At 42.8% G+C, this 112,882-nt stretch overlaps 5 protein-coding genes across 13 annotated transcripts; 2 read left to right on the top strand and 3 right to left on the bottom strand.

The window, feature by feature from the left end:
- The first annotated feature begins 7,437 nt into the window (after window positions 1-7,437).
- LOC133111296 (mitogen-activated protein kinase 6-like) lies at window positions 7,438-22,262 on the top strand. 2 transcript variants are annotated; one of them, XM_061221502.1, is made up of 6 exons: window positions 7,438-7,602; window positions 13,811-14,992; window positions 18,556-18,700; window positions 19,116-19,280; window positions 19,407-19,608; window positions 19,720-22,262. In XM_061221502.1, the coding sequence occupies exons 2-6, from the start codon at window positions 14,438-14,440 to the stop codon at window positions 20,807-20,809; spliced, it is 2,157 nt and encodes a 718-aa protein (XP_061077486.1). In that variant the 5' UTR covers window positions 7,438-7,602; window positions 13,811-14,437; the 3' UTR covers window positions 20,810-22,262. The 2 variants fall into 2 exon arrangements, with proteins under 2 accessions (XP_061077486.1, XP_061077484.1); XM_061221500.1 differs by lacking the exon at window positions 7,438-7,602 and adding an exon at window positions 12,527-12,664.
- Window positions 22,263-24,904: 2,642 nt separating this feature from the next.
- Window positions 24,905-25,321, top strand: LOC133112107 (BET1 homolog). The gene has a single exon (XM_061222805.1). The coding sequence runs from the start codon at window positions 24,934-24,936 to the stop codon at window positions 25,273-25,275; it is 342 nt and encodes a 113-aa protein (XP_061078789.1). The 5' UTR covers window positions 24,905-24,933; the 3' UTR covers window positions 25,276-25,321.
- Window positions 25,322-35,125: 9,804 nt separating this feature from the next.
- Window positions 35,126-39,236, bottom strand: bcl2l10 (BCL2 like 10). The gene is made up of 3 exons (XM_061222201.1): window positions 39,122-39,236; window positions 37,589-38,000; window positions 35,126-35,956 (listed from the first exon to the last, which is right to left on the bottom strand). The coding sequence occupies exons 2-3, from the start codon at window positions 37,994-37,996 to the stop codon at window positions 35,834-35,836; spliced, it is 531 nt and encodes a 176-aa protein (XP_061078185.1). The 5' UTR covers window positions 37,997-38,000; window positions 39,122-39,236; the 3' UTR covers window positions 35,126-35,833.
- A 1,770-nt stretch (window positions 39,237-41,006) lies between these two features.
- On the bottom strand, window positions 41,007-50,429 carry LOC133111366 (guanine nucleotide-binding protein subunit beta-5-like). The gene is made up of 11 exons (XM_061221645.1): window positions 49,747-50,429; window positions 48,869-49,005; window positions 48,258-48,299; window positions 47,637-47,713; window positions 47,047-47,179; window positions 45,214-45,357; window positions 44,388-44,479; window positions 44,212-44,260; window positions 43,758-43,854; window positions 42,455-42,621; window positions 41,007-41,981 (listed from the first exon to the last, which is right to left on the bottom strand). The coding sequence occupies exons 1-11, from the start codon at window positions 49,865-49,867 to the stop codon at window positions 41,970-41,972; spliced, it is 1,071 nt and encodes a 356-aa protein (XP_061077629.1). The 5' UTR covers window positions 49,868-50,429; the 3' UTR covers window positions 41,007-41,969.
- A 642-nt stretch (window positions 50,430-51,071) lies between these two features.
- On the bottom strand, window positions 51,072-111,837 carry myo5aa (myosin VAa). 8 transcript variants are annotated; one of them, XM_061221157.1, is made up of 41 exons: window positions 111,645-111,837; window positions 96,450-96,560; window positions 92,733-92,904; window positions 92,067-92,211; window positions 91,190-91,346; window positions 88,801-88,944; window positions 85,927-86,008; window positions 85,006-85,113; window positions 83,953-84,059; window positions 83,145-83,410; window positions 82,005-82,086; window positions 81,323-81,463; window positions 80,821-80,946; window positions 80,376-80,459; window positions 76,169-76,324; window positions 75,992-76,089; window positions 75,640-75,726; window positions 75,209-75,317; window positions 74,294-74,505; window positions 73,751-73,907; window positions 72,586-72,825; window positions 71,755-72,003; window positions 71,143-71,236; window positions 70,567-70,715; window positions 70,280-70,393; window positions 69,971-70,108; window positions 69,475-69,531; window positions 68,887-69,114; window positions 67,312-67,412; window positions 65,131-65,211; window positions 62,603-62,801; window positions 61,666-61,731; window positions 60,889-60,982; window positions 60,441-60,590; window positions 60,010-60,164; window positions 59,293-59,382; window positions 59,043-59,193; window positions 58,187-58,469; window positions 55,737-55,911; window positions 55,011-55,091; window positions 51,072-54,857 (listed from the first exon to the last, which is right to left on the bottom strand). In XM_061221157.1, the coding sequence occupies exons 1-41, from the start codon at window positions 111,669-111,671 to the stop codon at window positions 54,705-54,707; spliced, it is 5,619 nt and encodes a 1,872-aa protein (XP_061077141.1). In that variant the 5' UTR covers window positions 111,672-111,837; the 3' UTR covers window positions 51,072-54,704. The 8 variants fall into 8 exon arrangements, with proteins under 8 accessions (XP_061077141.1, XP_061077142.1, XP_061077143.1 ...); XM_061221158.1 differs by having other exon boundaries at window positions 76,169-76,321; XM_061221159.1 differs by lacking the exon at window positions 61,666-61,731.
- Window positions 111,838-112,882: the final 1,045 nt, after the last annotated feature.

Here is a 112,882-nt window from a genome sequence, read left to right as displayed (position 1 = left end):
CTACGCTGGAGCCTGAGAGAGAGACACCAGGGCCCCAACACTGGAGCCTGAGAGAGAGACACCAGGGCCGCTACGCTGGTGCCTGAGAGAGAGACAGCAGGGCCCCTACGCTGGAGCCTGAGAGAGACACAGCAGGGCCCCAATGCTGGAGCCTGAGAGAGACACAGCAGGGCCCCAATGCTGGCGTGGGACACAGACAGTAACGGAGACAAGGTTTATGCAGAAAAATGGCAACATTGATATCAGTTTTTTCCCCAAATGACAACTGTGTGATGAGAATGAAAAAAGATTTACAACATCAATTCATGGAAAAAAACTGCTTCCTCAGCGAATTCCCAGGGATTATTCAAGGCTAGTCAACAATGGAAGAGTTTTTCTGGAAGAAATTCTCAGGTCCTGCTAGAAAAGGTGGAACATGCAGCAGCATGGAACTGAAGTACGCCACTAACTGTGACTGTGAGGAAGAATTAAGAGTCTGTAATAAATCATCCTTTCCTGGGACCAACAGCTTACATCCTCTCTACATATCCTCTGTATGAAGGCTTTCTCTGGATAGGACAGAAGATTTATTTTCCGTTTAACAATAGGCAAAACCGTACTGTACAGTACCATACACAAGGTTTTCCTGATTAAACACTGATACATAACTCCTAAATGTTATACTTAAGTTTCCCATGGCATCAGTGTCTGTGTGAACAGCCATTGAAAGCTGGATTTGTCTGCCCCCAAGTCCATCTGACCAACTTGAGCAACTTCTGTTACTTATTTCCTAGAACAAGTTGTTTCTTGGAGGAAATGTTCAAGACATACCCAAAGGTTCAATGTACCATCCGAGGTCATCAGCTGACACACACGCCAAGCTAGGTGGAAAATGTGTCCATCCATCACGGGTACACAAGCAACTACGGGAGCACTGCCTTACACTTCACAGGGAACCCCATTAAATCAGCTTCATACTGAAAGGACAGTGGAGTTTGCCAATGCTGCTCATCACGCCGTTTCAGCAGTAAATATGACTGCATTATTGATTTGTCGGTACTATAATCGCAGTGACCTCAGAATCATTGCAGTGACTCACTTGGGGAATGAGGCAAATATATGTTTCTGTCGTTTCCTGTGTCCAAAGACATGGGGTGTTACATCAATAAATCTTTAAAATGCAGGACCATTGTATATGAAGCAGGTCAGATCTGGACTTAGACTAGAGTAAAAATGTGACTTCATAGACTATGAGTAGCATTAGCTTTTGGCTGAGGGTACAGAAGGAAAAAAATGGATCTAAATATCAAGTGTTTTAAGGGTTACCTGACGAATGATTCACCATTTAAAATTCACAACAGTTGATTAGAAAAGGCTCAATGCTGCACTGCATTCTGTCTGTGTGTGTACGTGTCAGAGAGAAAGAGAGAATTTCACTTGCTATGGCTGGATCCTACTCTGTAGATGTTTTCTTGGCAAAATGTTTCAATGGCTGTTTAATAATCCTATCAGCAGACAAATAGACTGCTAATATGATCATTGAATAGGCTATATATAAATAGGCCACTCTGTCAAGAAAACATCTACCGAGTAGGATCCGAGAATAGGGGCGGCCTCTAGCGTAGTGGTTAAGGTAAATGACTGGGATACACAAGGGTGGTGGTTCTAATCCCGGTGTAGCCACAATAAAATCTGCACAGCTGTTAGGCCTTTGAGCAAGGCCCTTAACCCGGAATTGCTCCAGCGGAGGATTGTCTCCTGCTTAGTCTAATCAACTGTGCGTCGCTCTGGATAAGAGCGTCTGCCAAATGCCAATAATGAAATGCAATGATCCATGAGAGCAGTAACAACATACAACAGTCTCTTTAACATAAAACACCGGATTTCACTAGCTGCACACCATAGGCCTGAAACACTCTCAGTTTATAGCAGCTATCCAAGAAAGGGAATGAGAATAATTATAATAGAATCGAATATGTGGTACCATCTATGAAGCCAATTAATTTATCTACGAATAGGTATAGACAATATTAGTCCATTTAGAATGTTAAGAATTGATGTATGTACTTTAGAAGCTGATTAAATATGTCTATGCATGTCCAGCTGTGAACTCCGGTCATTTAATCTGCCTAGATGTTGTATTTCAATACACTAAGTACACTAGCCCACACCTCGGAACAAAACATAAAACAATAAACAGCTTGACTGGATGTGGATAGTATCATAAAATGCAGGTTTTATGCTTAATCAGGTTAACCTAACAGGTTCCTGAACCGGAAATATATTTCTGATTTAAATTAATCTGTCAACATATTGCAACATGTGCATGCATTCCATTCATATTTATTCATTAAGAACATGTTCAGCGGTCATAACCTACAAACTGCATACAATGGTGAAACCAAATATAGCTCCAAGCATTGAAACACAGGGTCTAAGCACACACAGCAAAAATTAAAACATTTAACAAGTGGCCAGTCACTACCAAAATCACTCAGTGGCAGTACTACCATGGCAAGTTGCATAGGTCTTACATGGTGGTTAGGCCAAAACTAGGCCAGAATAAAATGGCTAACTGCATTTCAGAAATTGTGGCAATCCAAGATGGTGGTGACAAATAACTTTCAGATGAGGAAGTTGATCACAACAGCTAGTTTTAAATATTAGAAGAACAACAGTGATTTTTCCTGAATTTCTGATTTAAAAAAAATATTTTGTGTATCTGTACAAGTCAGGGAATCTGAGGGGAAAAAAATATTTTGATGATGATGAATCAAAGTAGAGGGTCAGAATGGAAAGCTACCTGGCACTAATAATCTTACTATAGAGGCTCGAACCAAATGCAGTACAGTACTATAACCAATAATCTTACTACAGAGGCTATAACCAAACTGAACATACAGCAATGGGATACAAAGACCTATATTCCACTTACTGTATTGAACATGCTGAAACACACATGTACTTATGTGTTCTTATGCCCTGTAAACTCTGTTCTCACCTATGCATCTCTGCCACCCTGTGTTCTGAGCAGAGCCATTGATTTTACCCAGCAGTGTTAAAGGTGTTTGCTTATTCCGGGAGAGCATTCATCAGGTTGGGAACATTTTTAGGAGAATGTGGGCAGATCCCAGGGTGAAGGGACAGAGGATGGACGTGTGCAGGATGAAGCAGGAGTAGTGAGAGGAAGATTACATAAATGTCCAGTAATAAGCCTTTTCTCAGACACCACTAAAGGCTGGACTGTCTCAACTGCAGCCATCTGCCCGTAACTGAAGCTTCATCCATCACAGGACCTGAGAATAGCCCTCCTGTTATCATAAAATATATTACAGAAATATCGTTTCGTCCCATTTGCACCACAAATATTAGCATTTTGGGTTTAAATATTTGGTAAAAAGATGAAACTGAGATCTGCATCAACAAAACACTGACAAATTCAGCCTTCTTTGTTTCTGTATTGGGCAGACTTCATTCAGGGCAGAGGTGAACAGTTCAGTGACGCACTGTGTGCTCTTTGTTTGCTTAATTTTTGTTTGTGCGTAGTGTGTGTGTTTGGTCAGATTAGGTAAGATTTACGTTCCTGTTTGTGAACATCTACTTTGACACTGTTCTGAGAAAAATCACAAGGTGCTGCAAGATCATCTATTTTTATCCTTCTTCAAAATTTGAGGTTGAACATGTGAACTGACTGGGAGTTTCAGAATAATAAATTAATATTCCTAAAAATATTCCCAGGGACTTGTGCTGGTACAGAATCAAAATAGTCTTAATACAGGGCTTGATTTTAAACACTCGAACACAGCTTCATGGATCGGAGACCTAACAAATCACTTCAGTCTTCTCATGAAAATCTGATTATCATGAGAAGACTGAAGACAGAATGAAAAAGGCAGCATGCCTTGGTATCTAAATGAAAGCCTGTTGATCTGGGCCCCTGAAACAACTGCCTCATGGGCTTTCTGCAAATGAACCCTGCACAGGTACAGGGTCCCCAGACCATCTGTACAATAAACAAACGCCTTGTGGGCTAGTGGGAGCTCATCCTTGCATTCGCAATCCAAGGGAGAGGGAGAAGGAGAGCGGGGGGGGGGGGGGGGCATACGTCCAAATAAAGAAAATTCATTTTCCAGCATAACAGTACGAAGTGGCAAAATATGCTGAATATATGCACATTCATTTCTCAGAGCTTAAAATCATTACCAGGCCTATAGATTGAATCTATTGTTCAACAAATCCTGTACAAACACTCCCACGTCATTGCAAATTCTCCTGTGACCCAGACAGGAATATGGTGTGCAGAGTTAATAACAAAATTGCCAGAGGGGGGCAGACAGCAGGAGGGCACTTATGTATATTACACTGTGTGCTACATCAGCGGCAGGGCTAGCCTACCCTACCATCTGCATGGCCTGTCCAATTCAGGCTCCTCCCATTCCAGCTCTCGTTTCTTCGGATGGTTTGTTTGTGGTGGCTGGTTTGGCTTGTTCACTACCGTTTACCCATCGTAAGTGCATTTTCTGAAGACACTCATTGGGCAAATACCATATGGAACTGCCCACTTGGTTTTGTAAAGTGCAGTGCAACCAAGACCGTAATTTAGATCATGTGACAGACTAGGGAGTATGTTGAAAGGATATGAACTTTCAAAATGTGAAGTGTTTAAAGTGTTCAGACCCCCAACACCTGTACAATTACGTATTCATTATGTATTTTATGTACTACTGTGTTCTTATGCCCTGTATGCTGTTCTCACCAATGCACCTCTGCCACCCTGTGTGGTGAGAGCAGAGCCAGTGATTTTATCCAGCAATATTAAAGGTGTTTGATGATCCAGGAGAGCATCAATCAGATTGAAAGGCACGTTATTAGGAGAATGTGGACTATGCCCAGAGAGAAGGGCAGAGGAGTGAAATGTGACCTGCAGGATTTATGAAGCACGTGTTCGGTCAGAGGATGTTGAGGACACAGCAGAACATTTACAACACTAAGGAGGTACAGACATCTTTTTCCCCTCATCTAAACAGTGTAAATGTAAGGTTAGGAAGATGGTGGGACAATCCCCCATCCATCCATGAAGCCAGAGAAAAGCCACATGTTTCCAGAGTGTCCATTATGTGCTTCATAAATTCTTTATGTGTGTGTGTGTGTGTGTGTGTCTGTGCATCTCTGAGCGCTATTGTAGGTGTGTGTGCATCTGCAAGTACTGTTGCAGGCGTGTGTGTGTGTGTGTGTGTGTGTGTGTGTGTGTGTGTCTGTGCATCTGTGAGTGCTGTTGCAGGCATGTGTGTGTGTCTGTGTGATGTTGCAGGCGTGTGTGTGTGTGTGTGTGTGTGTGTGTCTGTGAGTGATGTTGCAGGCGTGTGTGTGTGTGTGTGTGTGTGTCTGTGCATCTGTGAGTCCTGTTGCAGGCATGTGTGTGTGTGTGTCTGTGCATCTGCGAGTACTGTTGCAGGCGTGTGTGTGTGTCTGCGAGTACTGTTGCAGGTGTGTGTGTGTGTGTCTGCGCGTACTGTTGCAGGCGTGTGTGTGTGTGTCTGTGCATCTGTGAGTCCTGTTGCAGGCGTGTGTGTGTGTGTGTGTGTGTGTGTGTCTGTGCATCTGTGAGTCCTGTTGCAGGCGTGTGTGTGTGTGTGTGTGTGTGTCTGTGAGTGCTGTTGCAGGCGTGGGTGTGTGTGTGTGTGTCTGTGAGTGCTGTTGCAGGCGTGTGTGTGTGTGTGTGTGCGTCTGTGAGTGCTGTTGCAGGCATGTGTCTGTGTGTGTGTGTGTGTGTGTGTGTGTCTGCATCTGCGAGTGCTGTTGCAGGCGTGTGTGTGTGTGTGTGTGTGTCTGTGAGTGCTGTTGCAGGCATGTGTGTGTGTCTGTGAGTGCTGTTGCAGGCATGTGTGTGTGTGTGTGTGTGCGTGTCTGTGAGTGCTGTTGCAGGCGTGTGTGTGTGTGTGTGCAATGGGAGGTGGTGAGCAGAGTGTGGGCACTCAGGTGAAAGCGGCAGGCCGAGAAATAACCTGTGAACTCCAGTTTCTTTTGAGTCACAACAGGTTGGTCTGGAGCGGTGATGACAAACTAACTGGTAAGGATCATTATTGGAGTGTGAGATTGTGCCTTTCTCTGTGCCAAACTAAATTTATAGTCCCAAAACTTTACAGCTATTGCAACATACCTTTGTTATTGCATATATTGGATGGCAAACCTGATCAGTGCAGAGTATAGCAGGATTTGTCAAGCTCACTTTTGTTAATGATGATCATCTGCAACACTTCACTGCTCTAATAGGCTCAAAAGACCACACAACTGCCTTTGTATTTTTTTATCCGCTATTTTGGTTTACTTATTTATCCCGTCTCCAAATACGTCAGCCTGCTTCACTTTGACGCAAAGAACAGAACTATTAGTCCTGTCGTATAGTACGTTTGTTAGTAAAACTGAAATGTCATACTGCCAATGATTTTGTGGAATTAATGGATAAAACTCCTAATAGAACACTAGAGATTGGTGTGTCATGCACTTGTTACCCTGTGTGCAAGATCTCAACAAGCCAAAAGAGGCTTTGAGTATTAACACTTATAAATTGTGATAATGAGAAGCGCAATTAAAGTGCACACAAATAGCGCACTAATGAGAAAGTATGTGGGCTAGAGGACCGATACAAGTGTTTCAGAGGGATCTGAGAAGGGCACTTACACCTCTGTGAACCCTCTGTATCTCACAAGTACAGTCTCGTAGTATGGCCCAAACTATAGATTATACTTAAAGTGCATAAAGGACCCAAACTGATAACATAATGGTACAAAATATCCAGAAATAGCGTGTACAAATGATCGGGTTGAAATCAGTAATCAGTAATATTAAGTGTCTTTCCCATAGGCAGCACTCCTTGCGTGAGAACAGGCAGGGGAATGCACTCTCAGAGGTGTAAGGGAAAAGTACCGTGTTTATTTTACCCAGGTCAGTGAGGTGGCTCCGCACTGGGGATGACTCATTCTCTGCTGCCCAGAGGAATGTCTGCTCCCCACAGCTTTGGGGGAAAGCAGCAAAATGGCCTTCTGCTGTTCAGGCGGCATGAGCCGGATCACAGAACGTGTTAAGAGATATGGCCTCCAGCTGAACCTTGCTCAGGCAGGCGAGTCTGTCAGGTATGCGGACAGAAGAAAGACTGCAGTAATGATCATGGCGCACACAAGCTGGCGAGCACGCAGCAGGGACAGCGGACCCGTTAGCTGAGAAGCAGGCGCTTTGCCTTCTCTGGGCCCCTGTCTGTGCACAGCTGAGGCGGACCGGATCATCAGCTCAGCACTCTCTGCTGCACAAGGCAGTGTGAGGGGAGTGTTGACAGTGTGCGATAGGGCCGGTGTCAACGCCGGCTAGCCCCAGCCATACCCGGAGCAGACTCCTCCCCTTCTCCTGCGTACTATATTAACTCCCCATGGAGTCACAAAGCAGAAACAGCTGTGAATGAGCTGCACGACTAGCCCCAGCTCTGCAAGTCTCCCCCTGCCCGTCTGACCGCCGGACCTTGCCCGCGGTGCAGGCTCAGCACTGACATTCGTCTTTCCGCAGCACCCTTATTACACGGACTATTACATTCCCTGTGACTCCAGAGGTTCATGAAGGATTCCAACCATGGTATGTAACATCATTCTTTTTATGTTTCCTGCTTGAAGGCGGTTATCCTGCAATAGTTTTACGAAATCTCTTTTTGTTGACCATAACAAGTGTACAGAAGTTGATTGTATACTGCTGATGATATTGTCTAAGTCAGTGGTTCTAAAGGTTGTTGAAGGATGTACTTAAGTTCTTGCATATTTTTCCTTAAGCTTGTCAACACTATGCAGGTTTTGACTTTGCTTTGACTTTGAATTTTCCATTATGTACTAAATGGTTAATTTTAGAGGCAAAGTATCCACACTCACCAATTATGAGCCAGAAGATTGACCTTAATTTGATTGATTAATTTATTTTCCCTCTATCTAATCATTTGCAATGTAGCACAATGTGAATAAAAGAATGTCTATTCTTGATGGCATGCACAGCCATTTCTGACATAATGTGATTTAAGTGGGTAATTAATCCCTCAAAACATGAAAAGCATATTTAAGAGCTTGTTAAATTCTGGGATTGCAGTGGTTGTGGTTGGAATGAAACCTGTGTACATAGGGCTTGAGAACCAAGTACTGTAACATCAACATATAAACGTACGTGGCTTGAAACTTCCAACAAATGCATGCCTCTTAGATGGACAAACTAACAAATAATGCCAATTTAACTGTCTGTTCCATCACTGTTATGGTATTCAAAACATACATTTGTACATAAATTCACTGATTAAGACTTCAGTCAAAACCATAAGAACAAAGTATTGCTACAAATGTCAGATTATAGCGACCCACACAGGGTAGTGAGTAACAGACAAAGGTGCACATATTGAACAAAAACAGAACCTTTACTCTGCTCTATAGGGTATAAGCCTGCATAGTATTCAAAGATAAATATATTCATTTTCATTTCACAAACAAAACAAATAAGAAGAAATACAGAAGTCATGGACTGCACACTCCATACAGTCCATACACATTTTAGCACAAAGGCTGTCAAGAAACCTACAGCAAAAGTCAAAATAATGTGGTCCAGTTCTGAGAAAAAGCCAGTGTAAGTGCATAAGGTCAGTCATTCACAAAGATTATAAACCATACACTGTGGAACACTAAAGTTTACCATTTTGTACAGTTCAGTGAATAACAATACCCAAAGAATCCCAAATAACATGAACAGTCAGCACAATTCTGCTTTGTCAATGGCAAATCCTTTGGGTTGGTCTACCAATGATAGCTTGCCAAACAAGATTCTCACTCCAGCCCTTATATAATGCAGACATGAACTTCCACCATGTGACTGACACACATACATTAAGGGCTAATGTAACTATCTAAACAGAAGCCTAGGCTATTCTTAGCTGTAACAGTAATTTTTGAACATTTCCATTGGAGCAGAAAGGAGATATTTTGAAGAACATGTTGGAAAAAAATGGCACGCATAAAACCGACACAACCAATGCAAATCAACTGAAGCCAATTTGTGTGAGAGCAGTACGCCCAACTTCATCTTTGGAGATCAATCCCCTGAGGAACAAGAGCCCATAATTACAAAGGATCATTTCAGCAACCCTTCAAACCTGATACCCCCTCACCACTCAAAATGCGTAATGCATTAAAGAGCTGTATAGGGTACTATGTTTTGATTATTAAAAAATGTCTGCATGTTATCAGATATATCGGATTTGTATGGTCACTAGCCACCCAAGGACCTGCTGTTCATCACCATGGATGGTATCCAACACATAATAAATCCTACTGACCCCATACGAGACATCCCTATTGTTAGTTCAGCACTATTGTTTTTCCCAAGAAAGTACTTGCGTCATCTCAGAAATGCATTTGAGAAGGAAGCACAAGCCCAGGTGCTCTGTTCAAAGCGTGTCTGGTATTTTAGCATCTGCTGACCCGTCAGACTAAAAGGGCCTGTGAGTGCGATGCACCCCCCTCTACAGCCAGTGTGAAGAACGTTAAACTGTAGAATCTCTCCCCACCTTCAAGCGCAAACTGAAGACGCACCTCTTCAAGCAGCACCTCTCCCCATCCCTCCCTACCTCCCTGTGAACCTTAATTGTTGTCCTTGTGATTTACTTTGTGTTTCGGTATTTTTAGTTGGCTAGGTAAGCAGTATTTAGATAGTTAAGTTTGGTCACTTTTGCTTTGTTGTTTGTTCACTTGTTTGTTAAACGGGTAGCAATTGAAATTGTATTTCCCTCTAGGGTCTTTCAGCGCACTTATCCCTGGTTATGGGTATGCACTTTGTTGTACGTCGCTCTGGATAAGAGCGTCTGCCAATAATATAATGTTATGTAATGTTAGAGTAGCCACCTCAAACTCCCTGCTGAATGGTTCTCTCATCCCTCCAATATAGTCACCTCATTTGTCACCTATCTGGACCCCCATCTTAAAGGTGTTGAGCACATAAAATGTGACTGGAGTCCGAGGGCAATTAAGCCGTTATGCAACTGGAGCTTGGCCCTTGCCAGTGAGTGAAGTGAAAAATAACCATACGTTTTAAACATGGCCAGGAGAGAAATATACTACCTCATTTTCAGTCAGTATTTTCCATTTTATTGCAATAACACAATTTGACAAAGCAACCATGTGTTCAGGAATTCAAAACACAGAGATTTAGACCATTCATTACCCTCATTGTTTGTTTTTCAGTCGTAGGTTTTGTACTGACTTCAGCTTTAAATCCAGCAGCAGCTCTTGGCCAGTTCTGTCTGTCTCACACACACACACACACACACACACACACACACACACACACACACACACACACACACACACACACACACACACACACACACACACACACACACACACACACACACACACACACACACACACACACACCTCCTCCAGTGGTTACTAGACAGCACTATGCTGCATTCCCAGGCACATGGGCTCTCACATGGTCTGTCTGCACTGATGCACTGAAAGACCCAGCTGTTGCCTTTGTGCAGAGCTTGTGTATTTTTCATTCATTCGCTGGGGAATGGGTAATGAATTTCACCATTTCCTCATGGTAGCCATAGCATTGCTGTCTGTTGTGGCCAAAAGGCAGCTCAGCACAGATTTTGGTTTCACAGAAGAATATTTTGATCGTTTTCATGAACCCATGATGCAGCAAACCGAAATTATTGAGTTCTCTGCTTTCGGAAATGATATATTTTCCACTCATTCCATAACAGATGGATGCCATTTTCAAATCAAATCACATGGACACTGATTTTTTTAATATATTTTTTAATATAAAATATTATTATGAGGATCACATGTATTAAATTGAATTCAACAAGCCTTTTCCTGATTCCGTCACACTGAATGATTTCAGATCTTTAGACAAAACGCAATAAGATAAATGGAACCTGAGAAATGGAATGGATAAATGGAACCTGATAAAATACAAAACCATTTAATGCATTTAATGGAAGAAAGTGAACGCTCATATCACCCCTGTGAAAAATTGCCCCCTTAAAACTGGTTTCACCACCTTTAGCCACAATAATTGCAACCAAAATCTTCCTATGAATTTATTTCACATCACTGTGGATGAATCTTAGCCCACTCTTCTTTGTAGCTTTAATTCAAAAAAGACTTTGACAAGGCTACTCCAAAGCCAAATCTAAGCCTCTGTGATACCGCCAAACCACAGTGAGAGCCTCTGAATGGAGAAGACACAGAAAGAGCCTCCAAATGGAGTGGCAAAACTTCTCAGGAGTGGCCGGCCTGCCAACATTTTTGTTGAAGGGCGCAGCGACAACTCATGCAGGAAGTCACAGATCCAAAGACCTGCAGGCCTAACCTCAGCTTAGGTCAATGGTTACGACTCCACAATAAGAAAGGGACTGGGAAAAATTGGATTCAAGGGAGTGTTACAAGGCAGAAACCACTGTTAACCAAGACAACCATCAATTGTCAATTCAGATAAAAAAATTAAATAAAAACACCTGGATGATTGATGACTTGCCATGATTGAAGGAACCATGCATTTGGCTCTGAACCAGAGAAGGTCCGGTGATCTGTCTGTGAGCAGAAGCTGAAGCATAATCGGGTCATGCAGCAGGACAAATGATCCAAAACACAAACACAGGTCCACTACTGAATGACTGAAAAGGACAAAATTAAGGTTTTGGAGTGGCTTTCACATTCCTGACTATTTCCTGACCTGAAGCCAATGACAGGACCTGAAATGAGCAGTTCATGCTCAAAAATCTACCAATGATAAAGACACTAACCAGTTCCTGGCAACTGCACACATTACCCTTCTTACTGACCCCTCCATTCTCCATCCATCCGTCCATCCATTATCTTAACCCGCTCATCCTGAACAGGGTCGCAGGGGGACTGGAGCCTATCCCAGCATACATTGGGCGAAAGGCAGGAATACATCCTGGACGGGTCGCCAGTTGATAGCAGGGCACACACACACCATTCACTCACGCACTCATACCTACGGGCAATTTAGACTCTCCAATCAGCCTAACGTGCATGTCTTTGGACTGTGGGAGGAAACCGGAGTACCCAGAGAAAACCCACGCAGACACGGGGAGAACATGCAAACTCCACACAGAGAGGCCCTGTCCGACGGGGATTCAAACCCAGGACCTCCTTGCTGTGAGGTGGCAGTACTAACCACTGCACCATCTGTGCCACCCCCCTCCATTCTCAACAAATAAAATAATAAAAAATAAACAACGTTCAAGGGACACTTTTTTTATATACCCGTCACACTTAAGTTTATTATATTTGTCACCATTATTTACAATTGCTTTTATTTTTTCTGTGTGCGTGCATGTATGTATTGTTGGCAGTCCTTCCAATATGAGGTTTTGGACTAATGCTTTGATGATATGTTTATATCAACGGAAGAAAGGTGTGGATATGCTTCAAATAAAAATAATTTTAAACTTACCGCTATACTTCCATACAAGCCACTCCTACTACTGCGCGATTGACGCAGCTTCTGGGGGAGTACATTAGGTACAGTCGTCAATGGCGATTGCAGGAGACTCACAAGGCAGGGGGAGCGGAGCACAGACCAAGCTAATTACGGGTAGAAAATTTCTGAAATGAGACGAATGCGAAAAGTAAGTAAGGAATTTGATTATGACTACGTCACATAGACCAAATGATTTGCTTTCACAAATTGTAATTAGAGTGGATTGGTTCGCTAGCTAACGTTACATGTAGCTTTAGAATCTGTTTTTGTTCGTTTCAGTGTTTGACGATGACTACTTTCTTTGTGTCGAGTAATTTTCGCAATGACTGCGGTAGTAACGCCAGACGCTTTTGTTTAGTCTCGGCTAGTAAAAATGTATGAATAGCCCGCGAACTAGTTCGCCATATAGCTGTCTCGTTATCATTGGCTAACGTTAATCCAATTCGGGTGGTCTCAATCACCAATCTTATTAACGTTACCGGGCTAGGTGGCGAGAAATCTAGCTGGCTACATTCGCTAACGTTAGCTTGTACATGTAAAAATGCTTACCGGCTTGCGACATTTCGTACCATTGCCGACTTCGTTCTCTGTGAACCCCTGTATAGGATTTTTTGTGAGCTAACTATAGTTAAAACTGGTTAACGTTAGCGCAAACTTCACCTTAGCTAAGTTACTTTGCTGTCTGGCTGGCTGGCTAGCTAGCTAGCTAGCTAAGTTAGCTAAGAACGTCACCTGTCTTACCCGGCCGGCAGTGAGTAGCGTTACCACTAGCTAACTTACTACTAGCAGTTATTTATATATTTGGCACGTCGTTCGCAGAGACGAATATTGGCAAACAGTTTAACTTGGGTAAAATCATAGCAATCTCTGTTGAAACAATCTCACAAAGGCTAGCTACGCGATAACTAAAATGTTTTATTTGAAGCATATGCGCACCTTTCTTCCGTTGATATCAACATCTCATTAAAGCAATAGCAAAGTAATAATAAACGCTCGATTTCCAGCTAAAGATTAATGGGCCTAGGCATTCACGTTGGCTACCGCAAGTGTAATTCTTAGGTAGCTAATAGCATTAGCTACACTGCGTCTTGCTAGTCAAACTTTACCGAAACCTACTATATATAGTCCCTGGTTTTAAGTAGTGGACATCCTGCCCATGTCCTGCAAGATGTACATATGTGTAAAGTTACCACGTCTGTTCTGAAAGTGCAGAATTTCGGTGACAACTCACTAATAAATGACACAGGTTATATGCTTCATTCCTGATCACCTTTCGTTTCCCCTTTTGTTTCAGGTTACCCTAATGTAAAATGGAAGACTGTTTTGATTGCGACTGTGGTGAGCTTGAGCCACCCGATCATTAAAGGGAAGAACAGCGTAATATCAACAGCCACACTCTAAATTATTGATCAAGCATATCCAACTGAAAACGTATATACAGCTCTACTTAGGAAAACATTTTACAGTGATAATTTGGATAGTGAAATGGCACTTCTTTGGACCAGTCATACACCGTGTGTGTCCATATTGCAACAATGATCTCGGAGGCTTTGACATTTCTTTCCTGTTTCAAGCTATTCAGGCAACCTCGACCATCAAGTTACTCCATTTTAGACTTTCAAGCTCAAGGGGAAAATATAAATAAAAATTAAAAGGAAACTGTCAACACAGTCAAACTCAACCTTTGGATCTAGTGAACCATGACAAAATAGCCTGCCTATATATCAGAGCGCTGTCCAAGTATTCCACAGGAAAAAAGGCAGGGTCACTGCAGGCTTCAGTGACTGTTTAGCATACGTACATGCATATTTTTTAAATAAAAAGTCAATTTGTTAAGAATCAAAAGAAAAAAAAAACGCTGTTCATATCTCCTCAACACAGACGTGAAACCACAAACATAAAAACCACTCTGCTAGAGAAAATGGCAGAGAAGTTTGAGAGTCTCATGAATATCCATGGCTTTGATCTGGGCCCCCGTTACATGGACCTGAACCCCCTGGGTTATGGTGGCAATGGTCTGGTCTTCTCTGCCGTGGACATGGACTGTGACAAGAGGGTGGCAGTGAAGAAGATCATCCTCACTGACCCCCAGAGCGTGAAGCATGCCCTGCGTGAGATCAAGATTATACGACGCCTGGATAATGACAATATTGTCAAGGTGTTTGAGACCATGGGCCCCAGTGGCAGGCAGCTGACCGAGGACGTGAGCTCGCTGACAGAGGTCAACTCCGTCTACATCGTTCAAGAGTACATGGAGACGGACCTGCGCAACGTGCTGGAGCGGGGGCCCCTCTCGGAGGGACACGCCCGCCTCTTCATGTACCAACTGCTCCGTGGCCTCAAATACATCCATTCAGCCAATGTCCTGCACAGGGACCTCAAACCAGCCAACCTCTTCGTCAACACCGAGGACCTGGTGTTGAAGATCGGAGACTTTGGCCTGGCTCGCATCATGGACCCACACTACTCCCACAAGGTAAGCTTATATACTGTTGCTTGTGACTCTTTTCCATGTTTGTTTTTGAATGAGTTGAGAAGCATAGAATAATTCTTCCCACAAGCATAATGCTTCACCTTAATGTTAACTGGGGATTAGAATAAAGTGGGCAGTAGGTAAACTGATCTTGGGTGAACAGCTTAGGGCGATAAAAGAATTGTCACGCTAACCTATGATGTGTGCAGTTGTGTAGTGTAGAATGAAATCTGGCTGCAATAGCAAAGATTGATTCTTCGCTTTTTGATGAGAACAGGAACGGCTAAATCCAGAACTTTCCATCCCGAGGAATGAGGATGTAGTTCCTGTTGGAGGAAGGAATAGTTTATATTATGGATGGCAACATCCTGGTACTGTAGTAAACAAGGTGTATTTCAAGACTACTGGTTTGGAGTACTTGTAGAATCTTTTTTGAGGGGGATCATCCTTAAACAAGCTTCAAGTAATTCAGGTTTCTTTGCCAGCTTTTTCCAAGTGGCAAAAAAATAGCCAAGGGTCTTCAAAACTATGTTGTGGTTGTTTATAGCTGCTGTACTAATTCCGCAATCTCGAGGCTTTTTGTCTCCAAAGCTACATTGTATGGCAGCCTGAGGCCACATGTGTCTTGAATTAGTGATCATCCAGTGGGCTGAGAGCCCTTGATCCTCCCACCTCCCAGCGATTTCCACAACAGCTGCAAACTCGGTCAACTGGTTTTCCAAATGGTGTCACCTCCCTTAAGTGTTGAAATGGTAGCTCTGCCTTTCCTGTTAAATGTAATTGCTACAGGTTTGGTCCTTTTCTTTGAAGACCCACTGTCCTGCCAACTAAAAACCGTGAAAGGCATTAAACGGTGTAGCAGCACACACTTTTGATTGTCCCATAAAGGATTTCCAGTAAAGTTGAGATCGCAGTGTGTAGCCTACAGCATGCTATAGGCTGCATATTGCATGCTAATTTTATTAGTCCCACTGTTATTCACGGCAGCAAGTTCTCACTGTTTGGTGGTTGGATATTGAAGGTTCAGAGTGGTTTATCAGATAAAAATCAATACTTGCTGCCGGTGTTGTTTTTGGTAAAATTGAAGAAAAATAATTGTGTTAGCCAAATTAAATAGTTAGCTATATCTGCCATTGATATTTGGCCTACACAAAACTGGAAGAGCCTGACATGGATGATTAACAGATTTGCACAGTTAAATAAATAACAATTAAAAAAAAAAAGCTCCAATAGCTTCAATATGCAAAGTATGATATTTGTGTAAGAATTGTTGAGAAGGCAGATTTAGTAAGTAGGCCTACTTAAAGAAATGGTGCCTGAAACGGAAGGTCTTGTGCAAAAAGGTTGTAACCTTTTGCATGCTTTAGCTGGGAATGTTGCTGCTTTTGTTGACACTAGAGCCATGCTGGAAAATTTCCATGAATCTCACTACGTCCTGATCCAGCAAATTGGAGGAACATCTTCCATGGGAAAATAGACTCCCGTTCACACATGACACCGGCATGGAAAAGTAATGGAACATTTGCAGGTTAAGATGCATACGAAAGGGGCTTAAGCTATCCCTCGGCCTGTCTCTGCAGGCATGACCAGCATTTGGGCCAAGTGTGAGGGCAGTTCCGTAAAGCGGTTGGGTCAGTCGGAGGACCCATCAGTATTCTCCGCTTGCAGTCAGTGTCCTTTAGCCCTCAGGGTGCTATAATGCCCTAACATGCAGGAATGGAGTAGGTGCAGTGAGGGGCCTAGGTGCATTGAGGGGCCCTGAGGGCCTATGGTACCATACAAGAGCAAACGTTAGATTTTTGCCTAGCTGGTACTCCAGTCAGAGTTTGATGCTTTCCACAGCAAGCTGTGCCATTAAATCAAGTGTTGATGGTGGCAGTCTGGACAGCTGAGCGGCATGCTCTTTGAATGGGCTCAGTTTCTAAATAAAGATCGGCCATTCGCTTCTACGCTGCTCACTGGCACACATTCAGGAATTTGCACTTATTATGCTTGAGGGGTCAGCCGAAGCGCAATTGCAAGGTTTACATTAGAATGTGTGCTCATTAGAATCTGGAAACCAGTTCTTTCTGAATGTTTACTTCATGGTGGGGCTCACCTTTGTTTGCTATGGGAAGAAGTATGTGTCTTGAATGGGTTGCCTTCAAGCCAAATTGGGAACAATCCCCCCCCCTTATCAGAAGCAGGTCACTTCAAATGGATTGTCAGAGGCTTTAAAGTTAAGTAAAAGGTTTTATGTATGCATGTTTAGCTGACTTGTCTTGGCAACTGTTTAGTTGCACCAAGGTCTTAAAATGCCCTTGACATGTGAAAGAAGTTCTACAGTTAAAGAGGTTCACATTTATAGCATTTCATTTGTATGATATCGAGTATGAACTTGGAATACTTCAAAAAGAATGCAGCTCCATTTAGATTACCAAAGATTGCCAGTCTGAAGGGTTTGCCTTTCTTTAACTTTGGCTCGATTATATTCAGAAGTGTTCTGGGCTACTTCCTGCTCCCATTCAGATAATTCAGAATGATTTGCCTCTGGTCATAATAGTGGCTGTTAGAGGAAGGAGGAAAATGAGGAAATAACCAGTTTTCTCTGACCATCCCATTTTTTCAGAGAAAGTGCTGTTTTGCAGAGTGCTGTCAACACGTGTTTGCTCAAAGGAAGGAGTGAGTCAACGCCTTAGTCATCAACAGACTGTCACTGACCAGTCAGACAACAGAAGGAGTTCAAAAGGCAGTTCCCTTCAGTAATTGAGGCGGAGGAAAGCTATTTTTGCCATACTCATCCGAGACCTTCTGTGCTTTAGCAAACCTGAACAGAGAGTTCTGTGCGTTCATCAAGCAGCACCTGTCCGAAGATATGCATCTAAAATGACATGGTTAAAATGACAAAGTTAATTGATACACACTCAGTCAGGTGTTTAGCATAAATGCAGACATTCACTGCATTTTTATATGAAACCTCTGTTCAACAAGTGTTATCCTGTAAAAAAATTTTTTAAAGGCCAGGGAAAGTAAAGTACTTCTGCGTAACCTTAATGTTTGCCGTGAGTTTGAGGACAAACATGAAATTACTATGGCTTTTAATAGCACCTGCTGACATTCATGCCTTTTATATTTTAAATGTTATCTAAATTTAGTTGAAGTAATTATATTTATTTATTGCATTTGGCATAAAGTTTAATTCAGGGACACGGGTCTCTACTACTTAATATAATGCTTTTCTTTCACTATTTTAAGGTATCGCAGACATACCTGGATATGTTGCTGACAGTAATAAGTGTATATGTGTCACTGATCGGTCTGGCTGGGGCTGTGGGTCCAGCACGGGATGGATTATCCAGGAGTGGCTGTGGGAGTTGCTGACAGAGGCAGCACGTGTCTGGTTTAGTTTGGCCGCATTGACATGTGGAACACACAGGTCCAGTGCTCGCAGGCCACCACAAGAATTCACCTTGCCGCTCCATCTCATCACCCCTTCCTTATCAGAACAAACATGCCACTGGAGGTCACGTCAGCGACAAAAATAGCCAAACAACCTCACTCACACCTCTTTCTTTCACTCTTTTTAGGGACATTTGTCTGAAGGACTGGTCACAAAGTGGTACAGGTCGCCTCGTCTTTTGCTGTCCCCCAATAACTACACCAAAGCCATCGACATGTGGGCAGCTGGCTGCATCTTTGCAGAAATGCTGAGCGGGAAAACCCTCTTTGCAGGTATGCCGTCACCGAAATAAGTTCACAACGCATATATGCACAAGTAGGGAGAGTTCATTGAGCAAAGGGTTTGCGAGTACTTTCCAAAATAAAAACAAGTGACCCAGACCCAGCAGAAACGCTTCAAATTGGGTCGTCGCCATTAGGCATTGGCCTGTGGAGTTGAGGCTTTAGAAGAGCCAAAGTTAAATATGGAATATGAAATCTGGAAGTGGTGCCATATTTAAAGGTTAGGCTAGATATTAGAATTGAACCTTTAGTATATAAATAAAACGATGCACGTGTCTGGCAAAAAAGAAGTAAAACAAGGAAAGAATCCGCCTGCCACCCATGTTTATCTGCTCAATTTAAATTTAAAGATCCAGCGGCCTGTTTTCAACATTAGTGTGCACCTGCTTGTTTCTCTGGTAAATAGGTGCCCATGAGCTGGAGCAGATGCAGCTCATTCTTGAATCCATCCCCGTCATTCACGAGGAGGACCGGCAGGAGCTGCACAGCGTCATCCCCGTCTTCATCAAGAGCGACATGTCTGAGCCCCAGACCCCTCTCGCCAAGCTGCTGCTGGGGCTCAGCTCTGAAGGTGAGCCTCAGCACGGGGGATCCTCCACTGACCGTTTATGTGGCTAATGGGATTTGCATGTGTTCAGATCACTCGAGATATAGGACATTCGTAATCTTATACCAAGTTATTTGCATCTCTTATCAGCTCTGGATTTTCTGGAAAAAATCTTGACCTTCAGTCCAATGGACCGCCTGACTGCAGAAGAGGCCTTAGCTCACCCCTACATGAGTGACTACTCTTTCCCGTTGGATGAACCCATCTCCAGTCACCCCTTCCACATAGAAGATGAGGTGGATGACATCTTGCTGATGGACCAGAGCCACAGCCACATCTACAACTGGGACAGGTGAGAAATCCCAGCCTGCTCAGCAGGGAGATTATCAGATGCACATTGTAGAGATATCAGCCATGATTTCTTAGTTTCTGAATATATGTCTTTCTCCTGCTGTTGTTTCAGGTATCACGACAGCCAGCTCTCAGATCAAGACTGGCATCTCCTCAGCACCCACGAGACAGACGAGGTCCAGCGTGATCCCCGAGCGGTGCTGGATGAGACCGACGAGGTGGTGGTTCAGGTGGACCCCCGTAAATACCTGGACGGGGACCGAGAGAAATTCCTAGATGATCTAGCCTTTGATTCCCGCTTCTCATCTGAGCTCTCTTGGCAGCATGAAGACCACCATGAGAACAAGTACTGTGACCTGGAATGTGGACATACCTGCAACTATAAGGCCATCTCCTCCTCATACCTGGATAACCTGCCCTGGCACGACAGCGTCAATCACTACTATGAGCCCAAGCTTATCATCGACCTGTCCAACTGGAAGGAGCAGACCAAAGAGAAAGCTGACAAGAAGGGCAAGTCCAAGTGCGAGAAGAACGGACTGGTCAAGGCCCAGATTGCTCTGCAGGAGGCCACCGCCCAGGACACGGCTGAGAAGGCCAAGGCAACGGAGAAGAGCCGGAACTTTGATTTTGACTCCTTCATTGCCAGCACCATCAAGCTCAGCCTGCAGCCGGAGCCCAGTAACGTGGGCCTCCTCAACGAGCTGAACACCTCCGTCTCTCAACCTGAACCCCGGTGCTCCCTGTCCAAGTCGGTCAGCCAGGAGAAGGAGGAGAAGTGCCTGGTGAACCTGGCCCAGCTAGAGGGCCGGGCACCCAACCCCTGGGAGAGCTTTGGCAGCACCAGTGTCTCCGGGGAGGAGCCCTGCCTGATCGATGAGGTGTGCTGGGATGTGAGGAGGGATGAGCAGCTGCAGAAGGAGACTGTCTACACTGGCTACCTGGACAGGCTTTTCAGCAGGAGGGAAGAGGTGCTGGAGCCTGAGTGCCGGGAAGCCAAGGAGAGGGAGGACGGCTTCCTGGCTAGAAATGGAGAGATCATGTTCAGCATGCAGTTTGAGACCCTAGCCCTCCCCAGATTTGACAGCCCCACAGATTCACCCCTCAAGTCCATACAGGGCACATTATCACCCTCACCCTTAAAATGTTCCCCTCAAGTTGCCCATAAAACATACAGCAGCATTTTTAAACATTTGAATTAAATTCCCACTGAAAGTTCTTTTTTTTTTCTCTTTTTTTTTTTTAAAAAGCAGCGGTTATATTTTACTTGAATCATTTCATACTTTTATGGTTACTTTTTTAATGACCTTTTCTATCTGTAACTCAATAAGGAGTTAATTTTCAAAATACCAGATTATGGAAAACTATTATGACAACTGTAAATGAAGTCCATAGGAATTAGCTAATGTATCAGTAATTACAACCCCTGTCATTTTACACATTTTAGAATGGTGTAAAATTACATGCATGTATATTCTGAAATTCAGCATTGTATTTTATAATAGAAGTATGTATAGACAAGCAAGTCTATTTTGACAAACTGGATAATTCAACATGTTATTTTTGTAGTAAGGGAATAGATGTTTTAGTCAGTTATACTGGAGGTCGTATGCACACCCAGCTTGAATTCAAAATGGCATGTTTTTTTTCTACAGTCTACTGTAGACTAAAATAATGGAAGAAGAGTAATGGATAGAAAGATCATGAACTGAAGGAAAGTGTAGGGGGATAAGGCAATGCATGTTGTGAAGCGGTGAACACGCACTAAACAGAGGGACAACACGGTCACTGACAACTCTTAGCTGGTTTTTCCTTTTAGTATAATTTATCCATTAAAAAAAAAAAAAATCCCAAATGACCTCATAGAAAGCTTTTTGTACTGCACCATTTCTATAACAACATGATGCCAATAGCTACCATTAAATGTGGAACTTTGTAAATGTGTACTCTACCTCAAGGTAATATTCAGCTGTAAGCCAGACCCTCTGAGCCACGCTACTGCTTTGCAGACATGTTCACCTTGAATCTGTTCAGTGCGCAGTGGCAATTTACTTTCCTTTTATTTTACATTTGCAATGGCAAAGTGTTACAAATCATCTATTTATTTTTTAGCTGACGTGAGGTATTTATTTTAGAAGTAAATGTAATATCAGTATGACACTTTGGAAACTTTGAGGCATTCTCATTGGCTTCAACTTGACGGTGTGTACGATTACGTTCAGTGGTGGGATGCTCATTATCCACTTTCCAAGTTGAAAAGCTTTCCATTTGTTTCCTGAAGGAAATTACACATTCAAATTTTTAAAATTGTTTTTGGTGCCTTTTCTTTTGGAGATTATGGAGTTTAAAATGCACCCAAGTCTTAATATTCGTTTAAATGTACGAAATGTACCACAGGACACAGAGGAGACATGGAAGGTACAGTAGAGAAGAACATAATGAAGTAGCCTACATTGTAAGTGAGTCAGTTTGTTTAATTGCTTTTGTTACAATTTTTTTCCAAACAAGCATGATTAAATTGGGGTTGTATGTGTAGTATGTAGTTTAAACACTTAAGAAAATTTGTTTTGCATTTTAGGATAAATGCTGGAAGTTAATTTTCTGTATCATTGGTTTCCCCCAGTTTAAAAATAAATAAAATTGCCAGCAAATATGCGGAATGTTGGGTTTCATTTTTTCCTTATGTTTATATCACTCGTGAAAATGCACATTAAATCTACTGTGGGGAAACTCGACAACTGTCTGAGCAAGCCCCAGTATATAAGTGTCAATTGTTACGCTTGGCTTGCGTATGGAAACATGATAGCGTACGTTAGCCAGTTGGGGACTGTAGTTGTCAATTGAATATAGGAACTCCTTTAGCTTGCAATGTCACATAACCAGGTAGCCTCTCGGATCCTTCTTATTTTTTTTGTTCTGAGAGAAGGTTCCCAGTATTGTCTGTGTCTCAGTTTTCATAAAAATGGTTGGAGGACATTTTAAGGTAAAGCTGCAAGATTGTAAGGTTTTCACTGGAAGAAAGATCATTCAAGAACTGTTATGCCATGTGATTGTGGACAGCTGAAAAAAGGGACCATTTTATTTACCAGTTTAATTTCCGCATTTAATTTATTGGCGAAGAAGGGTCATATTTATAATGAATGGACACGCATCACACGTCTGCAATATTATTTTAAAGGCCAAATACATTTTGATGAAGGACCAATTAAAAATTATATTTCTTGTGAAACCCTTCCAAGGAAATGCAATTTTTTATTCTAGATATGACAGACTAATATTAATAATATACCACAGACTAATACTTAATGTGACAAGATCAATGCACTTTAATAACATGTAATATTGCGTTAGGCAAGGAGGCCAATTTTCACCTGCAGACCTTAGGCTATATGTCTTTGGATTGTGAGAGGAAACCACAAACATGGAGAGAACATACAAACATGCACTGAGAGGATCTGGGCTGGCCAGGATTGACCCCAGAGCCTCCTTCCTGCAAGGCATCACTGCTAACTATATACAGTGGCTTCAGAAAGTATTCAGACCGTTTCACTTTTTGCACACTTTGTTGTAGATTTAATTTTAAATGGATAAAATAGCCATTTTTGCCCATCAATCTACACTCAGTAAACCATAACGACAAAGTTAAAACATGTTCTTAGAAATGTTTGCACATTTATTAGAAATAAAAAACAGATCTCTCATTTACATAAATATTATTCATAGAAACTAGTGGTGAGCAATAACCAACCACACAGACAGGACAGGAGGATGGTTTAAAGGAAAATTTAAAGTGTTGCCTGCCTCAGTTTTGTTCCTTCCCCCAAGCATTTGAGTCTGAATCTCAATATAAGGTGTCATTTGAACAATAATCTCAAAATCGCCACACTAACACTGAGAAGATGTAATGTTTCCACACATTTGCAAATGGGTAAATTTAAAACCGTAGCACTGTCACCATGTCCCAGGGCAGTACCTGTCAACACTCGGTAGCAGGTGGACTGTGGGGGTAAAAGTACTGGGAAGCAGAAAGTTCTGGAAAAACTCATTCAAGTCCTAATAAGGAAGGAAAAATGTAACAGCAATTGCACACCATAATATAATTTAAGAATGGAAAGCTCTGCACAGCCCATCAGTTTTAAAGAGGCCGGTACTTTGCTGTAATCCTCCCCAGGACATTGACCACATCGGTGTCCCATGTCCTCCCGGTTTGGGAGTATCCCAGCAGTATTTGATTTCCACCTGCTGCAGGGTGATCTGTAATTCAGCCTAGTCCAGAGCACTCTTGGCTTGGGCCCAGTGCTTCTGTGCTTGGGCTCTTGGTCTGCCATAATGAGTTCCTTCCCAGAATTTTGAGGGGTTATCTAAATGTGTTTTTTGCAGTATTATTCTTCCTTAGCTTGCTTTGTGTGCTTCTCTTCTGACTGATGGCAGGAAGGAAAATATAAATCTTGTCTGGAGCTAAGCTAAGAGAAGCATTTTCAATATGTTGCTTCAGCACATTTTTTCCATTTAACTGAGGGGGGGGGGGGCTGTTTGATTGAGTGACTGGGAATTGCCACACAAGCTGGCCCAGTTGCTGAGAGATGGCCGTCAGCCCATGAAGAACCTAATCGTGTTTCTCAGGAGTCAGCGCTCAGCATCATGGCGATCTGCGGTCAGCTGTCAAAACACAGAGTACTCTGCTCTTGTTGACGGACACTAACCACTTCTACCGTGTCTGTTCCACCACCTGAGTGCATTCATTCACAACTGCAATGACCCCTTTCGTCAGTCACTCTGGAACTCCAAGACCTGATCAAGTTAAAAACAGCAGTGTCAACAACAAAGAAGCAAGGGAAAGGGCTTTGAAACTGATCGACCAGTGGGGTAGGAGCTTAACAGACAGTTTAATTTAAGGTCACAGAAATGACTCTTCTTATAACAATAATTCATTATATTATATTACATTACATTACAGGAATTTAGCAGACGCTCTTATCCAGAGCAACGTACAACGAAGTAATTCAATAATGTAAGGAGGGTTTGTTCATTAAAACAAGGTTTCTTGCTAAAGGGGAACGTCAGCTTACATATCTCCAAAATGACTCAACAACAAAGATCAATGTAAAGGAGTAAACACAAACCCAGCCAGCGCCTGTGGCACCCACACATGCCCAAACACCCCCACCACCATGTTTCACAAATGAGGCGGGGTGCTGATGAGCAGTTGGTTAACATAATAAGGGAACACAGTACACGTAGAACGCTTTTCTTTAGTTCTATAATATATTATAAACCCAAACCTTGCTATCGCATACTATATTCCCTGCATTTTCAAGAGATCAAAATGAGGCGCGCTGGATTAGGCGAAGGGGCACAAACAGGAAATTATGTGGCAAGTGGATACAGTGTTTATGAGGAAGAAAACGAACATTTACAAGAGGGTTTAAGAGCCAAAGTCAGTGCTTTGAAACATCTTTCAATTGATATTGGAACTGAAGTTAAGTACCAAAATAAAGTGTTGCAAGATATGGACACAGATTTTGAGTCTTCTGGTGGTCTTTTGGGGGCTACTATGGGTAGACTGAAGCTTCTGGCCAGGGGCAGTCAAACCCGGATCTTCTGCTACGTGTTTCTGTTTGCACTTTTTGTCTTCTTCGTCCTCTATTGGGTGATCAAACTTAGGTGATACCGATCTCTCCAATTTGTGCCATGCTTTTCTGGACCGTGTACTCAGGATGTACTTTTTATAATGAATGTGAATCTGTAACGTCATCCCACATTTCTTTAATTGAAGTATAATGAATAGTTAACGTCCATTCAATTGTAGTTTTTGCTTATTGACTCTCAAACCACTTTGATCGATGTGAATTGGACTAATAAGTATAGAGAAAATGACAAACAACTGCACAACATCCCTGTGTTTGGAAGACCAAGTCTGCCCAGTTCGTAGTCTCTGGTTGCAACATGTTCCCCACCATAATGTCATAGTAGGGCACTATTATCACTGTTTACTGAAATGGATCGTGTACATGACTCGTACCAAGTATTTATGAAAACTTAAGGTATGTGTACTTTATATATATATATATACACACACACACAAAACCAAAGCCAAAGCTGATCTGGAAGTATTTCCTTTTATTTTTAGTCATTAAAGTTGCACTGTTCGGAACATGGTGAGCTAACTTGGTGTTCGGAACACGGTGAGTTTATGTTTCCCGCACAAAGTATTGATACTGTTTGAATATGGATTTACTCCACTGGAAAGCTACATTGTTTTTTTTTATCCATATATAGGCCAAACTATTTTTGGAAAGGTGTAAGGGAAAACATCATAGACCATTTCATATAGGGAAGAAACATTTTGGGATTAACTAATATTACTTTTAACTGCTGACATTTGGGTCAATGTACAATTTTTGAAGCGGTCTTAAACTGTACAATTCTTGTCTCGTTTTCCCCAAAATGACACTTACCTTACCACTTACCTTTCATCCAAGGATATGATATTTTTCTTCAGCAGGGGTGTTTAACTGAATATTTATATGTCCAGTAAACTAAATGGAGCTGTTCATATTACTCTGGGTTTCAAATAGCCATCCAATTTAAAGAATGGGCGGCCTGTACCCAGTGGTTAAGGTAAATGACTGAGACACACAAGGTCGGTGGTTCTAATCCCCGGTGTAGCCACAATAAGATCCGCACAGCCGTTGGGCCCTTGAGCAAGGCCCTTAACCCTGCATTGCTCCAGGGGAGGATTGTCTCCTGCTTAGTCTAATCAACTGTACGTTGCTCTGGATAAGAGCGTCAGCTAAATGCCAATAATGTAATGTAATGTAATGTTTTAGCCTCTTTTAGCCATACCTTTCTCTTGCCATTAGTCTGCTACAAGTCAACCTTGGTCAAATCTGTCCCCAAGACCTCCAGAACTCTGCAGGCTCTTTTCTGTGCCACTTAGCAAACTGTAACCTACCTTATTACATTACATTACATTATTGGCATTTGGCAGATGCTCTTATCCAGAGCAACATACAGTTGATTAGACAAAGCAGGAGACAATCCTCCCCTGGAGCAATGCAGGGTTAAAGGCCTTGCTCAAGGACCCAACAGCTGTTTGGATCTTATTGTGACTACACCGGGGAACAGGCCGCCCTTATCAAACACTATTTATCCATTCTGCCTTTTCTACAGCTTTTCTACTGCAGTGAATTGGGCAGAGCCTCAATGGGTAGACCCTGCATGCAGCAGATGGGCAGGGTAGTGAGTCAGTGTGGATTCCATAGTGACGGCAGAATGTCATAGACAGACAAGTACTGACAATGTTCCGAGCAATCCTCAATGATTGCCAAAGATGTAAAGCTCATTTTGGTTCCCCCCCCGCCATCTCCTCTAAGAATAGAGTGTGTTTGGAGCGAAGGTGATTCGTCACATTGTGAACAGTGCACTTTGTTCAGTTGTGCAGGAACATGTCGAACAGCCCTTCTACCACCCAAGTATAAATTATCTCAGAGCTGCCAGGCCAGTAAAGCCAGTATTTTTAGCTAATCTGAAAAAAAGTGCTTTGTCTAACTGTTTCAAAGGATTTGCTAGATTCTGATGTGGGTGCAAAGCAAGTGCATTGAGCAGCACTTCAAATAATGAGATATAGCACACCTGGAGTACACTGGGATGAATTTATTATTATTATTTTTTTATTTTGGGGGGGGGGGGGGGGGGGTTTGCACACGCCCCTCCTCTCTCTGCTCCCTGTCTCTGGTTTTATTATATTGTATTAGCTGAACACTGGTAAGAATACATTGCATACATATAATGCAGGACAATGGTAACAATGGGGTTTGTAGTTTTCAGAATGTGCCTCCACATTGGGGAGTGGTAAAGGGCATTGTTTGTTCTATGCAGCGGGGTTCAAAGGTTCTGTCTGGTCGGGTCCATTATTTCATAAATTAAATTCTACTGAAGATCTACTCCGCCCTTTTCTTTCATTTTCTCATGATTTGCACACAGCTTGAGGCCTAAACTAAACATCCATATTCTTCGGAATAAAGTCCCAGTAAAGTTTCCCTTCTGCAGATAACTGAACCAAAACGATAAATTGATAGTACTTTCCTTTTGCACACATCTGTCTTTTAGCTGATAAAACAAAGCCATTAAAAGTAGCTATTCTGTTTGCAAAGATACGCTACATCTGTAAGCCTGATGGCGCAGACAGATAAAAATCCCTGCATAAAGTCCACTGCACCCCAAAAGCCATCTGATCCTCACAATGTGATCTGCTGTGCCTCCCCCCATGTCACGCCGCTCTCCCCTGCTGGTCTCAGAGTGCAAGCGTGGGTCAATCGGCAGACGGGAAATTTGAAAAGTGGATCAGCAGCACTCAGGCTTCAAGGACCATGGATCTCTCTTTCAGCTGCATACTCAATATCACTGGAGGCTACTGAGCACACCAACCTATTGCTCCTTAACCATAATCACATACATTGCATATTGGGTGTATTTGACTGTACGACTTGGTTACATTTAACCTAACCAGCATCAGCCAACGTCAGAATTAAAGGAGAGGTCCAAAATCACAAATAAGTTCACAAATAAGACCACTGCTTCAGACAAGATCTGTGAACCAGGTATGTCCCATTTAATCTAATACATGCTCACAGAATATGTTCTTTCATATATATGCTTTTTGTTCATCAGCAACAAATAGTGGTTTATGTTATTGATAAAATGTGAATTAGATCGTATTTGTTATAATTCACAGAACTCAATCAGTCAGTACCAATGTAGCAAATGTTGAATCTCCAAGCTGGACAGTGTTCTCCACCCTCCAGAGCAAACAAGCTCTGGAGCCCCTCTCTGTATGGCGTACCTCAGCAGGCACCAGTGCTCTGGCCAAACCGACTCTGTGAAGATGAGCGCATTTCAGCCCGCACATAACAGGCCATGAAAGTGGATATGCTAAATCCAGCAAAGCTGGCTTGAGTTTTGTTTTTAAGGTCTTGGTATCTTGGCCACAGAGGAGAATACTGTGAATTCATCAGCTTCGCTGTAATCTGAGGTCCACCTAGCAACAGAGGCATACAAGTAATGTGTCAACCTTAATACTGCAGCTTCTAGCTACCAGCTCAGTCAGACATTAGATGCAGTAGAATAATAATAATTTCTGACATAACATTTTGTTGGCTAATGTAAATATGTGAACACCTGGATGCAGGTAAAGCTTTTTAAACAAATCATCCCCTCACTAATAAGGGTCTGTTTTTCATGTTTGGAGGCAATATTATTGTCAATCCTACCATTAAACATGCTATATGGATACAAACGTGGCTGGAATAATAAGATGCGACATCACCGTCTTGAACATTGTACCCCTAATTTACATCCATCATGCATTTTCCAATTTAAGTCTTATTTGTCTCATTATCAAAAGGCTTCCATCAGCAATGACTCATTCATGTGTCTTGTCTATTTGATGCAATTAAGATGTATTTATTTTGACAAAATATGCAGCCTACCTACCTAATATGCAGTTTGTCTGCTTTTTTTGCTATCCAGATGAAACAAAGGTGATACAGAGTGCAGCAGATGTTGTAGATGACTAGGACCCACGGAAATTTGTAACACTGATAGGCCTATATTAGAGTTTCTGTGTCGCTTTTTGTATCATTTCTCAGAGCAAATCTGTATTCTACCTTGGTATACACAAGTATAAATTATCGACATATACATGCAGTATAAAGCAATATAGTGTTCATACTCAGTTCATACATACTAATGTACATGTATGAGCAACTTTAATTTGAATCGTTGGCGGCTGTAAAAAACATTCAAAGAATGAATGGACGGTTTGTTAACATGTAAAAAGTTAAAAAACGTATTACACTGCCAAGTTTGTAGTTAACATTATTGTTGTTTTATTCTTTTGGTCAAAGGATTGTATTTAAAATGGAACATGGACATAAATACTACAGCAGCTGTGTGTAGGAGCGCCCCCTGCCTGCACCTATAGCACAGTGTGACCTTAAGGCCTGAATTCATTTACATTTAAAGTTACATTAAAAAAAATGTTGTATTATGTATTATTGTATTATTCGTTTTTTAATTACTTTGTAACATGAAACCCCTACAGACCATTAAACAGAAAAAAGAAGGTAGCGGACCTTTGCTAAAACTATATTGGGTTTATGGTTGTAGAGGGGTAGATGAACGAAAACATAACAGCATAGAAAATACTGCTGTTTGCAGCCTCAGGCACACTGTCGCACACAAGACCCCTGTAGTTGTCACCTCATGCATACTGAAACCACTTGCAGTACATTTGCAAATGATGCCAGTTCAAAACTAAGAACTGCTGCCAATAAGCCAGTTTCTACTTTCCATAAAGCCTTAATTCTTTCCAAGTTTATATTTGAATATGTAGCCAGAAGTACCTTCAATGAAGTATAAAGAAATATAGTGCACATGGGTGAAAATCTTATCCATCCACCTGCACTGATACTTTCACCACACTCACCCGTCTGTAAGTCAACAGGTAACTTTCTCATGATTGGGAGCATGTGAAACATGGATACCTGTACAACCCTCAATGCCTCACCAACTCCAAGCACCAAATCAGTAAACAGCTCCATTGCCAGATAATCAGCTCAGTATTATGACATCCCCAGAGAATATATATAGGCTACATATAGATTTTATGTACAAACAAGTGTCTTTAAGTCAGTGTCTGTGAGAGTGTGTATATATTATGTGGCTCTTGAAATTGTTTCTTTTTTTAAACCTGTAGCTTACATACTTATATACTGCACATTCAAAAAGTACTGCAGAGTAAAAACATAACTAAAACTATGAAGAAGGTCAACCCACATGAAAAAGTGCAGTGGGCGATTGTGGTTTAATTTCTTGTAGAGAGTTTCTGTTCTGATAGGGACCTCTGCCGATTAATTACCCATCACCCATCTCATTTACTGCAAAGGAGATGACTCGCTTTTCCTTTTTGAAAGTCAAATGGGTACCTTTAATTCACAGGTCTTTGAAACCAACCACCCTCTCAGCTGCAAAGAAAACCACAGAAACACAAAAGTGTCAAACAGCACAGAGCTATTTTCACACTTCATTGCTACGGTTAAAAGAGCTGTTGAATTTAAAAAGGCACAACTGACCCAATATGTCAAAACAGCACAGAGCTATTTTCACACTTCATTTCTACGGTTAAAAGAGCAGTTGAATTTAAAAAGGCACAACTGACCCAATATTGAACAACTTCTTGAAGCCACACAGCACTAATAATGGACAATAAAGCATTAAAACTAACCATCACCATCATTCATACAGGCCATGAGAGTGTACTGTTCTTTTCAGAACAGTGGTGAAACAGGCCAGTTAATAAGTCATTATTGGTACAGTACACTTTAAGAGAATCCCCTGTCTTTCGGTGGGATATGAACTGATTACCTTTAGCATGGGTTAATAAACTCCCTGTTTATGAGGTTTCACCCACACATTGCCTGGTTCAGCTCCATTGGCTTCCATTTCTGGCCTCTGTACTGAATAACAGTCACAAGTCTATCTGAGGAGATGAGTCACATTGACATTGACATTAACCATGTTCACATGCACACAGCACATGAGCCGTGTGCATCATAAAATCAGCATTTATAAATTCACAAAGTACAATTCTTTAAAAAAAAGGAAATAAACACAGGAACTGCAGGCATGAATTTAAACAGAAGCCTTGTTCCAGCAGGGCCAAAGACCAATTGGAATTTAAATGATCAAGACTGAATTACTCTATGTGGCCAAACAACCAGCCATCCTGCTTCACTGGAGGGCACTTGGGCAGATCAGAGTAAAAGAATTGAAGAGCTCATCACGGTCCTCGGACATGTCTGGAGCCACTGGAGGACACGCATGGGAGGTAAGGGCTGACAGGATGTAGGGAGCAGGGCCAAGAGATCAGAGAGGTCATTCAGACTGGCAGGACGGCAGCAGGCTGCCATCTGTGTGATGAGCGAGAGAGGAGAACCCGCCTGGAGGGATCGACACGACTACAGCCCTCATCTCTGTCACGACTTTGGCAAGGAGCAAACCTCCCCTGGCACAGAGGCCAAAACAGAACAGGGTCTAACAGGAAATATGACCCAGCCGGTGACATCAGCATAAAGAACACAGGGTTCTAGAGAAGGGTCAGTGGTGTCAATCAGATGAAGCACTTGTGTGCATCGTGCATGTTTTGCCATCACGTAGTGCAGTGAAAACATTAAATAAATATAGAAAGAAAGAACATGAACCTTGCCATTTGAGAATTAAACCCGGAATACTTGTGTAGATCCTGAACTATGGAGTGGGACACCTGTGGAATCTCCTGCTTTAGGAATTCTTTGTACAAGTCAACTGCAGAAATGCTCCAAAATGCACCAACACTTGGACCGGTCTTTAAAAACATTTTATTGGGCTGAACCATCAACATGCGTCTTATCTAAAGCGACTTACAGTTGATTAGACTTAAGGCCAGTTTATAGTTCGGTAATGTATGAACGCTGTCACCAGAGATTATCACATTTGATGGTCGGTCGCAACAACTTTTAGTTTATATTAGAATGGTCGATTTGAAGTGGTCGCAATGGGGATCTTAGTGGCTATACCAGGACTTGAACCACCAACCGTATCAGTCATGTACCTTAGCCACAAGGGAAAACTACTGGGTAGGCATGTGTACTCTAATTTATTGTTAGTCCATATCAACCAGCAAGCACATTGTTAAATGTTTTATTGTGCTGCTTATTTGGGGTGTTTAAAGGAGGCAGTTCTCTGAAAACAAAAAAGGTATTTCAGGGAAGATGCATCCCTAGAATAACACTGAGTTTGATGTACCAAGGGGGTGAATAGCATTTTTGTTTTATATGTTCTTTTGTATAAAAAGTATATATTTTATATAAAGAGTAATGCAACTCCAAAGTGTAATGACCTGTTCAAATATGACACAGCAACATCTTTAGAGAGATGCCCTTATTATTTAGGCTGTATGTGTGTTGCATGTTTAGTCAAAGATTTCATAACACATTTGATCCATTGTGTAATTGAGGTCACACACAGACATTGGACTTGAAATGGGTTTGTCTTTCCAGTCAACGTCCAGTGGACAACCACATTAGATGGTGTATGTCAGGGGTCTCCAACCCTGGTCCTGGAGAGCTACAGGGTCTGCTGGTTTTCATTGTTACTCTGCACTTAACTGTAATCAACTGCTCTAATTGATTAATTAACTCACCTCACCTGGTTCCCTGGGTCGCAGCAGGGTGCTGATTTTAAGGTGAAAACAAAAACCAGCAGACCCAGTAGCCCTCCAGGACCAGGGTTGGAGAGCCCTGGTGTATGTTGACCGAGACCACAAAACTATAGTTAAATGTTAAACAATGTCTTATAACTTACCCTAAATCGCAATAAAGAGTAAGGTATATGGACATCCCTGTTTGTGAGTAGTCAGGCAAATTAATTCCCTACCTTAGTACAGGTATTTTTGATTGCCTTTGGAGTCTAGTCATTCGCCAGTGAACTTTTGGTTGCCACTCCACGAATCGATTCATAAATAAGAGATATTACTATGTGTTTGATATCGACCTGATGAACAGATGGGACTGGGACAAATGGGAGCATCTAGACTGTTGAAAAATAGCCTACAGCAGCCTCACATAACCCCTAAACCTGAGTGTAGACCACTGTGCAGCCCCTCTGGAGAGCCACAAATGCGCCGGTGGAATTGCTCGTCATTTCTAGGTAGCACTGCCGCCCACTACTTTTCTCGCTCAGCGGCGTCTTCTCGATATCTCTCTCTTCACGTGTTTCCTGTTTGGTTTCACGCTGACAGCTGGGCTACGTGCAGCCCCGATAAAACGTAGCAAGAACAGCTGCAGTTCAACTTTCCGTTGCAAAGTGAGCATAGTTACATGGTTTGCTCCATTGACGTCTGAGAAGGGGTTCTCCGATATTTAAAGCATAGGCCTACACCATTATTGATTCGGGCTACACACACCCACGAAGCGGGAGCAAAACATATCTCAAAGCTTGTTGTAAAACGTTATACACCATTGGGAGAATACATGTCGTTCAACACTGAAACCGTAGCAAAACGGTTTCAGATTAAACATGCCCCTGGTTTTTGTGCGGTGTGTAATGACTGGCTACCAAATATAAACGGTGTATGTGCAGTATTTAGACTGACATTTAGACCGATTACAAATGAAAAGCAGTATAAGACAACTTGCATGATTCAAAACTGGGATACAGATGGACTCACCCCAGACGTAGAAAGCGGTCACTGGGTCCATACGGGGCCTAAAAACACCAGTCTTCAGTCCTTTTCCATTTGATGGTTTTCCGTTATATTGAAGCAACTTGTTTAATCGGACTGACGATACAAAAAAAAAAAAAAACTTGTACAAAACTAAAACAATTTGCCACTTAGGAGGTTTTCAAGATGGTGAGGGTGAGAAAGCTGAAGAAGCGCCATTCCTCGCGGCAACTGGCTTCTTGTCGTGGTCGGATCTTCGTGAAACTCCAGCAAACGAGTTTTATTACAGGAACGACACGGCGTTCTGCCAAGAGCGGACAACGGCTGGACTCCAACCAAAAGCAAGTTATGTGCACTCAAAAACCATTCCCCCAATTACATAAATTAACATAAGGTGAGCACCGAAACTCCATTAAAACCAAGACTAGCCAAGCCAAGGCTAATCTTTTCATATCTATTGCAATTCCGATTGTGAATGTGATTTTGACTAAATGGCTTCCAATACCATAGCTCATAAATAGCCTGTATGATGTACTTGGCCAACAACTAAATATTCAAGCTATTGGCCATTTTAAAATGACACACGTCCAGTTACTTGGCCTGCATGACCGGCTGATGGGCTATGGCCTGGATCCAATCACAGTTTTTGCTTTGACTTATAATTACATGGAAGTGTTTGTTTTTTTCCAACCGTAAACATATTTCAGCAAATAGAATGGTCACAAAATTATTGAATGAAACAATTATTGAAATAATTGTGTAACATGGAATGAAAGTAGCACATTTGTAGATCCAGGTTAAGGACAAACGTCTACTTTGTCTAGGCCCATCATACTGCTACAGCTTATGGACCTCACAGCCACCAGCAAAGCTAGGATTTACTCCTAATTGACAAGTTAGAACTACTGTGATGTTTCATTCGGTTTACATTTTAGACAGAAACATGCCTTTACCGTGAGTGGAGAGTAAAATCTTCAACATTGTTGGTCGTCTCTAGGAGACAGCCTTCTTTCTCCAAAATACGCCACCACTGGATTACCTAAGACTAAGAGGCTAAGAAAAATAGGAACTCAATGTGCTCCTAGTAATGGTTTCATTTCAAATGGTGTGTAAATGTGAAAAGTTTGAAAATGAACTTTTGTGACCACCAGTCAGCACAGATGTCTACAAATCCACCAAACTGGAAAATTAAGGACAGGCAATATATTTTCCATTTTCAGTTTTCTGAACCCAGTTTCTGAAATCATACACTTAGTTGTTGTTTTTTGTTTTGTTTTTATTAAATAAAAAACAAACAAACTGTTGAATAAATAATGAAAATGTCTTTATAAATAAGGAATGCTAAAACTTGAGCAGTTGAACAAAAAGGTTTGCAGTTGAACTAGTACCTTAAACAGAAAAATGTGAAAAGAATCTTAATTTAGCAAGATCTTTCAAAACAGTGGAATAAAACATGATGCAATGAATTCTGCAAACCAACAACAGAATTGCCCCACTTACATTTTTATTTAATGTAAATAATATATTAATACATTTCTTTCTTACACTTTAAACACACGTTTTCCATTAACAATGGTTGTCACTGAACAAATCTTTTTTGGAATCAATTTATCCCAATTTGGAATGCCAAATCATAGTCAGCGTCAATACAGGAGAGCAATCTCTTCCCAAACACCTCTTAATTCTGCAGCCCGAAGGCTGAGCTGTGCAGTCATTGTGTTTGAGTTGCAAAGTTGGTGCAGGAAGACTGCAGACACCTGATTGACCAGAGCCATTTTACAAACCGTCCCTAGGTGATACAATAGCCAATTATGTACCACCCTGTGAGACTGCTGGCCCCAATTACGGTCAGGAACCAATACCAGACTGTAGGGGGCATCACTGCGCTGTACTCTAGTCCAGAACACCCTAACCTCCAGCCTCATGCCAGTTAAGCATTTCCCTTAAAAAGGGAAAAACCATCCTAGCGTACGAGCAGAAAGGTCAGTCCTGCAATGCCCACACCAGCAGCTGCAAACAGCGCAGTCTTCATTGATGATTCCTGGTTCATCTCTGCAGCGCAGGAGGAAAACCTTCTGAACCCCTCCTACACACAAGACAAAAATATGTTGGGCTGGATTTAGAAGGCAGCATTAAAAGCAAGAACTACACTCCCCCATCTGTGATCTCCCACAAAACACAGTAAGACTTGAGACTTGAAAGCAACATTCAGTGTTGAGTGCTACATACTGAGTACTATGGCAGCATTATGAACATATCATTGTTACTGAAGGTCAATAGTAGGCAGACATGTTTCCCCCATATTGTCAACTGAACATGTTTGCCATAAACTTTTGCCATATTGCCAATCACCTACCCTTCTTTGAAAAATACAGATCAACACACCTCAAATGTCAATTGTTTTTTTTGTTTTTTTTATATAGGGATCAGGAATTATCCATGCAGCTTGTAGGTAATGTGCACTCTCCACTATAACATTTTATACAGGGAAACCTTTTGCAATGCATACTGGAAAAGTAACTGCAGAATAGTGAAATTACACAATCTAGAGAGATGGTACCCTGTAGACCCTACTGCTCCACACAGCAGAACAATGATTCATGACATTTAGTAGCATCTAGAAAATAATCCTTTGATTAAGGAATTAAAAAAATACACTACAAACTACACTTCCCACTATTGGTATTAATTCAGTTAAGTTATAAATTGCAGGTGCATTCAAAGTTAATACTTCCCTTTCTGGAGCAGTTTCCCCTCAGAGAAGAGGAGCTTACTGGTATTGAGGATATATCAGTGTGGTTACACAGCTGGACTATAAAACCAGTGCCAATTTTAGAGGATAGTTTTGATGTTGCTATATAAATGCATCAGTTGCAACATAGGAAGTTACTGATAGCATTGTTTGTGATAGAATACTAACTTTGTGTACAAGCCCCAACATGAACAGGTAGGCAGCTACATACACATACAGTTTAGTCCTTTGTACATAATTCTTTCAAAAGGAGTTTGAGCTCTGGCTCACATTCAAGAGTTCAGTTTCACAATGACTAACCAACATTCCACTCACATGACCATATCAATACGGTTATACTAGTTAGCCTTGTATATGACAGTGCAGTTTACTGGGCAGTTAGAACTATAAAATAAATACCAATGTATACTAAATCCAGTTTTAAACAATATTAGATTGCTAAGCTTTGAAATTCCATTTGATATAGATTAAGAGCCAAACTGTCGTAGGCTAAAAAAAAGTGCTGATAAACCTTGAATTTAAAACTTTTACACAGATCTCATGGGAATTAACCCATTAGTATCCTCAACTAATTTCAGACTTTTTCCACATGACAGAGCTTGGGCAACATGTGAGAATTAGTTCAGGTTTGACATCATATGCAACAGCCCTGAAAGTTAAGAGTTTCCCTAAATTTTGCACTGACAAGATAACAAAGGAGAGGTCCATGTGAAAGATTTGTCAATCTAAAATAGGAGGCCTTTCTGAGAGTGAATACTATAGGGCTGGGCTGGAAAATCTCAGTTTAGAGTAGAGAATGCAACAGCTCTAATAACTTTATGTGCGAGCGGTTGGATAGTGGCATGGGCTGGGAAATGGAGACAGGGGATTGGGACAGGAAGTTGTGGGAATGTATACTGCAAGTAAATAATTCTAACCTCAGATTACACATTAACAAAGATGGACAAGAAACACACCAAAACCTACCCAGCCATCATTTTCCTTCAGCCATGCTTGTTTTTCCCCTCCAAGGTAGTCAGCTATCGTCTCTGCAAGTCTCCTGCAGCGTTCTCGGCTCTCGCCTCTGGAGTGGAGGTCACTCGCCAGCACCCCAGTAAAGGTAAACAGAGACACCACTCTTCCCCAGTTCAATGTCCCATCTCCCACCAGCTCCTCCATCACTTTTTTTAAACAAGCACTGGTGTCAGTCCCACAGGAGCTCAGGAATGCCTCGGAGAGTGACTGGAATTTCAGATGGTATTGCCTCTCCATTTTCTTGGCCAGGTGTCTCATGGCCTGGGCAGGTTCGCTGGGAGGTGTCTGTTGGATCCCCAAGGAGTAGTTAATGTAATCTTCTGCCACTGCCTGGGTCTCACTTTTTAGCCTAGGGGACATTTTTCTGAATGGAAGGAAATTACAATGTTTGTTATGTTTATTTCTGTGCCAGTGAATTTCTACAAATAAGCAAACGTCTGGCCTAGAAAAGAAAATCTAACTGATTCAAATACCAAACCAAAAATACATTTCTATATTAATACAATTCTGTCACTTGTAAGAGAGAAATATACAGGGATGTGCATTTTACAGCCATTGTTTACACATCAGATACTTGCAGTAAATATTACAGATTAAAAAAGAAATGTACAGACTAAAGCAAAAATCAAATTACATTCTAAACACAGCAATCACATAACATAACTTAACATACATAAATACTTAGCCTTGAGCATTCAATTAATCGAAGCGATTACCCAAGTAGCAAACTTCAGAAATTATCAAAAGTATTTAGGCTACATTTGTCATTGCTGTAAAATTACAAATATTTATATTTTGGAAGTTGCAACAAAGAGCATTACCAAGCTATAATCGTCAACACTGAGAATCAGTTCACAAATTTGCTCAGCTTTGTTTAAAAACGACTTGCTAATTACCGACAGGAGTAGAGAAAAAGCAAAAAAGAAAGACATGTATTCATGACTACAATGACTGAATAGACGCGAGAAGAACTAATCAGTTGGGAGGCTATTGATGTGACACTAACGTTAACTTAATAGAATCAGTAATGTCAAGGTAGTCCCAGCTATATCGGCAAGTTCTGTACAAATGAAGTAGCTACAATTTATATACATCACTGGAAACGTAAACGTTTCCATCTGGACAGACGGTACCTTATCAAGCCAATCAATACAACCTAGCCAGCATACCTAGCATTTATAATTACCAGCTCGCTTGCAATATGGCCTACTACTACCGTAAATGACAAATAACGCGTGTAACTGTTGTAAAAAGAAAACGTCTAGATTTATTTTAAAGCTAGCTAGCTTTGTCATCCGTTAGTCAGTCAACTGAAACAAAAGGAAGCAAATCGAGCTAGCAAGAAAAGTCTGGATTGCGGTTCTTTTGTCACTTCAAATAGGTTTTAAAAAATACAGTAAACTATGTTTGAACACAATCATGGCAACTTCCACGATAACAGTTTCATGATTTCAATAAAGACTGTATGTATAAAACAAAACTCACCCTCCCAGCAATTTTAGACCTCGTCTGGTACGAAAGGAAACACTGCCACATTCAGAAGAATTTCCTGTTCTCGGAGCCTTGACTTTATTCCAGTTAGTCCCTCCTACCTGCGTCATTCATTCATACGCCAGCGTTTGTAAAATCCGGCAGACGTCACCACCATAGCCACGCCCCTTCCCGGCGACAGGCATTGGGTATTTGACCTAAATTATTTATATCTTTTGACAACAATAACAATATTTTTTTTTCATTATATTTCCGACAATCTGACTATGTTTAGAGGATTTCCATACTAAATTGACATTTTTACGATGGGTTGTTTTTGAGAACGAGAGCCTTGTTTGACACCAAAAAGAAAATCCGCAAAATAAATATATAAATAAATACATCTTACGTACCCGTGCCTGAACATATTAACCATAAATACTTATTCTCAAGATCTAACAATTTAAGAAAACTGGAATTGTATTTTAACTTTCTGTGATAATGCAGATAACATTTACATTTACATTTTAGTCATTTGGCAGACCCTTTTAATCCAAAGCGACTTAAAAGTGCATAGGTTCTACCATAAGTCAAAGCATCACATCCAGAAACTAGCAAAATACACATGAAATGCTGTTCTAAACATAGTTGTCATCATAAGTGCATATTTTAATTTAAAAAAAAAAAAATGTATTGGGGGGGGTTAGACAAGGATAGGGATATCAGAAAGGAGGGGCAGGGGAAATCAGGAGGGAGGACTAAGGTAGAGTTTGAAAAGGTGGGTTTTGAGTCTGCGTCGAAATAGGGGGAGGGATTCTGCTGTTCTGACAGTGGTAGGCAAGATAATGTGTATACTTGCACTTCTTGTGGTATAACAATACTATTCTACCCGATTCACATCACAATTATTATTATTATTATTATTATTATTATTATTATTATTATTATTATCGTTGTCATCGTCATCATATTATATTGTCATTGTGATCATCATCATTCCTACTACTACTTATCATCATATAAACCCCTTCTTTATACACTTCACTATACACTTCATTCATTTTTGGATTCAGATTTGGATAAACTAATTTTTGAAGGGGGCCTGACAAGATACACAAAACGACATCATCGTTGTAAAAAGCAGCTGAATGACAGGATCATTTTTAAATGCACACAGTGAATTCAGATTCAGCAACAAATTTCAGAGAAAGTCTTCCATTTAAATGCCTTTCTCTCATCTTGGTACTCTTGAAGGAGGGGTTAATTTGTATGTTTTATGAGATTTGTGGAGTGAGAAGTTATTGTACATAGTAAGGTATTTGAGTACTTAACGAGTTGATTAGATATACATACAGTACATACTGTGTTGAGATTCTCCATTCAAGACTTAATTTAATCTAGAACTAAGATTAATCTGCGTCTGTAAAATGGGACAATTGCTTTCAATTCAATTAGAATTTGAATAATTACAAAGGTAACCCTTAAATATGTTGATTATAGTGTAAACTGCAATAGGTTTAAATACTGCAGAGATTGAAATGGAAAAAAGTAAAAACATTACATACAATATGTATGTATACAATAGGGGCGACATGGCTCAGGCAGTAAGAGCAGTCGTCTGGCAGTCGGAGGGTTGCCGGTTCGATCCCCCACCCGGGCTGTGTCGAAGTGTCCCTGAGCAAGACACCTAACCCCCAAATGCTCCTAATGAGCTGGTCGGGGCCTTGCATGGCAGCCAATCGCCGTCGGTGTGTGAGTGTGTGTATGAATGGGTGAATGGAGAAGCATCAATTGTACAGCGCTTTGGATAAAGGCGCTATATAAATGCCTGCCATTTGCCATTTACAATATAAAATATAAGCTTGCAGAAAACAAACTTATATACAAATATACAACAATATTTAAAATACCATTTAATGTGCTTGAATGATATAGACTGAGCATACAAGGAAGTAACATATTACATGAGCATCCAACTAAAAGAAATGACAAATATTAGAACAATACTGAAAATTCATTTTAGAGGCATCTAAATTGTGCTACTTATAGTTTGCACTTGTAACTGCCCAACATAAAAAAACATGATAATCTGATCAATATCTGAATTCTACTCCAGGTACAACTGATTGGAAGGTTGTTGGAGAAATGGATTTGGTTGGAAATGTTAAACATATAGATATAGAATGAATCTATCTAAAGAGAAATGTGTGTCTCCACCCAACACATCCACTCAGTTATGTTCGGCTGATTTATATTAAAATTTCTCACCTTAACCTACTGCTGAGTGGGTGGTTCCATGTGTGGATACAATCATTATTAATCATGCTTTTTAATTCATGTGGAATGTATACAGCAATGATCCAAGTATCTCTGTTTCTCTTCACAATCTTAGACACAAATTAACCAAAAAAATAATACTGATTAATTTTGTTATTTAGAAAATATTCTCTAGAAAAGTAATGTAAATATCACAGGAAGGCAAATCAACAACATCAACAATGAAAATAAAAAAGGACCATCACATTACCTATATTATCATACAGTATGTTATATTACTTCAATGAGTGATACCAGAGGTTTCTGGATTTGCTTGTAGACACATGGGTAGGAAATATACAGCTGTTGTTGCCAGGCAACGGAAAAGTATTCATGAGAGGGAATATCTAAAATATTTAAGTGGTGCGTGTACGGTATAATGAATATGTGTGTACATTGTGCTTCCCCAATGCATTCAGGGTGATCCTCTTCTGCATTATTGGAGACCTACAGTACTAGATGAGGTGTGGATGCAGACTGACTGGGGGAGTGTGACCAACTAAAACAGCATTTCCAGGGTGCTGATCCCTCCTTCTGAGGAAACACCTTAGCCCCAGACCTGGAATGAAAATAATGAATAAGACATTCAATTCAGGCATATCACAGACACACTTATCCAGGGCACTGCACATTTATTTTTAAAAACATTATCAATTAATATAGCTGGATATTTACTGAAGCCATTCAGGTTAAAGACCTTGTTCAGGAGTACCATGGCAGTGTACCACATGAGAACTGAAGCTGAAACCTCAGACTCATTTCCCTACACTTCTGCCTTATTAGAATTATAGACGCTTTGACACTGCTCGTGATCTGAAATGAGAACTAAAGAGCTAAAAAGAGAAACCTGCGGTTTCATTTCCGTCAAACAGCCCAGCGTGCGGTTGTCTGAAAACATCTCATTGTGTCGTATGGAAACACACTGACCTCACAGATGACAGCAGATTTTGCAGAAGTGATCTGTAAAAGCTCTGATTCACAGGTGCAGGAAAGCCCCCGCCATGTTGCCTGTTGAACCCGCACGACACTTACCCTCAGAGTGTTGTCCCAGGACCCGGAGCAGAACGCCGTCCCGTCAGGGGAAACCCGCAAGGTGCTGACGCGGTTCTCGTGACCAAATAGGATGGCCACCCTGGTTCCCTTCAGCACGTCCCACACATTGATGGTATAGTCATTGTACCCACCGAACAGCAGTCGGCCTGGGAAAGGTACAGAGAGGCTAGCTGTTAAAAAACCCAGCTGGCTTAATGTGGGGTACAGCAGGGTAAATTCCACTGTATATTGTTCTACAGAGAACGCCGGGCAATCTGTATAAAAGTACCTTGAAGTTTGTAGGTTATTTGCTAAGCTTTGCATTCTTGAATTCCATTCAAAGAAAGCATGTACTTTCCAAGACAACCCATATTTTCTAAGCATTGTCTACCTTTAAAATGAAACTGAAAGCCCAATTAAACCCATTCCCACATTTTATATGAAGACAAACATTCAGGAGTACAGTGAGCATATAGTTAGGATTCCTATCCTTAGGTGACTTTGAACACCTTTTCCCACTCAAGAGCCATTACTACAGATCTATTGCATTTTGTCAAGTCAAATCACAACTATTGTGCATCACTCAAAAGCAATGTAAAGCAATGCTAAGCAATACTAAGCAATGTTAAGCATGTAAAGCATGTGATGTGATGTGAGTACGCTGTGTCATGCATTCCGCCTCCATACTCCTACACCATCAAGCAGGTCTATGAGCTATGAGGCATAGCTTTTCTGTAGGCAGGTCTTTGCTGTACTGTGTGTACATTTGCGTGAATCAGCCACACATTGCTATGCACACAGTGACACCAGCTGAGTCCTCACAATCAAAGGAAAAGCCACTGACAAAACAAACATTTTCACTCTGTATCTATCTATTGTATTTAGCTATTACTGGGAAGGAAGGGACAGGGGATGTGACTAACTAACAGAAGGATTTTTGTAGAGATGGTCAGTACTGAAAGGTATTTTACTCAGATCAAGACAATTTGAAATTGCATAACATGACAATCATTGGATAACCGCACATACCACCAAGCACACCTCACATCTCGTGCAGATCTGTGTTCCCACAGAAGTGAAATTCCATTCATGCCAAAATCTTGTGTAAACTTCCCCTCCTAGTATCACCACTGCAGTCAGTAAAAAGGAAACTGATATTCACAGACACGCATACACACACACACACACACACATACACACACACACAAATACAACACTGGAGCCGTAATAAGACTGTGTACACCAGTGCTCAGTGTTGCTTCTACAGAGTATGCTGTGTGTGCCAAATTCATTCAGCTCTCACCACTAAGAGAGAAGTCCACACTGGATGCCCCAAATATGATGCTGTCTTTGGAATAGATAGCCACCTCCCTGTCCGCTCGCAGGTCAAAGAGACGACACTAAAACAAAGGGATTATGGGGAAAACAAATAAAGCAGACACTAACACATAACATTTTTTTTTTTTTTACACTTCACAGTACATACTATAAAGCTGTTCAGCTGTCAAAGCTGTTAAACGACAACTATAGTCCAAATGGAGAGACTGAATATCTGTGTGTATGCATGCCAGGGTTAATGAAACACAAAATTTGAGATTTATCATTTAATAACAGTAGGGTTGTAAATAAGAAATGAAAACACAAGCAAATACATTCTCTTTATGGTTACACTTAAAGCAAATTAAGAACGGAGTGTACGATAAAAGAAGAGTAACGTGGAGATGAAAAGTAAAGGGGACAATGTGAAGATGGCTCACAGTGGCATCATCAGAGCCCGTTGCAAAGGCATCTCCACTGGGGTAGTACCTGGTACAGAGTGACAGGACAGAAACACACAGTGATTAGTTACATGGCCCCCTCAAGCAAGCCCATAACGGCATTGTCAATGTCAGAAGCAAAGGAGTTTAAAAGCTCTCTAATGCTCTCAACTCACCTGACACTGTTAATGTCTGACTCGTGAGTCTCAAAGGATTGAACACATTGACCAGAACGCATGTCCCACACGTTGGCCTTTTTGTCACAGCCCTGCAAGACACAGAGGAATTATCCTCAGTCACTGGGTCTCCATAATAAATAATTGTGCGTGGGATAAAATGCACAAAGACATAACCAAGGGGATTACAATGAACCAGAACGCCCCCCCCCCAGTCAGGTTCTGTGTTTTTCTGTATCTGTTTTTGTCTTCGAATTTCCGTTCCTTCTTTCCCTCTGTGACCACCGTAGTCTGTCTTCCCATGCATTCCCACTCATTTATCTCACCTGTTCTTCATTTAGTGTCTCCGCCTCCCATTCCTTATATGGATTTCCTTCCTGTCTTTCTAGTTTGCCTCTCACCTGTTTCTTGTTTTCTGTTCAATCAGTTTTGTATTTATACCTGTCCTTTTTCAGCTTCTCAGTCTCACATAGGAGAGGAAATGTCTCACAGAGCAGTAGGAAAGTCTCAAATAGGAGAGGAAATGTCTCACAGAGCAGTGGGAAAGTCTCAAATAGGAGAGGAAATGTCTCACAGAGCAGTGGGAAAGTCTCAAATAGGAGAGGAAATGTCTCACAGAGCAGTGGGAAAGTCTCAAATAGGAGAGGAAATGTCTCAGAGCAGTGGGAAAGTCTCAAATAGGAGAGGAAATGTCTCAGAGCTGTGGGAAAGTCTCAAATAGGAAAGGAAATGTCTCAGAGAGAAGTGGAAAGTCTCACTTAGGAGAGGAAATGTCTCAGAGAGAAGTGGAAAGTCTCACTTAGGAGAGGGAGGAAATGTATCTCACCCCTGAGACGAAGGTGTTGCCGGTCTCTGAAGGGGCCAGGTCCAGGCAGAGGACGTCTGCAGCGTGTCCATGGAAACTCTGCAGCAGCTGCCCACTCTCCACATCCCACAGGGCACACGTCCCATCTCCACTGGATGTCAGGATCTGAGAGCATGGTCAGGATCAAATACACGCATGCACGCATGCACACACATACCAAATGCAAATATTATATTAAATCACACATGTGTTTACTGCCCCCTGAAGGTATATAGTTTTTCTACAATCATTTTGGCCAAAACATACAGTATATATAAATGTACCCATTGTACTGTATCTATATATATAAATATACTCATTGTACTGTAAACTATATCTCCTTCTTTTGGGAGCTTGTGCTCAAAACAATTCAATGACAAAAAATAATAATGTGTTTAAAGATTCTGAAAGCAAATCATTTTAAAGTAAATATCTGAACTGTTTAAATGACAAGTTTGTTACTAGGGTCACCTCCACCTGCCTTTTCCATTCTGGAATGTTCTTTACAACCCACACAAAGTGCTCTCTTGGAAAAACAATAGAAACTTGTCTGCAGCTTTGAGGACACCTCCAACTAAAATGATATTGTGCAACATTTTTTAGCCGTCTTTTGCTGAAACAATCCAACTTATGTATTCTTTTGGTTTGCCACACACAATTATTATGATTTCTTTGCAGACATGGTTTACATAGATACTATTATTTACACATGACACTAGGAATTAAACAAATCAAATCAATCAACCCAAACAGTCACTGACTGTTGCCACATGCTCAAAAGCAGGAGAACATCTAAAATGTAAGGTCTTTTCCAAAATAAGTGTTACCGTTACTTATTTAGTTTGTTTTCAGTTGTACACCCTTTTCCCTTATCTGCTCTTTCTTTGGGTTCCAACATCGTTGGGTATGTCAGGGATTACTAAATAAGCCTGGGAAATGTGTGTGTGGACCATTAGAGAGCAACTAATCAAATAGCAAACCTCTGACCCACATAGCCACAAAGATAAGAGGATGCAGTGCTATTAATATACAAGCAACGATTGAAAACCAGTTTTCACAAAAAGAGTCTCACTATTCAGAGACTATTCAAGACCTCACACTGAATGTAGAAACACTGCTCATGAAGTCACAGTAAATAAGCCTGCGGATACATCATACAATACAGTCCTGGGGCTGAAAGCTCACTTTCAACACTACAAACAAATCTGTTAATGTATAATAAACCTCCAGCCATACTAATCAGATGGAGTCATGAGAACTGCAAATCCTACTTATTCCTTTTTATCATGTTATGTAATTTTCTAACGGTTGATATTAAGATCTCAAAGTGTATAGTAAATCATCACATCTGACAAGGATAAGAACATATTTCAATGTAACATTTTGCTTAAACAGTACCTTGCTTCCTGTTCAAATTTGTAGGTGGAGTTGGTTCAGATAAAGGCTGCCCGGGGACTATAAATAGGCTCACAATGGTAGGCTATGAACATGAACCAATGCAGCTTCAAAAGGTTTACTGCTGTGAATTAATGAAGGCATGGGAATCTCCTCCTCAGGGCTTTCAAATAAAAATCAGCATGTTTTCCGTTTGTGAGCATCGGAGCGCGGGGTGGAAGAACTCAACACTACTGCCCTCTGATAAGGATTGGCTTGCCTCAGTTGTTTTGAAAAAGGAAATAAATACTAATAGGGACAAATAGACTAAACAAGACTAAACAGGTCTCACAAACTGAAAACTGGTGCCAGTATGTAGAGTCTGAGGTAATGGCCATGGATATGTATGAAAGAAGAAGCAGGAGAGTACACAGTACTTACCTGCATGTCAGAGTTAGTGAAGCTGCAGGCAGACAGGTAGTTGGTGTGCATGGCAACAGACTTCTTCTTGGAAGCAAGATTCTCATTCTTGTCCAGGGAGAGGGGGTATACTGAGCACTTATTATCCAGTCCTCTTATTATTGAGAGAGAGAGAGAGAGAGAGAGAGAAGAGAGATAGAGAGAGAGACATTCAAATGCAAGCATGGCACCAGAAAAAGGCACTAGTCGATAATGCATGCCATGATATGTAAGCTGGAAAGTGTTGGTGAATATACTATCATGAATCCTCATCTTACACAGGAGAAATACTCACACTGTCTCCATTTACTAGCCAAATCTTACCTGTTCTGTGATGTGGTGAATGAACCAGCTAAGAAGTTAAAGCTGTTGCAATTTAGTTTACATTGTGATGGCTAGTGTAGTAATACTTATAGTGCGAGAAATCATATGTAGCTAGAAATCTAAAATAATGATATTTGGCTTGCCAGACGATAAGTCAGGCCAGACAGCGGGCACAGGCACAGGAAGTCAGTCTATCGGGTTCTCTGTTCTGTTCTGATGCAGCTCAGGGATAAAGGGAGGATATTTACCCACACGCCACTGCACAGCCAGAGGGGGCGTATGCACACGCCATAACCCATGTGCATGGCATGGTCACGGCATGTTCCTGTATCACACACACACACACACCCGCACACACACACACACACATACACACACACACACACATGCACACATACGCACACACACACACCCGCACACACACATGCACACGCACACACACACACACATGCACACACACACACACATGCACACACACACACACGTACATACACGCACATGCACACATACACACATGTACACACACACGCAAACATACACACATGTACACACACGCACATGCACACACATACACACATGCACACACGCACATGCACACACACATATGCACACACATACACAAAACACACGCACACATGCACACACACAGATGCACACACACACACACGCGCACACATGCACGCAGACATACATGCACAGTTAAGCATGATGGTGATTTTATGCCAATTGATTACTTTTACTTAAACTCATCACTATGGCATGAAATTACACATTTTCTCAGTGCAGGCCACTATTTTCTGCTTAGAAACTATAAATGGGGATACAGCCATTTGAAATATTTTCATATGCTGATGTTGATTCCAGTTTACCTTATTAGTTGTGAATCCATCCCATACAATCACTTTTCCATCCTAAAAAAAATACAATGTAACTTCAAATTAGGAAACTGATACAAAAGAAAGTTAACAAAAAAAAGTCAATGTATAAATATATTTAAAAAAACAGTTAGTATACTCTGTCATAAATTCTACAGTGTAATTGTAACATACAGTGCAATACATCCTATCTTCTGAGATCTCCAATCTGAATCTGACTGAATATTGTGCAACTACAGTGTGGTTTTTGAAAAGACTTGAGCACCATGACAAAATTACCGCTATGGTAACTAGGTCTCAGTTACAATCAATATACTACATAAATATAATCCAATTAGAAACAAATTCACGACTAGGTCGAAGGGTATAAACACCATAGCCTATTAAACAGCGCCGTTAAAATCAGCACCCTGGACAGAGACGTTCGGTATCTATAAAATCGATGAACGTATTAGACTTTAGTTTCAACACAAATTATTATTAGTTTGCACTACGGACGTAGTGGAGAACTACCAGGAGGAAGTCTCTACTAAGAGGAAGTCTCACTCATGTGCCGTGGTACAAGGTCATGCCCACACACAGAGAAAGTTTACTATTATTATTACCTGTGAGGAGCTCACGATCCTCCTCTTGTCCCGACACCAGTCCATGCACAGAACTTTGTTGCCATGTCCCTTTAGGGTCCTCCTCGTCTTCATGACAAATTGGCCGAGCGGCTCCACCCTCTCCGCCACTTGATGCACTTTTTCATAGACAGGGAGAGTAGAGCACCCCACCTTTATCTCGTATTCCTTCGGTGCGGATGTCCTCACATGTTACACTAGCTTTTATATTTAGCATCCTCCAGTTGTTATAATTAGGATGAATATGACAAGGTTATGGCTAGGCTATATGTTCATGAAAGATGCGGCAATGCACTCGTTTTGTTATAGTTTGATTTGTGATCCATATCAGAATCTCAAGAGAATAATCTGGAAATTGCATCTGTGTATTCTGTAGCTAGGTCCTACATGTTCCACATTCAGTGACCACCCTTCTCCTCTTCAGTGGAGCATCAAGCTCGGATGGAATCAAAAACAATTCTGCCAACCCATTTCGCAGATTCGGCACAGATTTATGCAGTTTACTTCAAAAACTACAGCACGCCTGCCCTTTAAACAATTTACCCGTTATAACCCGTGTACCCACAACGATAACTCGCATATCTATCCCGCTGTTTCAGTAAAAAAAAAAACTATCTATAGCCTATGCTCGCTGGCAGAATTAACGTAAGGCTACAATAATAAACTGCTGGAAGCTAGTCATGGTTCAGGACCAACGCATGCACGCACGGTTAAAAAAACAACCCCATATTAACACTGCGCGACAATTACAGATTTTAATGAACACATTTAATATGAATACAAGGTTAATGTTAGTAATCTGACTGCTTCCATTATCTCATCAGAAATATAATTTCCGAGGCCTCCTTCCCAGCACTCACGCTCGACATCATGCAGTTTCGCCCTCTCCTCCTCCAGCTTTATCTTGAGGGTCTCCGACTCCGTTTTCAGCGTCGCCAGGGTCTCGTTTGGCTGCAGCTCCTGAGTAGCCATTTTTGGCATAAAAAGGAGCTCTCTAGATGGAACTGTTTTGTCGTGGTCTGCCGGTTAAACGCCCGTGCGGTGCGATTCCAGCTGGAGAAACTGCAGTGACGTCACTGGAAAGATGCTCAGTCAAGTACACAAGGCCAATCCAATCTATTTTAATAAATGAGATACAAAAAATTAAAGATGCAACTTCCATTTTTCATGCATGATTACATACACATACATTTCTAAAATGTTTTCAGGGTACATTCCTCCTCCAAAATAATTTGTCAAACATTAAGAAAACAGTATCATTCAGTGTGCCCCGAGGCATATGTTTCACCTCCTTAGATACCTTCCATTCGCAACACGTTCACATAGCGTTGTTTCCGCAACAACCTGTTTACGGTCGATTTTCCTGACTTGTCAGATGTCTACAATTCTGGCTTGTCAGATGTCAAATTTCATTATCAAGTGTATTTCACAAAGCACAACCTGTTATGTAGTATTATATTAATACTGGTGAGAGTTGAATAAACTTTTTAGGCACTAAAGATAAATTAGCTGAGTTAATGTGCTTTCCTTGCCTGACTAAAGCATCTCATGTTTTAGGGTACGTTTACATCCCTCCTGTGGTGGGATGTATCGACTAATGGAATGAGAGTGGACCAATGGCTGAAGAGTCTCCCTCAGGTCTACTTATAGTTCTTTGTCCACCAATGGTACTCTAAGTGCACTCTCAGTGGCGATAGTGAATATGCACTCAGCCTGTCAACACATAAAGGGCTGAAATGAACAACACAATTTATAAGGTAATTATGACGAAAATAAATGAACAATGACATGATTTACAAGGCATTTATGAAAAAAAGAAGCTTGCTCAAATTAACTTTATTTACAAAATATATTGCTGATTTGCTTAACCAAGACCAAGCCTGTACTCTGAATTGGACTGCAACAAATAAACTACAGTAGCATCTGCTAAATGACTATAATGTAATGTAATACAATGTACTGTAATGTACCTCATCCCATGGCGCCAAACACACATTATTTAATTTCAACCCTAAAATTACTTTCTATTTTGTACACCAAATGAAATACTCATTCATAATAATGGGCATGTCAACTTTTTAATGATCAGCAAAAAGTTATTAGTATTTCTATAAAATGGTGCAAAGCATTTAACCAATATTTTGTAAAAAAAAGAAAAGAAAAAGAAAACCCAAACAAATGCATCTACAGTGCTGAATTCCTTTATTTGTCAATACAGATTTGACAGTTCTTGTACCTTAGTACACACATTGTATAGTGAACACAGTTACCTGTACCAATTACAACTACTGTGAACTACTAACAGTTTAAATCTTCACATTTGCTGTTCTTCAATATGACCTGTTTCTGGAACATCCGTCAGGTAAAATGTCCTACAGAAGCAAGTTCATATTCTCAGCAGAAGTTTTACTCTTATTAGCATCTCTGAACTATTATTTACAGTTTATTTTGCGTGATGTGTCATGGATGCCCAGATTTACAGGAGAAAAGCTGATTTTAAGATGTGAACAGTTTTATGTGAAGATTTCATATCTGTTAGTTACTTTAAACTGTTAGTCCAGACCCTCAATATGTATCCAATCATATAGAGTATTTGTGAAATGGTTGATGCCCATACCATCTTCTAACTTCATGATTGATTGGGTTTGGATTATTTAAACAATTGCCTGTTTGACTGAATTATCTCCCGTTACATTCTGTTCTGTCACCATTTCAAAGATGGCCCCCAAAATCAATATCACAGAGCCACAAAATGATTGCAGGTGCAGAGTGCTGTCTACAGTAGCAAAATGCACCTCTATACAGATGTAAGTCCTAAGAGGCCTACTGAAATGTAGATATTTTGCATGGAACAAGGTGACACTAAAATATTGCTGACACACTTGCCAGTCGATACCAAAATCAAAAAAGCAAAAGGAAGTATGGCAGTCATTGCTATGGGAAAAATATAAATAAATCAAAACAAAGATATTTCAAAATAGTTGCTTTAGACCAGAGTTTGTTTTATTGGACAACCAATTTGAAATGGTACTTGAGATGACAAGAGAATTTAGTGTACAGGTTTTTAATTAGTCAATGCAACTTACTCTCAACAGTCAGCAAACATCCATACAAATTCAAAATTTAATGTGGTGACTTGAATCTACTACATTTAAAATGTTTTTTTTATTTTTATTCTAGTAAACTACTACTACTGCTATTTATTGGGATTCCTCAGAAAAAAAAAAAATCTTAAAAAGTGCATAAACAAATACTGTTGAAGGTTCACTGGGGGTAATTAATGGGGCTACACACATCCTAATCTCTTTAATCTCAGGTTTGACCAGTCTTCACTTTGTCCTCTAACCCCCCCAGGGATGTTACAAAATACTGCAGAGACAAACAATAACAAAATATCGTCATATGCTAGATATACCATCAACTCATAAGGCTGTGTGCAATGAATATATTGCAAATAATACAACAATAAATTACATCTGAATAACTGAATGAAACCAAAAACAGTGAAACTGATAAAGTTTAAATACATTATTTTCCAGTAGAATCCAATTTTGTGGACATGTGCACATGCACACGCACACACACACATGCACACGCACACGCACACATGCACACACGCACCCACACACCCACACGGACACATACATACATACACATACATACTTAAACAATTCCTATTCCAGTACACATAATACCCTAACATAAATGACAGAAGGCAAATTTACAATATACCATGGGTGGTCCCAGTGACATTGATAAGGGCCTTACTATACCATTAATAAGGGCTCATATTGCACACCAAAATGCTCATGATATGAGTATGTGATTTAAAAGTGGCAAGGTACAATATGTATGAATCCTAACATTGTACGGCTCACAATGGGTAGCATGAACACTTAACGTTTTGCTTACAAGGTGGACCAATGTACAGTAATGTACAGTACAATGCACAGACCGGCGATAGATGACGCACATGAAGCCATGGAAACAAGAGGATGACTAAGGCATGGGATGGCATAGGCTCACTTTATAGTCTACAGTCTTCATAGACAGAAGGATAGCTAGCGTGTCTGATCAAAACTGTACGTCTTTGGGTAAACAATGCTTGCGTATTACTCTCTGCGGGTGTCACCAGAAGAACTATGAGCATGCAGGTTCATTTATAACTGACTGCATAGTACACTAGATATGATCACTGCTATGTCTCGCTCAAGTGTAATATTCAAAAGGCGGAAAATACATGGTAACTGAATCCCAAGGGTTTGCTTTAGATGGAGCTGCTATGTTTCTAACTAAATACAGCATATAAAGCAAGCGTCTGGCAACTGCTACATAAATTGGTGTGATGTATGTATATTTTTCCTACATTATAGATTAAGGAGAGAATGCAGCATTAGTTCATTTTTACATTGACTGCTGCTGGCGCAAAAGCTGACGGCATTCATCACAAAAGCGGTTCCGCACCTTCAAGGTGACGCTACTAGCCTGTCAAAAGCAAAATAAATATGGGGGGGAAAGCTATACAGTGTTGCTTGATAATATCATTCAACAGTACATGCATCCAAAGTGATTTTAGTTTTCAGGATAAACACCTCCTTTAACAGTTTTTGAATGATAGAATAAATAACTGAGGCTGTTCAAAACATGTTTAAAGAGAAATCAGTCAGTCAGTAACTCAGGGGGAAATATCCAGTGTTTTTGCGCTTACAAGACAGTGGATTCCATGGTAGAGGAGCTCAATCAGGACCAGAATGGACGCTGTGAGGGGACCGTCCTCACAGTGTTGGTGTAAGGCATTAGGCGTTGGGGAGACATGTAACAGTGGAAACAGCCAATAGCATCAGTGTTAATCACAAACATACGCACAAGCACACACACGTGCATGTGCTCTAGACCCTAAGGGTAGAGGTCCTTGACCGTCCCAGCAGACACTATGAAAGCTCAGAAGTGATTTCACATTCTACCATGGCCCACAGTCACATCTGTAATAATCAAGCTTAAATCTAAGAGTTGTAAACAGCATTGGTATTTAGGAGAATTTAACTTTAAATCTATATGCTGCTGTGCATAGGTACTATATTCCTGGATATGCAAATTACACAAAACACAGCTGCTATCTACTATAAGTGTGCTAAGTAAAAACACAATACCTGCGGTAACAAATAAACATCTATGTTAAATAGTTCACTATGGACCTTTTATTAAATTATTCTAGACATTTTCTCTTACGAACATAAATATATGACACATTACACTCTATGCCATCAGCTTTCCTTTTCCAGACGTTGAAATGATTTGGAGAGCAATCAATCCCTGAATGTTTCTTTCTCAGGGAAAAACAATATTCAAAGGAGGGAAGATTCAAAAGAGTGTGTATATATACACACGCATTATATATAATAAAATAGAAGCATTGTGGCACAGTCATTGAGCATTGTGATGCATCGACCAAAACACTGCCAAGTTGAGCAATGTGTAAAAAAACTGAATACATCGAAACGCATGACCACAGTCCTTCACAAAATCTGGGTTTAGTGCACCATCCATTCCTATAAGAGGCCAAGAATTGTGAGAACCTGAACACATGCTTCCAATCATAATGAATAATACACCTGACCTACTTGGCTGTTAAGGTTTGTTGTTAAGGGGACACTCAATACAACTACAGTTACTCCTTTAAGCCTTTAATGACTGATTACTGTGACAGACAGCTCTGTGTGAGGAAGCTCTCGTTTAGACTACCACTACACGCGTGTGAGAAAGTCCTGGTTCAGACTGCCTCTACACGCCTGTGAGAAAGTCCTGGCTCAGACTGCCTCTACACGCGTGTGAGGAAACCCAGGTTCAGACTGCTGGGGATGTGGATGGACTCCAGGGCTAGTGAGGAGGGGTTGAAGGGGAATGTGACAGGGTAGATGATCTTGGTGTCCATGAGCAGCTGTGGTGACTCCTTCCGGTCCCGTAAACGAGTCTGATAAGGAATCAAGAGAGACTAAGCATTAGACAGCATGCTTGCACGAGAATGCACACACACACGTACATGCACTGTATGCACACACAAGCGTGTGCACACTTATGCATGCGATACTCTTGTCTTTAGGCAAGCACATCGTTCAGAGCTCACCTGTATGGTTCGAATGAACGATATGGAAACCCGTTCCTCAAACTCATTCACTGGTGTGTACAAGTTCAGCACTTTCACAATCTGGGGGCACAAAAGTAAGCAGGTGAGTATACGGTGGTTGCTGAGGTCATAACAACTGTAGTTCCAATCTCCAGTTTAGAGTTAGACATTTGGCAGAAGCTTTTAGCCAAAACAACTTCAGCACATTTTACACAGTAAGGAAACACCACAAAAGCTAACATGATAATATAATAATATAAATATAAGTAGTCTGTAGTCAGAAAAGTTTTTTAGACATTTGCTGAAAAGAGGCAGTGAATCTGCACTCCGGACTGATTAGAGAAGATCCTTCCACCATTGGGGAAGAGAAGAACTGGGCTGGCAGGTGATCAGAGTTGGGTCAAATACGTAATCCTCTTGGATTCAAATAATTGTCTACGCTTTATTGAGCTAGTTTGGTGCATTGGAAGCTATGAAACACTCTCAAAAAATAGAAGCACTCCCCATCTGGTAATCTTGGTTGGTTCAATGGCACCAAGCAAGATCAACTGAGCACAGAAAATGATTTGAATCAGAAACAATGACGTATTTGACCCAGGTCTGGTGCCGGTATAGATGGGCCTGGTGGACTGAGGATGCTGGACGGAGAGCTCTGGTCAGGGTGCGGGGTGTAACCAGCGTCTGAAGACAGGAACGGGAGTGAGAGAGGGTGTGAGGTGGGTGTACCTGTGCGGTGCTCAGGGCGTTGCACATGGAGCAGATGGCTTCTGCGTCCTCATCGGTCTTCTTCTTCACCTGCAGCAGCTGAGCGGCCTGGATGAGGGGCTCCAGGGTCTCCTTGGCCCCGCAGATCATCAGGTTCTTATCCCTCAGCCACTCCTCCAGCTGGCTGACGTTGTACCTGCAGGCCGGGGCGGCAGAGCATCAGAACCCACGCACACGCACCCCTGACTACGAGCCCCAAGAATCTGCTCCACTCAAACTAGAAGCTGCAGCACCTTTGTGTGACGGAAATATGACAACGGCTATGCGAAAGATACAGTTGTGTTCAAAATAATAGCAGTGTGTTTAAAAACGTGAGTAAAGCTCAAAATCCTTATAATAGTTTTTATTTCGATGCATTGGGAACACTGCACATTATATCGTAAATCAAAACATGAATTACTTTACAGAAAATGAAGAAAAATTAATATTGGGCCGTTCAAAAAAATAGCAGTGTCTGCATTTCTTTACAAACTCAAATATTTACTGTATAAACTGAAAAATCTGTGAATCACTAAACTAATATTTAGTTGAATAACCATGGTTCCTGAGAACTGCTTCACATCTGTGTTGCATGGAATCGACCAACTTCTGGCACCTATGAACAGGTATTTCAGCCCAGGATGATTTGACAACATTCCACAATTCCTCTGCATTTCTTGGTTTTGCCTCAGAAACAGCATTTTTGATGTCACCCCACAAGTTTTCAAATGGATTAAGGTTCGGGGATTGGGCTGACCACTCCATAACTTTAATTTTGTTGGTCTGGCACCAAGATGCTGTTCGCTTACTGGTGTGTTTGGGGTCGTTGTCTTGTTGAAACACCCATTTCAAGGGCATTTCCTCTTCGGCATAAGGCAACATGACCTCTTCAAGTATTTTGATGTAGGCAAACTGATCCATGATCCCTTGTATGCGATAAATAGGCCCGACATCATAGCAAGAGAAACATCCCCATATCATGATGTTTGCACCACCATGCTTCACTGTCTTCAGAGTGTACTGTGGCTTGAATTCAGTGTTTGGTGGTCGTCTGACAAACTGCCTGCGCCCCTTGGACCCAAAAAGAACAATCTTACTTTCATCAGTTGACAAAATGTTTCTCCATTTCTCTTTAGGCCAGTTGATGTGTTCTTTGGCAAACTGTATCCTCTTCAGCACGTGTCTTTTTTTAACAGTGGGACTTTGTGGGGGCTTCTTGCCGATAGATTAGCTTCACACAGGCGTCTTCTAATTGTCACAGTACTCACCGGTAACTTCAGACTGTCTTTGAACACCCTGGAGCTGATCATTGGCTGAGTCTTTGCCATTCTGGCTATTCTTCGATCCATTCGAACGGTAGTCTTTAGTTTTCTTCCACGTCTCTCTGGTTTTGCTTTCCATTTTAAAGCATTGGAGATCATTTTAGCTGAGCAGCCTATTATTTTCTGCACTTCTTTATACGCTTTTTCCCTCTCCAATCAACATTTTAATGAAAGTACGCTGTTCTTTTGAACAATGTCTGGAACGACCAATTTTTCTCAGGTTTTCAGAGAGAAATGCATTCAAACATGTGCTGGCTTCATCCTTAAAGAAGGGCCACCTGATTCACACCTGTTTTTTCACAGAATGAATGACCTCACTAATTGAACTCCACACTGCTATTATTTTGAACACGCCTCTTTCAATTAATTATTCAATTACACAGACTCAGGAGCATGTGTATCATGAATGTTGGGTCTGTTGGTTTTCTATGACTCTACTACACCTACTGGTACATTATTTGCCATGTAGTAATATATTTTCTACCAAAAACAGTGATTGATCTGGTAAGTCATGTTGGACTGCTATTATTTTGAACACAACTGTATGTGATTGCAACTGCAGAGCCTGTGAGCAATGTCTACAAAATGGAAAAACCCTTACGTTGCTTTCACATGATAAGAATCTAACACTGCATTCAATACCAAATAAGGCAGTGACTACACATGGGAAGTATCGACGCAGATTAAATCTGGTCATTCATGCAGATAGTTGTTCGTTCCTTAAACTGTAACACGCCACAATAATAAGTAAATTGTCTCGCTTTGTGAAACCAGAAATGGGTTTATCCCAAAATGTCAACTAAACTAAACTAATTGGGCTAACTCAGCCATGTTGCCCTCGTAAAATGTCCCTGTCTGGGCTCATGTTGCTAGTAGTGGTAGGCTACATCGGCCTGCTTCATACAAAGCTGTTATGGGATTGGACATGCTAGGAAAGGTCAGCTTTAAACAAGGTCAAAGTTATAATTTTGATGGCTCTCAACTTGGCATTGTGCCCCACATTCTCTGTTCCCCCCAGCACCCTGGCCCCGCCTCCCTGACTGTAGGCTGGCTGTTCCCCCTCCCGAGCCCCGGGTCCCTGGCTGTTACCCCCGGCCCCCTGGTTGGTACCTGATCTGCATGCCCTTGCTCCAGGAGCACATGTCTTTGCGCAGCAGCAGGTTGTTGAGGGTGACGGCGCCGATGATGTAGAACTGCTGCTTCACCACCTGCTGGATGAGCTCGGGGTCGGTGCCGTGCTGGCACATGGTGGAGTGGAAGGAGGAGAGCTGGCGCAGGATGGAGTCCAGGGTGTAGGTGCCCTCGTCCGCGATGCTGGAGGTCCTTTTCCTCAGGCCCGTGGGCTTCACCCCCGACACACCCTGGATCGTCTCGTGCTCCAGCATTCCCGAAACTACACGCAATCACACAGACACACACACACACACATAAACACAAGCATGCAAATAAGAATAGAAGCAGAGAGACACACCCACACAAACCCACATAGAAACAGAATCAGAGACACACACACACACATACACATAGAAACAGAATCAGAGACACACCCACACACATACACATAGAAACAGAATCAGAGACACACCCACACACATACACATAGAAACAGAATCAGAGACACACCCACACACATACACATAGAAACAGAATCAGAGACACACCCACACATATACACATGGAAACAGAATCAGAGACACACCCACACACATACACATAGAAACAGAAACAGAGAGACACACCCACACATACATACACATGTGTGCATATAGAAACAGAGAGACAAACCACACACACACACATACATACACGTGTGCATATAGAAACAGAGAGACAAACCCACACACACAGAAACAGAAACAGAAACCGCGGCACATAAGCACACGCACACACACAAACACAGAGAGACATGTCATGCATGTTATGTTACAATCTATATCTGTACAGGACGTGAATGTAGTAATCTTACCTATCATTGGCTGCAGGATGTTCTCCATACACTTGATGAGCTGCTGATAGATCTGGATGGCCAGGTCGCTCAGCACGTGCCGGTACTCAGCCAGGTCGAAGTTGGACAGGCAGTGCTCATTTTGCCTGGGAGTGTTGTGCATCATGAAGGCCTGTGGGGAAGACACACAGCACAGCCATGAGCAGTGGCCAAACATGGCAGCCATGAGGGTCAGGGCCAACACAAACACCAAGGAGCACTCCTGCCTTACCTCCTCTCCACTGTACTGCTTCAGACAGTGCAGGAAGCGGCATGTGTTGGACAGCCAGAAAGAGACGGTCTCAAAGTCGTCCCCTCGTTTCTGTCAACAAAAGAGGAGGATGGTATTTTCAAACGACATCGAGGAACACGGATTTGTCATTCACAGGTGGTCAGAGGTCAACACGGGAAGCAGTTGCTGATCCAGGACAGGTTCAGTGGGAGAAATGCGCAGTATTACAATCAAAGAGTCACAAGCTGGTGTGGAAAGATGTATGGAAAGCTGTAACTGCACTCATAATGTTCAAATTTAGAAACGTTAAACACAACCCAGTAAAGTGACTGAATTAAGTTTAATCTTACAGTACACTGTAGGGATGCTACTGCACACTATACGCTGAGTTTTATATAACAGCAGAGACAGCCATTCAAATGTCTATTCTTTCCCAGCTCATTAACATATATATATCGGCTCCAAAAACTAGAAGCTAGAAGCAACTTAATTCAAATTTTTTATCTCATCACACAGACAACTGCAAAGTGAATATAAACATATGGCCGTACAAGGACAGCATGGATTAAACTCTAAAGTGAACACAAACCATTTGTGTAGGTGCACTATCCCTGGAAGATTTGAAATGATGGCTTTTAATAAGAAAGTGAGAGCGGTCTCACACATGTGCATGGACACACGGACACACGTGCACACACACACACACACACAACGTACCTTCAGGATCTTCTTGATGCTGTTGATGGTGGAGGTGAGTAGTGTTCGCACTTTCTGGTCGTCGTTGAGATAGTCGGCATGGCGCAGGCACATGAAGAGGATGTAGGAGGGCAGGCCTGGGATGAGGTTAACGGCCACGCCGCGGGGCTTCAGCTCTGCAGGGAAGAGACAGGACCAGCACAGGGTCAGCATGGAGGACCTACACTCACTGATGACTGCATCCATTACATATACACTAACAACTTTGTAGTCCTTTTTTGCATTCTGATATATTTAAAAAAATATTCTTTAGAAGATGTGCAATAAGGGACTAAAATGGCAACAAACTCAGAGCCCCCTTAACTGGGGGACATTAAGACCCAGCAGGACACGGTGAGCCGAGACTGCAGGGCACATGAGGATCAGACAGCAGGAAGGCCGAGGTGACGCACCCAGAATGAGGTTCTTCACCAGCTTCAGCTCATCCTCCTTCTTGTACTCCAGCATGCCCTGGAAGTCCTTCTCCTTGCGGGGGATGTTGACCGGCCGGATGGGCTCGTCCACGTTCTGCCCGGGGGACACATTCTCCACCTGACCCCCCACTGGGAACACGGGGTCAAAGGACATAGTTACACTGGTAATACAGCAATGTCCCTTGTACATGCCTACCCCACCTACCTACCCTAATTATCTAGGCCTGGATTCATTGAACAGTTGTAATCTTGGTGTACCAATAAATGGAAAGAAATCCCTATTTTTTTACATTTACTTACAATCATTTGGAGTTTTAAGACTGTATATGCAGAAAATGATTCTATGTGAACTATTGGGAAGTAATTTAAGGACAGGTCTGACCGACAATGCAACATCATCTCATTGGAGTCATGTGCTAAAGCTTACATTCCAGTTCTCCAATCTTCTTGGCAAAGACTTTCAGCTGCTTCTTCAGTTTGCGGACAGTCTTGTCCTGTTTCTCCAGTTGCTCCATGAGATCCTAGAATACAAGTGTGTGTGTGCGCGAATGCATGTGTGAGTGTGTGTGAAAATGTGTGTGTGTGTGTGTGTGTGTGTGTGTGTGTGTATGCATGTATGTATGTTTGTGTGTGTGTGTGTGTGTGCGAATGCATGTGTTTGTGTGTGTGTGTGTGTGTGTGTGTGTGTGTGTGTGTGCATGTGTGCAGAGGGTTCTGTTAGACTCATATTACAGAGAGAATGACAAAAGATTTAGCAGCAATAAAGATAAGGAATCAAAACAAAAAGTGTAGGATTTTAGTAGACCACATCTTTTGCAGTGCCAGGGAAGCCGGTCAAACAAACATTTTGATTGCATGTTATTGGGATTCAACAGTCTGTATCTAGTCGGAATGATGGAAGCAAAGTCTTTCCTCATCGAACAAGTCTGTCATAAGCAGTAAAAAACACGAAATCTTTGGTTTTAATAAAGAATATTCTCTTGGTGTGCTGAAGAAATATGTACTTCCATCACCCAGTAAATGGAGATTATAGAGACAACGGGAGATAAGAGAGAGGGAAGACACAGCAGCTGAATGAGTTAGAGCTGGACTTGGGTTTGACACTGCCCAGTGAAGCATACAGCAGACGGTGGATCGGGGTGCTGTTAATGCACACGCACACACACATAGATTACACACACTGCCGTCTGACAACACTACATACAACCATCCGCCGCAAAACCAACAGCCGATACTCTTGATATTTGTTGGGGTCATCCATGAGCATTTCCTGTGTGGTAAAACCCACAAACATGAGTACCAGCAGCTGGCTGCAGTAATACTTACCATAAAAAAAATTCATTATTCAACATGTATAACTCTTTCTCACATAGGGTTATGGTTTTATTAACACATTTCTCTGGTGAAGAATTAGTATGGTTTTTAGCCTACGTTTCTTCTTTTTAAATCATTGTACGCCAAAAAGAGGAGGTTAACATTATGGACGAAGTCAGTTCTAGACTAGACTAGTCCACTAGTATGATCAGCTTACTTGGTTTAATCAGAAAGAATTTAAAAAAATTATCCACAATGATGCTGGTCTGCACTGCATATATGAACAGACACAAATATGGTGCATAAAGTTCAATCTCTTAATATCAATATGACTAGTAACAAAATGGATGAAAATGAGTTAGAAAACCAAAACAACATAAAGACATAGAGCATACTGTGCTCACTGTGCTGGAAAACCAGACCTGCGGTGGCAGTGTAAAAAAATACATCCTTCTCTCTTCATTATCAGGAGGAGACAGGGGGGGTTAAAGTGAGAGGTTGAGGGGAACTGATGAAGAATAAGGAAGGGGGTAATGTAGGGAGAGGGTGAAAGGGTAAGAGGACCACTGTCAGATGGGCAGATGAGGTAAAGAGTGAGAGGACCACTGTCAGATGGGCAGATGAGGTAAAGGGTGAGATGAAGTTAGATGGAGATGGAGATAGGAAGATGGCGAAGGAATGGAAGAGTAACCATGAGAAGAATGGATGAGGGGAAAACAGGATAACAGAGAGGGTATGAGAGTGGGGGTAGGAAAGTGGATGAATAGGGGTAAGGAGCGAATGAGGGAAGAGGGTGAGAGGGCGAGAGGGTGAGGCCAGGGGCTCACCAGGTTCTCGTTGGTGAGGCGGGTGATCTCGTGCTGCAGGCTGGCCTCGATGCGGGCCTCCGGGGGCAGCTGCAGGTTCTGGGCCAGGAGCTGCTGCTGCCTGTTATTCTCCTCCTTCATGCTGTGCAGCTCCCCTCTCAGCGCCTCCACCTCATTATCATGCCCCTTCCTCTGCATCTGCAGCTGGGACTCCAGCAGCCTGGGCAGGGGGAGGAGAGGGAGAGAGGGAGAGAGGGAGGGAGGGAAGGAGAAGAAGAAAGGGTGGGAGGGAGGGAGGGAGGGAGAGAGAGAGGGAGAGGAGAAAGAGGAAGAAAGGGTGGGAGGGAGGGAGGGAGAGGAGAGAGAGAAGGAGAGAGGGAGGAAGAGAGAAGGGGGATGGAGGGAGGGAGGGAGAGAGGCAGAGAGAGAGAGGGAGGGAGAGGAGAGAGGGAGAGAGGGAGAGAGGGAGAGAGGGAGAGAGGGAGGGCGGGGTGGGAAAGGAGTTCAGGGGGGACCGCATTCAACAACAAAGCCCACTCCATGCCTGAAGCATAGCGTGTGGAGGTTCGGGCCGTCCAGCAAGCGCGCCGACCGGGAGAAGCAAAGCTACCAGCCCTTCAGTCCCAGAGACCCCCGAGCGTGCTTTAAGCCCCGACTCTGTGCTTTTGCATCCTGCCACCAACACCACACACTTCACTCTGAGGGCTTCTCAAATTCCCATCACTGGAATTTATCAACTTTGCTTCAGATTAACTGTACAAACAGGAAAGCTTCTTAGATATGCAAATTACAAAAAAAAAAAAAAAAAACATGAAACATTTTTGAAAGACATGAATATTCCTACAGCAGTGATGGGGGCAGAGAGACAAAAACACGGCAGAAGATATGAAGGATCCCTGCCACCACGCCGATGAGACAGAACCAAAGACGGCAGAGAAACGCTTGCCCCAATGAGGCCACACTGGAGAGTGTCCCCTGGGCAGAACGTCGCAGGGTCCATCCCTGCAAATGTGATATACACATAACCGCTCAACAGTGGATCTGAGGTGAGAGAACGGGGATTGGAACCCATGCTGCACTGCAGGCTGTGTGGTGAGGTGAGTGGGAGATGCCCAGGTCCCACTGATGTAGCGGGAAAAGCGCGGTACGCAGAGTGCAGCGGAGCAGGGCACAGCAGCGCGATCCTGTGTGTTCTTTGCTCTGTGCTCACTGTGTGTGTGTGTGTGTGTTCTTTGCTCTGTGCTCAGTGTGTGTGTGTTCTTTGCTCTGTGCTCACTGTGTGTGTGTGTGTGTGTTCTTTGCTCTGTGCTCACTGTGTGTGTGTGATCTTTGCTCTGTGCTCACTGTGTGTGTGTGATCTTTGCTCTGTGCTCACTGTGTGTGTGTGTTCTTTGCTCTATGCTCACTGTGTGTGTTTGTGTGTTCTTTGTTCTATGCTCACTGTGTGTGCTGACCAGGAAAGGTCACACAGGGCTGTGGGTTGGGTTGGGTTGGGTTGGGTTGGGTTGGGTTGTGAAAGAAGGTCTACCGGTTGCATTGAAGACTGAGGACAGCCATGGTAGGCTGCTGAGTGAGTGACTAACGATGAAGACACACTGCAATAAAGCTGCCGGCGCCACACCCATGTCACTCAATCGCTTATGGGCATACAATGACACGGGTGTTCGACTGACAGTCGTGTTCGTTAAATTTCAACGGGGTTCATTGTCTAAATAAAACCTAAAAATCATGAAAATGTAAGATTGCATTTTGTATGTGGTTTGAGCTGGCTATATTATTGCCCTATTTTTATGTGCTCTCAGACTGTGGAATGGGGAAATTCATGAACTTTATTAATTTTGATATCAACAAGGTTACATTATCACTTCGTTTTTGATCATTATAGGGACATCACGTAGTATTGTTTTTATTATTGTTTGCATGGATTCATATAAGAAGCCCATCGTGGCAGGTGCAGTGTAGCGTGTTATCGTTCATAGCCTATTGATCAGAACAGTTCAGCTAGCCAGCTTTAGTGCTGGTATCCTTCTGTTTAACATGAGACTTTTGCGAATGTTACTGCGTAGCAACGATGTTGTTTGTATTGATCAGAACAAGCTAGCCAGCTTTAGTGCCGATTTACCCTTCAATTAAATGTTAAACTTGCAGGTAGGAATTCAGGCTATTGTATAAACGCCTTCCGTGACAACAGAACTAATGAATGGGGAACTAATGTGTGACAATAATTGAAATCTTATTGGTTACTGCGAGGTGGGGTGGTGCCACCAGGGGCTTGGATATAAACTTCAGAACTTTCGAGCCGCCCCCCGCCACTTCAACCACTTGTCCCATGCCGCAACCTATCCCTACATGCTTTGCAGGGGTGCCCCCCCCCACCTCCCATTGAAAATGAATGGAGGTGGGAGCCGCGAGCAGTGTGTCTTCACCGTAAAACGGGCATGTGAGAGCATTGGATGTGGGAGAGAGACGGAGAGAGCGAGCACAGCCCCATGATCCCACCAAACCCCAGTCCCTCCGCATAGACTTCCGGGAAAACATGGTTAATTAACCTGTTTGTCTCCTTTAACCCTTCATAAACCAGCCAAAGCTCTCCATCCTCATTCAGCTCACGGAAGTTTGGAATGGGGGCTCTGACAAGCAAAAAAAACAAAAACAAACAAAGGACAAAATAAAAGGGAGATGGGGTGGTGAGCGATAGTGTGAAATAAGAGAGATGGGGGAGAGGCAACACATAACTAAGCAACATAATAATTTGATGAACTGGCCCAATGCTCCTCTGGCTGTTTGTTTTTAACACTAGACCAGACAAGGCTGTTAAAGTGTTTTGTTTTGAATCATCACACTAATTTCAGACATCGCAGCTACTTGTTTATGGTGAACTTGAAGGTGGGGTTAACTGGGCTCATCACATCTTGCCAAATAAATCTGTAAGGCATATCATCCATTAATCTCATGTTTGTAACTGCTACAGTCACCAAGAAGGATATTATGACAGGGAGAGCCTTCTAGAGACAATGTAAAAACATTCTGTCAACAGGATTTTCATTTGTTACTCACTTGTTAATTATTCTATTATTCTATTGTCTTTTCAAAATGGTTGCAGCAACATATTTTTAGTGTAAGATACAGGCACATATAACCCCAGATTTTTATATTTTAGCTTTTATTAAATTTTGCTGGGCTACTTTTTGGATCAAAATCAAATAAATTAAAATCTGTATTTATGTTTAACTGCAACCAATTCAGTTATTGGCTATTAAAATTTTAATAAAACTCGGCTGGTCTAGTGTGAAAATACAGAGAACAGCCAGTACACCTTTTTACTGGTTAATCATACAAATTCAGTTCAGTGGGCCATCAAGTTCAATGCTGTGTACTCAACAAAAGAAGCAAAACAAATCGGGGAATACACACACTACAAACAAAAGTTAATATGACAATGAACAAAACAGCAATAATTAATGGTAAAATGATAAATACATAAGCAATAAACACAAATGAGACAGACGGAGCTTTTGAGAGGGACTAAGGTTATCCATGCACACTGTGCTCTGTTTAAGGGACATTGAGGTTGTGTTTTTTCAGTCAGTGTTAAAATGGGCCCTTCATGCTGCCATGCCATTAGTAATGAGCCTCTACAGCCAGAGGGTCCAACCGTTCAGCTGCCTTTAAGCAGCATATTAGGCATATAAAGGGTTAATAGCTTGTCTTGGTAACATTGTACTGAAGATTTTCCGGTTTTCCTTTTAATTTACGTTTGCATCATTAAAAACGTCTTATCCAGCATGCAAGTGTTCCTTTTTTGCAAATTATCTATGTTACCGGAACGATAATTTCATTAACTTTGAAATCGACTGCCACTCAAAGTAAGTAAGTAGTTAAGCAAGGTGGCCAGATTGCGCCTTCCCCGCAATTTAGCACTAAAAAATAATGATGTTAGTGGTAAACCTGGCAGAAAGCCATTCTCCGTACTGCAGCGCACTCTGGTCAAAGCACCATTCCTCATGCGCGCACCAGGGTCACGTGCGCACACGGTGCACTGTAGCCACCCACGCGGGTCTCTACGGCGGGAATGCGCTCTCAGTGGGACAGCGTGTTCAAGCACGATGCAGTCGCCTGTCCCTCCCCAGTTACCTGACCCTATTCACCAGCTCGGCCACGTCGAGGGGCTTATGCAAAAACCTGCTGGGGGACCTGTTGGGGGACCTGGACCAAACAGAGAATATAGATAAGGCATACAGTGGAGTCTTGTCTCACATGCGGCATGGATGGCCAGTAATGTTTTAAAACTTTGGGGGGGACCACGTATCCTATCATGGAACTGTATTACAGCCACAGGGATGAGCCCCCATCTGAAGCAGCTGAAGGCTTTATGCTGAGGAAAAGGGCATGGAGCAACAGCTCACACCTGAACTCACTGGGTTCTGGCTTTTGGAAATCTTTTGTGTTCATGACAGTATATCTCACTGGAACAGCGCTGTGCTCACAGTAAAAACACAACTGCAGTCGTGCACAGACACCTTTTTTATGAATACAGCTTATCAGCTCACCTGGAAGGTAACAGGTCACCCAGGGTGAGGATGAATCACCTGACCCTCAGACACACTCACAAATGTAACTGCAGCCAGGGATGAGTCCAGATTCACTGAACTCAAATGCACAGTGTGTGTGTGTGTGTGTGTGTGTGTGTGTGAGGGTGACAGCACGGGGCTAGATTCCGCAGGGGGTACCTGTTGGTCTCTTTAAGCCCAATGTAAGCCTTGGTGATCTCCCCAGGATCCTTCATCTTCTGCACGTCCTCCATGTACAACACCGGGTCCGTCATGGTCTCCTGCAGGAGGGGAGGAACACACAGCTAATGGTCGCGCTTCAGCTAAAAACTCCCATCTCCACATCACTACATAACACCGCAAATTCTCTCGGAAAAGACACTCTGATATGTCATCTGTGTCATTTAAAAATGGCATCGTTCACCAATGACCAGGAATGTTATTAAACTGTGAAAACTTGAACACAAGACTAGCTGTAAAAGCAAGCTCTCCACACCATATTAACAACCCATCACAGCCTTTTTTTTTTCTGGCATGAAGCTTTATTTGATTTAGATTTTTTGCTATTTTCTAGCTCTAGTTCATATTTATTTCTAAATAATGACCACGAGCACAGTCCTCCCCATTGCTAAATTGACAGGATGTTTGTCTACATGATCCCTGGTGTTATTCAGTAAGCAGCTGCTCTTCCAGGGCTTGGTTTTTCTGGCATGCATGTATCTCACCATAATGTCCCCATATGTCTTTTTGACGGTATAACAGCATCTGCTGCTGAAAATATACTCACTGAGCACTTTATTAGGAACCAGGTAATACTGGGTAGGGCCTCCCTTTGCTCTCAAAACAGCCTCAATTCTTTGAGGCATGGATTCCACTCTGAGATTCTCTTCCATGCTGACATGATTGCATCAATAAAGTTCTCAGTGAGTGTATGATAAAATACCAAGCATGTTATTTATTCATTAAAAACTGCTATGACTAAGCAAAATGAAGTTTGGTTTTGTATATAATTATGTGATTACTGTGGGAGAATACTGTTATAAAGTCATAAATCCTCTCAAAAAATACTAAGAGCTTTGTTTTTGCCAATGAGTCACAGGCAACCGGAAGTTGTAATAATGCAAAAACTATTTTATGGCAAGAATTACTCACTGTTTTCAATATAACAGCAATGAATTTGGGCCTTCTGAGGACAAGTCAATAACATATGACGCTTTTCAATTTTTTTTAGCATTTTTTTAAACTGAATCTAATTACAGTAAAGAGAGGTCAATGCAAGGAGGGATTTAAGTAGAGATCAGGGACACTTAATAAGGTCTGATTGCAGAGGAAGAGCTATTATTTATGTTCTTGTGTACCAGTATATTAGATGCCTCTAAAGAACTAAAGACCTCAAGCACTCAATCCATCTTTAATGCTACAGATCAGATTCAAATAACACACACAATGTTCCTTATTTCACCATTTAAAAATATGGCAGTAAATGAACTGAAATTTTTAATAATGCAACGATTAATCAATCATTCATCTTAGCTCAACAGGAAGGGAGAGAGAATTACAAATACCTTCTCATCCTTGGAGCAAGGCATTGTGGGAAAGAAGAGCAAGAAAAAAATAAAGCAGTTAATTTTAGTCAGAAAGCAGCGATTTGTAAGTTCCATTTGCAGTAGCCCCAGGCCATGAGATACGGAAACACACAGTATGTATCCCCATGTATTGGCCTGCAACTTATCAGCTTACTGATCAGATACATACCTTGTGCTGCATGGCCTCCTTCTGACTGACCAGCTGGGAGCGCAGCACCAGCACCTCCTCCTTGCGCACCTCCAGCTCCTCATTGGAGTAGTTGAGCTGGTCCAGGAGCACCTTGTAGGCGGGCGATCCAGGAGCGGCTTTGGAGGCGCCGGCGTTCTCTGTCAGGGACCGCCGCATCTCGTTCAGGTCGTGCTTCAGCTTCTTGTTCTCAGACTCCAGCTCCTGGCGCTACGGACGGGGTCAGATATCGGTCAGCGAAGGCTTCAAATCACCGTCCGGGCTGCCTCACCCTCAAACCCTCCACAGTTATAAACAAAGTCCATGCACTTGACATTTCTGAATCTCACTGAACTGTTCAGACACCAAGGACAAATTAAACACTTAGAAAACCACAGCTCAAAACTGACTGACTCAGCTGGAGCCATTTAATTTGCCAAATCGACTGAAGATAGGAAATGCAAAGTAGGGCTTTCGAGTGGGAGAAGATGCCTCTTTCAACAAACCAGGAACAGCCGCAGAGTGGTCTCTGTTGTAGTACCGTTAGTCACCCTTTGCTAAAGAGGCACTGTCTGTGGTCTGGGGCTTTACCTTGAGAGACTCGTACTCGAGCTCCGCCCCTCGAGCCTTCTTGTGTTCTTCATCATCCTGAATGAAAGATCAAAGCATGAGAGGAAACATAAAGCCGGAACATTCAGCTTGCAATTTGGGTGCCTTGGCAAGCTTGCTTTTATTGTCCAGTTAAACTGGACAATAGATAGACAGAACAAAATTAATGGACTTTAAAAATTACTGCATCAGGGAACTTGGGTCTGGCTGTGATTGCATTAAAACAAAACACTTGTAGAGCTTTCTATACAATCAAAAGGAAATCCTACACCATTTAAACCTGGACCAAAATCATTGAACTAGTTAGCAAGGTGAGACTACATGGGACAAGCACCCAGTGGAAACCCTGTAAGTATATGTCTTATTGAATATATTTATAATACAAAGAAAACCACCAGCCAGGGCACGTGAGACAGAATTATACTGATCTCCACTGATAATACAGTTGGTAGCAACAGCGAGCGTATGCGTCCCGTACCCTGGCTCTCGCTCGCTGGAACTGCTCTTCTCTTGTGTCAAGCTCCTTCTGCAGTGAATGCTTCTCTTGCTCCAGTTCGGTGACTCTCTTCTGCAGCTTGAGGAACAGAGACATGTCCAGGGAGGCCTTGGTGACATCCTGACAAGAGGGAAACAGGAAGCCCAAGAGTGTTACCACACAGCAAATATGACAAGAGAAAGATGATGGAAATCAATGGTGACCAACCAGAACTTGCCACTTGTGCATCTAAACGCCTCTGGCCCCTTTTCAGGGAGGGCAGCCCTCCCATTCCCAGCATGCCCTGCTCACCTCTCCTCCGCGCGAGCTTTCCTCTGATTCGGCGAACTCCGAGTTGTAAGTGCATTCTGATTCGTTGCTGCTGTGGGTGGAGTCGGTCCGCCTGTGGCCCGGCTTGGGAACATTCTGAACACAAACAAAACCATGCCGAGGCTTTAGTAACACTTGGGACTTCAGCACAGAGAAGGTTTTCTGGGACTTGATATGATATTCACACAAACACATTCTGTATTATGGATGTCATAGATGTGTTTATGAATACACTGAGATGGCTCCATGAGGTAAGGACCACGGCTCACCACGGTCAGGGTGATTTCCTCTTTCAGGTCGTCGTATCGCTCCTCCAGCCGCAGGTGCTCGCTCAGGAGGTTCTGGTAGCGCGAGCGCTCCTCGTTCAGGTCGTTCTCCAGCTGCTTGGTCTCCTCCTGCAGGGCCTTCTGCATTTTCTCTGATGGGAGGGAGGAGGAGGAAAGGCAATAACTGACTCGATTTTTCCATCATTTCCAACATCATGGTTATTCCACAATGAAACAAAGTGCCATCTATGGGGCAAACTATGATCCCTGATCCACTTTAAACCATTTTTTATTCCCCAAAATGCCAATTCGATCAATAATGCTCATTTATAATAGGGAGAGCATGCAATAGTGTATCATTTCTCCGCAATCTGTGCAGCTACTGAGGGGGAGTGAATGACTGCTGGAAACACCACATGCCCATCTCAATGGACCAGGTCAGAGCTGTGCTGGGTGGCGTTCTGCTCAATACAGCACAGTCCACACTAACCATGAACCTCTCAGTACTGCTGTAAATTACCTTATAGAACCATTGGTTGAATGTTATGTTTTAGCCGGACCTGTTGAGTTGACACACACCTGTCATCTGCTGACTCTGTTCCTGGATGAGCCGGTTCAGATCGTCCTTCTCGTTCTTCAGCAAGCCGTTCTGATCCTTCAGATCTGCCACCATCTGCCAACAGGAGAGAGCACAGGGAGAGGCTCCAACCAAAGCAACAACCAGGAGATACATTTCACACAAGTGCTAGCACCTCACAGAGCTACAACAGTACCATAAGTCAGCAGATACCACAAAAATCACTGTTGAGACACTTCTAAATTGAGGAGGGGAGGGTGCTGAACAAATACAGGTGCTAACACTAAAAATCGGGGGGGCTGGGGGAATTATAATTTAATCTAAGTAATTGGGTTTTTTTTCTGTAAATCTAACGTCACTGTGTGTACTGCTCTCACCTGCTGGCCCATACCTGCGTCCAGGCCAGCCATGTACCAGGGTTCCATTCATGGCCCTTGGCTCCTAAATCATGACAATGTCATGACAATCTTCCGCCATTGCAGTACAGGGTTTGGATCAATATCAAGCCTACCGTGGTCTCTAGACTGTCTAAACGGAGGAAACTGGAAGGAGTAGCAATATTGAGGCGACGCGCACTTTCCCCTCAAACCCCAGGCCCGGGACGCCCCGCCCACCTGCTCCATCTCGTCGCGGTAGTTCTCGGCCCACTCCTCGATGACGTGCTTCTCGTGGCGGGTGGTGTCCAGCTCCTTGCGCAGGCGGGCCAGCTCCTCCAGGAGGGAGGTGACGCGGTTGGCGTTGTTGCGCGCCTCCTCCTCTGAGCCGCGGAGGCGGGCGACCTCGTTCCGCAGCTTCTCGCCCTCGGCCGTGTACGCGTTCTGCAGCCCGTTCAGACGCTCGCTCACCGCCTTGTTCTCCTTGTTCTGCGAGGAGACACCAAAACAGCTGCCTTTACTCCTGGCCACAAACCCAAGGGCTCGCACAAAACACACACAACAGTTGTATGCTGATGAAATGGACCCCTCTCAAAGAGAGGGCTGCGTCACGCAAGCCAGTAGGCAGAGAGAGGGGGAAGTCCAGAGAAGAATATGGGTTTGTGTGTACCAGCAGAGAGCAAAGAACACAGTCTGCCACAGTCTGTAAACTCTAATTTAGTCCACGTGGTCATCAGCCAATCCAAACACATATTTAATAGTTCACAGATATTACACACAATAGATTTAGAACCAGGGTATCTGGTAGGAATTACGAGGCAAATATAACCATAGAGGACACTAAAGAAAATTATTCATATTTAATACCAATGTAAACAGCCATAAGTCTGCCTGACCACTCACCTTAGTGAAGAGTCATTTCGAACTTTGAACAACAAATCAAAGCTGAAAATAGACTGACTACTTCTAGGAAAGTAAAAAGTTGAACATGACTGATAAAGCTATGTGTTTCTCCGGCTCTGTGGGACCACGGTCACGGGCAGCGGCGGCTGTAGCCCTGGGAACACGCACCTGCTCGTCCACCTTGCGCTGCAGCTGCATGATCTTGTTCTCCATGCCGATGTTGAGCTTCTTGAAGTGCTCCACGGAGCGCGCCTCGATCTTCAGCTTCTTCAGCTCGCGCCTGGCCCGCATGCGGCGCACGCAGCACTGCAGGTAGATGATGGCGGCCAGGGACCTCTTGTACCACTGCCGGGCCAGCCATCCCCTCACCGACTTCTGCAGGATGATGGCCTTGTGTTCGCGCAGGAGCTGAAAGGGGGAAGGAAGAGAAGGATGAGGGGAAGAAAAGAGAAAAAAAGTGTGAGTTGTGCGATGGGTCGAATTCTGCAAACCTTTCCTCTCATCCTGGATGAGGTCTCTTCATATTATACATGTATATGCAGCTCCCTCCTGACAACTAAAACACAAGAACCCACCCTTTGACTACTGACAGAGAGAGAGGGAGAGGGAGAGGGCTGGGGACCAGAGACAGCTGCTTCTGTCCGTCAGTGGGGCAGTCCCCGAATTCATGACAGGCTGCTGGCTGATGCGGACCTTTCTGGTTCATGTTATGTGTTGCCTACATTTTGAGGTGTACACACAGAATAGCATGGCTATGACTACAGTTGGCACACTCACTATCTTTGAGGTCATACTCAAGTAATTAATTTAGGTTCCAGGTACTGTGTACCTCCATAAGGACCACGTCAGGTCTGCATTTAGTGAGACAGATTGCTTCCCCTTGTGTTTTCATTCACAAGGACACAGTGGGTTAATTTTAAACAGAGGTGCAGTATCAAAATAGTTCCTGAATTTTATGTTCACCAGCTGCCCACCCTGAAAAATGAGGTTATGCAACAATAACAGGCTCATCGTACACTCAGGTGTTTAGTTTATAAGAACATACCAAAAATATAAAAAGACAGTGATGATTAAAATACTGTCAGAACTAAAAGATTATAACTTGACAGGGCCCCTGCTACAGCAGAGGGGATTAGTGTGAGTCTTACCCCCTGGTACAGCAGAGGGGATTAGAGTGTGTTTTAGCCCCTGGTACAGCAGAGTGGATTAGAGTGTGTTTTAGCCCCTGGTACAGCAGAGTGGATTAGAGTGTGTTTTACCCCCTGGTACTGAAGAGTGGATTAGAGTGAGTTTTAGTCCCTGTTAGTGCAGTGTAGACGAGGGTGAGTCTTACCCCCTGGTACTGCTGTCTGGCCATGTAGGCCCGTAGGATGCACTGGATAATGAGGGCAGCAGCCTGCTTGCGGCGGTAACGCTTCCTCTGCACGTACATGCGCTGGTACTTCTGCACAATGATGGCTGCTCTGGTCCGACGCAGGAACTTGACCAGGCTGACCGCAGGCAGAGAGACACAGGTTAGAAAAGAGATGCCAATGCCTTATGCTCTTCAGCAATGCAGAACTGAAGATCTGCTGAAATTAAGTTTGTGTTTCCCTAGCACACAGCACTAACTGGCCCACATCACTACAAGAAAAGTCTAGACATTGACTAAATCGATCAATCACAATGCTGTAATTTTATCAGCTGATATTGAAAGAAATGTTTGGCAATAACTTTCCATAATGTTACATTATATTTACTGGATGTGACTGTGAGGAAGCTATGACTGGGCCCTGAGGAAGTTGTGATTGGACACTGAATGACACAGAGGCAGCTGTGATTGGACACTGAATGAAACAGAGGTTTCTGAGTGGACGCTGCGTGGCCCTCCCCTCACCATCGCGCCTGGAAGCCGCGCACGTGTCTCTGGATGTTGATGGCGGCGCTCCTCATGCGCAGGTACTTCTTGCGGACCAGCCAGCAGCGGATGGTCTTCTGGATGCGGATGCAGGCCGCCCGCAGCTTGTCCGCTCGCAGCTTCTCCAGGTACGCCACCTGCCCCGCCCGGAAGAAGATCTTCGTCTTGCCGAACTGGTACTTGTCCTGGTCCTGCAGACAGAGCGGTGTAAAGGGGGTGGCGTCAGCTTTAGACAAACCCTGCCACACGTTCATCTGCAGCTGTATGTGTTTAACTGGGCTGGGATGGACATACTGCAGGAGTCCCAATGCTCAGTATGTAAGAGCGGTCGTCTGGGAGTCGGAGGGTTGCCGGTTCGATCCCACCCGGGGTGCTCCTGATGAGCTGGTTGGTGCCTTGCATGGCAGCCAATTGCCATTGGTGTGTGAGTGTGTGTATGAATGGGTTTATGAGAAGCATCAAACGCTTTGGATAAAGGCACAATATAAATGCCAGCCATTTACCCTCCTTCTTATAAAACCTGAGAGCTCTCAGTCAGAGGTCGCACTGCTATGAGTACTTTTCCTATCGCTGCAGTTTAATGGGCCTGAGCCAGTGTGGCCTTGCTTCAGCAGCATGCGATCCCAACCCCATTTCTCATGCCCTGCAGTAAATCCATCCCAAAACTCTGAAACCGCACAATCTTGAAAATGTAAAATCAGCAGCTGGGTTTGAAAGAGCTCCTTCTTTCACAAACTATTCATTTCACCTGCCACCATTCAGTGACTGGGAGCAAAAATGATCTGCATATTCATGCTGTGAGTCAAATATCCACCTCTCTGCTGGATAAGCACAGGTCCCCTCATCAGGGAATAGGTCTCAGGTGAGCAGTTATTTGGTTTGGGGCCCGCTCACCTGCACAAGCTTTTCCAGAACATTCCTGCAGGTGAGCTTCTTGTCCGTCAGCACATCCTTCTGCTTCATCAGAACCCGGTACCGACTGAAGAACTCCTGATAGGTCCACCTGGCATCACGGCAACAGCAGAATGTTAGAACAGACTTACCATCTGAGATGGTCTATGGCTGGGATCATAAAATGCGGCAAATGCGGAGGGTGTAGGAGTATAGGAGAGGGTGTAGGAGTATGGGAGTGGGTGGAGGAGTATGGGAATGGGTGGAGGAGTATGGGAGTGGGTAGAGGAGTATGGGAATGGGTGAGGGAGTATGGGAGAGGGTGGAGCTGTATGGGGGTGGGTGGAGGAGTATGGGAGAGGGTGGAGGTGTATGGGGGTGGGTGGAGGAGTATGAGAGTGGGTGGAGGTGTATGATCCAGGATGAGTCTGTACCTGGAGGGGAAGCCAGCAGCAGAGATCCGGATGGTCTCCAGCACACCACAGGCTCTGAGCTGCTGCACGGCCCTCTTAGGGTCAAACCTGGAGGAGGAGTCACAGTGCACAGCCACTGTGAATCGCCTTAGGCTGCATACCTCACAGCTTTTAGACAGATAGCAATGAGCTTGTTATCGCTATCCCTGCTGTTATTGTACGGACGTCATACTTTGGACCCATAACCCATAACTAATTAAAGGGCACACCGTTTCTTTGTTTTCACATACCGCATCGGGTCGGCAGCTGCCGGTGTCACCCAAGCCTCATCAGGCTTCCTAGCAGACGGAACGGCGGGAATAAAGCGACTCACGTGAAAGGAAACTTCAGGTCGTTTGGCTTGATGCAGCGCACGTAGTGCGGCGTGGTGGCATTCAGGGTCTCCATCAGCAGCTGCAGCGAGTTACGGAACTGCAGGAACAGAGAGAGCGTGTTTTAGCCCAGGATCCCCGGCTCTGGGAGAGGCAGAAGCAGCCCCCGCGGCTCTCACCTGCAGCCCCACGGTCTTCTTGTGCTCCTTACTGGCCTGGCCGGGGCGGGACTTATCCGGCTTGATGCTAAGCCTGGTGCGGCCACCAGGGGCCGCCCCCGTCGGGCTGGTGACCTTCTCCTCATCCTGGAACAGCTCCACCAGCAGATCAAACTGCTCCCGCAGAGAGGAATCAATGAACCCATCAGTCCAGTAATACATTAAGGAATGAATCAATCAATGAATCAGTATCTTTTCTTTATTTCATGACTTATAGTGGCACTTACCTTGGTTCACAACATCCACCCCCCAAACCCATCACAAACAATATTTGCAACATCAGATTAATTTCTAATAATGCCGCGGGTTTTTATTAGACAGCATAGGCTATTGCGTTGTATTGGTTACACTAAAATGTTAAATGCTGCAGAAGTATATGATTACAGGGTTAAGAAGATACGGGGTTCTACGGTAGCTTGTTATTGCTACAGCAGACAGTGCTGCAGCGACACACACAGTCTGATAGCATCTTCCAGTGCTTCTTTAACGCTCTTCCCTGTCAGCACCATGCTCTCCGCCTGCCTCTCCTCAGCACCGCAAGCAGAACAGCCGCACCATGCTGAGAGAGCGATTGGGCAGGCCTGCACCTCCCTCCTCTCCCCCCCACCCCTCCATCCCCCTACCCCCCAGTCTAGCACTGGGAACACGTGAGACAGCATGCACGCCCACAATGTGTCTGTGCTCACAAAGATCAGTCCCACGCAGCAGCTGCAGCGATTCAACCTCACTGCACTACCTGGAGAGGCTGAGAATGGGTGGAGAACATGCACGCTAATGCACTCTTGAACTGCATGTAGGTGACCCCCTGAAGGAGTACTAATTTAGTCTTGTATGACTTATGGTCTTATTATTTTTCTCTCAAGTAGAAAATATTAGCTTGTTTTAAAGTTAATGTTTGCTTTCAAAGTCAAATACTCTTATTCTACTGGCCACATTTGAAATGAAAATGAAGAGAAAAAAAATCTCAATATAAGACTAAAATAAAAAAATCAGCTATTACAATGTTGTGCATTTTTCATCCATCACAACACTAAAAAAGGCAATTTCTGGTAAGGATTTGTGGTTCTATAGTATTTAATTGACTTACTTCCATAAAAGGATAATGCACAAGTTAAGACTCAGTCTACACTTAAGTCCAACAGCGGATTGATAAATGTGCTCTCCAGTACAGAATCCACAACTTGAAATGAACATACACACAACTATGGATTTCATTTCACAAAGTGTCCTACTAACAAACATGAATTTCACTATACAAAGGTGGCTCTGAGCCTGTCCAGATACGCACCAGAGAATCTGTGCTGGAGCTGAGCAGAATTGACCGTTGTGAACACCACCTGTATGGCCATACAGTTGAGTAACCACGGTGATGCGGACAGATAAGGTGGGAGGAAGACATACTGAGTGAATTGTTTAGTGGGAGAGGGAGAGGGAGGCAGTGAGGGAAGGAAAGCACACAGTGTGTGCTTGCGCAGCGTGAAAGCTCTGCTTTACCTTCTGCGGAACAAGGGTTGTCAGGAAGGGAGAGACAACACACACCGAGAAGGAGTGGAGAATGAAACAAAGAAAACAAATTAAAAAATGCAAAGTCCAAATCATACAGATATAAATATGACTTTATGCAATGCATGTGAATTCACTCACACTGGCACACTAAGGGAAAGGCTAGCAGCTAGCTACCAGCTACCAGCATTTCAGGCTGGGTCACATCGCTTTTAAGGAAAAGCCAACTGAAATAAGAATGAAATCTCGACAGCATTTACAACTAAAACAAATCCGAGTGCTCGCCTCAAATGCCCGTCTATTCAGAGGCTTAAACATAAAACAAATGATGTTTAAGCACATCAGATTACATAACATGGCAAGTATATTACTTTACACCTTTCACAATCAAATAACCAAATGAATTTAATCATTTTATCCCTTTATCTGTATGCCCTATTGACAAGGACTTTAACACTTCTTCTGAACTTTGCACAACTCCAGCTAGGCGGTGCAGTAATTACTCTGAATGAAGGCTGATGCAGTCAAGTGATCTGGGGCAGGCATCCCACAGCCTGCTAGTCACCCAGAGGGGTGGACATTTTTTGATGAAGCAGGGAGCACCCTGCCAGCCTGGACAATGATATGGCCAGTTACCTGACCACAGCTGGTACTGGCACTGTCAGGATCCAAATCTGGCCAGCAGAAACATGCTTTATAGCTGCATATATCACCTGACAGTACAACTCCATCGTATTTGTTCAAATTCTTCTGTATTCTGAGGCTCTCCCACAAATAAAGGGGAAAACCTCTTGATTGCACAGTCATTGAAAACATTCTGGATGTTGTTCCAGCCAACAGCATTTGTTTTATTCCATTGCTATTTCTGTCACAACTGTACAGCTAGAATAAAAGATATTAAAGACAGTTTAGGCTGGAATATAATTCATATTTCCAATTAAATTGCTGACCTAAATAGTGTTTAGGACCTTATTTCAATCGTTGTGGTACCCAATACCAAAATGCAGCTCTCTCAGATAGCTATGTAGCACAGTCCACAGCGTCCACTGACAGAGGGAGAGGGTGACAATACATGTACAATAAAACTGCCATAGAGGAAATGGAACAAAATTAAAATGAATGTGGATGGTTTTCTACAGCCTTACTTTCTCACATTATTATTGAATATTGATTATTAACATGCCAAATTCATATTAGCCAGTATTTCTGTGTTAAACGTCTATCAAACTCAAACAGTGATGTGCTGAAAGATTATGTATGTTATGGGTTAGCTAAATATGGTTCAGGCCCTTACCACACACCATCTCAGCCACACCCATTTACATAAGAGGTTCTCTATAAAAGAGCCAAAACAGCACTAATGGGCCAGGGAAATGGAAGTTGTTTCTCCATGAATATTCAGAAATAAAATAAGATTGTAACATCCCGAAACAAACACCTCCCTCCCCTGGAACTAACACCCATAAACACTTCAATGGCTTTGTTTCAAATGGCAGCGACATTTTCAGGCTAATATCATCTGACCTTGAGGAAGAGGACAACACTTCTCAAATACTGAAAACACACTGACTTCTACGAGCACTTCTAGCGCAGAGGTGGAGTGGTGATAACACTGACACTTGGCCAAAGGCCTGTGTGCCATTTAAGGAGTGGAGACATATAAACCATTTCAACTACATAAATGTTCTATTCCACATTTATGTCCTGCTTTACAACAGAATTCACAGTCAAAACAACATCCACAAGCATGCACAAGCAAATCTGCAAGCTGGTGTGTCAGAGGAAGTCGGACTACTGTGTACATAGAGGTTGTTTTGGAGTTCAGGCTTGATCTTGACCAACACACAGCCACAAACACCACCTTCCCAGAATGCAATTTATTTCCAAAGCTTGACATGCTTGGGAGCATATACGTGTTCCACCAAAATGATGAATATGATCCTCAAAATCGGAACAGAATTCACACCACTGCTCCTCACAGAGAATGTCACCCAGTCACTACGGAAATCATAAACCATCTCTGAACACACTTCACAACTCTCTAATGCAACTTTAGGGCGTGGCTCTGCTGACCATGAACCTCAGTTAGCGTCAGGTTCAAGGTGTGCCTGATTGGAAGCTGCATAGATACCATTCAGCTGAAGTCACAGCACTATTGTCTGAGGGTCTGAATTTAGTATTGACAAATTTAAGTGCATTACAGCATTTTTACAGTAACCATGAATCAGCCTTTCTTACAAATCTCTTTGCAAAAGAGGGACTATAAAAAAGGACTATAAAAAAACCATAAATAATCAATTACGTGGATGTGAATTTTCCAGAAGGTTGAAAATGTCCTTACATTCTCTTTCTCATATGCAGCACATACAAAAACACAACAGCAGATGGAGCCATTGCTCTTGACCTTTCTAGTGCAGCAACAAGGTATTGAGGTCAGGCATCCAAGAAAAGGAAGGATTCTCGTAAATGAACACACCACACACAGCAGGCCTCAGAAAGGCAGCAGCACTGCTCAAGTGCCAATATCACAGGAAACTGTATTTAGCATAAAACAAAGAAAGTTGCTAATGCCCATTTCTTACAGAAGGCAAAACAAAACATTCTTACTGCAGGCATAGTGCCAACAAGCAAAGAGGTCAGAGATGGAGGACGTGGGACTACAAACCTTGCTTGCTTTCAGCACATTGATCTGCTCCTCATTTACGGTGTCTTTGTTTTTCTCCAGGAAACCTTCACACTGATACTCCACCTGAGGAGACACACACACAAATTTCACAATGAGCGTGACCCACATTTACAGCGGCCACGCCATGCGAGAGGCAGACGGTCAGAAACCACGCTGAGGCCTGGGCTGGATCCAGGAGCCGGCTGTGAGCTGAGGATAGCTACGCTTCTACAGTTTTACCCATAACTGCCAAAACGGATTCAGCACGGACCTCAAAATCAGCAATGTGTAAACCATGAAGCAGAGTACCGACCTGCTCTGCACTTCACAGCCACACACACACTTCTCGTTGAAGTGGTTGACCCATATTCGGGTCTATATATTCTGCTTTGTTGACACACTTGAGAAATATCCGCAGCGAGGGGGAATAGGTAACCGTGCTAACCTTGTCTGCAAAGTGCTGTATAATGAAGGCTTTATTGGACATTCGGGGTTTCTCGAAAAGGGTGCATGTCTTCAGGTGAGTGTTGTAGAGCTTCTGTGCCCAGCTGTCGTCGGATCCCTTGGGCATCTGGAGGAGGTTGGAGAGGTCAAGGGTAATGAGACTGAGAAACAGCACTAATATTGCACAGCTCCCTACAACTGGATATAAGGTAATACACTGAACACACATCAAACTACTGCCTGCAATCAATAAATGATGTAAACTTTTGTGCATGTATGAGAATGTTTAAGAGTGTGAGACACAAAGAGAATGTGTGAGTGATTGTGGGTGCATATTTGAGTGACTGTGTGTGTGTGTGTGTGTGTGTGCGTTTGTGTGAGAGAGAGAAGGTCCAGTGAATGTAAATAAGTGGTGTGTGTGTGTGTGTGTGTGTGTATGTGTGTGATGAATAAAGATCTGGCCTCATTAATGTGTGTTTGTCCCGCCTCATTGCAAATGGCACCTTGCACTCCTCGTCCAGCAGGTCCAGAACGCCCATCTTAGCTTCGATCAGATTGATGCAGGGCTGATTGTCATAGAAGTCAATCAGGGTCCAGGGGATCTGCTCCTTCATGTACTCCTCCTGCTCCAGTTTGAAGACGTGCTGGAGAAGCAGGGAACCAGAGATGTTTTCACAGCTTTCCACACAATGGACAATTCAACACAACACCAGGAGTCCTTGATCATAAATGACCCTTCAACTCAAGTACTTCAGATATACTAGCACTGTACTAACAGAACACAAGTGATAAGAGGAAGAATGACAGCAGAAGTCCTCTCTTTGGCCTGAATTTCACATATTTTTTCACGACCGATGATTCTCACAGTTTGTAAATATAGGCTGCCATAAAGAGAAGCATTTCATTATCAGCATCACACTGCCCTGAGGGCTCAGGCTCAATTGAGGCAATAAATAATAAATACTATATACTACAACAACAGCCATACTATATTTTCAGATGTGGTAACAAAGAGCAGGCAATGGCATATGTTAATGCTGTATCTGCAGGATAGTACATGTTAAATGAACTGTAGGCCTGTCTTATCTAGGACATGGCACATAAATATTCAGCACATCAACCTTAATAGCAGGGAGATTAAAAAGCTTGATTTCAGGACACAATATCAATGAATAAGGCTCTCACCATGTTAAACTGCTGTTGGAGCTTCTCATTGGCATAGTTTATACAAAACTGCTCAAAGCTATTGATCTCAAATGTTTCAAACCTGGAGAGAAAAACAAAGACCAGTGACAGGCTTTAACTACTCCTACCAACAGCATGTGGTGTCTTGCTAATTCAAAGCTTCACCGTAAATAGCATAGATATAATTTGATACCTTGTTTTTAGAACACATGATTTCACATTTCATGGTCTTGCATCCAAATTCAGATTAAATAACCCTGACAGATATCCCAGAATTCATTGCATCTTATTTCTCATGAATCGTAATAAATTCAATTTGTAAACTGCATTATTACTCATTCTGTTCTTGGATCTCTGACAAGCATAAATATAAACACGTGGCACAGACATCAACTATTCTTTCCACAATAAGTAGGCATGTGTACTACAGTGCAGACAAAATATGAATAAATGCACATACATAAGAATTCACCAATTTATGCCAACTGGCAGAATGAGTGCAACTACTTTAGACAATGCAATCTGGTGAATGTGGCTAGTAACAGTTGGCCAGAAATTCAACCTCAGCAACAACAATCATCTAAATTAGTTACATGTTTTTATCTAAGATTTAATGAAATACCAACATTTCAGTTGAAAATGCACCTTTGAAAATTATCAATAAAAAATTAATTCTTCATGAATTAGAGACAGAATATATCATTGGTGACAATAATATCTGCAATGTGATTGGCCACAATAAGATCCGCAGAGCCATTGGGCCCTTAACCCTGCATTGCTCCAGGGGAGGATTGTCTCCTGCTTAGTCTAATCAACTGTACATCACTCTGGATAAGAGCGTCTGCCAAATGCCATGTAATGAAATGTGATATGAAATCCCATCTTTCCTTATCAAAATCAAAGTCACTAAGACTGATAAATTAGATTTTGCGTTGAGTGCATCATACCAGACTGCTTTGACAGGCCAAAGGGTTGCTGAATTACTACTATGATGGACAAAAAAGCCCAGCCAGATGCAGCTTCAGAGAAAAATCTTCCAAGGGTTCACTTTTGAAAGAAAACCTAAATACCTCCTGCGCTTAAGTACACATCTGTACTTAGTTCAGACGGGGTTTCCCCATTCCTCAACCAGGGACCCACCCGTAAATGTCGAGGACCCCAATGAAGGAGTGCTGTTTGATGTTGGAATGTAAGGCCCTGTTGACATGGTCCACGATCCAGTTGAAGAGTTTGGCATAGATGTGTTTGGCGAGGGCGTCCCGGGCGTTGACGGCCTGGAGCTTGGGGATGGTTTTGATGTACGTCTCTGACGCCGTCTTCAGCTTCTTGTGGCACAGCCAGTGGGACATGTCCTGGTATGTCACGCCCATGAGCTCGCAGAAGATGGTCAGGTGCTTGTTGTTGGGCTGAAACAGAAGGGAGATTTTGGACAACGGCCACACAAATGTAAATAAGGTTGCTTCTTCCCCAAGCATAAAACCACCCATGTAGCCTTTAGTCCTTGGTGCAGTGGCACACCCCAAAATACAGCATTGATTACTGACCGTCTCAGTGCCAACTGTAGTCAGCAGTGCCGCAGTAATACACAAACGACATAGCATTTGAACAGTTGTGCAACTTCAGTACATTTGGCAAGCAAGCTTGGGAAAAAATGAAATAGAGGACAATAGTTCCTTGAACTTGTGCTTAACCGGTCCTTCCACATATGTAAGAATCCCTCAGTACTGCACTTCCTCATACCAGAATTCCGCAACCTTGCCATTTCTATCTGCCCTACGCCCTCTTGATTCAGTCTTTCAGCCTGGAACTAATGGGCCAAATTTCCCCCAGACACAATTTCATGGGAGAGAAATGCCCTCAGTGGTTACGTTAAGGCGCATGCTTGAGAGAGAGGGATGTTTTCAGGACTCTGCGCGTCTACGTGGGATAAGCGCGTGTCTGCGCTCACCGGAACGCAGCTGCTGTCCGCATCCCGATCCTTCACGTCCACGTTGCCAAGGTGAAGGATCGCAGCAAGAATCTGGAAAAGGCCCATCTGATAGGACTCATTAATCCCTGAAAGCAATATTGTGTACAATAAGGAAGACATTTTAGAAAATTTAATTTAATAAAAAAATACTGTAAGATACTTAACTGAAACTGAAACAACATTTAAATTACAAAATAACATGATGGATATTTCATTGAATTAATGTTAAAAATATAATAACCCATACAGTATGTTACTTCACAGTGCTTGGCAGCATGCAAATATAGTTAATACTTATTATCTTATCAATATATTTGTAAATATATTATAAAAAAATATATAAATGGAAAAAAAAGTAAATAAAGATGGAACACCAGAAAACAGTTAATGATATAATGATCTAAGCTAATATGATTGAGAATGATCTTCCTCTGACTTTAATGCTTATTCCATCCATCCATCCATTATCTGAACCCGCTTATCCTGATCAGGGTCGCAGGGGGGCTGGAGCCGATCCCAGCATACATTGGGCGAAAGGCAGGAATACACCCTGGACAGGTCGCCAGTCCATCACAGGGCACACGCACTATTCACTCACACACTCATGCCTACGGGCAATTTAGACTCTCCAATCGGCCTAATGTGCATGTCTTTGGACTGTGGGAGGAAACCGGAGTACCCGGAGGAAACCCACGCAGACACGGGGAGAACATGCAAACTCCGCACAGAGAGGCCCCGGCCGACGGGGATTCGAACCCAGGACCTCCTTGCTGTGAGGCGGCAGTGCTACCCACTGCACCATCCGTGCCGCCTTTAATGCTTATTTTCTAATAAAATCTTTTCTCTAGGATTATACTTTCACCAATTTTGTAATTTTCACCAATTTAGTTATGATGACTTTAAAAACACAATGAAAGGACAGATCCTCCTATAAACCAAGCTGGAATTGTATTTCCCAAGAGCTGACATGAATCATATCATATCATATAAATGCCAAACCCCCCCGCCACCACCTGGCATGTGCATCCCTACCCAGGAGGGAGAAAGCCTGTCTGCTGGTGGAGAGCTCCGCGGCATCGTCCACCCCATCGATCACGGGGCTTTGACCCTGGTTGGTGTAGTGAAAGTCATCAGCACCTCCTGCAGAACAACAATGACCACACACTGGACCTTATCTTGGAAGGACAGTTCAGTCTATTTGTGCTAAATCCTGCAAGAAATACTTATCAATCTATGCTAACCACACAAATTCTCGTCTTTCTACAGCATACAAAATAACACAACACACTACTGTACGACACATTCACATGTTTCGTATAACCTAGAGAGTATAAACAGAAAAAACATTCACAGCTTTTAATCGCTGAATTGCACTTAAAAACCTGAATGCTGGTAGGAATATGGAAATCTTAATTTGTCTATATACCAAAAACTACTGTATGCTCTCCCCTAAGTACTCTCCCCTAATCTCAGTTTGGTCTCTCGGACCTCAGTAAGTAACATAAGAATCAGGGGACATCCAATAGTTGTGTTCTAACATTATAGCAATTGCATCCTGTTGCCAGGCAACAGGAGCCCAATTTGCATTGCAACACTTCCATTATTGGGGCGTTAGTGAAATAAGGGGCTGCTGGAACAGAGAGGCAGTGTGACCGTTTTCTGACCGTGTCAGCTGTGCGTTTCTATGGCACAGAAACAGGTGTCTGCCTCTTTGCCATGGGAGTGTTGTGATCTGCTCACGGCTATCAGGATGCATGTGATAATGCCCTCTGTGATAGCTTTGGGAAACATGTCCATGTATCATATCTAGATGCAAAAAGTGGTTTGTCACTTGTTCCATATGTCATTTATTTTAAAAACCTCAAAGCACAATATACAGTAATTTCTATACTGGCATATATCAGCATATCATTTTTCTTTTATTTTTTATAATTTAATAATAAAAAGACCTACCTAACTTCAGCAATTTGAATTCAGGCAAATGGGCAGAAGCACACAGCTGGTAGAAGATATGGTAGTTTCTCTCTTCATCTGCCTAAAAATGAAACGGGGGGGGGGGGGGGGAAGAAGGGCATTTAGGGCACATCATCCAAGGCAACACCTAAAATTCCAGATTTTAAAATCTCAAACCACACATATCAGGTTGCTCATTTGCACCACCAAAAGTTGACACTAATAAGGGGTGGTGATTCTAGTCTTACACTCTCAGTCACTCCAGTGTATCAGATTATGAATCACAGTTTTGTCTGTGACTGGAGCCCCCCTTAAAAACACCTGCCTTCACTCTACTGTCAATGTTTAAAAAGAAGAGACTGACACTAAAAGTGTGACCATGAGTAATAGAATGAATGTAGCTGTAATTCACCATGGCCTGAGATCAAGTCCCATCCTACACTATGGTTCAGCTTCCAGTCCACAGCAGGAACGTCCCTCTCTAACCCCATAACCTTACTTCTCATATTATATTTACAGAATTCAGTGGCCATAAAGGCCCACACAGTAATCTCGCAGTAAAATAAAACCCAGCGAAACTGATTGGTTGGAAATCTGCCGGAGCCATACAATATAATATGTTGAAAAATCCAGCTGTGGTTTCCAATTTGACATGCCATACATGCCGCATGATGACCGTTTCATTATATCTACTAATCAGATACTATTACGCTAAGCAACCTGTAAAGGAAAGCACATGTTGCATTGAAATAGGATAATACAACGACAGCACAAGCCACGTATCTAATACTGCATGAAGTGCTAACCTTGAGAAATATGAGAAATGAGGGTTGTTTGTAAAGTGGACAGGTTTCACAGAAGCAGACCTAACTGTGTCTCAGCTGATCATTTCTTCTCCTTTCAGGTGAGCAACCCTGCCAGTCGGCTGTCATAACCTAGCAGCCACACCCTCCCTCCACATTTCAGGAATGCGCTTCACACCGCCGTGCACATAACAGCTGCATTACATAAGACAGAGTGGAAACTTAACCCTATTATCCTAATGTGTTGGGGAAAAAAAGTTCAAGCCTGCCAACATCATTTAATTTACTGTCATAGAATGCAACAGAAAAATATAACAGGCTAGAATATGAAAGCACCTCATGGGGATGCTGTTTTCCACCTCACATGACGTTTCAAACCCAATTTCCCATCTGGTATCTGCCAACCAGTTGATATCCTTTCTCCTCATGCTGCATATCACTTACAGCTGCATTTACATAGTTTGCTTGTTGGTGACTCAGAGCTGCTAGCAAAACAAAACAAAAACAAAAATAAAACAACTGACAATGCATTTGTTTACAGGCAATGATGATATATTAAATATTTGCCACTGACAGGTTTTCCAAACCAGATTAAGAAACTCCCCATCAATATTAATACTGCCCCACTGCATTTTCCTTTCTCACATGCGAGGCTGTGCAGGTCTGGGCTTGGTTAGTACTTGGATGGGAGATGTAGGAAAACCAGCCTGCCACTGCAAGGGGTGTTTCTGGGTCAGTACAGTCGTCCTTCTCATCCAAGCCTAAAACCAAAGCCCCTGAGCTCACAGGGATGCTGTTTTGTAGGAGACATCCGTTCAGATGAGATATTATCATGTCTGACAGTGGTGAGTAAGGGCCAATTAAATTAATCTCACCGTGCAAAATGGCCACCGCAGTGAGAGGTTAGTCAACCCTATCATTGCGAAGTGCTATGAGATATACAATACAGCACACAAACGCAGTTCAGTATAATTGATATACTACGCTCATATTAGATATTTTTATGACACTTAATGCTGTGAGTCATAATCTCTGGAAAGCTACGGCTCCAACACTTCCTCTCTACGGGTGAAAGTGAAAGGATAGTAGCACATACTGCTATTTATATATGGAGTGCAGCAAGGCCTCTACACAGACCCCTTGCCGCTGGTGAAGAAATATTCATAGTAATACGTGAGGGCTCGCATCAGTTGGAAAGTACAATCAGGGAGGTGACGTGTCACACGCGGACGCATTAATTCACACATACACATCACAGTGCCCCCACTGTTGAGTCCCGACTTAAATAAACCCCAGCTTTGACCGATGAATACCCTGAGCAGAGGTACTCTCCCCTCTCAACTCCACACAGCATAGCACACACTGCACAGAAGCCTCCACTGTATGCTTCATCAGAAAGAGGGAGGGGAAACGACTTGACCGAACAGATGGAAAAATCAACATTTCCGGAGGTTTAAAAATATATTGGCCATCGAATCCCGTTAACAGTCCAGCCATTAAAGGCCAACAGTACTCCTCCTGTTTTGATGCAGGTCTTGTTTTTGAAGTGTGATCTACTTAAATGTGATATGGACGGCAGTTCATTAGTAGTAACCTGGGTTGGCATCTCTGTAGTGTCTCTGCCAATTGCAGAGGAAGGACAAGACAAGCAGCTGATACAGCGCCAGTTAACATCTGGACCTCCTCACCCACTGGGCACACGCACAATGTCCTACTGAGAAACCGTATTATTAGGAAGCTTACGCTCCCACACAAGCAGCACTGCAGCCAAAGTGTACAAACTGATGCTCTGTACTGTTCCCTATACTACTGCACACACCACAGGCCACACAGTACTACAGCAAAGCTACTACCATGGATCATGCCTGGTGCACTTTTGGGGGGTCTAATATATCAGAAACCCAGCCTACCCCTGGAGTGGTGAGGCCAATCGTCCTGACACCAAGGATATCCAGTAATAGTCAGATACAGAAATCTAGCTCAGACTGCAATGTGTAACACCTCGCGCAAACACACACAGAGACCCTTGGGAGCCCAAATAATGGTCATTACATCAAGTGAAAGTGCTCACCTGAAACACCACCCTGGATTTCTCCAGCAGGTACGTCCTCATGTTGGCCCCAATGATGCGGTACCGCTTGTCGAAGCCGATCTCGATGTACTTCCCAAACCTGCTGCTGTTGTCGTTCCTGGTGGTCTTTGCATTTCCAATAGCCTAAGTCAGAATGAGAAAGACCATGTTCCTGATTTAGACCAAACCACAATCAGCAGCCAAAAACAAACAAACAAACAGGCCTATATTCACGATAACCATTTAATTACAAACCCACAGTCAGAGTTACTTAGTCAGAGTTTAAAAAAGGACTGACCATTGAAATGAATCATTTGTGTGAGGAGACCCACTGAGACTACATGTGTGAGTAACTGCTCCCTGAGAGCTGTAGATTCCCCCAGGCTGCTGCTGCCACATCAGCAGGCAGAGCTAATGTAGGAGGCCGGCTGGCTGCGCCACTGGGCCCAGAGTCGGCAGATTTGTGACAGGTCAGACTGAGCGCTGGTGCATTCAGGCCCAGTTCTGCAGGAGGTCAGACAGTCTACCTTTCCCAGAGTCTGAGACAGGGTGTGCAGGAGGGTGAAGTGCTAGCCAATAACAACCTGAGGTCTGGAGCAGCAGTCATATGTCTAAACATTCAAGGGGCTACGGGGGTCTTAAAATTCAATATAACTACAAGAAGAATTAGGCAGCAGGAAATTAAGCTGTCATGTTTATGGTCCACTCTCACTCTTATTTTTCTGTTGGTTTCTGGGAGCCAGGGAGTATTTTTGGTTTTGAAGAAAATATACTGACACAAATACTATATAGATGCTTCAGGAATACATACTTAGACCTACAAGACAATAAAATGACACATGAAATAGTGGTACTTGCATGGCACTAATAACCCATACCGCCCAGTTGCTTGCTTTTATAGATAATGATTGCAATACTCTTAACAAAAAAGATGTTTACTCATAATGCAACACTGATGCCCTCAGCCAGTAACACAACAGCCTACTGGCCAATCATTTCAACCTTTTTAACAGCACCATGTGGTCAACTAAAATGATGATTCATGAAATAACTGTATGTTATGTATTATGATTATTACTGAGAAACCGTTCAGCAAACACTTATAGGTCAAACAATTTATCATTTAGACCTTGCTAATTTTGGCAAGAGACTTATTGAGATTATTCAGATTTGAACTTGAACTGGCAGTCTGTGCTGATGGAGTAGAACCCATTCATTCAGTCACATTACCTCTGTCCCTCCAGTGCACTCGTGTGCAGAAAACACTGCACATACCTGAGTTCCCAATGCCAAGCAGAATCTGATTACTTTAATGAGACACAACCGGTCTCAGATTGGCCGTTCGCATCACTGGGACTGGGATACTCACGGACCGCAGAGAGCCTATCGCGGCCCCTCTCTCACTCGATTGCCTAAATGAAAAGCTGATGACACCAAAGTTTACACCAAGCAGCCTGAACATTCACATGCGCCAGACTGAGGGAAGGCTTATCGGGCACCACTACGCCCCTCTGCCAGGCGGTTCTAACCGCAGTCTGGCCAGCCAGCCTCTGCTGCAAAAAGGGGAGGAAATGAAGAAACCAGGTCAGTTTCCCGTCAATCGGGCCACAAAAAAAAAACACTTTCCAAAGGTGAGCCAATGCCTTCCGTGCAGCTCCCTCAGGTCTTTTTTTTTTCCAGTTATGCAAACAGATATGCAAACTGCCCAACAGCTCACCACCAGGATGAGGAGTGGCAGTAACGGTTTATGTAATCTACCATGCCAAAGCTAACATGAAGACCCTACACAAAATTCCGTTCACATCCTGTCTGCAAATGTCTGTCGGCATTTGGCCGTGAACCCTTCCGTGAAACATACAGGAGAATATTCCAATCATTTCAACCTCTCCAGCATCCTGCTCAAAGTCACCCGCTGGCCTAATTCAGTACCGGGGGAACAGAGTGATGTAATTGGTCTCTCTTGGAGGATGGCTGCAGCAGCCCAGAGGGCTCCGGGGGGCTTGTTTCTCTTCCCGGCCTCTCCCTCCCCAGAAGGCTTTGCACCTAGCGACGCATGCATGCTCCTTGGCTCTTAGACCTACCAGACAGAGCTTTTACAGTCACTTAAGCACACGGCATCCTGAGACAAGCAGACATAAAATGGGGGGCGGGGGTGAGAGGGATTCAATAGCGTTGTATCCATCTCCTTTGTCAGCCTTCCAATACGCTGTCCTCATTTCACTTACTGCACATTGTTCAGGGTAGGCAGGAGAGGGCTTTACTTGCAATAAAAAACACACAGCATCCAATATCTCAGAAATGGACACAACAGCACCAAAAACGATGCACAGTTAATTTTCCCACAGAAATATTGACGCTTTTCAAATGAGCATTAATCCATCGGCCTCACCTCCATGATGGGGTTGGACGCCAGCACTTTCTCCTCCACGTTGGTCTCGCTGGCCGAGCCGCTGACGGTGGCAAAGTACCGCATGGCGTATTTGGCCGAGACCGTCTTCCCTGCGCCAGACTCCCCACTCACGATAATGGACTGGTTCCTCTCGTCCCTAGGGAGAGACACGGTCGGGTGCACAAAACAAGAATCCGGACAGCTGGTGAAAATCCCAGGGGACAAGCGCATCCAGGAACTGTTCCCTTACTGTAAGCCCATCGCGGAATAATCACATTTCTCATGTGTGCGGTTCTATCACGGATGCTTTGGATACCTTAATATAGAATGCATTTCCAACACTATATTGCTATTCTAACACCCAACCTGGGAAAATGCTAAACCAATTCTACTTTCTATTTTTATGTTCTTTGCTCTTGTGGGAGAACACCGTGTAGCTGGAGCGCTGGTGGCTGACAGGGAGAATGGAATCAATGGCATTCAGTACAGCTCGCTCGATGGAAGAGCCGCTTGTTCTGGGAGCAGGAGAATGGCCCCGCTGCCCACCGAGCAGAGGCCAGACAGAGGCACTCAGAGCTGCACACACACCTCAGGGAGCCCCTGCTGTGGAAACAAAGCCCCACGGCCCCTCCCCCTAGCCTCGTGCTGCCGCTCACACCTCAGGCAGAAAAAGGTGTAAAACAAAGATCAGGGCTATTTTTAGAGTCTGATAACCTACAAACCTTACCTTGAGATCTACCAGCAGTCATGCTAGTGGAGGAGATGTAGGTCTAAGCTAGGGTAGGTGTGCAGCCTCCTCTCTTAGGGAGAAAGGCCAGCACATGCTATTTCATTTTCATAAACGATGCCAGTCTAAGGATTCAAACATATAACAAACCTGGCCATCTGCTTGTAGGCCTCCTCGGCTACAGCGAATATGTGGGGGTCCATGTCCCCCATGTTCTGCCCACTGTACGCATTGATGATGTCGGTCCCATAGATGGGTAGAGTCTCATAGGGATTGATGGCCACCAAGACAATACCTAAGAAAAATCAAGGAGGAACTTGTATATAATGGATCTCATACAGAGTCAGAAAATAGAACAGCAGTTTATCATATGCATTGTTTAAACTGACTTTGTCGAAGAACATTGTTTCCAAAATAAGTCAGCATTTCTTGGTTCAGCTGGTTAACCTTTGTGGAACCCAAGGGAGTTGAGCAGCAAAACCATTTTTTCTAATTGTATCATTTAAGGTATATTTATAACTGGTAACACAAACCTTTAACCCTGAATTTTTTTATGTACTGTACTAAAGTCATGAGTATTTGAACTGCAAAACTTACATCCAACCAAATACCTGCCCTTACTTTTACTTTCCCAGATAACCTTTCCCTGCATGAACCAAGGTAAAAATCAGCCTAGCAATCAGTCAAGCCACGCTACTATAAATTCCTCACCAGACCACATTATCACAAGTTATAGTTGTTTATGATCCTTAATGCGAGGCTTCCCCTAACAGCATTGGGTGCTCACAGTGAATGGAGTCAGAGTGATGCGCTTACCACAGTATGTGTAGATAAGCTTGGAGTCGATGAAGCGCACTTTCAGGTTGTGAAGGACAGCAGGTTCATGGAGGTAACTGAGGGCAGTGAGGTCATTCTCGCCCACCAGGATGTCAGGGTTCCGCAGGTGGGGCAAGTTCTTGGTTTTTGGGTCCAATTTGTGTTCCAAGTTCTGAAAAGACAAGGATAACTTAACCCTGGTGGTCGCTTTGGGTTAAATTGACCCATTACTGAGAAACCATTACTGACACTTTTGTGAACTGTATTTTATAACCAGTGACTAAGCCAGTATATATATATTCAGTATATATATATTTTGTTTTGTTTGTATATTGTTCATCATATGTATTTGGTTTATGTCTTTTTGCCTATAGGGTTTCTTTGAAAATAAGATAAAGATGATAAATAATTGAGAATGTCAGATAAAAACCAGAAATAACAATAATGTACTGCATGAAAACATCGCTTCATTTACATTTTTCATAGATAAACATGATTAATTCCCCCATGCCTTCTTCATAGTGGATTTATGTAAATCTTGTCTACCACAAAAATGAATTACACTTCCATTGTTAAATGTGATGAAACAGCAGTAAATTACTATCATTAACAGTATATATTATTTATGTTTTTTTAGAATTGAGAAGGATAATATGCAGTGAGCTACATAATGGGACATATACAGTACATACTTTATTTTCTTGATTTGGCTCTATACGGCACAGTTTTAGATTTGTAATCAAACGATTCTCATATGGTTAAAGTATAGATTTTAACTTTTACTTAAGGGTATTTCTATATCCACTCTATATTCTATATTCTATGAGCACTTTATTAGGTAGACCTGTGCACCAGCTTGTTAATGCAAATATTTAATCAGCCAATCATGTGCCGGCAACTAAATGCATACAAGCATGCAGACCATGTCAAGAGGTTCAGCTGTTTTTCAGACAAAATGTCAGAATAGGAACAACAACAATGCGATCTAACTGACTATGACCATGGAATTATTGTTGGGGCCAGACAGGGTGGTTTGAGTATCTCAGAAACTGCTGATCTTCACGCATTTTCATGCACAACAGTCTCTACAGTTTGTAGAGAATGGTGAGAATAACAAAAAACATCCAGTGAGCATCCAGTGATCCAGTCTACTGGCAAAAACATGTTGTTAATGTCTGAGGAGAAGGGCCAGACTGGTCAAAGCTGACAGGAAGGTGACCGTAACCCAAATAAAAACACATTACAACAGCAGTATACAGGAGAAATCTAAGTGGATAGGCTGCAGCAGGAGAAGACCAATACATCAAAACAATAAGTCTAATAAATACCTAATAAAGTGCTCACTGAGTGTATATTGGTTTCACCATGTAGAAATGACAGCACTTTCAGACATAGCCACCCCATTTAGGGCACCATCATGTTTAATGCTGTTCAGTTGCTTCCATAGTGCAGGTATAAGAGAGCTTTCTTATCTAGTGTTGATTCAAGGCTTTTGATTGGTTTTGGAGTCAGTTATTGGAATCTGTCAACATGCGTTGTGCCAATAAAAGACAATGAAGCCATTATGAGGCAGAGAAATAAGACAATTGTCAGAGACATACGCCAAACCTTTGGCTAACCAAAATAAACTGTATTAGGAAAGAGAGCACTGGTGAGCTTAATAACTGCAAAGGGACTGGTCGAAAAACCATAATGGGGAAAAACACCTGTTAGAAACACTCTTCAGGAGGCAGGCTAAGAAGCATCTACAAGAGCCTGCTGACTTCTGGAAAAAGGTCTTGTGGACAGATCAAGATCCACTTCCATGAGAGTGACAGCAAGAGTGAAGTATGGAGGCCAAAAGGAACTGCTCAAGATCCAAAGCACCCTGCTGGTCTGTGACACATGGTGGTAGGGGTGTTCCAGTTTACATGGCTGCCACAGGTACTGGCTCACTAGTCTTCACTCATGATGTAACTCCAGCAGCAGAATGGATTATGAAGCTTACAGAAGCATCTTATCTGATCACGTTCAACCAAATCCAACAGCAAGTCAATGACCCCAAACATAATACTAAAGCAACAAAGGAGTTTTTAAAAGCAAAAAACTAGAAAATCCACTCCATCTGAATGCAACTGAACATGTTTCATATGCTGAAGAGAACACTGAAGGCAACTAGCCCCCGAAACCAGCAGGAGCTGAAGAGGACAGCAGTACAGGCCTGGCAGAGCATCACCTGAATTCAAACAGACATTGCATACAAAGGATATGAGACAAAGTACTAAACATGACTGCTTTAATTGACATAAAATCCACAATAAATTTACAGGAGCTGGAAACACTGTAGTGGGGGGAAAACAGCGGGAAATGGCTCAGACTCATTACTCAATATGAACTAGGTGACACATTAAGGCAGGGCACCAATATATTTCAACACAAGATGAAACCATACAGTAAGTACGTGCGTGCGTGTGTCCGCTTGTAATCTGACGATCTCCACAAGTGGGAGGACGTGGACCGCACATCATCAGCATTTGATAGGAAAGACAACAAATATCTATTCCAAAAAAAGTAATCTTCATTGCGACAGGATGCAGTGCTGAAACTGAATCAGTCCAAGGTGACATCATGGAAGATACGATGACGCCAGGATCTGGTCTGGACCTGTCATTTAATGCAATGACTGTAGGCTCTATTAAAAAGCAGCAACACATACTGCAATATTCACACAGCAGTGGACTAAAGATAACTTTCCTTCTCAGCCCCAGATTACTGCTTCCTCTTAATGCATGTCTGGATTACTGAGAGTGCCCAGGGACAGGTGCACAGGACGCATGCATGAGCTGAATAAGATCAACTGTATGTCATAATATACGCACTATAAGTGTGCACTCCTTTCTATGCACAATGTCCATGCCTACATTCACATATTTCTCTGTGTCAGTTTCAGTTTTAAATTAGAACCATTTCACTGTGGGCTTCCATATGTAGTGTATATGTGTGTGTGCGTGTGTGTGTGTGTACATGTTGTAGGCCTACATGTGGTAAAAGAAAAGATGTGTAGATCATGCTTATTCCACCCTCTGAAACCACCTCACTTTCACTACCCTTTTATAATAAACACCAGCTCTCAAAGGAGGAACCTGGGTGGGGTGGGACCATATGAAACCAAATAAATTTATCAATGATCCATCTTAGTATAGTCCCCATCTGAATTGAGTCTCAACATTAATGCAGATCTCTATGAAAAGAATCCTGTGCACCAAAATACACAGTTCACCCATAATCAGCATTCAAAAACCATGCCATAATTGCTGGGTGGGTCATTCGGTTCAGGCACCACACTGTGGTACAAGGATGAGCCTCATGGCCTCATTGATGGGGGATGTGCAACTGGCTATTGCGTCAGCCAGGGTATGAGAGGTTTCACTTGGTTAGAGGCCTGCAATTCATCGCTCTCCAGTGACACCTGCTGATGGGCCGAGTGCCTGTGGACTGTACATTAAAGCCACATATGAAAGGTCTTCCTCCAATTCCACCCTGTGCAAGTCGAGCTGTTGTCTGCAGCAGAACCAGTAGTGGAGGCCACTCATGAACACGGTTGCGGTTGCAGAGAATTGGACATTCCAAAGTAGGATGAGAATTGGACATGTTCATGTAAAAAAAATAGAAAACAATGTTTTCTAACTAGCCCCTAAATTCCTCCAACAAGCCTCCTTCCCAGCCTCAGGCCCTCACCGTTTCATCCTCGAGCTGCAGCTGAAGCGCTGTATCTCCCTGTTTGTAGTCCTTGGTGAGCTCCGCCGATTTCCATACCTCCTCCGCGTCCGGGATCCAGACACGGGCATACTGCAGGGAAGACGCAGGTCAAAGGTTAGAGTTTAACATTGTCATCTCTCTTTTCAACACCAGAGCTCCAGTGTACAAGAAATTAAACACTTCAACATTTGTTTCAAAATGACAACTGTAAATAACATATTTGCATGATAAATGTGAAAAAGCACCGGATGTTAAAACATGCAGTCTGTATTCAGTCTCACTTTCAGTAGACATTATAAATGTCTGATTGGGGAGACCGTGTGGTGCTGTGTGTAGGGTAGCTGATTCTCAACCTGAAACCCCTGGCAGTCAGGGGTTTAATTCCTGCCATGACACTTTCTGTGTTGTAACCCTGCTGCATTCTACCTGTCCGAATAAAGGGGGGAAATGCTTAAAGACAAAAGTGATCTGGTCTGGGGGCTAAAAAATTGTCATATATATTCAAAATGAATTATCACAACAATGTAAGGAACTGTGTTATATTCAACAGCATTGGCACTACTCTGTGTCATCAGGCGCTGTTACAGGACTACATGCTGTATGCACAGCAAGCCAGAGGAGGACTGGGAACCCTCTTATCAACCAGAGAAACCTCTGCGATAACTTCTGATTCAGCCTCCCCTATTCCACACACACACACACATACACACATACACACACGCATTCATGCACACATACTCACACACATACACACACGCACGGACGCACACATACATGCACGCACACACGCACACACACACAGACATGCAAACACACGCTACTGAGCGAAGCCCAGACAAGCAGATCTATGCTTTAACGATGAAAAAATCTGCATAATGCTTCAAATGCCAAGTGTCCCATTGTGAATAATAATGAATGTGTAGCGATGCTTTTAACTTTGATTTAAAAAACTACTGATGCTGTTCTTTGTTTGATTGTCATTGAATTGTTTTGATGTTATCTTTAAAAACTATACATGACTAAGCCCCTGTTGCCTTGAATGCTCACTGAACCGTAATACTAGAAAGCATTACAGGGATTGTTTTGAATGGCCATGGCTAAGTGATGTCCACTTTAGGATGAATGTTAATCATGTTTCAATTGTGCATTAAAGAATAGTACATTAACGGGACCAGAAAACACTTTCACAGAATCCACCTTAGTCACAACAGCAACATTACGGCAAAAAATACACCCAAAAAATATGAAACAGTTGGAAACCCGGCATTTAACCTTCCCCTTTAAAAATCGCAGAGCAGAGCAGAGTGCTGCTCTTTTGTGGAGGGTGAATCAGCTGATATGTAGCCATGTGAAAAACACTGATTTAAGGGAACGGGTCACATGTCTGTGGAATCCAGGAAAACAGCCGAAGACGTCACTAAAAATCCCCGCCTGCAGTAACTCTGGCATGGTGAACTGCGCTCTCAGTTCATCACAGAGCAGAACGCCTGGCACGGTCAGCCATTACAGAGGGCTCAGCAGCCTGGGAGGGAGCTTTCCCACCACCGTGCTGGTGCACACTCCACAGGAGGGTATGCGGTGGTCACTGTGTGTGGGAAACTACTACTGTTATTCCTGTTACTGTACGTCCTCAGCTTATTGCTGGTAACACACTTAAATAGAAAGGGATTCAGCTTTGGTTGTCTCACTTTTTCTTTGCAAATTTCACATTTCAAATGAAAGCAAGTCTACCAAATAACTGGATTTCACCCTGCTTTAAGAGGTACTCGACACATGCCTTTAACTGGCATGTACGAAAGGCAAATCCTTCCCTTGCATATGAACATGCACATACACACTTGCACAGACATGCACACACAGAAATTCTGGCAAAATCAACAGTGTGGTGTTGTAATATATTTTAACAGGGGGCCAAGGCAAGTAAAGACAGGGCTACTCAGTGCACTGTTCTAGCCTGCAGGCTAAACAGCAGGATGGAGCAATAATGGAGCATAATGATGAACATAGCTGGGCAGGTGGGAACTGGTAACTGCGGATGCACAATGCACAATACTTCAAGCCAGCAAACACAAACACAACGGACTCGCACTGATCTGATGTCATCATCAAACCTCTGGAGACAAGAGAGAGCAGTGCAATCTGACAGAAAAGCAGACTGAGAATAACCCAGGCCCCGCCCTGCCCCCTCTAAATAGCAGGAGAAAAGCAATAACACTCCTGCACAGCCTCAGTCCTCCATCTCTCCCACACAAGAGAACAGCAACAACCATCCAACTTTCCCACACAGGAGAACAGCAACAACCATCCATCTCTCCCACACAGGAGAACAGCAACAACCCTCCAACTTTCACACACAGGAGAACAGCAACAACCCTCCAACTCTCTCACACAGGAGAACAGCAACAACCCACCATCTCTCCCACACAGGAGAACAGCAACAAACATCAATCTCTCCAACACAGGAGAACAGCACTGCCTTCACATCCTCCAGATACACATAAATACAACACATGACATTGGATGCAGCCAGAAGGCCACTGCATCAAAGGCATCTGGCCTCAAGCCTCAGGCCAAGCCTCAGTTTACACTACACAAGTGATCTCGCCATTTCAAATGTAAAATGCATAATGAAACATAATTTCATGTTTATTCATAAAACAACTGCAGACACAATCAACACATTCTAACAAATAACCAATTAGAAGACATACAGGCTACTTGTCTTTTTACATGATTAGGCCAATATTGTAATATTGGTATTACCTACCCAGCTGTAGGGAAAACATACTGTCTAAAAGCAATCTGGCCCTCAGCCACTAGTCTTCACAACCACTGTGTGCTGTGGTCTGGAATCGACCACATGGTGTCTAGGGAGATCAGACATGGGTGGAGTCATGTGAGGTAATGGTCTCATAGTTGATATTCGCCATATCAAATTGGACAATACAAACAGGACAAATCCTAATCAAATATGAAAACAAAAGAACTCTTCACTTTAAAATGTCAAGTTAGCCAGTTGGCCCTCTGTAATGATGCTTGGCTGCTACTTGGCTAGATAAACAGGCCTCTGCATGGAGAGCTGCCATTGATGAGTAAAAGAAAAAAACACACCAGAAGCTAACTGGTCAGGAGAGTCATCTGGGGGAAGAACCAAGAGGCCTTTGTGTGAAGGAGTTGACCTTACAGGTCAGCTGCTGCAGAGGCAGCAAAAGGGTAAGACCACACAACGGCTCTTCAGTAACCCAGAGAGAACAGAACTCAATGGAAGCAGTGGCAATCTCAGGACAACGAGGGACAGTTAATGAAATCAACGGAAACATAGTGCACCCAGAACCGCAGGGTCAAGATGCAGAAAGAAGGGAATACCTTCTGTGCTGTTCTTAACCTGAAAGGCCTCAGATTAAAATTACAATCTGAGATATTCTATGATGTCTATCAATTTCTGCAGAGTAAATCAAAACACAGTCTATGTTATGAAGAGAAGGTGACAAGAACAAAAACCAGCACTAAAGATATTACCTCAAAACCTTCTGCCAAGGACTCCCCTTGCATTTAACTGAATGTAAATTCATTCAGAAAAAATTAAAGCTACCAAATTGCAATTTGAGGTTCTCTGGACATACAGGTATATGCAGCCTGTGTGTGACGCTCTTGTTTACCAAGTTATTCCACAAATAATTCTCAAGCCTTCTGAAAATGTGCAAATATAATCTGCTTCTCTCATGACACAACATACACACACCAGAGACTGTACACATTTGATGCCACTGATGCTATAAATTCAGTCAAATTTTCAAGCTAAAAAAGTAGCCCAATTATAGCAATCTGAACCATGGATTTTTATCTATGGATTTTTCATGGATTTTCTTTTTTGCACCAGAACTATACAGGCAAAGCTATACACAGACACAGTCACTTTCTAGATGTATGGTAGAATTATATTATATATACAATATACACTCAGTGACCACTTTTTAAACGTAAGTCTTCTGCTGCTGTAGCCAATCCACTTTTTTTTTTTCTGCGAGGTTTGTTGTGTAGTGTGCTTCGAGATGCTCTTCTGCATACCACTGTTGTAAAGCGTTGTTATTTGCATTACTGTCACCTTCCTGTCAGCTTCTATCAATCATCTTCTCCTCTGACTTATCTCATTAACAACTTGATTCTGCCTGCAGAACTGCTGCTCACTGGATGTTTTTTGTTTTTCGCACCATTCTCTAGAGACAGCAACAGATAGAGGCAGAATAAATAGTGGCTTGATATCATCAAGAATCTAAAATGACATCATATGTTACCAATATTCTCACCATTTAATTACACAAACTTTGTCTTTCCATCCTGTCAGCTTGGGAAGCACTTTTTCCGAAAATTACAAAGCGCTCCTTTGTAAGAACTCACATGTTGCTTACTGAGGTCAATATGGTTTCATTGAAATACAAAACTGGGATGCAGCCCAATTTTCCTAACTGCTGTACGTATGACTCACTTTTTTCAGAGAGGAGAAAAGGGCTATGGCCCTCCTACTTCCAGAACATTCTGTCACTTCTGCGGTACATGTATCCTGTTGAGTCAACGCAGGCCCATGAAAGGATATGTTTTAACAATGATGAAGCCAATATTAGAACAGAACCATAATAACATAACCCATTGAAACTGAAATAAAGAAAAAATATTAGGGCATAATGAAAAAGCATAATTACCGAATATATTTTGAGTACAATAACAATCATCGCTAAAAAAAAACACAAAACAACAAGAAAGCTAGTAGGCTACATGCCACTGAAAAATATAGAAGAAATAGAATTAGCCCCATTATACGGAGCCCATTGCTGCAGTGAAGCCTTTCTAAAGCACGCAGTCTGCTTTGGCACGCACTGCACGCTGCTCGGTCCCTAAAATAAAACACTCACTTTGTTTCCCGGTTCCTTCACTTTTTTCGCTACTTTACTCGCTTTTATCAAATTACCCCTGGCCTCCGGCGCCCAATGGCAATGAAGGGCCTGCCTGTGGCGGCAGGCGGGACTAGGGCGTGCCGCTGAAAGCGATTAGGCGCGGGAGGAGGTCCGTTACGCTGGCGGCTCCTGTCAGAGCAGCCGCGGTCGCTAGCGCGGGAGCGGGGCAGATAACACAGAACGCCAAAAGGGTCTATTGTGCGCCTACAAAAATGAAAAATCGTCATGGGACAGTGACGAATTGCGTGCCTCAAAAACAGAGAAACTGAGTTAGGGTATGGCTCCAAACAGATTCCGATCTCAATGCTGGCGGCCCTGCTAACTTACGAGACATCCTGAGACAGGCAGCACAACACAGAAGCACACGCCTCCAGTCATTTCTGCTCATCCAGCCTCAAAGAGGCCATTAAAGATGTATTGGGTCTGTATACCTGTGGATCTCCCGCGAGAGGGACCAGCTCATTACCGCGGCTCCTAGCAACAGCGGAGAGGCAGGGAAGAAGTGTCTGGTAAAAATAGCGCCTGGAGTAGAGTGGTTTCACACCCACAGAGGTGCCACCAATCACTGTCGCTCAGAGATCCCCATCCTCCTCACCCACACCCTGTCACCTCAGGAGCCATGTTCACCTTCCGCACAGTCCACAGACCCAGCCATTAGTCCACTGGTACCAGGGGGAAAGGAAGGGAGGTAACACACAAAGTGAGCACGCCTAAAGTGCCCCCAGTGAAAAAGAATGTCTAGATGTCACACATCAGAGCTTGCTTCCTGCCGATGTATCCACTAGTGTAGATTTGGAAGGAGAGAAAGTGGCACATTTATTCTTAGAAATGGAGAGTTAAAATATGCACTTGGCAGTCTGTGGGATGGAACCATATTCATACACTGCAGTTCCAGAGATAAGGAGCGCAGAGGACGGGGTGGGGCGGGGTGAGGGGAGCGAAGGGGAGGGTGGGTAAAGTCCCGCTCTGCTCCGCTCCGTGTCACGGGCCCAGTCGGGATGTCCCAGGAGATGGGTGAGTAACGGAGAGGGAGGAGGAAATGGAGGATTAACACCCACTGACCTAACGCCACATGACTCAGACAGGGGAGCAGCCACTGCAGGTCTGGCCACCGCACACACAGTGCTCCATACACACAGTGCTCCACACACAGTGCTCCACACACAGTGCTCCACACACACACACACACACACACACACAGTGCTCCACACACAAAGCGCTCCACACACGCAGCGCTCCACACACACAGCGCTCCACACACACAGCGCTCCACACACACAGTGCTCCACACACACACACACACACACACACACACACACAGCGCTCCACACACACAGCGCTCCATACACACAGTGCTCCACACACACACACACACACACACACACACACACGCACACAGTGCTCCACACACACAGCGCTCCACACACACACACACACAGCGCTCCACACACACAGCGCTCCATACACACAGTGCTCCACACACAGTGCTCCACACACACACACAGCGCTCCACACACACACACACACACACACAGACACACACAGCGCTCCACACACACACACACAGTGCTCCACAAACACACACACACACAGCACTCCACACACACACACAGCGCTCCACAGGGATTGCTCACAGCCTCAGTCTCAGTCTCAGCTGTACAGTGGGCTAGTGCTGCTCCAAACAACACTGAACACTACTGCCTCAACAAGAGATTAACAGCCAATTACAGGCTGTTTTATGGGCTGACTTTGGCAAAGAGACGTTTATTTGCATGTGATAAAAGAGCAATACCATTTTTCAGACAATTTCAGTTTAACTACTCTAAGTAGTTCTGTATATAAAAAGGCACACAAATCCAGTAACTGATCCAAGGGCAAACACCAAAAGCAGGGATCATGAGTGAGGATTAAGCCCAGTTTTACTGAAAGCTAATGCTAATTCTAATCACAGTCCTGTGAACTGCACCTCTACTGGACCACAATCCTTCTGGCCACAGCCTATCAAACTCAGTTTTAACAGGGCAATGGATATACTTGTGTTTGACTACTGTACTACACTTGTGTACTGAATTGAATTGAAATAAGCCTTCATCTTTAAACTACTGCCTCATTCATTTTCTCCATGCCCACCCATGCTATTTGAGGGAAAATTCCCTAATGAGAGGAAGAGAAACACACATACAATTGTGCTTCACATTACATACCTGTGTGTGTTACACATCCCACTGCACGGTTTGTAGATCATTACTCAAACCAGAGCAAAGTGACATCACACTGAAAATAAGGGGTATCACAAAGGGAGATCCAGGGATCGTAGTGTAGCTGAGGGATTGTCTGGCACGAAGCCTCCACTTTGTCATCCTAATTCGTCTGACACAATGCCTGGAAATGCTTGTTAAACTCAGGAGAAGTGTGAGATCTGTTGCCCAATTCTGAACAATGCCATGAAACAGTATTAGCCTGAAACTAAACTCTCCACGCTGTGCAATCTATATGTCCTTTTACAGAAGTCCATCTGAAAATGCTTACAATGTAAAAACATGTCAACTCTGTACCAGCTCAGATCTTAGCACCATGATAGCTAGGCCAAAGGGCAGTATTACGTGAAACTGACTTACAGTGAGAGGAACTCCACATACCACCATTGTGATAAATCAGCATTGTACTGTCATTCACGGTGGGTATATTACACATGCCCACACAGTGCCGGCAGGTTCCCCTACCAACCCAGCGCAGGATTGTGGGATTGCTTCCTTTCTGATTCATAGACACAGACAAACCATTAACCGTAATTCCCAGACGTTGTGTCACACAGCTGGATTTTTCGTCCACTCACCACTGCTCTTCAGTCCTGTCTGGCCAGCCAGCATAGCCTACACACCATTACATTACAGTATTACAGCCACTTGGCAGATCCTCTTATGCAGAGAGACTTATAGAAGTGGATCATCTTTACTACCACTGCATTAAGTCAAGCATCAATCACATAGGATCCAGAAGACCTGATCAGTGTTCAGCATTATGCATGCAGACCCAAGATCTTAGTAAGGCAGCTTCTGTCATCTCCTGTTCACTCCCAGTTGCCCCAACAGAACCACTGACCACAGTGCTTGTGCTACTCTGATGACACAAGAGCTCTAGGAAATACTCTGTTACTAGGGACAGATTCCTGGAAATGTGGTCACACCAATCACATGAGGCAAGAGAGGACTCTGCATTCTCCATACTGTGGTAAGAGATACTTTCAGCCAATAAGAGGTGAAAGGAACTTCCTGCAATGAGGAAGCTCCGAGGGAAGGGTGGGGGCACAAACATGGCTGTGCCGTGTGTAAATCTCCATGGTCAACAGGAGATTATGGAATTAACTTTCTATGTCTCCCAGCTTTTCCCAGCAAATCTCAAGCCTTGCTTCCTCTCTCTGGGAAGGAAACAAGACTCAGTCAGGGGGTTATACAGGCTTTCCATCCACCGCCATCGAGCAGTTTTCCCCAAACACACCATGTCTGACCTGTAGGACCTCAAAAACTACTTCAAGGCCCAACAAATCATGGTGAACGGCTAAAGTAACGGACCTTGAAGCAGGCATCAGTTTGTTACAGTTGCACACCGAGGACCGGGGTTTGATTTCCGGGCCTTCCAAAGCCGAGTTGGGCCGGCTCTCATGGAGCGGCTCTGATAACAGGCTCGTTGCACCGAGGGAGAGATTCGGCAGGGGTCAGGAGGATTACTGCGCACAATAGTGTTCTGGGCGCCTCGGAATCACGGTCACGGGCGAGACGATACGCTTGAAGAATGCGTGCCGTTCTCAGGACCGCGAGATCCATCCGGGCTGCAGAGGGACGGGGTCGTTGACGGTGTATCCTCAGCTAACATCAATAATTGGAATAGATAGGGTACAAAAGGCCCAACTAATCAATTCCAGACAACAACAAAAAAAAAAGGCATGGGTAGAGTATGGTCCCAACAGAACGCGGGACGGACAAGAGAAGATGATGCATTGAGTTGTGTGTATTTTTATTATGGTTCTAAACTTACCAGAGGACCAATTCAAGGACCTCAACAAGCATAGAAGAGCAAAGAAACAACAGTGGAGCACTGCCCCAAACATTCCAATCTACAGTGAATTACTACTATAATACACAGCCAATATGGACTCCTGTTAAGTGCCACATCAACTTCAAAGCACATATTCTGTGACAGGAGAGGATAATCTGGCTTGTACCTCCTTTCTGAGCAAGGATAATGTTGTACAAATGAAGACACACAACTCATAGAACAGGCCTTTTAATGACAAAGGCAGCTTGGCAGCTATGGCACTAGCAGACTCCCGTTCCAGAATATAAAAGGCTGGATCAGACAGGATTAGAGAATTGTTATCACTGTTGAACACAGCCACTTACATCTTGTACTAACATTGATAGTGTTTCCAGGTAATCGATGTACTCAATGGGGAAAGATCTGAGTGTAAACAGTCAGGAGAAAACTGTTCAGTATGTGGTGTATAGATACTGCAAACCATACAATTAGTCTTGCTTTAACACTCATGTGGAACTTAAAAACTATGAGTTCCTCCAATGAACTAGTGTTAATGTGCCTTATTTTGCTGAGCATGAAATTATGGCCACCATTTAAAAGTTTTCAAAATCAATGAAAAGCAATTTTATATTACATTTTTAATGTCGTACCGAGACGTAGAGTCAAAGCTGATGCAAATACCAAACTGTTTTTGCGTACCGTGACACACCTAAAAGTGACAATTATCCAGTTTTTGTTGCTGAAGAAGCCCAGTAGCCTGATAATTTTGCACTACAAAAGAATGACAACAGATAGATGGAACAAGCATTGCTCCAGGCAATGACAAACAGCTTACCAGCACAGCACATGGTACACTTCAACAACCTGCTCCTGTCACTGAGGTGCTCAGCACCCCAGCTGCAGTCTGACATGTAAACCCTGCCTGAAATGTCAACCTGCACTAACAGTCCACCCATCTTTGCCACATGGCTATGTCTCTGCATGATTACACAGCAGCCTGAAGGAGCAGGACTAATCCAACATCAGCTCAAAACAGCGCATCACATGACAGCGGCTCATGTGAGAATCCACAGCCTTTCCGGCCCCTGACCCTCCTCGCCCAAGAAGAAAAACCCTTTCTGCGGTTCCACAGCCACCACCTCTCCTTTCTTCCACCACGAGAACAGCTTTTAAAGGCGCCGATAAAACATTGACTCCCTATTGCAGAATGATGCTAGAAAGAGGAAGATTAGAGGGTTTATGAGGCATTTTCCCAAAGTAATATGAGACTACATACTGTACGAATGAAATTCCTTCCGTAAGTGGATTAGAAGTCAAAGTCTCAGAATACTCTTCCACCGCAGACTTAGGAGTCATACTGGTAGGAGCCAGGGTCAAAGCCTGACGGAGCGTAGTACTATCACTCTGTGTCATTAGCTACAATCAGGAAGGCAGCACATTATGTTACACTGAATACTACTACCTGCCTAGCCCAAGGCAACTGCCTTCCCTAATATTCAAACAAAAAGAAACATTTTCTTTTTACTTTTTATTTTATTTTATTTTTTTATACAAAGACCTTGACTCTCCACCTCCACAGCAATGTCGGTATGCAGCCTGCCCACTCTACCCACAGTCCACTTGCACATAGACCAGTAACAGTAAGTGGACGGGGCTGACAGTTTTCAGTGTGTCAAATATTATTGAAAAGTTTATTATAAAACTGAACCTGGAAACTGAACTATGCAGGGCTGTCATGTTCAGCTCTACAGTGGAAAAGGATAAATCTGAGCTGTAGCACACCTTCCCCTTATCACCCCTGATACACATTTACTCACAATAGCTTAGGGAGGCACTGCAGTTGCCCAACGTGGCGTTATGGTTGGCGAAGGTCGGTTTAACACAGAGGTGGGTCCTGACCTTTCGCAAGTGTTCTGTAACTTTGGCAGCCATCCAGGGATACAATAATTATTTCAGTTTCACCGCTAATTAAATCCTATTAATCAGGCCTCATCCTTTTAGCAGATAAGTGAAGTATCCTAAACTAGAGAAGCCATAATAACTTAATTTATAAGTGTCTAAAATCTAGTCTAATCAGCCTTACACACACCCCGCTAAACCTATTTAATGCTTGCTTTAAATTTAACTTCTAGCTTCAGTCGTGTCCTTACTAATACAAATGAGGATGACACATTTCTCCAATAACGCACCGTCAATGAACCATGTCTTATTAACACACACAACAGCCACGGCTATGCTGTCTTCCTGGTTCACTCTTGTAGGGTGTGACTCTGCTACTCTCTGCAATGGCTCTTTTGATTTTCTCCAGTTGCAAAACATCTAGCGAGTATAATCCAAGAATTGCCCCAAAGAGGCCAAATATAAAAGGGTCTTTCAAAAAATCTGAATAATAGCACAATTAAAATAAAAAAATTCGGTGAAAAGTAGCATCGTTCTGTATAGAAAATTACTGTTCTTAGCTGTCCTAATTCCATCCCCTCCCTCAGCTAACTCTCACAGCCATGTTCCAACTCCTCTAAACGCTGTGGAAATTAACAAGGAAACAAGAACACCAATACAGTGTCCAAAAATACCATACTTGTACCAGCATGTGACCGTGTTCCTCAAACAAGAGCTGAAGTGCTTACCTGAACAAACATAAAATCCAACTCTTGGTTCATCTTCACAATCTTTAGCCCCTCAATTTCATGCTAAGGAACACAAAATCTCTCTCTCTTTGCACCCACTCCCTCCGTCAAATGGCCCAACCTTGAGAAGACGCAAACTTATTAAAGAGTCGTCACAGATAGTGTTCCCATTGTTTTCCAAAGACAGATCTGGCGTTCCGCTGGGGCTTCGTCTGTCTCTACATTGCGTTTGGAGAGCCCTGTACTGTTATTGAATGGAGAGTGCCGTTTGCCTTGTCCAAAATAACGTTTTCTGTTAATGGTCGTCCTGTAGCTTCCTCCAGTGCCCTCGGAATATCACATGAACACTAAATGAAAGGTCTGTCAAAGAATGCATTCAAGAATGGCAGAAAAAAAACACGCGCCTTCCAGCAGAAACATAGAAACAAAATGGTTGCAGCCAGAAAGATCACACTGTCACCAAAATCCACAGTCAATCAGAGGTAGGCAAAATCACAATAAATACCAGTTTAGAAAAGGGTCATACTGAGCAAAAAAAAAGAAAAAATGAAGAGGGCTTTGAAATATAGGACATGACAGTGTCTACTGCAGGCTCCAGAGAGCAGCGTGCTACTGCCCTGACCCACACTTTACCTTCTGGGCCATACAGTGGCCACTCATTTATAATTACAGCTAACTCAAGGTAATAGGATACACATGTGATCAATCAGCAGCCAGACAAAAAAGAGCCTACTGTATCATTCAGGCAGATAGATTAGAACTGTACGTGTTTTTCTTACAAACCCTGTTCCAATTTACAAAGGCATCCTTTTGATCAAAGAACTCGTAACATTAGCACACATTTTTACTAAAGTTTTAAACGAGGCAATATTCAAAATGGTGCCTGGTGTTCAAACACAGTTATACAACATTACTGACACCGCTGATTCTTCTGCAAAAAGAGTACAATACACAGAACAAAGGGAGTGAAAGGTCTTGGCAGACAAAATGCCTTAGACACAGCAGGCAGGTTATGCTAATCTGTGACAGATCTATGAGTTACGGTCTGCTTTTCATGTGTGGAATTATACACTCACTGAGGACTTTATCAGGAACACCTATACACCTACTTCTTCAGGTGATAATCTAGTCAGCCAATCGTGTGGCAGCAGTACAATGCATAAAAACGTGGAGCTACGGGCCAGGAGCTTCAGTTAATGTTCACATCAACCATCAGAATGGGGGGAAAAAGGTGATCTAAGTGATTTTGACCATGGAATGATTGTTGGTGCTAGAAAGCGTAGTTTGAGTATCTCAGAAACTGCTGATCTCCCAGGATTTTCATGCATAACAGTCTCTAGTTTTCAGAGAATGGTGCAAAAAAAATAAAAACATCCAGTGAGCAGCAGTTCTGCAGACAGAAACACCTTGTTAATTAGAGAGGTCAGAGGAGAGTGGCCAGACAAGCTGACAGGGAGGTATTCGCTTCTGACTTCTGAGAGGTCTGAGAGGGGTGCTTAAAGTAAGCGCATACTGTCTAAACTACACATACATAAATGTTATGTTTACGGTAAGTTCAGTGTTTGATAAACCAATGGTGATTATAAAACAATAGTGCTTTGTTTGCATAGAGGACCGGTAAGACTGACTGCAGCACTGAGGACACTGCCAAAGAATAACTACTCCCACAGCAGAGCTCCTGTAGGTGTAACCCCAGACCTGGACTAGGGGCTGAGCTCTGCACTCTGGGTAAAATAATGAGCTCTCATCCTTCTCAATGGAGTCTTATTTTCCCAGCTGGGGACACAAAAAGCAGTGTGTTCCACTGCAGATAGAATTGTGAATGCTCCTGGTCTAATGATTCAGTTTGGAGTCGAATCACGTCTTCGAGATGCTAAATGGAGTTGGCCAATTACCTCCAAGGCACAGCGTTTTGCCTACGTCCTCATTCGCCTCAAAGTATTTTAATGGGAATAGCTTCAGGAGCAGCCTCAATGGGAAGAGAAGCCATGCTGGAAGAAGCAGGTCTGGCAGGAGGAGTCTGAGGTCAAGTTCACCATCTTTGGTGTCATTTTCTAGAACAGCAAAGCTGGGGTTCAACGGCTGTCACAGGGTAGCTTACCTACTTTGACTGGAGTCACTCAGCTGTCCAAAACATTTTATCGCAATGCTAACAAGAATGTAATTCATAAGTGTGTTTATGAAGGCAATGACATCAAGATAGGCCTACCAGTGAACACTTCTGAACATGGCGAAGGGACTACTCTGGCAAACCAGCGAAAACACATTCCAGGTTTTACATGAATATAAAAATGTATGCTTAGTTATTTTTTCTGAATTATTAAAAAAAGTTAAATAATATGACAAATTAACATTTAAAAGATGTTGTTTAATATACGACAGTACATCACATCCCATGCCGAGAATAGTAATCATTTGGCATAATATGAGATTATAGGCCTACTAAACATTTTCCGTGAGACAGTAACAATTACATCGGTTCTAGAAGACTGTGTGCGTTGCCAGCATTTAAGCATGAACTGACCAGCATAATAGCTTCGAGAATAACGCATGGGGGTGGGAAAGAATGCGAACATGACCCATAAAATTCTTATTTGAAAGCTGTAACCTGAAACTGAACATACAACGTAATAACATTTTGGCACAGTAACACACCGTCTTAGAATTAGCTAAATAAAAATGTCAAACAAATATCACCAGGCGCATAAGCCTAGGCCTATTTGAGGACCAAAACAAGCAGCACATCATTGTACGTAATGACTCATAGTGATGTCACAGCATCTGAGCGGTACCCATGACAGAATCTTCTCTCTAAATTATGAATTTCTTCATTCAGTTTATATGATCTTACTTCCAAGCAAAGTGAACACAGTGGTTTTCAAAATGAACCGTGTCAAAAAAGGCATGTCAAACCAATTGTATTTATATTTGTCATGAAATATAGGCCACCATGCGTTTCATTTAAGATTTCATTGTTGCAAATAGCAATAATTCGTATGCTGTCACAATGTTTACCACCAAAGGGCATTGTGTAATCTATCACTTCGTCCCATCGTCAATTAAGAAACGGCCGATGTAATAGCATCTTGTCGAATGAGGTTGCAAAAACTAGTTCAGTCTAATTGTATTTATCAAAAAATTATGACATTTTTTATACAGACTAGGCGAAGAGGTATGCAAGACGACAAATTAATATAATTTGTGATACACATGTAAAGGACAGCCTGCGTGTTAATGGAGTTTACCGCCCCGGTCCAGCCCTTGCCTTACAGAGGAGAAAGAATACACCGTCCTGCAGCACGGGTGAGGCTACGATCTGTACACTATCATAGCATACCATTTCTAGTTGAAGAGGGACTGAATTAGCCGGATGAAAATTCATACGGCTGCAATCGTTCAATCTCCACTACGAACATTCATTTAAATGCATGTGGCATTTGTCAAATACGTATAAGCATGTTCATTTGTTCAATCCCACATATAAATAGCCTATATAAGCAGCCGCATTCAGTACCATCGCATATGCCGCACCAAAGACATCCAGTTCCTATAAAAATTACCTTTGTGTACAATTCAGACGCTGCCATGACGGTAAACTCAGCCTTCCTCCAATCTTGATTAACAGAACTTCAATGCACTTCTCGTCATTTGCGATAGATTTACGCTTTTCGTGATAGAGGAAATCCTTTCAGTCGAATGGAAAGATGTTTCAGGCAGGAGCGGCTGTCGACATGATACCTGAAAATCGTGCTATTTTGGTGAGTCTCTGTGCATTGTGGGTATGATGGATAAAATGATTGTGCTGTATGGGTTGGAAAAAGGACGAAGGCTGCCACCTAGTGTCTCATTTACCTGAGCACGAGATTATGCTCAGGTTCGTCATAGTTCATAGTCTCTAGATTCATAATAATCTTTCTTCTGTTTTACCAAATATAGCACCTCTTATTAGTTTCTAGTCCAAAACCAAGTATTAAATCAGTACTATTTAGCCTATCCATTCAAGCGTATACGAAAGCGCTCATCAAAAATACACTTCAGAGTTTTAGAATAAGCTTGAATGGATAAATATACTGATTTAAATTGGTTTCGAAAGTTCGAAAGTTTTTTTATTTTATGCGTACAGCTTTTGTGTGCATTAAAATATTACTCGACTTCAGACAAGAATGCTATTCATTATGTTGCCGTAAGATGTCACCAAAGAAAATGACTGCATGTAGAACTGGATCCGTTTCTCAAAGACAGTGCTCGTGGGTCGATTACCTTTGAGCTGCATTGGAGTTGGATTAATCACTGAGCCCATGCCTGACGGCTGAGAGGGATTTTACGCCTCTTAAAATCATCTGATTGGAAGTGATATCAGTAAAAAGTGTCACAGAAAATAAGTACTGACAAATAAAAGTGTGTAAAATATGATCCTTCCATGAAATAAAAACACAAATTTTAGGGGGTTCAAGTACTGCTCAATGGACAACATATTGAGTATGCTAAAATTATATTCAATCAACACATTATTTGAACGCATAGGAGTAGAAAAAATACATGATAAATTCCAAGCGCCTTAAAAAAACTTTGGTAGCATAAGAGCGCAATTTAGAAAACTAATGGCGACTGCAGGAGTGCACCACTGCAACAGAGTGTTACTGAATTATGTATAAATTGTTCAAATAGTTTTGTTATAAGCAAAATAAACCCTTAGCATCAGGACACTAGACCTTATCCACAGGCCACTGCTTACATGTATATTACATTTAAGCATTTAGAAGGCACTCTTACCCAGCTTACATTCTTTTTACATACA

The sequence above is a fragment of the Conger conger genome, chromosome 15 (genome assembly GCF_963514075.1).
Source record: "Conger conger chromosome 15, fConCon1.1, whole genome shotgun sequence".
In the NCBI taxonomy this organism is placed as follows: Eukaryota; Metazoa; Chordata; class Actinopteri; order Anguilliformes; family Congridae; genus Conger; species Conger conger.
This window is presented reverse-complemented; position numbering and strand designations above follow the sequence as displayed.

Coding starts and splice junctions, on each gene's coding strand:
- LOC133111296 (XM_061221502.1), top strand. CDS start 14,438: ATGGCAGAGAAGTTTGAGAGTCTCATGAATATCCATGGCTTTGATCTG. Junction 18,701..19,115: donor CGGGAAAACCCTCTTTGCAG/GTATGCCGTCAC, acceptor TCTGGTAAATAG/GTGCCCATGAGCTGGAGCAG. Junction 19,281..19,406: donor GCTGGGGCTCAGCTCTGAAG/GTGAGCCTCAGC, acceptor ATCTCTTATCAG/CTCTGGATTTTCTGGAAAAA.
- LOC133112107 (XM_061222805.1), top strand. CDS start 24,934: ATGAGGCGCGCTGGATTAGGCGAAGGGGCACAAACAGGAAATTATGTG.
- bcl2l10 (XM_061222201.1), bottom strand. CDS start 37,996: ATGTCCCCTAGGCTAAAAAGTGAGACCCAGGCAGTGGCAGAAGATTAC. Junction 35,957..37,588: donor TGAAGGAAAATGATGGCTGG/GTAGGTTTTGGT, acceptor TCTTGTGTGTAG/GAGGGGTTCAGAAGGTTTTC.
- LOC133111366 (XM_061221645.1), bottom strand. CDS start 49,867: ATGCCAAAAATGGCTACTCAGGAGCTGCAGCCAAACGAGACCCTGGCG. Junction 48,300..48,868: donor GGATCGTGAGCTCCTCACAG/GTAATAATAATA, acceptor TATTTTTTTTAG/GATGGAAAAGTGATTGTATG. Junction 47,714..48,257: donor ATGGATTCACAACTAATAAG/GTAAACTGGAAT, acceptor TGTGTGATACAG/GAACATGCCGTGACCATGCC.
- myo5aa (XM_061221157.1), bottom strand. CDS start 111,671: ATGGCAGCGTCTGAATTGTACACAAAG. Junction 81,464..82,004: donor TCCAACAGCAGTTTAACATG/GTGAGAGCCTTA, acceptor CTGCTTCTCCAG/CACGTCTTCAAACTGGAGCA. Junction 54,858..55,010: donor CGTTCATTCGAACCATACAG/GTGAGCTCTGAA, acceptor ATTCCTTATCAG/ACTCGTTTACGGGACCGGAA.